Source organism: Coptis chinensis, chromosome 9 (assembly GCF_015680905.1).
Source record: "Coptis chinensis isolate HL-2020 chromosome 9, ASM1568090v1, whole genome shotgun sequence".
NCBI classification, from domain to species: domain Eukaryota; kingdom Viridiplantae; phylum Streptophyta; class Magnoliopsida; order Ranunculales; family Ranunculaceae; genus Coptis; species Coptis chinensis.
Genome location: NC_141464.1, coordinates 43,399,158 through 43,543,336, shown reverse-complemented (window position 1 = coordinate 43,543,336; position 144,179 = coordinate 43,399,158). Strand labels below are relative to the sequence as shown.

General features: G+C 38.4%; 8 protein-coding genes and 1 pseudogene across 19 annotated transcripts; 5 read left to right on the top strand and 4 right to left on the bottom strand.

The window, feature by feature from the left end:
* The first annotated feature begins 40,458 nt into the window (after positions 1–40,458).
* LOC147476185 (pentatricopeptide repeat-containing protein At5g66520 pseudogene) lies at positions 40,459–45,446 on the top strand (annotated as a pseudogene). Of its 2 annotated transcripts, none has more exons than XR_015208226.1 (5): positions 40,459–42,976; positions 43,064–43,254; positions 43,365–43,425; positions 43,527–43,620; positions 45,051–45,446. The product of XR_015208226.1 is annotated as a pentatricopeptide repeat-containing protein At5g66520 pseudogene, transcript variant X1 (transcript). The 2 variants fall into 2 exon arrangements; XR_015208227.1 differs by having other exon boundaries at positions 42,837–42,976; positions 43,130–43,254; positions 45,051–45,190.
* LOC147476184 (GDSL esterase/lipase At4g16230-like) lies at positions 44,027–46,069 on the bottom strand. The gene is made up of 5 exons (XM_086583330.1): positions 45,669–46,069; positions 45,444–45,574; positions 45,001–45,246; positions 44,645–44,900; positions 44,027–44,476 (listed from the first exon to the last, which is right to left on the bottom strand). The coding sequence occupies exons 1-5, from the start codon at positions 45,916–45,918 to the stop codon at positions 44,253–44,255; spliced, it is 1,107 nt and encodes a 368-aa protein (XP_086439456.1). The 5' UTR covers positions 45,919–46,069; the 3' UTR covers positions 44,027–44,252.
* A 3,398-nt stretch (positions 46,070–49,467) lies between these two features.
* Positions 49,468–55,176, bottom strand: LOC147476183 (ankyrin repeat family protein). Its single transcript, XM_086583326.1, has 5 exons — positions 54,546–55,176; positions 53,032–53,788; positions 52,791–52,827; positions 52,567–52,700; positions 49,468–50,038 (listed from the first exon to the last, which is right to left on the bottom strand). Exons 1-5 carry the CDS (start codon positions 55,024–55,026, stop codon positions 49,702–49,704), a joined length of 1,746 nt encoding a protein of 581 aa, XP_086439452.1. The 5' UTR covers positions 55,027–55,176; the 3' UTR covers positions 49,468–49,701.
* A 637-nt stretch (positions 55,177–55,813) lies between these two features.
* Positions 55,814–57,183, top strand: MRL7-L (Thioredoxin superfamily protein). The gene has a single exon (XM_086583331.1). It carries the CDS (start codon positions 55,892–55,894, stop codon positions 56,819–56,821), a length of 930 nt encoding a protein of 309 aa, XP_086439457.1. The 5' UTR covers positions 55,814–55,891; the 3' UTR covers positions 56,822–57,183.
* Positions 57,184–58,105: 922 nt separating this feature from the next.
* ALN (allantoinase) lies at positions 58,106–67,907 on the bottom strand. Of its 4 annotated transcripts, none has more exons than XR_015208228.1 (16): positions 64,485–67,907; positions 64,165–64,258; positions 63,905–64,025; positions 63,510–63,583; positions 63,273–63,349; positions 63,091–63,127; positions 62,926–63,011; positions 61,875–61,934; positions 61,356–61,507; positions 60,307–60,433; positions 59,886–60,041; positions 59,696–59,806; positions 59,393–59,503; positions 59,204–59,316; positions 58,579–58,723; positions 58,106–58,419 (listed from the first exon to the last, which is right to left on the bottom strand). XR_015208228.1 is itself a non-coding variant. In XM_086583327.1 (16 exons), exons 1-15 carry the CDS (start codon positions 64,566–64,568, stop codon positions 58,595–58,597), a joined length of 1,518 nt encoding a protein of 505 aa, XP_086439453.1. In that variant the 5' UTR covers positions 64,569–67,907; the 3' UTR covers positions 58,106–58,419; positions 58,579–58,594. The 4 variants fall into 4 exon arrangements, 3 of the variants coding, with proteins under 3 accessions (XP_086439453.1, XP_086439455.1, XP_086439454.1); XM_086583327.1 differs by having other exon boundaries at positions 59,204–59,302; XM_086583329.1 differs by having other exon boundaries at positions 59,204–59,302; positions 63,485–63,583; positions 64,485–64,654.
* Positions 67,908–68,431: 524 nt separating this feature from the next.
* Positions 68,432–70,714, top strand: LOC147476180 (uncharacterized). The gene is made up of 3 exons (XM_086585650.1): positions 68,432–68,492; positions 68,981–69,417; positions 70,280–70,714. The coding sequence occupies exons 1-3, from the start codon at positions 68,432–68,434 to the stop codon at positions 70,712–70,714; spliced, it is 933 nt and encodes a 310-aa protein (XP_086441776.1).
* Positions 70,715–80,851: 10,137 nt separating this feature from the next.
* Positions 80,852–86,903, top strand: LOC147476179 (defensin-like protein). Of its 2 annotated transcripts, none has more exons than XM_086583494.1 (5): positions 80,852–80,992; positions 81,342–81,395; positions 82,354–82,457; positions 84,875–84,913; positions 86,716–86,903. In XM_086583494.1, the coding sequence occupies exons 1-5, from the start codon at positions 80,917–80,919 to the stop codon at positions 86,791–86,793; spliced, it is 351 nt and encodes a 116-aa protein (XP_086439620.1). In that variant the 5' UTR covers positions 80,852–80,916; the 3' UTR covers positions 86,794–86,903. The 2 variants fall into 2 exon arrangements, with proteins under 2 accessions (XP_086439620.1, XP_086439619.1); XM_086583493.1 differs by lacking the exon at positions 86,716–86,903 and adding an exon at positions 85,945–86,520.
* A 78-nt stretch (positions 86,904–86,981) lies between these two features.
* Positions 86,982–90,702, top strand: LOC147476178 (protein ACCELERATED CELL DEATH 6-like). 2 transcript variants are annotated; one of them, XM_086583492.1, is made up of 4 exons: positions 86,982–88,162; positions 88,444–88,605; positions 88,681–88,973; positions 89,964–90,702. In XM_086583492.1, the coding sequence occupies exons 1-4, from the start codon at positions 87,256–87,258 to the stop codon at positions 90,600–90,602; spliced, it is 2,001 nt and encodes a 666-aa protein (XP_086439618.1). In that variant the 5' UTR covers positions 86,982–87,255; the 3' UTR covers positions 90,603–90,702. The 2 variants fall into 2 exon arrangements, with proteins under 2 accessions (XP_086439618.1, XP_086439617.1); XM_086583491.1 differs by having other exon boundaries at positions 86,997–88,162; positions 88,444–88,973.
* Positions 90,703–92,089: 1,387 nt separating this feature from the next.
* Positions 92,090–101,717, bottom strand: LOC147476177 (bystin-like protein). 5 transcript variants are annotated; one of them, XR_015207260.1, is made up of 12 exons: positions 101,311–101,714; positions 101,099–101,225; positions 100,659–100,710; positions 100,230–100,557; positions 98,471–98,550; positions 98,327–98,374; positions 96,968–97,114; positions 94,119–94,377; positions 93,861–93,933; positions 93,710–93,782; positions 92,947–93,044; positions 92,090–92,474 (listed from the first exon to the last, which is right to left on the bottom strand). XR_015207260.1 is itself a non-coding variant. In XM_086581737.1 (11 exons), exons 1-10 carry the CDS (start codon positions 101,656–101,658, stop codon positions 92,968–92,970), a joined length of 1,353 nt encoding a protein of 450 aa, XP_086437863.1. In that variant the 5' UTR covers positions 101,659–101,717; the 3' UTR covers positions 92,090–92,474; positions 92,947–92,967. The 5 variants fall into 5 exon arrangements, 3 of the variants coding, with proteins under 3 accessions (XP_086437863.1, XP_086437865.1, XP_086437866.1); XR_015207261.1 differs by having other exon boundaries at positions 94,119–94,288; positions 101,311–101,713; XM_086581737.1 differs by lacking the exon at positions 94,119–94,377 and having other exon boundaries at positions 101,311–101,717.
* Between the last annotated feature and the right edge of the window lie 42,462 nt (positions 101,718–144,179).

Genomic DNA, 144,179 nt, shown 5'->3' with positions numbered 1-144,179 from the left:
TTGAATTTGCCAAGAAAATTCCAGCAAATGCTACACTTGATCTCTCATTCAATACTCTCACAGGGGAAGTTCATGAAACTAGTCTTTTTCTCTCTCAGACAACTGAACATCTTGTTGGAAATCCAGATCTTTGTGGAAAACCTCTTAAGAATTCATGTTTAAACTCCTCAGTTGTTCCAAATGCAACAACTGATACTACTTCTTCCGCTGCTATTACTCCTACATTAACTACTTTCTTCCTCGCTATATCAAGCGATATTTAAAACCATTGATTCTTCCCCTACTACAGATTCACCAAGAACCGGATCATCATCGAATGGTTCTGACCAAGGTGGCAAATCAGAATGGGAATAATAATAAATGTTATTATGAAAGTTCTTTAATCCAAAATTATTAGGGTCTACATAGTAATTTCCAAAAAACATAAAAGCTTTTCAACAAAAATCTTGTGTGGAACCCTGTTTTTATCAGTTTTTGCATTACTCGTCAATAAGTACCGTTTCGGATAACTCAAAAATGGCATTCAAATGAATACTAACATATTTTATCCAAATGAGCTATTTATTCTAGTATTCTACAGACAATAGAAGAAAGATTTACTTAAAGACCCCAAATATAAAAGGCAGATCCTTAAAATGCTATACATTCGCATTAGGGCATTAATATCGAAGATCATCCTATCTAAAAGATTAGAACACCTTACGCCTAACATTATGAACAACTCGATGATTAGAATACCTTACGCCTAACATTATGTAGTCCGACCTCATTTTTGCCTTCGTTTTGTTATTCACAAACCACATATTCATTAAACAAAAACTTCAATATAGCACAAGATATACAATTCACTGTAAAAGAACAACTCATACAATACAAGATATTCACCTGCAAATGCCTGAGGTGAAACACAAAAGAATCAATAGCCTTGCATTCCCCTTGAACACCACCCCCAAACAGCATTTTGCTTGTCCTCAAGCAAATATGAGAAATTAGCATAAGTGACCAAAAATAGAGTTCTATCTACTCGCTTTTGAGTCGCGATTGCATTGACCATATGCAACAAGGCCTTAAACCACTAGGAATTCCCTAGTGGACGAAGTTATAACCTCGTGAGAGTTTTTCGATGAAGGTACTCACAAACTTCATCTATACTACAACGACTAAGAAATAAAACTATTGTTTCCTCATTCATGTCTCAACTATCTATACATCTCACTAGCAATTGAATACTGAGAATAATCATGTCGAAACCTAAGCTAATATATGCATAATAATCAATCATCTACTTAATAAACATATATACAATGAGTAATGCTATGAAATGCTTAGCGTGTCCGCGTTTTTGAAAACTTCGGAATAGCGTCCTTAAGTAGGTCCTCACATAAAAGTCAAGACAAAAATCACTCTGATTTTTCGGCTCAAGTTTTCGCTACTCCGGTGTGTGTAGTGGGCACACTTTTACCTTACAATCTCAATGACACACAAGGAAGCCCTGAGTCGATCAAACACAACTGCCACTTACTATCACACTAACCTATTCCTAATTGAGCTAGAGGTCTTTTTATTAGGTGTTGCGGGGATTAGGAGATGGTTTAAGAAGGAAGGAAATGGATATACAAAAGGACAAGTCTGAGATAATAGAGTCTTCATATTATATAACTTAGAGAAAACCTTGTTATTTTCTTTTGCTTCTATACTTTGTTTCCATCATTAGCCATATTTTCTTTTTCTTTTCTTTGGCTTTTGACTCCCTTTTTTATTCTATTTTTGGAGTTTTTATTTATTTCTATTTTTCTTTTTCTTTTCTTTTCTTTGGATGGAAACTTCTTTTCTTTTAAAAGCAACCCGACTAATTTTTGTTTACACAGGTTTTTCTCTTCTTCTTTCTTCACTCATTCTATTCTCGGACTTATTCTAGATTGGGTAAGTTGAATTTTTTATTTTGTTTTGTTTTTGTAAGGGGTAAAGGAATTGTGGTTTATGGAAGGCTAAAAAGAAAGGCTCGAGGGGCTTACTAGCGGAAAATAATTCATAGGTTTGAATTTTTGGCTATATCGATCCAAAGAGGGCCTAAATTCTCAAACATGATATGGCATAGTGATCAAGCAAGTGGACGTGTGATTTCTCTATCCGGATTTTACTTCTCCCTTGTGTCATTTCTCAAATATTTCACTCATATAAGGCTTTAGGCTATATTCTCACAGGATTTGTAGAATAAGTACTCTAGCCTAGATTTGTAAGAAACTTATCGCTAACAATCATAGATACTCATGTAATATATTTATAGATAGATGCAAAGATTATTACCTACATATTAACCTAAGTTTCTAACAATTATTCGATGCAAAAGCTCATTGAGACTTCTAGATTGTTAAGAGCATAGAGAAAGAAAACAACACCAATATTCCTAAGTGTATAGCATAAACTTATTTATTTATATTTTTGAAATTTTTAACTTGAAAACAAATGCATATTATACATATCTATATCCTAACAGATGCCTTAATTACACGTGTTTCTATGCCCCCCCCCCCAAACAAGAAACATGCTTTGTCCTCAAAGTATTTAAATAGAGATGGTAGGAACAATACCATGGAAACGCGTGAAATTCTGGAACATCTGCAAAACAAGGTTATAACATACTAATATAGAAAAGTAAACCGACGCGAACTCTATATAAGAGTTCCACCCATTATGGGGTTAATGTAATTAAATTGCTTGGGACATAAGCGGACACTAACTGAAACTAAAAAACTTACCTCCATTCCAAGCGTTTACTTCGTCATCCTCCTCTTCTATAAAGAAGTGAGGTTCCTTCAGATCCCGCCATGCCATTATAATTTGCCAAGCTTGCCGCCATTTATCATCTACGGATCCTAACTTTGTTAAAAGCGCCACTTGGTCGGATGGGGTGTAAGGTGCAACCTGATGAGGTTGTATCCTCCACCCTTGCCAAGTCATTGCACGGAAAGATCGGATAATACAATTGGTGGGTCTCACAATTTCGACCCCAACCCAATCCGTGAAACGGGCACAAAAAATAGGGAAGAAACATAGTATAATACGGCAAACTAATATAGACATAAGAAGATACTTATGCCTCATGCTATGGGCTCATGCTAAACTAGACATTAAGGTCTTAGGAAGGTAATATAGCAGGCATTCCTCAGCTAAAGCAAGGAAAACATCGCAAGTGGCATCATTCACAGAAGAAAAATGTGACCCCCCTAATATGTTTAGCATGATAAAGAATATTACCGTATCACATTAAGGGACAAGCTACCAAGGGCTACATTATATGTCCCTTGGTCCTCTACACGGAAAATGTCGGACCCATAAGCCTCATGCAAAAGTCATAAGTGTAGACATGCATATTATCTACCCAATAGCATCATGGGTCTTGTATTTATTGGGCATGGCAAGTCCAAGAACAAATGCTTGCAAGAACCATAAGCAGCCCCAAACCTACGTGTGTGATCACCTCATGAAACCAAGCACCATAAGTAGTGCTTTTGAAACAAATCTTCAAAGATTGTTCGGTATCAATGTAGGAGATGTCATCTCAAAATTACGCTCTAGAATAGCGCGGAATGATCCGAAACTACCCAGTAGAAAACTGGAATTTTTTCGGTCCACGGAAGTCGAGGCCGAAGGCCAACCAGGCGCGAAGTCAGCTTCTGTGTATTTAGAATTCCAGTGTTTGAGCGCGAGTCGCGCTTGGTATGAGGGCGGGTCGCGCTCTAGGTCCAATTTGTCGAGGGCGGTCGCTCAAGATGAGGCTGGTCGCTCTTAGGTCCGAAGAGTTGGTATGGTCATTCGAAGATGAGGCGGTCGCGACTCGACAAAATTCTTCAAGGGCGCGCTCTCGACAAAGCGCTGAAACCGGAGTTTAGAGCAAAAAGAAGGTAAAACTTGGAGTGGAAAACGTTTTTTTTTTTTTTTATCAAGGGAGCGAAAGGTGGGGGTAAGAATAGGAAGTTTAGTGATCAAGCATGGAAAAACCAAACACCCTTTTCCCCAAACAAATTTTTGAAAACAGGTTTGTAAAAATTTGTTTTAAAAACTGGTCTTTTAAAGTCGATTCCCTAGACTTAAAGTGATATATATGTATTTACATGCAGTTTCCCATATATCAATAATCTAAAAGTTGTGGGTCTTTCCACAAATAATTAATATGGAATGCACCATCAAACAGAATTAAGCTCCAAAACTTTCTACGACGCAACTTAGTTGAATAAGAAGGTGTCCAAATGAATGATCGTGAGTAAATGAATGGTTTTGGAAAATACTTGGAATGTGGATAAGTGTGAGAAGGAAAAAATGGGAAAAATGGAAAAAATGAAAAAAAAGTGTCGTGGCTTATCCTTGGGTGTTACTTCTTCACCAGCTTGGTTTTAGATAGTTATGAAGCCTAGGAGAAACACCAAGGTCAAGTACAAACTCAATGGTTCTTTGAAAAGGTAGAGGGCGAGGAACATTCGTGATGGAAGGTGAATGAGTGACATGAGGATGTGAGGTGGGTGAATGGTGTTCAACTAGTGTTCTTAGGTCTATATCATCAGAGGCCTTGAGATATGCAAGACATTCCTCAATAGGTGGGTAAGAAGAATCACTGGGATAAAGGGCAAAAATTCTTCTTCCCGTCATGGCCAAGAGATGAATGGATGTCAATAGGAGAGAACTTTCGAGGCGGCAAAGAAGGGGTTGCAAAAGAGTCGAAGGAAATCCTCCTTGATGTTATCTACGTCTAGGGAGTAGAAATTGTGATCCTTGTCTTCTTCCATAAGAGGGGTATCTACTAGTGTGGGGACTAAAGTGTCAGCCGCACTAATGTGAGGTACAAAACTCTCAATGGACTTCACTTCTCCTTCTATAGGCAAACCTAGTTGTCCCTGTTTTTGTCTAAACATGTTAACTTCTACAGAAAGATTTCCAAAAGAAAGAGTCATTGAGCCATCCCGACAATTGATTTGGGCATTGGCGGTTGCCAAGAAAGGACGCCCTAAGATGATGGGAATGGAATCATGAGCAACTTCTGTGTCGAGAATAACAAAGTCGGCGGGATAGTAAAAATCCTGAACTTTAACAAGAATATTTTCAACTACACCCTTGGGATACTTAATAGAACGATCGGCTAAACTGCAAAGTCATTTTGGTTGGTTGAAGTATTGTTAGACCAGTTGTTTATATAAATAAAAAGGGAGTAAGTTAACACTCGCCCCGTGTCTAATAAAGCAGTTGTTATGAAGGTATCACCTAAGGTGCATCAAAGGGGATCTACGGGGGTCCTTGTACTTAACAATTCCGTTATGTTCGGATAAAGAGGATATTGTTCGGTTAAGAATGCTTCGTGGGGGTATGTTGGTTTTCCTCTTCTTGGTGCACAACTCTTTTAGAAACTTAGCGTGTCCAGGTAGACTTTTTATAGCTTCTAGAAAAGGTAGGTTTATAGTCAAATTTTTAAACACTTCCCTAATCTCATCAAAATTCTCGTCCTTTTTAAACACAACTAGTCTTTGGGGATATGGTGCTTTATCGCTATTTTTAGCAGAAGGGATAAAAGTTTTATTAGTCTTTGCTTTATCTCTAGCCGTTTTCCAACTAGGTGTCCATATTGGAACCTCTACAGGTGTAGGGTCTTCACTTTCTATTATTGGGTCTTGTAATGTTTTCCCTTTTTGGTTTGTGGTTTAATTGGTACTTCTACGGTTGTAGGGTCTTGAGTTTCTATTATAGTATTTGGTATGGTATCATTTTTAGTTTGGCGGGTAATCTTTAGGCATAGTCACTTGGTTATCAACTACTGCATACGAGCGAAGGGTAGTGATCGCATGTAGGTCCCCTTGGTTTATATTACCATTACCGTAAATACTCTTTATTTCAAAGGCGGTGTTTGTTGACTTAGGATTAAAGACCGCTTGACTTGGAAACACGCCCGGTTTGGTTATTATTTTGGTTAGAAGACATGTCAATAACCTTTTGGCACAAAGACCGCATCATTTGCATCGTTTGTTTCATCATATTAGAGTTTTGATCATGCCGATCTTTCATCAAGTTGGAGTTTTGTTGCATAATTTGATTTTGTTTCTCCAACAAGGTCACTACTACTTTGTACGTAGATGGTTGTATTGGAATTAAAGCTTGTTGGCGTTCATGTCTTGATGTTGATAGTTCGGGTTATGGGTACTAAACCTCTATTCTGGTCACCTAAGTTCCCTTGTCTTTGATGTTGAGTTAAGCTGGTTGAAGTGTGATGGTTGTGGTGGTGTTTGTGCATAGACAAGAGGATAATATAAGTCGGAATGCTCAAGACTACAACAAACATTACAACGAAAGTAGAGTTAATGTTCATGACCGAGGTGGGTTGTTGTTGAACGTGAGATAGCATCTACCTTTTTAGTGAGGGCATCGATAAGAGTTTTAAGCTCGGGATCATGTTTAACCTCAAGAGAAAAGGAGAGGAGGGAGGAATCGTTACCTCCCCAATTGTTGTTCCTCTTAGATTGATCTTCTAAGAATGTATAAGCCTCCAAGGCTCCTTTTACTAAGAAAACTACCCCGGACATGATATCTAGAACCTCCTTATGATAATGTGAAAGCCCCTTGAAGAAAGAACGAACAAAGCGTGTCTTTTCGCAAGATTATGATCTTGGGCATTCAATGAGAAGATCATTGAAACGATTCCGTGCCTCACGAAAAGGATTCATGAGGATTCCCGGTGAAGAAATGAATCTTGTGAAGCATTTCATCTGTCTTTAGTGGTGGGTAAAATTGTTCCATGAACAATTGAACAAGTTGAGCCCATGAGTCCACTTGAGTTTGGCGTTTGGGCAGTTAACCAAGACGCCGCTTTGTCGGCTAGGGTGAAAGGAAACACCCTAAGTTTAACTTGATCCGGACTTACGCTAGGATGATGGAATCTAGTGAGAACTTGGTCTATCCCACGATGTCTTGGTAAGGCTTCTCGTGGTCTAAACCATGAAAACCGGTAACAAGTTAAATATATTAGGGGATTCGAAAATCCCCACTAGGTCTGCAAGAACGATGCGACTTAGGGCCATCGTTTAGGGCTTTATAAAAATCGAGAGAGGAGTCTCTTGTTCTTTAGCCATTGATGCAGGTGTAGTGTGTGAAATTCTAGATAGGCGTGTTATATTTATTTCTACGAAAAACAAGCCTGATTATACTAGAATTAAAACTCCTCCGGTTAAGAGGAGGAGGAGTGGAAGAAGGAGTACCGAATGCCTCCTTGCTACAGCGTTTGAATAAGCGTCTTGTATACGCTGCGATTTGAGTGTATTTAACAAGTTAGAAACACTAAATAACTTTTAAGGAATAAAAATTTGCATTTTTCTGTGAAAATTGGGCTGTTCACACTGAATTTTCCCCTTGAGGGCGCGAGTGGGCGCGAGTTGGGCGCGAGTGCCCCCTCGCTTTGTCGAATGTCCGGTGTTTTGGGCGCGGGTCGCTCGGGTTTGGCGCGCGGGTCGCGCTCCAGAGTTTTCAAGTTTTAGGCCTTTTATCGTACTCCAAAAAATCTGAAATTTTTACAGTAATTTTCTAAGACGTCTATCAAGTAGCCTGTAAAATTTCAGATCGATCGGAGTTGTGAAAGTCCCTCTACAGCCCTTCAAAGTTTGTGTAATGGTTTTCGGACACAATACAAACAACCGAATGGTTAACCCATCAAAACAAATCCAAACATTTCCAAATTTTTACTGGAGACTCCTGAGAGATTCTAGTTGTTCCTGTAAAAAGTTTAGAGCAATTGGAGTTCTACAACCTCTCCTTATTGGATGGTGTTACAGATATTAAGTGTTTGCAACACTGCAGAAACACACTGGAAACACTCTACTATTTAGGAGGTCAAAACAAATCAAAACTCATCAAATTTTACTACAAACTCCTGGATTAGGATAGATACTCCTGTAAAAATTATAGAATTTTTAGAACTCCTTAAGTAACCTTACTTGTCTGTTTTTCAAGAACATACGGTGTGAAAACTGAAATGCAGTACTGTAAAGATCGTATTTGTTTTACAAGGTAAACCAACTCTGAAAAATCTGAAAATATTCTAGTAAATCAACAACACATTAAATAATATGTATGAAAATTTTCAGAATTTTTGAAAATTTAGAAATACCTTCACCGCAGTGTTTTTCTCTGTGAATCCGCAGTTTTATGCATGAAAAATTGAAACAGGTTCGAAAATTCAAAAAATAAGAATGAAAAATTAAAAGGGTGGGTGGGTAGAGAATGGGGGATTGCCCCTTGGATTCAAGCAATTTTATTCTTGTCATGAACGAGATTAAGATGGCAGCGGCGCCATTTGATAACCCGTAAAAATAGTAAAATCCTAAATATTAATGCTACAAGAACACTAATACGTAATCCTACCGTTCTTACGTTTAGATCAATTCTTCTTACTCTCAAAACATATTCATGCAATATAATGAGTAAGGAATTCGTTCCACTCTCAATCTATCAAGACTTAATAGAATTCAACTAATCAAACCCAAAAGGAACAGTGAGAGTGATGTGTTTGGTGTTTAAACTAAAACTAATTATAAATTTAAGACAACTAAATCTAAAGATTCTAACTTTATGAAATTTAACAAACAATAATTAAAATCTAACATCAATAACTACTAAAATGACTAACAACCAAGAAATGAAATTAGATCTAAGCAATAGATAAATGACAAAATCGAATTTGATCAATAATAAACTACTTTATTTATCTAATGAAGCAATAACAATATTTTAATACTTTAAATTAAAACAAGGGAAATGAAAACTAATAAAAATGGAGATTCAAAACTAGATCTAGATCTAAAAACTAATCTAGATCTATCTTTTTTCTAACCCTAAACTCCATTAATTTAGCTTCCTAACCTAACTGCCATTAACAAAGAGTCAAGCTTTTGTTTTATACTTCTAGATCCAAAATCGTGCATGGGCTTGGAGCTATGTTTTGGGCGGAAAATCGGGCCCAAAACCCAATTTAGTCCAAAATGGGCTCTTCAAGCTGCAGTTGGCTTCGACAGATGTTTCGTCCACTTTTGCTCCCTCTGATTGGGTCAAGGCTTGGACCATTGGAAAGCTCTTTCCGTGCGGTCGTTTTGACATAAGGTAGGCCCAAAGTCTAAAGATATGGTCTTGGAAGTTCTGTTGACTTTGTGCCTTGTTTCCTTTGCGTGGACTTTGACTTTTCATCTTTTTGACCGGGCTTTACAAAGGCTTTGTCTTCTTGAATCTTGGCCTTTAATCACCGAACTCCTTAGTAACCAACCATTGCTCCTTTATCTCATCAAAGTGGCACATTCACGCACATAATTGACTTTGAAGCACGAAATACATAAAAACACGAATCGATTAACTCTTACTTATTACTCACATAATTCTGCTAAGGGGTTAAAACTACAGTTTTGGGCTCTTATCAAACACCACACTTGAACCACTTTGCGCAGAAAAAATAGATGATGTCAAATAATGTGGAATCGAAATCTCCGAAAGCTGGACAAAACACACATAACTTATTAACAAATGAACGAATCAAAAGCAAAAGTATATCATAACTCACATAAAAAAACAAAACTTATAGCAGCAAGAACTAATGCAGCAAAAGCATAATTTTAAAAGTGGACTTTGGAAAACTAGAGGTCCAACTCAATAAACAATTAGAAAGAATTCTAATTACTAATGAGGTTGTAGGATTACATGACTAATGTGGCAACCATATAAGACTTTTTTCAAGCTACCCTTTCGCCCCCAAGTTGTAGCTAATGGGTAAACAAGCTTCTTACTATTTTGTCATTTAGGAAATAACCAGTTAACTACATATATCAGGGGTTCACTGAGGATAGCTGGAGAACAAACCTAGCAACTTAACTAATTAAACTTCTCTAATTCAGGCGAGTTTGATATAATGTAGAAAATTATAGCTGCAAAGAATATTAGTCTTTCTATACCTATTACTGAATGTTCTTCTTCTTTTCTAAGACTAACTCCATTGGTGGTACAAATTCTCAAATTGTCCGAACCCAAGCTCCAATTACACCATTCCTATTAATTGTCAATGTTATGTTTTTCTAATCACTATAGTTGATGTTATATACAAAGCCCAAGTGGGTGTTTGGGGGGAATAGCTAAATATAGTACACCAACACAATGACGTATGAATTCATGCACCACCTAATCAGACGTATGAATTGAATCATACACTACTTCAACTGGCTTACAGACATAAACTTCAAACCCCGTTCCAATAGGATTATACGTGGCAGAGTATATGAGAAGCTTATGGTCATATGCCATTCAATTTAACATGACAAAAAACTATTACAATCAATATGCAGCTCGATCATTTGGAACCAACAGTAAAGACTTGTGTGCCTCAAATCGAACCAATCAAACTCCAAAACCATACCCCAATTTGATATCAGATCAAACACTAATAACTTAATTTGGATACCAATACCAACCTCACAACCACATAACATTCAGAGATACCAAACCAAATCAAATTCGATGCTGATACACCAACCATCAAAATAACAAACTAGCAACTGATAAGAGCCCAAAACTGTAGTTTTAACCCCTTAACAATAATACTTTTAGACCAATTATGCGAGTAATAAATAAGAGTTAATGCTGATTACGTGTTTTTATGTATTTCAGGCTTTGGAGTCAATTATGTGTAGAAATGTGTCACTTTGGCGAGATAAATGAGCAAGGGTTGGTTGCTAAGAAGTTTTGTGATTAAAGGCCAAGATTCAAGGAGAAAAAGCCTTTAAAAAGCTCGGTCAAAAGCTGAAAGTCAAAGTCAACGCGGGCAGAAACAGCACACAAAAGTCAACAGAACTTTTGAAGACCGTATCTTTGGGCTCAAACCACATAATTGGGCCTACCTTATGTAAAAACGACCGGCTCAGAAATAGCTCTCTAATGGTTCAAGTATTGACCCAATCAGAGGAGCAGAAGTGGATGAAAAGTTTACTAAAGTCAAATCCGGCTGGAAAGGGGTCTGTGGACCGAAGAAATTAGGCTTTGGGCTCAATTTTCTGGCCCAAAACATGGCTCCTCAGCCCATGCACGAAAATGTGGATCTGGTCTCCTCCATTTCAAGGGAGAAGACTTAACTCTGAAGAGATAATTAGGTTAGGTAGAAAGTAGCCATTAGAGAATAATTCTAGATCTAGTTTTTATATTAAATTAATTAGTTTTCTATTACCTTGTTTTAATTTAGATTATTGAAATATTGTTAATTCTTTATTAGATTAATAAAAATAGTTAGTTCTTCATAATTTCGATTTTGATTTATTAAAGTACTTTGCTCTAAATTAAATTACTTAGTTGTTAATCATTTCTTAGTTGTTGATTTAGTTTTGAATTATTGATTAGAATCTTTATATTAATAAAGTTAGAATATTTATATTATGTCTTGTTCAATTTTGATTGGAAATGATAGCATAATGATTCTAGGCTAAACCTCCATTAGAGGGGGTTGAAGAAGCCTTGATGAAGCTTGATCTTTGTTAACTTAGAAATCTTCATGATAATCTATTCAATTCTAGAAAGTAATTAGTTCACCATGAGAATGGGTTTGGTTGCTTCACATGCTAGTTATTAATTGGTAGAGATTGTCATGTATAATTAGGGATTAGAATTACCATTTTTAATATGCAAAAACATTGAAATTTGGATCACGATGAATCTTTGTTAGTTGATTAAGTCGAGTTAAGGTGGAATCAATCCCCCCTAATTCCTTATCATATAGTCAATTTAGAAATTCTGTAGTTTGAATTAGCGTATCTTGTTATTTGAATTCACATTGTAGTATAATTTCCTTCGTAAAACTCTCATTAACTTTGGATAGACCAATAGTCGTAGAAAGCATTGAATACTAACGAACTAGGAGTGGAACGAATCTTTTACTCCACTCTATTTCGATAGAATCGAGAGTAGAATAATCTTTGATAAACAAACACTGAGTAAAGTTTAGTTTTAGTTTTACTTACCCATGTGTAATTGTATTCGTAGATAAAACTATTCATTTTACCTTTATCAAGTCTAGTTTTAGTTTTACTTGCGTTTAAGTTCCATCGTAAATTTATTCGTAGGTAAAACTATTCAATTTTTACCGTTTATCAGCAACCCGATAGATTAATCTAAAAATAACAACACTAGTTTAACACTCAGTTCAAACACAAGTAAATCAAAATGATAACTTACCTGATCTAATATTAAGAAGAACTAAATCAAATTTCCCGAAGAACTAATCTGCTGCTGGGCTTGTTGGTTCTCAAGTTCTTCAATCCATCAAATTTTGAGAGATTGTTGTTGTGAGAAGAACTAAATTAGTTCAATCGCGAAGAACTAACCTATTGCTGGGCCTGTTGGTTCTCAAGTTCTTCAATCCATCAAATTTCGAGAGATTATTATTGTGAGAAGAATTAAATCAGTTCAAACCAATAAACAATAGATTGTTAATGTTGTGAGGTTGTAATTAAATCAAAATAACAACACTAGTTCAATTTCGCGATTGTTTATGGAATGGATTGCTTCAATTCGCGAAATTGATTTTGGGTTTTTTTTTGTTAGGGTTTCGCGATAATTTTGGCCACGTCGAAGGGTTTTGCACGAGAGAGATGACCGGTTAGAATAGGTTTCTCGGTTTCACGATTTGGTGGGGGGGTGTACTGGGCTTTGTTGTTTGGGTTTGGGCTGGAGGCTGCCCAATCTAATTGTAGTGGCGCCCAATACAGGACCCTTTTTTTTTCCTTTGTCATATATGCACATTTTGTGGATATTATTGTCCTTGATGAAGAGTTTAACTGTTGAAGCCTTGAAAGTCTCATTTGAGCCTCATTTCAGTGAATTCTTTGTTTTAAACATTTTGAGCCCTTGAGGTACCGATCTTCTCTACCTGGCCCACGTAGAAGAGAAGAAATGTGAGCTAATGTACCAACGATGATTGGATGCTGTGGTGGCCCAATAATGGGAAGAAGACCAGGTCAGCGGGACAAAGAGTGGAATGCATCATAATAAGATAACCCGGAGAGTAGGGAAATGATAAAAGTAAAATAAATAGTCTACTCACGAAATGAACGATGAAATCAAAACGTAAGTAAACTAAAACTATCTTAAGTGCCTATATTTATCAAAGATTCTACTCTCAAGTCTATGAGATATAGTGGAGTAGAGTGATTCGTTCCACTCTTAGTCCTTCCGCATGCTATGTTCTCAAGTGTAAGTACTCTAAACTTAAAGTCTAATAAGAGATTTACGAAAAAGGCAACTAGACTACGATGCAACTACCCACCTAAATGCAACTAGTCGAACGATGGGAATAACTAAGGGAATGCTACGTTGATTCTATGATAAGGAGTTAGAGGGGATTGATTCCACCTTAACTTCGACTTAATCCTATTAACTGACAGATAATCGTCAGTAATCCGAATTGAATTGAGCGCCCAGAGAACAATTGGTTCTTCCTAATCCCTAATTACACATGGCATTCCTACCAATTCATAACTAGCATGTGAACAATTAAACCCATTTTCATGGTGAACTAATCATTTCTAGAGTGGAAAGGAAATTACGACGATTCTACGATATTCGGAATCAAGCTTTCATCAAGGCTTCTCAACCCCCTCTAATGGAGGTTTAGCCGAGAATCATTACGCAATCATTTCCGATTACATTTAAACTAAACATGATATAAAGAATTGAAATTTACTTAATTAAACAATAATGAAATCTAATTTAATGACTCAAATGAAATAAAGACAGGAATTGAAATTAGATCTAGGAATGGAAATGACAAAATTGAAATTGATAAAAATACTACTTTATTGATCTAATCAAAATGAAGAACAAGATTCAAAGGTTTAATCTAATACAATAATTGAAATGGAACCAAACTTAATTAATCTACATGAAAAACTAGATCTAGAATTCATTAATGGAGGCTACTAATCTAATCTATTTCTAGGTCTAACTATCTACCATTAACAAAGAGCTAAGCTTTTGTTTTTATACATTCAGATCCAAAAATCGTGCATGGGCTTGGAGCCATTGTTTTGGGCCAGAGAATCAGGCCCAAAACCCAATTCTTTCAGTCCAAAAAGGCCTCTTCAGCTGCAGTTGGCTTCAACAGACTTTCCATCCACTTCTGCTCCTCTGATTGGTTCAAGGCTTAGACCATTGGAAATATCTTTCCGAGCCGGTCGTTTTGACATAAGGTAGGCCCCATTCCGAGATCTGAGTCCAAAGATATGTCCTTCGGAAGTTCTCTAGCGACTTTGTGTCTTTGTTTTCGCCCGTCGTCGACTTTTCAGCTTTTGACCGGGCTTTTAGAAAAGCTTTGTCTTCTCGAAACTTGGCCTTTAATCACGGAACTCCTTAGTAAACCGACCTTTGCTCCTTTATCTCGCTAAAGTGGCACATTTCTACACATAATGGACTTTGAAGCCTGAAATGCATAAAAACACGTGTCGGTGTTAACTCTTAATTATTACTCACATAATTGGTCTAAAAGTATGACTGTTAAAGGGTTAAAACTACAGTTTTGGGCTCTTATCAAACCACCCCCAAACAGCATTTTGCTTGTCCTCAAGCAAAGATGAGAAATTAACATAAGTGACCAAAAATGGAGTTCTATCTACTTCTCGTTTTAGTAGAAGTCGCGATTGCATTGACCATATGCAACAAGGCCTTAAACCACTAGGAATTCCCTAGTGGATGAGTTATAACCTCATGAGAGTTTTCGGTGAAGGTACTCACAAACTTCATCTATACTACAACAACTAAGAAATAAAACTATTGTTTCCTTATTCATGCTCCAAACTATCTATACATCTCACTAGCTATGAACAAGAATAACCAAGTCAAAACCTAAGCTAATATATGCATAATAATCAATCATCTATAATAAACATATATACAATGAGTAATACTATGAAATGTCTAGCAGGTCCGTTTTAAAACTTCGAATAGCGCCCTTAAGTAGGTTCTCACAATAATAGCCAAAATACAACACTCGATTTTTCCACTCAAGTTTAGCTACTCTAGTGTGCAGTGGGCACACTTTACCTTACAATCTCAATGACAACAAGGAAGTTCTGAGTCGATCAAACACATCGCCACTTACTATCACACTAGCCTATTCCTAATTGAGCTAGAGGTCTTTATTAGGTGTCATGGGGATTAGGAGATGGTTTAAGAAGGAATGAAATGGATATTCAAAAAGGACAAGTCTGAGATAATAGAGTCTTCATATTATGTAACTAGAAAACCTTGTTATTTACTTTTGCTTCTACACTTTGTTTCCATCCTTAGCCATTTTTTTTTTTTTTTTTTTTTTTTTTTTTTTTTTCCTTTGGCTTTTGACTCCCTTTTATTCTATTTTTGGAGTTTTTATCTTAGTTCTATTTTTATTTTTATTTTCCTTGGATGGAAACTTCTTTTTTTTATTTTCTGGAGCAATTAACTAACTTTTGTTTACACAGGTTTTTCTCTTCTTCTTTCTTCCTCATTCTATTCTCAGACTTATTCTAAATTGGGTGGGTTGAATGATTTTTTTTTTTCTTTTTATTTTGTTTTGTTTTTGTAACAGGGTAAAGGATTTGTGGTTTATGGAAGGCTAAAGAAAGGCTCGAGGGGCTTAACTAGCGGAAAATAATTCATAGGTTTGAATTTTCTGGCTATATCGATCCAAAAGGGCCTAAATTCTCGCTTAGGATATGGCATAGTGATCAAGCAAGTGGACGTGTGATTTCTCTATCCAGATTTTATTTCTCCCTTGTGTCATTTCTCAAATGTTTATTTCATATAAGGCTTTAGGCTATATTCTCACAGAATTTGTAGAATAAGTACTCTAGCCTAGATTTGAAAACTTATCGCTAACAATCATAGATACTCATGTAATATATTTATAGATAGATGCAAAGATTATTACCTATATATTAACCTAAGTTTCTAACAATTATTACGATCTGCAATGACTCATTGAGACTTCTAGATTGTTAAGAGCATGGAGAAAGAAACAATACCAATATTCCTAAGTGTATAGCATGAACTTATTTATTTATATTTTTGAATTTTTAAAATTTTAACTAGAAATAAATGCATATTATACATATCTATATCCTAACAGATGCCTTAATTACATGTGTTTCTATGCCCCAAACAAAAAGCATGCTTTGTCCTCAAAGCAATTAAATAAAGAGGGTAGGAAAAATACCATTGAAACGCGTGAAATTTAGGAACATCTGTAAAACAAGGTTAGAACGTACTAATATAGGAAATAAAACTGACACAACTCTATACGAATTCTACCCATTATGGGGTTAACAAGAATGAAATTGCTTGGGACATAAGCGGACACTAACTAGAATGAAAACTTCCCTTATCCCCCGCATTTTCGTCATTTTCCTCATTCTCTTCTTCCATAAAAAGTGAGGTTCTTTTTCTAGATCTGCCATGCCATGATAATTTGCGGGCTTCCGCCATTTATCATATATTATTGCTAACCTATTAAGAGCCACTTGGTCCGGACGGGGTGTAGGGTGCAACCGATGATGAGGTTGTATCCTCCACCCTTGCCAAGTCATTCGCGACGAAAAGATCGAATAATACTATTGGTGGGTCGTATAGTGTGTAAACCGTAATCCAATACGTGATTCGCGGTACAAAAAACGGGGAAAGAAACATAGCATAATACGAGAAACTAGAACGGGCATAAGAAGGTACTTATGCCTCATGCTATGGGATCGAGCTAAACTAGACATCAAGGTTCGGGGAAGGTCATGACACATACGTCCCGTGGCTAAAGCAAGGAAGACGCTGCAAGTGGCATCATTCACAGAAGAAAAATGCCATTCCCCTAAAATGTTTAGCATGATCCAAAACATAACAGTTCCTATGTTCATGGACAGGCTACCAAAGGCGACGTTATATTCCCCTTGGTCCTCAATACGGAAAATGCCCGCGCCATACGACTCATGCAAAAACTCGTAAGTGTAAACATACATATTATCGACCCAATAGCACCATGGGTTTTGTATTTGTTTGCGGGCATAGCGGTCAAGAACAAATGCTAGCAAGAACACGGTAATTTCCATTGGTTCATTATCAATGTTGATGGAGAACACTTGTTCTCCATCTGGTCTTTCAAAGAAAATGCAGTTATCGTAAAAATAAGATGCTAGAGTCGGAGAATAAAGTGCATCCGGTCTTACCATAAGCGGCCCCGCCAAGCGAATGTGATCGCCACAAAACCAAGCACCATAAGTAGTGCTTTGGAACAAATCTTCGAAAAGACTGTTCGGTATCAATGTTGGAATGTCATCTCAAAATTACGCTTTGGAATAGCTCGCGAATGATCCGGATACTACTGAAAAACTGAAAATTTTTCGGTCCACGGAAGTCGGTGCGAGCGCGCTTCGATAGAAGCTTGGTGCGCTCTAAAGAAATTGAAATTTCCGGTGTTTGAGCGTTGTCGGCTTTGCTTGGCCTTCGACAAAACTTCAGAAAAATATCTGAGCGAGGAGCGCGCCTCTGTAGAAGCGCGAAAGTCTTCGGAGTTCTGCGAAACTTCGGAAAATGAGCGAAACGAGGGAATCGCGGGAGTGAAAGGTGAGTGATGGAGTTTAGGTGTAGTGTGAGTTGTGAGGATAGATTGTATCAATTTTATATAGGTTTAAAGTTGCTAAAATGGATCGGGGAAGTTGCCAAAACTAATTCGGCGGTTTAGGAAATCCTAAAATTTCCAAACCCGAAAATGGAAACAACTCATTTTCTTGATTCTAATTCAAACCCAATTATCTTTTAGGTTGATTTTATGATAGAATGTACCTATTTAATCTAGATTTCATCCTACCATGATATTTATTCATATATATGCCTAAACAGTGACCATATTTTTCACCTTGACTCAATAAATTCTAACACGAGGGTTATATAAAAATCATCTTTGGAATAGATAAAACCACCCCCAAACAAGTTGGGAAGGTGGGGTCAATATTAAACAACCACGCATAATGAAAATGACCCATTATATTAAAAATAATTCATGCAGAGTACATTTCACTACAAAATTCAACTTACGGAAATAAACTTACATAAAAATAAATGACATTAATGAAACTACAAATAAAACATAAAACATCAAACTATACTATCCCTACCTACTCCGGAACTGGTGGCGGAAGGCACACGCCTCGAGACGCTCCGAGCTCTGAAGAGAGGCACCATTAGATCCCCGGCGGACGGCGCTTCGTGCACGGATGGTGTGTCCTCGGAAGGAGAGTCCCCGTGAGGTTGGAATCGATGTCGACAACTGACCTCGTCCCTTAAGCGGAGATTGACCCCTCGGTCGCTCATCTGTTCCCACCTCTTGTCCTCTCTCTAGGTACGGAGCTCGAAGTTGTGATGCATCGTTGCCTGTCGAGTCCGGAGGTCTTCACAGATAGTGTTAAGCGAACGCATGCCTTGATGAATCACAGCCATGCGTTCTTCATCTGTCCAACACCTCTCCAAGGCATCCGCGTCAAAACAGGTCAAGTCCTCCTCATCCTCGGAGGCATCCTGATGTCCCCCAGCCTCCTCGGCATTCTCAGCTCCTCCATCCTCTTCTTCTTCTTCTCTATCCTCAGCCAATCTCCAAACCCGTTGGACACACTCCTTATAGATGCGAGGGTTACGGTGGAGAGTGATGTATGTCCGATCAGTCGCCTAAGCTGCTCTCAACTTGAGCATGATCTTTGTTATCAACACAGGGAGAGGGGCAACAGACCTCCCTACTCCCCTAATCATATTCAGTAAAAACTCTAAGATACAGAAGTCATACTTCCGCTCACGGAGTATCCATAAGATATGGAGGCGATTCGGACCGATATTGGCCGACCTTCCCCTTCCCTGGATGTTCAGACCAATCAATCCACCGGGTCAGCCACCTGGTTGGTCCTAAAAAAGGGAAGCCTTGTCGAACACAATGCGATCTTGCATTGTAGTCCCCTCCAATAACCGTCTCGTGCATCAATGGCTCTACCCCATTATCTTTGGGACTCTGCGAGGTGACATCGGATGGATTCTAGGCGGAATGCCTAGAATCTCGAGCCAACAACCGATCGTCACTTCCTTACGCCTCTTCGTCACAACAACAAAATCCTCGTCCCTTCCAACTCCCTCAGATCGTAGAACCGTCGGACTAAGTCCTCGTGGTAATAGGCTTCGGTCGAGTACCACAAGCTACTCCGATCTCGACTAATCATCTCATCACCGTAAAGCGGTAGCGAAGTGGTCGGCGGTAAAAGCTTGCTCCGGCAAAATTCGGCGTTGTTGAGCCATTGGAAGTTTGGAATGTAGTGGGGGTTTAAATGTGATGTAGTGGTGGGATTTTAATCAACCGGTTGAAGCAACAATGGTGGTGGTGGAGTCGATTTGGGTTGGGATTTGATTTTGGGCGTGGGTTAATTCTCGTTTTCTTTTTATTTTGATTTTGTTTTTTTTTTAGGTTTTTGGAGCTTGGCGTTAATGGCGGAATGGAGAAGAAGATCGTGAGTGCTGCTAAAGGTAAAGAGGCGGTCATTGTCGGTGAAGTTGGGTTGGGCCCAAGCCCAAAAAATCGAAATTTGTGATTTTTTTCCGATTTTTCGTGAAACTTCAAATCAAAATTGCCGCTTCGTTACCGGTCTGATTTTTGCGAATGAGATATGGAAATTATCATAAGAGAATTTCCAATCCAATGAACCATAAAACACTCCATTCCGACCGTGGATGACATATAAGATAGTGGAAAATGCCTCGAAGTGCGTGCATGACGTACGTTATGCGAACAATTGAACTCTAAATTCATGGATTATGTCAACCCGAATCGTAATATAATAAAACGGCATAAGCAACTCTAATGGGACATAAATATTTAGAAATGCGGAACCACGAACACCCCACCCCAAACAAATTTTACAACGAAGCTTAGAAAATTTGTTTTAGCGAATGGTCTTTTAAAGTCGATTCGAGACTTCCTAGGTTACTATGCTTATTCTTTAATATATATATATATATATTTTTTAATTTTAAAATAAAAACAATAAACAATAAAGACATAATTCACCCCATAGAGAAAACATGACTCAAAAATCCGAGAAAAACATGCAAGAGTGGAAAACGTGAATTATGTTTTAAGCGTGGACTTAGGTTTAGGTACTTACAGCCACACACTCCCAGAGAGGGCCGGTTACCTTAATGGTGCACTCACCAATATATGGAAATGAAAGGACATGCACCAAACACAAAAGTTGAGTCGTTTATAGTCAGATACTCGAGACTTGTCTAAACATATGTATGAACATGCAGTTTATCATATATCAACAACCGAAATAATTGTGGATCATTCCATAAATAAATATCATAGAAAACATATCCAAACACAATCAAGCACCAAGATTTCCTATGACCCAACCTAGTGAAATGAAAGCGAAGTCGGATAACCCTATTACGTAACCTAACATGCACCTTCTTTTTCATTTTTGAATGAGTGAGTGTTCTAGTAAATAAGTTTGGAAAAGTGAATGGTTGTGGAGAATATGGTGGATATGGATAAGTTGTAGAAGGACAGCATGTAAACAATGAGGATGTGGTTTTAGCACAAAACTCATTCATGGTGTGTGTGGGGGGATTCTCAAGTCTAAAAATGAAGGTGTCAAATGGTTTGTCCTTACAAGTATTTGTTTACTAGGTGGATTTAAAAATTATGGAGCACGGGGAGAAACAAAAGGATCGAGTGCAAACTTCGAGATTCCTTTGAAAGGGTGGAAGGGGAGTCGAGGTGGATGTTGTGTAAAGTAGTTCTTGATAGGGTGATTCATCACTTGCTCGAAGAAACTCATCGAATTGCTTATCTAGATTGGTCATATCCTCGTTACTATGATAGTCCTCTACATCTTTGAGAAAGTCATCTATCTCATCCTCATCCGTAATATGTGTATCGACTAGTGTAGGGATGGAAATGTTGGAGTCTGAACTTCCAAAGGAAAGAAATTTGGGCATATGATTATCAGAGAACGTGTTGTTGAAATAATCTCGAGCAACGCCTCGATCATGCTAACCTCTCCATCCATAGACAAATCGGTAAGCGTGTCTTTGTTTTAAAAACATTGACTTCAATGAAAGATGGCTAAAAGACATGGACATTGAACCATCACGGCAATTAATGAGCGCATTGGCGGTTGCGAGAAAAAGGGCGCCCTAAGATGATGGGACAGAGTCGTTAAGCGACTTACGCGGTATCGATGATGACAAAATCGGGTGGATAGTAAAAATCCTGAATTTTTACCGAGAACATTTTCGGCGACACCCTTAGGATACTTAATAGACCGATCAGCTAATTGCAACGCGTCATTCTAGTGGGTTGCATCTCGTCTAGACCTATTTGTCTATACAAATAAAAGCGGGGAGTAAGTTTACACTAGCCCCCAAGTCTAATAACGTCGTAAATTATAGGAATCTCCTAAGGTGCATTGTACAATAGGGCGACCGGGGTCCTTGTACTTAACAATTCCATTATGTTCAGATAGAGTTGGGAATTGTTACGTTAAAAGCGTCTTTTGGTATATTGGTCTTACGCCTAGTAGTACCACAATTCCTTAAGAAACTTAGCATGGTGTGGTAGCTTTTTATAGCTTCGAGAAAGGGAAGGTTTATAGTTAGGTTCTTAAAAACATCCCTAATCTCCTCGTAATTTGTATCCCTAGTTAACATGGCTAATTTTTGTGGAAGCGATGGTTTCGTCTATATTTAGCAATGGTATTACTGGGTGTTTAACCATGGCTTCTGTTTCTTAGGTTTTGTTGAATCGGTACCTCTACGATTGGTAGGCTCTTGAGTTTCTATTTCGGTATCTAGTAATATAGCAGGTGTAGGGGCTACTGGTGTGGTAACTATAGGCATAGTTAGTTTGTTATCAACCACTCTGCCAGAACGGAGAGTGGTGATGGCCTTTAGCTCACCTACATTTTCATATTCACTACTAGTATTATCGGTTACCTCAAAGGCTGTATTTGTTGTTTTAGGATTAGGTATTTCGTTACTTGGAAACACACCTTTGGGTTGGGCTTTATCTTGAGCCAACTGTTTGGTTAAATTATTAACGGATTGTAGAAGTTTGTTGGTTAGATTGAGCCATGGTTTGGAAAAGTTTTTTGGCTCACTTGTATGAAGGTGTCAAGGCGATCGGTTGTGTGGGTGTAGTAGTCACGGGTGGTGTATTTGGAACTATTTCAAGTGAATTATTTATGGGTGGATTTAGGTAGTTATTATTTACGGAACGATACCTCTACTAGCATTATAATTATTATAACTACTTTGACATTGTGCTTGACCTTGTCGAGGTTGCACTTGGTTGTTATAATTATTAAAATTCCCCGACCTCGCCCCTTGTCGTTGTGGGGCTTGGTTAAAGCTGTGCGTAGGCCTAACATATTGGTTATTGTACCCTTGAGGTGTGACGTTTTGGTTATTTCTCCAACCGAAGTTGGGATTTTGTCTCAAAGGGGCGTTAGGTTCACTATTAATGGAACAAGCCTGTTCATAGGCTATAGGACGATGGGAATTCGGGATGCTTTCGGGGCTCAAATGAAACTACATGGATTTGAATTTACATTCATGACGGGGATTGGCTTTTGTTGTACAAAATGGCCTCTACCTTTTTTGTGAGGGATTCAATTAGAGTTTTAAGCTCAGGATCTGATTTAACCTCAAACATACTGGTAGCCTTAACTGTTGAAGAAGAACTAGCGGGGGCGGAGTAATCGTCACTACCCCCCAGGTTGTTATTTAAGCTTAGTTTAGTCCTCTAAAAATTTATAAGCCTCAAAGCTCCTTTGCTTAAGAAACTACCCCATTCATTATGTCAAGGACTTCTTTATGGTGGTGTAGAAGTCCTTTGAAAAGGCCGCGAACTAACGTGTCTTTCGCTAAGTTATGATGTGGACACTCTATAAGGGAGATCGGTGAAGCGATTCCAAGCCCTCGAAAATGTTTCATGAGGATTTTGTCGAAAAGAAATGAATCTTGGAAAGCATCTCATCCGTCTTTAGGGGTGGGTAAAAATGTTCCATAAACAATTTGAACAAGTTTAGCCCACGAGTCCACGAGAATTAGGCGTTTGGGGCGATTAACCAAGATGCGCCTTTATCGGCTAAGGTGAAAGGGAATACCCCTTAATTTAATTTGCTCCATACCAACCGTAGGATGGTGGAATGTTGTTAGGACTTGTTCAATCCTACGCGATGCGATAAGGTTTTTCATGGTCTAATCCATGAAAAACGGGTAACAAATTAAAAATATTTGGGGGGATTCGGAAATCCCCCGGTGGGTCTGCTAGAACGATGCACGATTTGGGGCTATCGCTCAAGGCTTTGTAGAAGTCAAAGAGAGGCCTCTCTTCTTCGTCGGGCATTGTCTCAGGTGATGTGTGTGAAATAGTAGCTAGAGGTGTAGTGGGTGGTATACTAGATAGACTTGTTTGTTGACGTTGTTGTGTAATTACGTTCGGTGTTTTGTTCGCCGGACCTTAATCTCATACAAGGATAAAACCAAACTTAGCTAAACACATCAACACTCCAAACAATTTCGATATACTAGTATAAACCTCTAACAGAGGAGGCGAGGTGTGGAAGAAAGGAATACGATTGCGCCCTTGCTTCGCTTATGAATAGCGTCTTGTTTCTGGCGTGTTGTTAGGTGTATATAACGAGTTAGAACACTGAAAAATATGAAAAATCAAAGTTCGAATCAAACTGTCAAAATCGGAAAAATTAACAAAGGCATGGTGTGCTTTCGGATAGAAGCGTGATCGCTCGGGTAATTTTCAAATTACAGTGTTTTTTAGTGGTCAGCTCTTGCTCCAGCTATAGGGCAGCAGTGCGCTCTACTAGAGCCTTGATCGCGCTTCGGTGTAATTTTCCCATAATTTTCCAACGTTGAATCGGATAACCACAGTATGAATCAAACACGGGTGGGTGGGTGAAATGGGACTTTAAGAAAAGTACTAACACTACGAAAACAATGCGAAAGTGAAACTAAGATGGCAGCGGCACCATTTGATAAAAGTAAAATAAATAGTCTACCTACGAAATGAACGATGAAATCAAAACGTAAGTAAACTAAAACTATCTTAAGTGCCTATATTTATCAAAGATTCTACTCTCAAGTCTATGAGATATAGTGGAGTAGAGTGATTCGTTCCACTCTTAGTCCTTCCGCATGCTATGTTCTCAAGTGTAAGTACTCTAAACTTAAAGTCTAATGAGAGATTTACGAAAAAGGCAACTAGACTACGATGCAACTACCCCACGAAATGCAACTAGTCGACGATGGGAATAACTAAAGGGAATGCTACGTTGATTCTATGATAAGGAATTAGAAGGGGATTGATTCCACCTTAACTTCGACTTAATCCTATTAACGATTTAATCGTCGTAATCGAATTGAGCTGCCCAGAACAATTGGTTCTTCCTAATCCCTAATTACACATGGCATTCCTACTAATTCATAACTAGCATGTGAGCGATTAAACCCATTCTCATGGTGAACTAATCGTTTCTAGAGTGGAAAGGAAATTACGGCGATTCTACGATATTCGAATCAAGCTTTCATCAAGGCTTCTCAACCCCCCCTCTAATGGAGGTTTAGCCGAGAATCATTACCTTAATCATTTCGATTACATTTAAACTAAACATGATATAAAGAATTGAAATTTACTTAATTAAACAATAATGAAATCTAATTTAATGACTCAAATGAAATAAAGACAGGAATTGAAATTAGATCTAGGAATGGAAATGACAAAATCAAAATTGATAAAAATACTACTTTATTGCTCTAATCAAAATGAAGAACAAGATTCAAAGGTTTAATCTAATACAATAATTGAAATGGAACTAAACTTAATTAATCTACATGAAAAACTAGATCTATAATTCATTAATGGAGGCTAGTAATCTAATCTATTTCTAGGTCTAACTATCTACCATTAACAAAGAGCTAAGCTTTTGTTTTTATACATTCAGATCCAAAAATCGTGCATGGGCTTGGAGCCATTGTTTTGGGCCAGAGAATCAGGCCCAAAACCCAATTCTTTCAGTCCAAAAAGGCCTCTTCAGCTGAAGTTGGCTTCAACAGACTTTCCATCCACTTCTGCTCCTCTGATTGGTTCAAGACTTAGACCATTGGAAAGATCTTTCCGAGCCGGTCGTTTTGACATAAGGTAGGCCCCATTCCAAGGTCTGAGTCCAAAGATATGTCCTTCGGAAGTTCTGCTGACTTTGTGTGATGTTTCGGCCCTCGTCGACTTTTCAGCTTTTGACCGGGCTTTTAGAAAGGCTTTGTCTTATCGAAACTTGGCCTTTAATCACGGAACTCCTTAGTAACCGACCTTTGCTCCTTTATCTCGCTAAAGTGGCACATTTCTGCACATAATGGACTTTGAAGCCTGAAATGCATAAAAACACGTAATCAGTGTTAACTCTTAATTATTACTCACATAATTGGTCTAAAATTATGACTGTTAAAGGGTTAAAACTACAGTTTTGGGCTCTTATCAGGAAACATAGCTGTGGAACCCTAGACCACGGACGTGGCACAGGTACAGCACAAAGGGGAGCCACCAAATGGGAAGACAGATGGACGATCCAGATTCTAAGGCACACAGTAGAGAAAAGGAGGAGGAGAGGAGAGAGAGAGAGAGAGAAGAAGAAAAAGAAGAGTGAGTAGGTCTAGGTTTTGAGTCTTGTATTCTTCGGTTCTTGCTTATAGATTTTTAGGTTTATACATTTGGCGCCGTCTGTGGGGACTGAAGAGAGTGTAGAAGGTACAAATGACACCGAAAGTGAAGAAAGGGGTAGGCAGACCGAAGAGGACAGTAGTGCAAGTTCCAACACCGGAGGCGGTGATTGATGAGGTGGGAGGTCAAGAAGCATAGCATGAAACAGAAGAGACCCGGCTTATGCGAAAGGAGATCGGGAAACTGAGAGAGGAGAACGACGAACTGAGGAGGGAAAAAGAAAGAGCAGAGGAGGAGGAAAGGGAAAAAGCAGGTGAGGAATCTGACGATGAGGAGGGCGCACCGAACCTCGTCAAAAATCCGGTGGCTGGCTTGACCATGGAACAAGTTCAGGAGATGATAGATAATGACAGAGAGGGGAATTGGTAGTAGGCAAAGGGCCGTGGGGGAGCAGCTAGCCAAGTGGTAGCCAGACTGAACCGCAACCCATTAGCAGATGACATCTGGGCCTCAAAGGTGCCGAAGTGTTTTAACCAACCTTGGTTCGAGAGATACGATGGCAAAGGAGACCCGGCCGACCACATCCACCATTTTCGGCAACAGATGCCTCTCTGGCAAGAGGCTCGATGTGATGGACTGCGGTGCATGATGTTCCCAGCTAGTCTGAAAAGAGGGGCATCGGACTGGTATTACCGATTGCCAGCGGGAAGCATAAGTAATTTCCAAGAGTTGGAACAGGCGTTTATAGATCATTTCATACATCAGAGGAAGCAAGTGGTGGATATCGTGGCATTGTTCAATGTCCGACAAAGATCCATGGAGTCAGTGAGGGAGTATCTGTGTCGGTTCAAAGCCGAGACATTGAAAGTTGAAAATCTGGATGAAAGAACCGTAGTGATCGCATTTGAAAGGGGGTTGTAGCTAGGAATTGGAGTACACTAATCTGTGGCGAAGAACGAGATTGCAACCTTGCATGAGTTATATCCGTAGGTAGAAAAATATATCAGGTATGAAGACTTAGTACAAAAGGAGCCTAAGAGATCAGGGAAAGCAGTGTTATTATTAGAGAAGGACAGGGAACATTGAAGGGCGGAGACATCCGAAAATGAAAGCAATGGGTATCGCGGATACCCCCCAAGGGCAGAAAGAAGTTAGGAGGGGATCCGAAAAGAGAACAGAGAAAGGAAGCCATATCGCGAGATAGAAGTGACGCCACTAAATAGACCCCTAAGCAAAATATTGCCGTTGATTAAGAACCTGCAAGGATATGAAGGGCCGAGGAATATACCAATAGAACTAGAAGATAAACCTTTCTGCGCCTATCATCAGATACAAAATCATGAGACCGACAACTGTTATGCACTGAAGTGGTTGGTTCAGCGATTGGTAGAAAAAGGGAGGATGAGGGAGTTTGTGAGTGATGCACAGAATGAGGAATGCTTGCTGCGCCAGGACCGAATATTGGGAACTATCAATATGATTTTTAGTGGGGAGGTACTAAGTCATAATGCGCATAAAGATAGGGTGAGGAGAACCGCGAGCATCCAGCAGATCAATGATGAATTAGACATGCCACGACCAAGGGTAAGGTTAGCAGAAGACAGAGACAGGATTATTTTTAGCAGTGCGGATCTACAGGTAGTGGATTCCCCCCATGAAGACGCGTTGGTCATCACAGTGGCAATGGGCAATTATATGGTGAAGAGGGTGTTTATCGATTGTGGTAGTGCAGTGGATTTGTTGTTTAAAGGAGCTTTGGAAGAAATGGGGATTGATCCTAGGCAATTGAGGCCTCCACGAACTAATTTATATGGGCTCAATGGGAGTATGATGGAGCCCATGGGAGAACTCTTATTGCCGGTAACTACGGGTCCAATGACAGTTTTTGCGCGGTTTATGGTGGTAGATTCTTCTTCTCAGTAGAACGCAATTTTAGGGAGACAGTAGATTCATGAGATGAAGGTTGTCCCATCGACGTATTACCAAGTGATACGATTTCCCACCCCGATAGGCATGTGTGAAGTTCGCGGAGATCAGGTGACGGCCAAGAACAGTCATCGGGGTATAGTGTAACGGTTAATCCGCGGACTAGAAGAGGAGAACTCAAACCCTAGGAAGAGGCAAGCATAGCAATTACAGTGCGCTGCTGGGGAGAGGGAAGAGGATTCAGTGGTGGGGCCGAAGACGCTTGATGAGATTGAAGTAGTAAATATTGGGGAGGGGGAGGAAGAGAAGTTCACATTGGTAGGGTCCAGTTTGCTGGAGGAGTGGAAAAGTAACTTAATACAATTCTTGTCAGCAAACAAAGATGTGTTTGCGTGGGTAATAGAGGATGTTACAGGATTAGATCCAGAGTTTGCATGTCATCGGTTACATATGAAGGAAGATGTCAAGCCAGTTAGGCAGCGAATGCGGAGCATTAGACCGAAATATGCGGAGGGCATTCACAAGGAGGTTGCGTGGTTGAAAGGAACTGGAATAATATGAGAAGTGGAATTTATAGATTGGCTATCCAATGTGGTCGCGGTACCAAAGAAGAATGGCAAGGTCCGGATGTGCATCGACTTTACAGATGTGAATGTGGAGTACCCGAAGGATAGCTATCCCATGTCGCGGGTGGATGAAATGGTGGATAGGACCGCAGGATTCAAGATATTTTCATTCATGGATGCATCTATGGGGTACAATCAGGTCGTAATGCATGGGCCAGATCAGGAGAAGACAACATTTGTCGTAGAAGGCGGCACATATTGCTATACAAGGATGCCATTTGGATTGAAAAATGCAGGAGCCACTTTTCAGCGGTTGAGGGAGAAAATGTTCGAAAGCAAGATTCGGAAGGGGATAGAAATATATATATATGACATGGTGGAAAAAAGCATGTCTGAGGTGGAACACTTAGAAAGATTAAGGGAAACGTTCGGGATACTGCGAAAGTACAATTTGAAGTTGAATCCAGAGAAATGCACATTCGGAATGACCACGGGGAAGTTCTTGGGCTACATTGTTACTCATCGGGGAATAGAGGCTAATCTAGAACAAATAAGAGCATTGGTGGAGATGTCGTCACCGCAGAATGTCACAGAGGTGCAGTGGCTTACTGGAAGGGTCGCGGCATTGAATAAGTTCATTTCCAAGTCATCTGACAAATGTAGACCACTATATCGGTTATTGAGAAGCACCCCTGATTTCTTGTGGACATCAAAATGTGAGGATGCGTTTCAAGAGTTGAAGAGGTATTTGGGCAAGGCTCCCTTGCTGTCATGACCAGAGCAAAGGAGAAGTTATACCTGTATTTGGGGGCCACCGAGTATGCAGTTAGTTCAGTTCTTGTCCGGCTAGTCAATCAAGTGGAGAAGCCAGTGTATTTTCAAAGCAAAACATTGTTGGATGCCGAGACCCGGTACAGCAGAATAGAGAAGTATGCCTTTGCTTTAATCTTCTCAGCTCTGAAACTGAAACCTTACTTTGAGTCACACTTGGTGGTGGTAGTGACGAACCTGCCTCTCAAACAAGCATTGAGGACAGAGAAGTCAGGCAGAATGTTGAAATAGGCAGTGATGCTTAGCTCGTACGAGATACAATATCAGATAAGAACAGCAGAGAAGGCACAGGCAGTAGCAGAGTTCTCGGCCGAGGATCCCACGTGGGGAGAGGAGATGGTCATGGAATCAGAGAAGGATGTAGAGCCCAATCTACTAGACCCTTGGGATAAGAAGAATGGTTGGAGAGTATTCGCAGATGGATCTTCCACGGACGCATGCAGCGGCATAGGGGTTGTGTTGGTTACACCTGACAATAACATAATAGAACTGACCATGAAACTAGGATTTGCGGCATCTAGTAACGAAGCAGAGTACGAGGCAGTTATAGCAAGATTGAGAATGGCTGAGGACTTTGGAGTGAAAGAATTGACCATGTATTCCGACTCGAACCTAGTGGTATGTCAGGCAAATGGTGGGTTCGCTACTCGATGTCTGCGAATGGTGAAGTACTTAAAGGTAGTGCACCAAAGGGCCAACAAGTTTGTGAAGCTCCGGTTTGTACACTTGGGGCACAGTGAGAATAGACACGCAGATGCTCTGGCGTACGTGGCTGCAGCCATGCCTGGGTCAGAGGAAAGAACAATACGGGTAGAAAGATTAGAGAAGCCAAGCACGGAGGAATTGATAGAGGTGTGGCAAATTACTGAAGAAGAAGGGGGATGGATGGACCCCATTAAGTATTTCTTGGAGGGAAAGGAGGTGACAGACAAGAAAGAAAGAAGAAGGTTGGAACAGGCCTCTCAGAGATATGTTTTGTTGGAAGGTGAGTTGTATCGAAAGAACTTCAATAGACCATTGTTGAAATGTCTAGGACCGTGGTTAGCCTTGGAGGTGCTAGCAGAATTGCATGAGGGGGACTGTGGGAGCCACTTCGTTGGGAGGACTACGGCACACTGACTATTGACACAGGGCTACTTTTGGCCCCACATGAAAAAAGATGCGGTGGAATTCGCTAAGAAATGTGACAAGTGTCAGAGATTTTCACAGCTGATATTCACCCCCGCGGAACCCCTGCATAATGCCTCAAGTCTGTGGCCTTTTGCTATGTGAGCGATGGATATCGTAGGACCACTGCCCATGGCTAGTGACAAAAGGAGATATATGCTGGCAGCCACAGACTACTTCACTAAATAGATAGAGGTCGTACCTTTGCAACATGTGAAGGAGCCACAGGTGATTAAGTTTCTATGGGAGAACATCATCTACCGGTTTGGGCTGTCGTATGCCATCATTGCTGACAATGGGACATAGTTCACAGGAGCGAAGGTGACTAAGTTCCTGCAGGCGTACAAGTTGAAACAAGGGTTCTCGGCCCCCTACAACCCTGAGGGCAATGGACAGGCCGAATCTTCCAACAAAACGATAATGAACAGCCTTAAGAAAAAGTTGGAAGACAAGAAGGGCATGTGGGTAGATGAGTTGAACCATGTTCTTTGGGCTTATCGAACTACACCTCGGACCACCACCAAGGAGACACCATTTTCCTTGGCTTACGGCGTCGAGGCCGTAATTCCTTCGGAGATGGTGGCAACCACCATGCGAACTAAGGCCGTGGAGGAGGGGTCGAACTGGCGTATCTTGGCAGGGGATTTGAATCTGGCATAAGAGAAAAGAGACTCCTCAAAGACGCGATCCGGTTAGAAAGTATATCACGCGGGCTTCAGAGGCAATATAACAAGCAGGTCAGGCCGCGGCAATTCAAGATAGGAGACTTGGTACTTCGCCGAGTGACTCCAAGTACAAAGAATGAAAAGGATAGGAAGTTAGGGTCTAACTGGGAAAGGTCATACACCGTGGTGGATGTAGGAGGGTCTGGTACTTATAAGTTACGAACAATGGAGGGAAAACTGATAGAGAAGCCTTGGAATGTAAAAATGTTGAATTTTTTTTTGCAATTGAATGTAATGAAGTTACCAAACAACGTAAGGAAAGTCCAGAGCTAAGGACTAGAGCTGTTTGTAACTATAAGACCATAGCACTTTAGTGAAATGAAATTTTTTTGTTATGTGTGATGTCTAAATAGTAATGTGGATAGAGAACTAGATATATGAGAGACACATGGGGCAATGAGAGTGACCCCATCGGGCTTCTACTCCCATCAGAGGGAGAAGTAGTGGAGGGGATGAGCCCTTCGCTAACACTAGAGCTGGAGGGAGCCTGGAACAAGATGAGTTGTTCCAGCGGGTCACGGCATGATCGAGCCCACGGAGCGGGATGAGCCCTCCAAGGATCAGAGATGCAAGAGACATAGGGGCAATGAGAGTAACCCGATGGGACCCCATCGGGCTTCTACACACATCAAAGGGAGAAGCAGCGGAGGGGATGAGCCCTTCGCTGATATTAGAGCTGAAGGGAGCCTGGAACAAGATGAGTTGTTCCAGCAGGTCATGGCATGATCGAGCCCGCGAGAGCGGGATGAGCCCTCCGCGGATCAGAGATACAAAAGACACATGGGGCAAGGAGAGTGACCCCATCGGGCTTCTACGCCCATCAGAGGGAGAAGCAGCGGAGGGGATGAGCCCTTTGCTGAGCAGGTCATGGCATGATCGAGCCTGCGAAGTGGGATGAGCCCTCCGCGGATTAGAGATGCAAGAGACACATGGGGCAATGAGAGTGACCCCATCGGGCATCTACGCCCATCAGAGAGAGAAGCAGCGGAGGGGATGAGCCTTTTGCTAACACTAAAGCTGGAGGGAGCCTAGAACAAGAGGAGGTGTTCCAGCAGGTCATGGCATGATCGAGCTCGCGGAGCAGGATGAGCCCTCCACGGATCAGAGATACAAGAGAAACATGGGGCAATGAGAGTGGCCCCATCGGGCTTTTACACCCATCAGAGGGAGAAGCAGCGGGGGGGATGAGCCCTTCGCTGGCACTAGTGCGGGAGGGAGCCTGGAACAAGATGAGTTGTTCCAGCAGGTCATGGCATGATCGAGCCCACAGAGTAGGATGAGCCCTCTGAGGATCAGAGATGCAAGAGACACATGGGGCAATGAAAGTGACCTCATCGGGCTTCTACGCCCATCAGAGGGAGAAGCAGCAGAGGGGATGAGCCCTTCATTGACACTAGAGCTAGAGGGAGCCTGAAACAAGATGAGTTGTTCCAACAGGTCATGGCATGATCGAGCCCGCGAGAATGGGATGAGCCCTTCGTGGACTAGAGACACAAAGACACATGGGGCAAGGAGAGTGACTCCATCAGGGTCCACACCTATCAGAGAGAGAGGCAGCGGAGGGGGTGAGCCTTTGCTGACGCTAGAACTGGAATGAGCCTAGAACAAGGTGAGTTCTTCTAACAGGCTTCATGGCCTCCACAGATCAGAGACACAGGAGACACATGGGGAAGAAGTAGAGACATGGAAATCTACTTAGGGAGATATGTTGCAAGTTAAACAAATAGCTAGAAGCAAGAGATAAAGAGGTAATAGCACACTAGGCTAAATCAAACATCACATTAAGGGAAATAGTAACAAAATAGTAGCAAAATAAAGAGTGTAGCAAACAACAGGTCAAGAAATTGTAAAAGTATCTTATTACATAAAAAAGCTCTCTAAAGCATTTCAGTGGTGGACTCATTAACGAGCATCACAGCTGCAGCAGCGATGATCCTTTCAGTAGCTTCCTCGACGACGGTGGTCTCATGGGTGGCCGGCGTCTGGGTGAACTGTTCGGCTGTCACTAGATGTTCATGAAGGACCTCTTGGGCCGGCACTTCTTCCCTCCTGGCATCTGGGGATTCGATCACCGGGGTGGTAGGCCCTTCAGGGAGAAGACAACCTTCCCGTGTGAGTCTCTCATGCTCCTCCTGAATTTTCTTGGCCACCCTCTTGTCGGCCAGGAGCTTTAAACGGTTACAGAGTACAGTCATGTCTGCCTGGTGATGTTGCAGTAATTCGACGGAGGCCTCTTGGTGCTTCTGGTTGAGGGCATCCATGGCTTCCTTGTGTTGTTGAGTGAGGGCATCCAGGTTGAGCTGATGTTGTTGGAGGAGTACTTCCCGTTGATGGCTCAGACGTTCATTGACCTTATCCATGTACTATTAGTGAGTTCTCCCCGCGGACTGGAGCTCATCATGGGCCTTGACTTTGGCCAAATTAGCAGCTGCTAGATCCGATTGAAGGCCGACATAGGCAGATCTTAGGCCACCAGGGTCGTTAAGCTCTTTCTCCAGGGATGCCACCTTGGTCTTGGCACTGTATAGGATGCGAATCATGAAGGAGACATCCAAGCTCACCTAGGATCAAAGAGAAAGAGGGATAAATAAATAAATAAATAAATAAATAAATAAGAAAAGAAAAGGAGAGAGAGAGAGAGAGAGAGAGAGAGAGAGAGAGAGAAAATAGTACCCTCTCCCAGTTGGTATACAGGGAAGTACGGTGTTGATTGAATAAACCCCCGTCCGCATACGTTATGTCTTCAGGCAAGTGAGCATTGTAAAAGAGAGAGGAGGCTACGGCCGCATTATCCAGTGCGGAGTCCGCAGTATTCACTCTACGATTGCGCACATTGAAGATAGAACAAAAGTCCTCTACAGGTGCGAGCTCAGAGGCCAGGGCAATAGGAGGAATTGGTTCTTTGCCAGACCGGCATGGGCGGGGGGAAGAGGCAGTAGGGCGAAAGGGTGAAGTTGTAGCGGCAAGTTCTTCGGATGTGGAAGTCCGCTGAGTGGTAGGGGTAGGTTCAACAGATGCTGAGGTCCGCTGTTTCTTGGATGGAGGTTAGTCAGTAGGTGCCCGCACTTCGGTGGAGGGAACCTCCATCACCTCATCATCATCGGTATCACTGTCAAACAACTTTTGTTTATAAACATCCATGTCTTCAGGAGGGGAGTGGGGGGAGGTGTACTGATCACCCTAGTTGGAGATGGAGCGGTATGAAGGGACGTCCTCGGGAGCAGAGGAGGTGGGAGGATCGTGAGACTCAAGGGAGGCGGGGGATTGTGTGGAGGTTCGGGGACGTTTGCGGCGGGATGTGTGGGCGTGAGACCTTTTCTTTGGAGGAGGGGATGATCGGGGTTTACGCTTCTTGGGAGGCGAAGGGCGATAAAAGGAAGCTGAGAAACTGCCTATATCGTGTAGGTCGGGGACTGGCAACAGGGGTGTAGCGGTAGTAGGGTGGATACCCAGGCGGGCGGCTTAGGCAGGGCCGAGGTCGCGAAGCCTTTGAAAGATAGAACTCAAGATGCCGGAGTAGATTTGGGACTTGAAATCTGGCAGCCAACCTGCAAAATAAAGAGAAACCATAGTTTAAAGATAACAGGGGCAATACATCAAGAGAGAAGGGAAGAATAGAGATACGCACCGCGGGTTATGAAGGTGAGATGGTTAAGAGTTAAATCAGAAGGAAGGTCTGTGGACAGAAATTGCCCTGATACATACAACGGGTAGTGATGCCACACTTTATCTGAGGTGGTGACGTGAAGTAAGAAGGATTGCTTCCGACACAAAAGGATTGGTACCCCACACCAACATCTTTGGTACTTTGTCACACCCCGAATTTCGACAAAATCGGAAAAACAATATTTGTTCACGACTCTTCAATTTTCGAGGTGTGATGCACTCCCAACTTCCAAAAACCCATAATCAATTTAAATATGCAGATAATTAAAAACCAATAAAAATTCCAAATAAACAAAAGTCCTCTTCATTACAAAAATTCACAAATATGATTAGGTTACAAATCTCCTTTCAATAACTCTTTAATTATAATTACAAATGAAAATACAAAAACATTGTCTCAACTGAAAATCTATTGCACCTCAAGGGAAAACAAAACATATCTTGAAATACGACTCTAACACACACCACAAGCAACAACCAACCTTCTTCAACACTAAACCTGTCAAGACTTATCAACTATGTTCATTTAATGAACACACCCGATAAGCAAACATGTAAATCGGGTCAGCATTATAAACAATGCTGGTATAAGTAGCCCAAAAATACAAATTATACTTATACATATATATACCCAATCCATAAGGCAGTTAGTTCCTCCCCCGAGGCGCCTTAACTTCCAACGACTAATACAACATTCTTATATACACTAATTAAGGCAAGTAGTTCCTCCACTGAGGCGCCTTAGCTTCCAATTCATTAATAGTAAGGCATTTAGTTCCTCCACCGAGGCTCCCTAGCTTCAAACCGTACTATATCAACTATATCTAATAATCAAATAATAAACATAAACTTACTATTTACTTACACTGGTATAGGCCAAATCACAGAGTGGGTCACACCTGCATAACTAATTAATTCAACCCACCCTTCTGCAAAACCTTGTGAATGCAACCTAAGTTACAATCGAACAAGCATATCATATACCTAATTCCAAACATCTCATTTGAACCAACAAGAACTATCTTAAAGACCAATTTCACAACCACCATAAATCATTTATTATCGATTGAACGTACGCTTCGATATATTGTCACAATTATTGTTTAGAGTTTCTTCAAGTGTCTCTAGAATTACGTCGTCTCTATATTTTACCTAGTTTCCCTGGCTACCACAATCGCTACTCAACGCCAAACATGTACATCCACATGCCTCCCCTCACATAATGAACCACTCTGTGCGTAGTTACCCTAAGCGGGATATTGCATACCAGGTAACCCCCACACGAACGTTATTATGTGAGTACTGCCACTATTCGGCATAAAATATCGCGCGTCTAGTTCTAATTTTGCGAACGGAATAATCAAACCACTATTCGGCTACGCCAGAAGGGTCATTCAGATTCACTGAAATGCCAAAAGAGCCAATCAAATTACTTACGCCAGAAGGGTCATTCAGATTCACTGAAATGCCAGAAGGGCCATTAATATCACATACGCCCACCACAAAGGCCAAATCGCATGAGTTGTGGTAGCTAGGTTCTAGGATTTTCATTACGTAATTTATTCAGGTGTCATACATTTATATCTCATAATCATTTCACTATATCACGTGCATGTCAAATACATTATTGCACTAAACCAAATATATTTAGAATTATCTCAATACATCTCATAACAACTTTCATTCTTTCACGTGCCAGTATATTATTGCACTAAGCCACAATCCCGTGGGAAAATATCCATAAATACTATACTATCTCATAGTAGCATCTCACATATATAATAATGGAGTGTTTATATCAATTTCTCCAAAAATGTTGTATTTAATATATATATTCCAACATATTATATAATGTCACAATTGTTCTAAATGTACCGCATAACATTTTTATAGCGTTTTAGGAATATTATATCTCCTAAAATTTCACTCTTGTCACGTGTCAAAAATTACATAAATATCAACGTCAAATCTTTCTTAGATAATAACGAACCAATTTATGTAGGCTTCCGCACCATTTTAGCATTTGATTTGTCTATACAATTTACAACATAAAACGTAACACAATTAAACAGTCAAAAGTCTACAATCAAAGCCCAAAACCAAAACCCAAAAGTCTAAATATTTAAAGACCCACATTGACCCATTTTAAGTCAAATGGATTGGCCCAAAATAAAAATAGAAACTGGCCCAAACCAAAAATAGAAACTGGCCCAACACACTAATGTGGTCCGGCCCAACAAAAAAAAATAGAAACTGGCCCCAAAGAAACAAAACTAAGTTCCAGCCCAAAACAACTAATGAACTGGCCCAAACAAAACTTAAACTTTTCAGCCCAAGGCCCAACAGAGGTAACAGGTCGTCTCCCTCACCTCCAGCACCAGCAGCTCCCTCCACCACCAACTCGAATTTCGGCCACCACCATCTCTCCCCTTCATCCCCTCTCAACCCAGCGGTTTTGATACTGATGAAAACCCCCGCCACATTAATACACACAAAACTCTAATACCTAAACTTCGAAAATCACTCCCCAACCAAGATTCGACCGCCATTAACAACTTCTTCGAGCTTTGACAACCCCCACCACTCTACAACATTCAAACACACCCCCTACAATCAATTCTTAGACAACCAAAACAACTACCATATAAATTACATCGAACCCTTCCTCCACACTAGATCACGCTGCCATTAACGACCTCCAAGCTTCGACAGCACCCAACCAAACTTCAATATGCATACCCAACACTTTACGACAACATTCAAACATTATCCAACAATACCACAACAAAACAACAAGATTTATCAAAGTTCAAATCCAAAAAAAAATATTATACATGGCGATTTCTTGGGCTTGCGCCACCATTAATGACCTCTTCCGAGCTCCAACAGTTCAATTAGGAATTTCAACAGTTTCAATAAAAACTAAAAGATATCGACAGAAATAAATAAGTAGAACAGAAACTGATCGGAAACACTCGGCAGTAAAGGTTTTTATTCGTAGACTTAAAACTCTAGTTTCGATGAAAAAGAAAAACATAATTACTCACCTGTATCGCGGAAAAGTATATAGAATATGAACAAGAATCGATTCCGATGCACAATCCGTGTCTCTGTTCTTCTTTGTGTTTTAGCTGTTTTAGTTCTTGAAAAGGAAAAACCTTCCTCCTTTTTTTTTTTTTTTTTTACCTTTCCGGAGAACTTTCTAAATAATTTACCTACCATATATTTTGCTTAATTTCTGATTTTATTAAATATCCCTATTCATAACTACGAAATATTATTTTCTATTAAAAGTAGTATATCTATTATGTTCCTTATGTTAATATCTTGTTTCCTTTTTATTTGAAACTTTCCGAATACATTAAAAATCTATACAAAATATTCAAAATTCAAAAATACTAATTTTCCCTCTTTTCTATTTTATATCAAAAAGTCAAGCCCACATTCACTAGCCCGTTGACCAAGAAATAAATATTAAATTCCGAAATGTTAAATATTGTTACGAAATAATGTAAAAATAATTTGGGGTCCTACACTTTTCTTGATATAATAGTGAAAAAAGATATCACGACTCGTGATCTTAGGGTCTCCGGTCTTATTATATGAGTCCCGGCATACATAACTCCAAAAATTCCCTATGCCTTGGCAAGGGGGAATGTTGAAATGATTACATACCTCGATGTCTAGTAGAATGAGAGGCAACCGTAAACCGGCGACAATTTGACCCACCGTGATTATAAGGTGCCCCGGACGTTTGGGAACTAGGTGGGGGTAGTGGGTGATAGATGGCACATGTTCTAAAACTATGTCGGCCGGAATGCCATAAGCAGCCCTAATTGTGACCAAATTAGGTCTACGGCACCAAGAAGGGGGTGGCAATAATGAGGCCAGACGTCCAGAGGTGGAGGGGACCGCAGCAGGGGCCGAAGGGGGTGGAGACGCTATTCTACTGGACCGGGAAGAGGAAGAGTCACCGGATTCAGAACCCGACATCGGTAAAGGGGATGAACAGACGCGAGAATTTGAATAAATTCAAATAATAGTGTAAACTAAAGAAAGAAAAGCTTAGAAAACGTACTAAGGGAAGAAAGTAGAAGTGAGGGAAGAAGAGAATGCCCGAAGGGAAAGAAAGTCACTTAGAAGGAAGAGGACGCCGCACACAAGCCAAAGGTTGATCGGAGAAGAGAAAAGTGGCAGAGCAGTAGAGGAGCAAAGGAAGAGTGCAAAAGGTAAAATGGGAAAGGAAGGAGAGGGGAAGAGATTATATAGAGGAGGGGTAAAAAAGTAATTTTGGAGAGTTGGGAAAATCGAAGAAACGAGACAGGGATCCAGCCAAAAGGAGATGCGTGTCCGCACAAAGTACGAGGGGCGGCAGAAAACGTGCGTGATGATTACAATCATCACACGCAAACCGATGAGTGGATATTAAGTTGCACAGAGAACGAAGCGGTGAAGGTTTTCGACCCCGGGTCCATTAATAGGACCGCAGAGTCGAGAAGGGTCATTTGTGGTGGTCGAATAATGGGAAGGAGACTAGGTCAGCAGGACAAAGAGTGGAATGCAGCATAATAAGATAACCCGAAGAGTAGGGAAATATAGCTGCAGAACCCTAGACCGCAGACGTGGCACAGGTACGGCACAAAGGGGAGCCACCAGATGGGATGACAGATGGACGATCTAGATACTAAGGGGAAGGGGTATAAAAAGAAGAGGATGGAGATAGAAAAAGAGGGGCGCACATTAGAGAGAGAGAGGAGAAGAAAAGAGAGAGAGAAGAAAAAGAAGAGTGAGTAGGTCTAGGTTTTGAGTCTTGTATTCTTCGGTTCTTGCTTATAGATTTTTAGGTTCATACAGATGCCATAAGGAATTCCATCATCCTTAAGTTAGCAATACTAGTCTAGTATAACATCATATTTACATTAACTCATATCAATTCCTTACTTTCAATGTAGCTAGGTTCTTGGTTAGATGCTTCTGAAGATTTGTTTCTATTGCGTTGTGGTCATCTACTTAATTCATTACGAGCTTGAGAGGTACAAAGAAAATAGACCCGCTCTCGCTAAATTAATTGGTGAAGCTGCTAAAGAGTAGCAATGTTGGAGGATGGTAATAGTGGACTAGACGGATGTCACTGACGGTGTATATAGGGTCTGAATTCTTCCATTTTAGCATCCTTAATAAAATCCGTACTTGCTTTGAGCATGTGTCTGGCACTCTGGCTTGATGGTTCCCACATACTAAACTTTTGGGAGGTCACTCAATTTTTCTGATATTGTAATACTGAATTCAATTCACCTGCTTAAGCAGAGGGCATGCCTCAGAACCAGGGGTGCTAGTACTAGCGAAGCAAGTAGAAATCCAAAGCATTATTTTGGAGGGAGATGCCAAAGGAGTTGTGGAAGTAAATCAAGAAGAGAACCAATTTAAACCGGTCATCTGTACTAGAAATTGAAAGTACTTGGACACAAGTACACAACCTGGATTTTGTGACGGTTGTAATTCACTCGTAGGCACTGATCAACTACGAAATAGGAAAGCTCGTATGACAAATTGGATTTTATTTCTTTTGAAGCACACAGTGGCATGTAACTAGTGTTAGGAATAATAGTCTCATAGTGTTTGGATACTTGGGCATGAGCTAGTAGATAAGCTCTTGGGCACCCTCACTTTGTAAGGGCGGTTTTCCATGTGAGGTCTACACTTCTACCTATGATGCCACCAACCCATTAAAGCCCATCTCGTGAGCGAAGGGCACTATATTTCCTATTCAATTAGGGTGTGTTTGTTTAGTGCCAAATTTCAGTCGGCGTATTTGTTTGTACAAATTTTGCCGTTGGCAAATAATTTTCCAACCTTTTAAGAAATTGCCAACAAGGTGATGAGAAAGTAATTGACTAATTATTATATGTGCCCTAAAGAAGTCACACTTGTTCATGATGCACTCTTAGAGATGTTTGAAAGAAACCTAATCTAGCAGCCAAGTTGGGATGCATGAAAATTATAGAGAACAAAAAACTTATAGACACAATCTTACTTCCCGCCAAAATTAATGCTTATAAACTTATGAAACTCTCACCTGTGTAAAATGTCCACCATTACTTTCTCATTAACATCAAAACACCCAACCTGTTTATCCATATTACAAACATGTAAATCCATGACCCAACTTCTCCAAATCCATGCTCAAATGATTAGAAACCACCTCATTCAAGACCCATTTGCAGTAAGTAAGTTAATTGAGTTCTGTTCACTTTCTAACGTTGGGAACCTTCATTATGCCCGCAAGTTATTTGATGAAATTCCTAAACCAAATATTTTCACTTGGAATACTATCATTCGAGGTTACGCTAATTCTCCGTTTCCACAACATTCCGTGTATCTTTTTAAACAAATGGTTCTGTCTGGTGCTACCCCGAACTCGTTTACGTTATCTTTTGTGATTAAAGCTTGTGGGAATCTTGTTGCTGTAGATGAAGGTAGGCAAATACATGGGTTAATGTTGAAGTGTGGGGTTGATAGGGATGTTTTTTCGAGTAATGGGTTGATTCATATGTATGCTACATGTGGAGATATTGATCCTGCTAGGAAACTTTTTGATACTAGTTGGGAAAGAGACATGGTGAGTTGGAATTCGATGTTATCTGGGTACGTGAATTGCGGGCTTTTGGAACAGGCCAAATGCTTGTTTAATGAGATGCCTGAAAAAGGGGTTGTTTCTTGGAATGCAATGATTAATGGTTATTGTAAGTGTGGTGAGATTGAGGCAGCAAGGGAGCTTTTTAATAGGATGCCGAGCCGAAATGTGGAGTCATGGAATACTTTGATTACTGGCTATGCGAAGGGTGGTCTTCTGGAAAGCTCTCGTGAAATTTTTGATGAGATGCCAGAACGAAATGTTGTTTCATGGAGTGCGATGATAACTGCTTATGCGCAATGGGACCGACCAAACAAGGCGTTGGCTTTATTTGATGAAATGGAGAAGGCCTTGGTGAAGCCAAATTGGGCAACCATTGTGAGTGCACTTTCAGCATGTGCCCATATCGGAGCCTTGGACAAGGGTAAGCAAATTCATCTATATGTTGATAAGAGTAAGATGAAGATTGATTCCATCATTAGGACAGCTCTTATAGACATGTATGCAAAGTGTGGGAGCATAGAAAATGCCATAAGTGTGTTTGAGGCATTGGAAACAAAAGACGTGTTCTCATGGACAGCCATGATCGGAGGGTTAGCATTGAATGGCCATGGCAAAAAAGCATTGGAGCTCTTTGGTGAAATGGAAGGGGCAGGAGTGAGACCAAACGAGGTCACCTTTGTGGGTGTTCTTTGCGCATGTAGTCGTGGTGGTTTAGTAGAATTGGCTAAGCAGTATTTTGATTCAATGCGAATAGTTCACAATATTGACCCTAAAGTTGAGCATTATAGCTGTATGGTGGATACGCTTGGTCGTGCTGGTCTGTTAGAGGAAGCAGTATCTTTTGCTGAATCAATACCTGGGAAACCCAATTCTACCCTTTGGGGGGCTTTACTTGGTGCATGTTGGATTCATAAGGATGCCAAAGTAGGAGAATATGTTGGTGACCGTCTTATTGAACTTGAACCTGGTGATGGTGGTGTGTACATACTTTTATCTAATATCTATGCCACAGTGGGAAGGTGGGATGATGCAAGACAGGTGAGAATGTTAATGGAATCAAAGAGCCTAAATAAGAGCCCTGGGCATAGCACCATCGAGATAGATGGAACAATTCATGAGTTCTACGTGGGAGATAAATCACATCCTAGAGTGGCTGAGATATACCTGAAGTTAGATGAGATTGCTTTGAGATTGAAACTTTTAGGTTACACTCCGGTCACCTCTCCTGTATTGTTTGACATAGAAGATGAGGAGAAAGAAACTGCTGTTTCACATCACAGTGAGAAATTGGCAATTGCATTTGGTCTCATCTGCACGGAATCTTTTCTTCCCTTACGAATAGTAAAAAACCTTCGGGTCTGTCGTGATTGTCACACAGCTGTAAAATTAATTTCTAGAGTTTTTGATCGATTAATTGTTGTTAGGGATAGGAATGTGTTTCATTACTTCAGAGATGGGTCTTGTTCTTGCAATGACTACTGGTGAATTGGTGATTTTATTATGAATCCAGGATGGTAAAACTGCTAACAGCAAACAAAATGATTTTAGAAATGCGGACTGCCTACCAGGGTGGCAGGGTGTAAATTTGAAACTCCACATGCTACATCTAATCTTTACATATATTCTGCCAGTGGTTTTCTGCAGTGTTGCAGACGATCAATTGTCACCTGTAAGTATTCTGCGTATGGTTTCTTTCATTCAGTTTCTTCCTATTAGTTTAGAAGCCATTTGTTTACTAACTCAACAATCTTCTTAGGATTAATCCACTCACAGAACCATATTCTCCTCTTCTTTGAGTTCTTTATGTTCCTGTTAACCCCAGGCAAGACCTCGAAGATGAAAGCTTCCATCACATATTCGAGATCTTTAAGAGAGCTATTTTGCTCCTTTGTAAAATAGAAGATCACACAAGATAAATGTTAAAGTTCTTTTGGAGGGGCACTTAAGGTGAGCGTTTAATATGTTCGGTGTTTTATCTAACATTTCAAAGGTTATCTAAGTTATCACAGATATATGGTTAATTGATGTGGTTCTCTTCATGATTATTCTTTTTGTAGCTTATACGACTATAATCTTGAGAAGCCATAATTGAGTCCAACATTCATCCAATTCATTGAGGTTTGATTTTGCAGTAATGCTTTGGGGGGTCGTGGAACTCTGCATTTTTTAGCATCTCCTATGAAACTTGGAACTGATTGTATTTACATTTTCTCTTGCAGAATGTTGCACTTTTTGGTGCACAAATTCTTCATAGAGATGAAGAAGATGCTCTGAAGTCTAAACAAGTCCAACAAATTTTTGAGGAAAGAACCGGTTTGTACATACTTCTTTGACCTTTTTTATTTTATTGTATGTGTTTTCCCCAGATATTCATGGTAGTTTTTGCTGCTTGTAGAACCGAAAGTTTCTAATTCTCACTCTAAAACTTGCAATGCTGGGAATTTAGGGCATTTAGAGTCTTATTGTCTTCCAAACTGAACAGCTTATAATTCTAGGAAATTTAAATTAGTTCCATTATCCCTAATATCCTACATTCCAAGCAATATAGGTGAGAATTCAAGTTATCTCATTAAAATATCAATAGATCATTGTCCCCCAAATCCCTGCCTATCCCTCCCAGCCCAATGAGCTCAACCTCAAGACCTGTGGATATTATGAGCTAAGAAGAAAATATGTCTATAAATAGTAAGAAAACCTAACTAGCGCCTATGATTAAGTGTTTTCTGATGACTCGAACTTCAACGCCAGATTTGTTATTCATACTAATAAATTTTCACTTTGAAGCCAGATTTGCTTCTCATCCGTTATCATACTAGAATTTATAACTGTAGCTACATTATCATTTCGATATTACTATTGATCAATAATAATACATCCGTCTAAAATGAATTTATTTTAGCAAAACTAAAGAGAATAAATTGAAGTGATCATTCTCAAATCCACAGTCAAGCCTGCGCGAGTTTTCGAATATTTTTGGGGAAAATATCATTAGGATCCCCATCCATTAAGCGCTTGGCAATTATAACATTAGAAGCTTCCGAAGGATGGTATGGATCCCAAAATACGAATTTCGATCGGTCTTGACAAACTTTAGATGGTGGACCGCACGGGACCAAACCTCCAAACCTACCCGCGGCGTGACAGCATGCAGAATTAGAATTCACAAATCCTGTCAACACAGAATAAATCGTGTAAACAGCATTTTCCATCTTCCTTGTGCCTCAAATTCCGAGTTCCAATCTTTAGCAATAGGTATAAAAACTTGAGAAAAGACCTTACAAACTAACGGTAAGTATCAATGTAAGTTATGTTTAGCTGGTATTATTTTGATACGCACCGTAGAACTTGAAGTTTCGGATGATATCTAATACAATGCTGTACACGTCTGCATAGACAAATTCAGACCCCTGAAGATTTGAGTTCAATTCCATGACAAGAGGCTTTAAACGTGTGTTGAATAAACTGGCTAGCTGATTCGGAAAGGTGACACAGTCATATCCAGCAAACGGATTTACATCCCTTTGATACGGGATGCACCCAATAGGTCCTACATTCGCCACAATGATTTTTCTGGCACCTAAAACATACAGTCTCTGACAAGAAAAAATGTCATTTTGTGAAGTTCCATCAGATTTGTGATGTATTATCAAGCTACCATGAAATGTCATCTACTTAGTGGTGCAAAATTCTTACTGTTAAATGAACTCTGTATCTGGATATTAATGCATCAACAAATGTTTTAGGTGAAATCAACTTCTGCTGAGGAATTGAAGCTACAGGGGTCAGGTAATTGTTGATGAAATCGTTTGATCCCATGGTAATAGAGTAGATAGATTTTGCAAGAAGCTTCGACGCTGCAGGAGCACCAATACTTGATATTATGTCATGCCTGGTGTTCGCAAAGTTATCAAGCTGTGCCTCCATGTTCAGTCGACCACCCTACACATGTTACACAAATCATATAGCAGCAGCGAATACTCTGAGATTAAGATCATTATTAGTTCACAGAAGTATACTTTCACGATTCATACTAATTGTTATATATATGTGTGTGTGGAATGCACAAGGAAAACCTGAAGTACGAACAGATTTCAAGTAATTGTAATACCGTTATAAATACAAAGTAGAAAGCTTACAAATACTTGTCCGGTGTAGTTTAGAAGTCCTCCGCCACCAGAAGCATAATTAACACCGTGCAGAATGGTGTTTCCAACTGTAGTCGGTGCCAAGTATGGAGGGATGAACTCTTTCAAGCCAAGTTCTTGACCTGCAGTTAGATCAAATGTTCAGCAAAACACAAATCGTCAATAACAGCTCAAAGGGAGGATTAAGTTGTGAAGGATCAATATCATAAGACCTGCCTATAATATCAATAATGGTTCTTCCATTAGTGAATCGTCCTGTGGGGTCTCCAAAATCGATCCCGTTGGGAGCATAGTTAGCTTTAGAGAGTGATACAATATAGTTATTGTTTCCCACATCAACCAAAGAATCTCCAAATACAAAAGCAGCCGGAACAACCTCAGCAAAACTAAACCGTACGAAGAACAAGATTAAGACTATTGAGGATAAATGATGAAGAATACTATGTTTATTTAAGAAAGAACCCATAACTGTGAAACAGAATCAAAATAGTATGAATTTCCTGGTATGCAATGTAGGTGCATCAATAACCACATTACCACACTGAACCAAAGTTTCATTGGAGAAACCACACATTGAAAGAAGAACAAGAAAATCTCCTTAAGATACAATGTAACACAAGTACTTGAACTGTGCTTTACTTCCTTAAATATGTCCAAATGTAGGCATAGCTCACGGTGATCAAGATAACATATTAAAGTGAACGAACACCTATAACTAAACAGTGATAGGTACGGTGAAAAACTGAAAACTGAGGATTGTAGAATGTACAGCTAGCTAGAGGCAGAACGTGCCCTTTTAACAATGGATCATCGTGATGAAAAAAAAATGTGGAAAAAAAAAGTACATGGCAAGGAAAGTGCATTGATTGATCTGCCAAAATCAACACAACTCGTGAGAAGAATAAGACCAAGGTTCTACTGCTGTGTTGTTGATTGAACGAAAGTGCCTGTGTGATGTTTGGCTATTATAGTGATAAGTGAAATTATTTCTCCATATGCAAACGGACCTAACAAGCAGTCACCAGAGCTTACTTCTAAAATCCCACCTCTTTCTTCTTGTGATTATAGCACTGAACTAAAACGTTTGCACCTCCATCACTTTACTTTTCACCTTTCTTTTTAATATGTTGGGAAAATAATCAAAATTTGTCTGCTCAAATTTTTAGATAAATGCCAGTGAACTAATTGTAACTTTATAAGTACATTATATCACCAATAATGAAATCACCCGCTTTAGAGTACTGTTCCACAACTTGTAAACCATGATAACTGTAACATAGGGAACGTAAAGAGTATGTATGATAAAAAATGTTTGAATGCAAAGGTTGACTTCTCTTTTTTTTTTTTTTTGGTGACATTGCTGATGGTCAAAATATATCCACTGTACGTGCCTTGTCTATCTATCTTTTTCAGAAGAATAATGTGGCAAACTTAAGTTGCAAACTTAAGTTGAGGAATTCTCTTAAACGGTCTTAAACGGACATGTTCTTCGAAAGCATATATAGTGTCTTCAAAAGCTTATGTAGCGTCTCGTCCCTGAAACAAGTTAATATGTAAGCTATAAATTAAAAGAATTTGGGCGACATTGTATATGCATTCCAAGACACTATATAAACTTTCCAAGAACATGAACATGTCCGGTCAACGGACATGTCCATTTAAAAAAGGCCTGAACTTAAGTTGTGGTGGGAATGGCAAATTTAAATTAAATTTAGGGTATGCTAATTATTGCTTTACCGATCCAACCAGAGCGGATATAGTGGATGGAAGTGGACTGATCGAGGAAGCTTAAAATCCCTCAAATAAGCTGCCAAATTCACTATTTATTGAGCAAGGGGAAATCTTCAGAAGACCTAGGTGGGATGGACGTGCAACCCTAAGGCCATTACCTAAACACTTAATAATGGAAAATAAAAAAGGTGGAACTGAAGAAGTAGTCAAGTAGGCGTTAATGGTCACATGGAACATTAATTTGATTGAGGAGTTGAATTCATTGGCCCAGCAAAGAAAAATTTAGTAATCAAGGAGCGTACGTACCACACAAGGTTGCACTCCTCACAGGGAGAACCGAGAATGTAACATTTTATCTAACCTTTGAGATACGCACTCGATATGTATTTCAATGCAAACGACTATAAGTTGATTACTTGATTGTTACATTAGTTATAAGGACATTTAATGATTTCTGTAGGTTGATTAGGTGTATACTGTAATCTTGAACAACATCCCTAAATCCCCTAATACTGTTTTCCAATTTACCAAAAGATCATACATTCATACTTATATATTAAAAGGGAAGAGGAAAATGGCTTACCATAGGGACATTTTTCCTTATTACGCTAAAAGGACAAGGTGACTATTTGTCTAACCAACATTTTTCCACGTGGGCTATGTCTCCGTCTCTACACTATACTACCGCACCTCTTTCCCTTCTCTCTTTCCTTGAAGCTAACATACTTGCAGTAGAGATTGCATTACAGACTGCAAAGCGCCCAGAAGCAGCTTAGGAGCATTATAATTCAAGGACATGCCAAAGGGAGCATTCTTTTTAATATAAAATTCCTACTTGCATGCAAAAAAAAATAATATGAACATTATAATTAGGACATGCCAAAGGGATGGTGAAGACTTTTGGGAATAAAAACATTTTAGTGGATGGGAGGCTCGGATCTTTACTGAACAATTTTGATGTAATCTTGAACTAGTAAATTCGGCTATGAACAATGAAAGTCCATAACTGATTGGATTTTGATTCTTTGAAGCACACAGTGACTATAATGGTATTTCGCCATCTAAATGCATTTTAAACTTTCGAAGTTGGTTTTCTTCAGTTAGGGGATTATATATGGGTTTAGAGTAAACCCATGCACCTATTGTTTAAAACATTAAACTAAAACACCCAAAATGGTTAGCATTTCAATTATTTCCAAGGCTACCTTATTTGACCCTTTCATCTTCTTCTCGAGTCACTCGTCCTCCCCAATGGCCCAACAACCCCAACTTGATTCCACAAAACAATTTTAGCTCAAATCCCATAACTCCAACACCAATAATATACCCATTCTTAAGTAAACCCAAGGATACTCAATTTCAACTTCCAAATACTCAATTCCTCTAATTGTATCAAAGGGAGAATAATGAATGTAAGGGTTCACAATATAGTTTGAACAGTTTACTAGGTAGGTATTGTTTTAAGGGTTAACCAATAGTACCCCCACTAGATGAGCCAATTAGGATTTCCCCCCACTAGATGGAAAATCTTTATTGGCTCATCTAGTAGGGGGGTAACACTAGTTCACCCTTGTTTTAAATTCTTGATATTTAGGTTATAATTTTGTATAGATACGGTGGTAATGTAGGGAAAATGGAGTAGGAGAGTGATTGAGGAAAAAAAAAATATGGGCAGTTCTGGAATTAAGTAAAACTTCAACCAGAATGGGTATTTAATTCTGGAATTAAGTCTAATGATTTAAAATAGAGGGTTTAGTCTAAACTGGTACATATTTTAGGGGGTTTAATCTAATTAACCTTTATATCTGTGTTTCGATCTGTTTTCTCATCTCTACCTCTGTCTTCAACGCAAAGTTTTTTACCCATATTAGCTATTATCTGCTAATTTCATTTTGATTGAAAGTCAATTGCTGAATAAAAGGAAGAGGCGCCACAGAGGGAGAGAGCTGTTTTACCAAAGGAACTAAAGGAACTCAAGTTGTTAACAAACAGAGAGCTGTTTTACCAAAGGAACTAAAGGAACTCAAGTTGTTAACAAACAATGTCTATAATGGTCAGACTAGCAAAGTCGGTAAAACTTACTCAAGTTGTTAACAAACAATGTCTATAATGGTCAGACTAGCAAAGTCGGTAAAACTTTTGGGTGACGATACCATAGTGCTAGGGCGTGAACTCTAACCCCCAACATAAAGAGTTACTGATCTATTTAAAACAGGTTTGCCAAAAAAAAAAAAAAAAATGTACAATTGGCAGGGAGATTCAGTGAGGCCACAAAAATTCCATCTACTCACTAAATGATTGCTAGATTCACCAAAACTGCATCAGTACAATGTATACAGAGAAGCATTATTGTGAAAATAAAACATCGTCAAACTTGACTTCCACAATTCAACAAAAAAATACTTTTCGAACTACTTTACAACTGGCCTACTAAAATATGTACAATATAGTCTTTGTATTTTTTATCTAATACTGTCGCTGTGGGGACTAACAATGCGGGTACTCTTGAACAATTCATTTAGTCATCATCATTGTAATTGTCCAAACTTGCCTGTTCTGCTATAACCATAAGCATTTCAAGCCATTTGTCGAATTGTATGGCACTCTCATCTCTCTTGTCCAGCTCACCCGCTTCAGCCTCGAGCCACTTTTCTCGTAAATCATCTAGTACATTTCCTTGATCAGCGTTAACACCAGAACCAGGAGCACTTGGACGGGTGGTACGATTTGAGGAATCTCCCGAAGGTGGTGGAAGTGTGAGAAGCATAGCCCGAAACTTGGTTGTATCTGCAAATGCCTCGAAGTTGCAGGCAATTACATCCAGACAGTATTCTCTTATCTTCAAAACACCATACCTGCAAATGCATCCACGTTGGCAAATAAAACACAAATTTAAAGAAGTTTGAACTGTTATCCAATATCAACAGTGTCATTAACATATAAAACGGTATGTGCTTTTCTAAAGTAGACTCCCTTGGTTCAATTCATAGGAATCTCTGGTCCGATAAATTGAACATCGAGAACAGACTGTCAGGTCACACTCCCCTTATAAAAAGTGACTTTCTTTATTACATTTCAAGCTGGACATACAAAGTCTGTATGTTCAACTGGAAGGAAGTGTATGATTACAAATAACATTTCTTTTTTCTTTTTTCCACTAATAAATTACAAATAAGTTTAGTAGCTTCTAACTTACAATCTAAATGGGTTTGAACATTACAATGTATTTTGTTTTATTCTATTTTTTAAAAAAGAATAAAAAATAAAGCTTAGGGTTAGGCAGACCCCTACCTGTCTATTACAATTTCTCAAAACACAATTCCATTGTTATTATCCATTAGAAGCTTTGATAACTGAAAATCGGATTAGAGCAATACACTACATAAAATTTTCAATGTTATCACACAAGGAAGCTAAGTAACTAGCACTCCTTTTTTTCGTGATCGGAAATATATTGTAAACATTACATCAGCACCAAAACAACTATGGGTCAAGGACCAAACCCACAATACCCAAGTACAGTGGATCACCCTATAGATGCAAAAGAAGAAAGGAAAAGGAGGCACAGTAGCCAAAAAAAAGGGCCTGAAAGCAAATAACAGAACATGCGAAATTCAAGAAACCACCACGATGGTGGAACCATCACAAAATTGTCATTCCATGTCCTGCTGTAATTCCACACCCCCCTCCCAAATCTTCGTCCTTCTCACATTCACGACCACCATATCTACTGTGTCCCACACCTCCACCCCCGAGTACTCAAAGTCAATCATGCCATCTAAATGTACGTACTCCTACTAAACTATTTGAATACATTCCTAATAGTATGTACTCCAAACTCAAAAGACAATTTGTGATTCATTGCCTTATGTGAGTCATTTATGCCCCCTACATTCCAAATGCCCATAGACTTGGACATTAGCAATAGTCTGGTTTTGTTTCTTTCTAAGCCCCTTGGTTCTTCCTATTGCTCTCTTGATTTGGGCAATGGTCTGATTCCCTTTTTTTTTTTGCCTTTGTCCAACTTCTGAGATCTAGTCAGCCTACAAGTCTTAATAACTGTAGCAACTTCCTGGTCAGCACCAATTTCTTTAACTATACGGTCTGTGAAATGTGAATACCTCAGCTTCATGGTCAGTAGAATCATCTGAATTTCTATCACCATCTTCACTCACTTCTCAAGGGCCTTGAAAGGATTCATATCTCTCACATAGTCACATACTCCACCATTCCACCAAGTTTATCTGCCTCCAGAGATCAAGGAACATTTTCTAACACTCAAGAGTAATCAAATAGATCTTTGACTCTTCTAATTCAATATGGTATTGATAGCAATAGCTGGTTTTCCAGTCACGACATGTTGTTGATATCGATTGAGTTGGAGCGAGTTTTGTCACCATATTTCCAACACTTTCAGTTACCTGAACAGCTTGGTTTTCCCAACTACCATGCCTACATTTCCTTCAGGTACTTGATTATAAAAAACCATAGCACTATAAAACGCAGTTGCATCTGCTCCATCAACTACATTTTTATCTGCTAGCACATTCATCCTTGTGACAGAATTCGAATCATTGCAAATTGCTGCAGAGTTATTCTCCACTGGTTCAGAATTTCCTCCATCTCCATTTGTTTGTTTACCACCTTCAGGTGTCTTGTTCTTCTCAGTAGGATCCAGGTAGCTTTAACAGAGTTTGGACATCGTTTCTCAATATGTCCAAAGCTATAACATTGTGTACATGAGTTTGTTGTCCAAGAATCTACTTCAACATGCACTGTTCTCTCTCCCACCTTAGGTGAATAATACAAACTAAGTACTATTATACTTCTTAATTGTAACTATTATTATTGATCAAGAGATCAATAAACCAAGAAAAATGGGAACTTTGGAATGGGATCAAACAAGATCTCTAGCGAGAGAAATGGAGAGGGCAATTCCCAATCAGAGGATATAAAAGGGAATAAGGTATGTAACTAAGTCAAGAAATATGGGTAGCTGCCTTAGTGGGGTACAAAACTTTGACCTCTTTTCTGAATAAGAAATGGATAGTATATCTAATTGTATTGTACCCCAGAAAACTAGATCGCTTTTACCAGTCACTGGGGTAGGATTACTGTAACCCCAAACCAATGACCTAAAATTCTAGCTTTGTCGTGATGCTCAGAAAAAAACCATCAAATTGATCTCCGCATTCATTATGTCATTCAATCAGAAAGCGGGGAGTGTCATTTGCAGTGAAATACAAATAGGAGAGTAAGTCATTACATTAGATTTTGGGAGTAGCAGTACTTGGTATCAACACTGGGAGAAACCACTGTGTATTAAAGAAATTGAAAAATATAATAATAAATAAATAAAAAACAGATAAGAAAGAAGTCATACATGTCAGATATAATCAGCCACTGGCATAACTCAGCAGGTGAGAGCGTATCCAATTGTGGCAACAACGCGTCACCAACAGCACGCTTAAGAGGAAACAACAGATATCGTGATGCAGCATCAAAAAGTTCTTCCGCCTGTTTGACAATAATGCATTGAATGACATATAAAAAAAAAACCATTAAAATGTTATCATTTTCACATGTTTCAAGAATTCTAATAGATACCTGATCTGCATCTAGGTCTTTTAAACCATCGGTGTACCTAAGCTCAGTAAGAAAAGAGAGAGATAGACAAAAATGAATAAATAACTGAAGTTCAACTCCAATAGAGTATTGGTTAAACTATTCAGCATATAGTTGGAGATAGCCAGAACCCCTATATTGGCGTCAAAGCCAATAAGACTGATTTTGTGAGGTGTACTATTTAGACAATTCAAATTTTAGTTTTAAGCATTAAAGAACTTACATAAACTCTATCATCTTCTCAAATGCCTCGGTGCTTAAATCATGCTCTTCAAGAATAGGCAATCCATAACAAGATAACTCATCTCTTCGTTCAAGAAAATCTTTCATATGGGACAGCCTTGCTTTAAAGTACTCAGATCGTGATGCCAAAATCACCTGATGACAACGGAATATTCTTTTGTCCACTTTTACACAAATATCTGCAAGATCTTCTCCAAACTCAGTTATTTGTGTTGCACTAACGCCAGATTTCACAGTGTCAAAATTATCTGGCTCATCTTTGCAACAAGATTTGGCAAGGGAAGCTTGAAGAATCCTATACATGGCAGCAGGAAGCCGCTCCTGCTCTGGAAGGGAAAGGCCTTGTAAAATAAACCGTTTCTGAGAGTTCTCTACATCTCTCAACGACTTATATTCCGCGTATTTTTGGTGAATCAATTCTTTCTCAAGAAGCTTCTGTAATTCTTCGCACTTGCAAACTTTGCAAATCCTTACAAGATCTTCCATATCATCCAAAGCAACCTCAAGCTTGTCTGAATAAAAGAAATGGATGAGACCATAAAGGGCATAATAAGATAGTCTTTCTTTTGAGAATCTCACTTCCCATCGATCCTTCCACTCCATTTCAAATTTCTTTCTAAAGAATGGAGAACGAGCACTCAAGATGACTCTGTGAGCTTCAATTGGTCTACCTTGCACAAAAAAGGTCACATCCGGAGGGAAGTGACAGGAATTGGAATCATCATTCAACAAGGGACCTGTTAATGCCCCATGCCAAAAGTCAGCTCACTGAAGAAGTTAATGTCATTCAAAATATTACAAATAAGCAGAATAGCAGCACTAAGACATCAACCGTGTCCAACATTGCTCTTCTGTCCGGATGAGTTATTATGTTTGTTGTTCATTAATATTAGAAAGCAAAAAATAATCTCCCAACATAAGTTAGCCTAGGATACATCAACAAAGTCTACTTAACCATTCTACTCTTCCAGCATGAAACATATCCGTCAATGCAAGACTTAGGGTGCATTTCTTGATTCTTGATCGCGCCCAATGAAAGAGAGACGCATTCACGCTGAAAGAGTGGAAAACACCCAAGGGCTAAGGTGGTTATTCACATAAAGTGGTGTAGAACAAAACAGTCTAACAATCACAAACTCAACAGCTAAACCATAAAAATAAATAAAAGATGTGCACATTAAAAAAATAATAAACGATGTGAACAGATTGAGGCCGACTTACCCCCACCCCAATTCTGGTTTGGCGATGCAAATTTATCTTCATTAAAATTAAAAACATGAAAAATGATACAACCATTGACCATCCCACATATGTTCACTAGGGCATATAAATAATACTACAAGAATTTTCCTTCCTTGTCCATAAACCATTCCCACATCTGCACAAGAAGAATTCTCAACACACTGCTTGGCATTTGTTTCCAGTTAAAATGTAAAGCTGGATGAATATCGGTGAACTAAATATAATCATTCACAAGACTAATAAAATGCATACCAAACAATTCGACCCCAGACCGATTAGCAGCACAGCTCAAGAAAGTATCCCTCAGTGCGCTTTGCAATGGACCCAAAGGTGGTGGTCTAGCTTCATAAGCTTTAAGTAACTTCCTAACATTAAGATTTAAAGAAGCATAATGACATCTATCACCATCAAAAGTATGTTCAGAACAAATAGCACCATTTTCTAAAAGTAATCTAGCTGCATCAAGATGACCGACTAAACAGGTATAGTAAAGTGCACATGAATCCCATTGGTCTCTTGCATTTACGTTTACTATACCGGTAGCAAGTAAGTATTTGAGCCTAGTTACGTCTCCGGCTCTAGAAGCTTCGAATATGTCACCTGATGGGACCTTTTTTATTGGGACTGATGATGATGTAATCGTGTCGTAATCTAATTCGATTCCGTCTAAATCTGGTTCGAATGACCAGGGTTGTTGTTGTACATGTACCAGATTATTATTATTATTCGACATGGTTGGTTAAATTGGATTCTACTCTTTCTTCTTCATGAGGAGAAATTGTTCAGACATGGGTGATAGGGTTTGGTTCGATTACTAGACCACTTGGTCCCTCGGAAGTTAATATGAGCACTTGCAAATGAACCGGTCAACTTATTATTATCTGTTTCTTATATTTTGAGAAGAGCGACACATGGAGACCTGAAAATACCAAGACATTTTGATATTTCAAAATTTAACAGATTTTCGGTAGATTCACGATAATTTGTTATATATCATAGGATTTTGTATCGTACATTCCCCAAAGCATATATAGGGACTCGATGTTGTGCAAGTTGAGTCGAGTTTTAGTATGCTCAGCTCAAAAATAGTGCATTTCTCGTGTCGTGCTTAAGTTCAGCTCGTTAAAAGATTCGTGCTTAAGTGAACCATGAGCTGAATTCGAACTCGACACGCATTGTTTTGTGTATATATATAAGTTTGAATTCGAGCTAAGTTAGAAAAAGTGGGTATAAAATTGATGTAGAATTGTATAAAACCGCAAAACCAATCTAACCAAGTACAAAAATGTGATTACAAATTCAAAATAAGCCTATAAAACCAAAATTAACCATGCTCCGAAATTTAGTGAAATTGTTTACAATATGATTTTTCCATTCCGTTTGCGGCAAAATATTATGTTGAGTTGTTGACCACTTGACCCATCCCATGAGTTGAAAATACCACGAAACGCTATCAAATTTCGCAATATATGCCGATTTTTCAAAACTATAGTGCGACTTGTTGACTTGTGTCCTTGTTTGTGGATAAGCTAGCTGGGGTTTTTGCAAAGGGTTTATCCAAAGTTTTGAGACCAAAGCCTAAAAAAAAAGCAACAAAGATGGCGCTGCAAAATCCGGTAAGCTTTCAATATTTCAAACAAAACTGCAATTTACACAAAGCTCCTTCATTACTATTACCCAAACAAACCCAAACTAGTAATTTCACAATCCTATCTTCAAACTTGAGACTCAAAGCTTCCAACAAAGAAGTAGAAGTTGTTTTTGATGATGGAGAAAAGAAGAAAAATGAGGATGGGTCAGAACTTATGAATGAAGAAGAGAGAAAAGAGTGGAGAAAAAAGATAAGAGAAGTAATGGACAAAAACTCCCAAGTAAATGAACAAATGGATGTAAATGAAAGAAAGAAAATAATGGAAAAGCTTATTGCAGAATACCCATTAGTTGTAAATGAAGAAGACCCAAGTTGGCCAGAAGATGCAGATGGGTGGGGGTTTAATTTAGGACAGTTTTTTGATAAAATATCGATAAAGAACGTAAAGAAAGATGATGATAATGATGAGGGGTATGATAGTGATAAGGAGTTGGTATGGCAGGACGATGATTATATACGTCCGATTAAAGAGATTAGTACTAAAGAATGGGAAGAAACTGTTTTTAAAGATATTAGTCCTTTGGTTGTTTTTGTTCATAATCGGTATAGAAGGCCAAAGGAGAATGAGATGGTTAGAGAAGAGTTGGAGAAAGTAGCACATATATTTTGGAACTGTGGATTGCCTTCACCTAGATGTGTTGCTGTTGATGCTGTTGTTGAACTTGATCTTGTGTCTGCTTTGAAGGTTTCGGTTTTTCCTGAGGTGTTGTTTGCTAAGGCTGGGAGGATTTTATACCGGGAGAAGGTGTTTAGATCAGCTGATGAGTTGTCCAAGATAATGGGATTTTTCTACTATGGAGCAGCAAAGCCGCCGTGCTTGTATACAGTTGGAACTAGCCAAGAAATGATCCCATCTGTTCCAATTAATAGTGGGTAGTACTGTAGTAGTGAGTGAAAGGGCTAGCTGAAAGCCTTTCGGAGCTGTTTCAATGAACATGAAAGGGTCTGTGACCCTCTTGCATTCTAGACGAGTAGCCAATGTTTATGGAGCCTTTTCAGTTTAATGATCTATATGCAATTTTTAGTGCGAGAGAAGTAGAAGATGTATTGAGGATGCAGTGAAGGGCTTTCAGAACACCATCATAGATAGAGATTAGGGTTTTTAATCTTTGGGTGCTTCCTTTGAATCTTGTATTTTACTGGGTTATTATTTTTCTTGGTGACACTATTTCTTCATCTTCCTATGTTTCATGCTCTGTATTGTGCATTACATCAATCTATCTCTTTGTTAATGTTTGATATGCTTCTCAACTAGTGGTTTGGGATGCTTATGACTCCCAACAATCTCATCGTTACAACCTATTTAAGCTCTTCGGCATTCCCCACCCAAGTATCACATGTCTACAAGCTCAAGTTCTGCTATGGATGATTGTGACTTGTGAGTGTATTGGAAATTCTTGTGTCAGACATGTTGTCCCTGCATATCGTCGAAAGAATCATGTGTAACACGTACTTCTATGGGAATAGGTTTTTCAGACATGATACTCATAGTTTTGGTTGTAAGTTTAGCTTCATTTCTGCTATTGATGTTCTGCTGGTGGTAACAAAGTGAAGTGGATGGACTTGTGATGCGGTGACCCTCCCTTGCTGGGAGGATTCATGGATGTGGAAAAAGGAGCAAGACAGTTCTTTCGTTCTGTTGCTAACTCATTGCAGAGGAGAGGGGAAGTGCTTCGGTTTTTTTCTCAGGCATCAGTTTTAGGAAGGTTGAAACACCATCTAAAAGTGTAATTGCACTGTGACCTTTGTCGACTCAGCCTGAGTGCCTGACTAGTGGATTAAACGTGCTCTTTGTGTTGGCGAAGAAATTTATTTTTGACATCTTTTTTGGCTTCTGCACTTCCTAAAATGAAGTTAACACCTATCCCTTCGTTTGAGTTTGGGTTTTCAGATAACCATTCTACACAGACTGTGCAACACAATAAGAATATTTTCAGATAACCATTCTACAGAGACTCTGTAGTCATGGGTTTTCCTTGTACAAGACAATGACCCCTCATTTTCTTTCTTCTGTTTTTTTTTTTTTGTTATTATTTTGTTTTTTGTTTCACGGTAAGGTCACTTTATTGATCTATACTTTGTTGATCTGACTACACTTGGTCTACACTTCATTCGATCATTTTGAATCTGGCAACCATTGGTTGCATGAGTCTACTAGAAATTTTGCACAAAAGATGGGCTCTCTATTTCATAAATAGCTATTGGAGCGATGTAAGTCGACTGGTGAATAGAGAAATCAGTTCTACATTCTCTTTGGAGGCAAAGAATTATGTACAAACCCAGTAACTTGCTTCTCATGCTGAAGAATAAGCCCAAAGTAGCAATGGTAATATACAACAACGGGGAGTTACATTAATTCCAGAGAGAGGACTAAGGAAACCAGTTAAAATAGATAGGACCTGCGTTGTAGCATCAGTGACTTTACTGTGTCTTTCTCAGTTGTCGCCAACAGTCAGCTGGCACCTTACTGCACACCTGTTTAACAAATAACATAGTTCAGACACTCCTTTTTAGCAGTCAAGTTTATGAGGTCAGACACTAGGTTAGTAGGGACAGCTTCAACTTTATTCAGTCCCTTAACTGGATTGAATGTAAATGCAGATTCTAAATTTTGGATATAGAATTAGAAGTTACACGTTGATTTCTGCATTTATTTTGCAAGTATAGGAACACCACAGGCAGCAGGGGCATGTTTCCCCTCTTTGTAGATGAGGTTCCCTCTCACGAAGGTTGCCAAGACTTTTCCAGATAGTCTTGTTCCCATGTAAGCCGAAATACTCTACATAAAGTAAAAAGGGACGTCAATAAGAGAAGAATTGTGCGTAGAAAGTCCCAAGTACCAGATCACCAGCTTATAAACATGTTTGACAGACAAAGGAAAACTGCCGTTAGTCCAAAACAGTTCAGTAACATCAACATTTACGGTTCAGAAGTATTATAGACTCCCGAGCCAACGGCCATCATAAACAATATTAGCACAAAGCAAATGAAGCTGACAAGAGACCAGCCACCTAGCCCAATCTTTGTGAAACTGAGCTACTCATGCCAAGTGATATTCTTAAAGTAAACTTAAAGTTTTTGTTTCTTTCCTCCTTTTAATTAGGGTGGTTGAGGAGTCAAAACTGAAGTAAAATGTTAAGTTAAGTCGACTTATTCCTAAAACGATCATTTCAAATTCAAGTGAAATAAGTCCAAATCATGGAATAAAAGTCGAGCAATAAATTAGGAGAGTGGTTAACAGCCAAAACTAAATACATACAGGATTTTTATGATATGCAGTGTGGTTCTCATCCAGATCGAACTCAACATTAGGTTCCCATACAACAAGGTCTGCATGATTTCCACTTGTGATAGCCCCCTGCATCAAACACACTGGAATTTAAACATGCATGGTTGATGTACTGGTAGATTCCTTCCATTGTGCATATTCAGGTGAATTCATCATTACCTTTAAGTCTAAACCTGCAAGTTTAGCAGGCCTTTCACTCCACCACGAAGCCAATTGATTCAGAGTGATGCCATATTTTTTCCCATATGACCATGTCACCGGAAGGACATACTGCAGGCAACCAGGCATAACATTGTGTTAAAAAATCAAGAGTGATTCAACAAATAATGCACGAAAGAACAAAAGGTTCTTCTCATTATACGAATGTGAACAAGCAGACTACAAAAACGAGCTATTTATCGAACATATATAACAAATCGCCATTTTTAAGTGAAAAATAGGCTTTTAAGAGATTATATATACCTGCAAGGAGGAAATGCCACCCCAAGCCTTCAAGAAGTTACCTTCTCCAAAAAATTTAAGCTCTGGTACCGTTGGTGAATGATCAGAACTTAACATGTCAATGTGACCTTCCTATAAGGGAAAGGCATCAATAATTATTAGAAGATCGTCATCGGTATAAAGTCCAAAACATTACAGAGCTAACACATACCACTAAAGCACCCCAGAGTTTTTCTTTATTGTCTGCATTACGGATAGGCGGAGAACACTTAAAACGAGTATCCCCATCTGGAATCCCTTCTGCCGAGAATGCTAAGTAGTGTGGGCATGTTTCAACAGTTATGCTATCACCACTGCTTTTTGCGTCCTACATGAAGCATATAAATGATATAATCCGTGATTTCTTTACAGAGGATATACAAACGCATTAAGTTCTTTTTTCTCGAACGGTTGGCATGCACGTTTGATATTTGTTATAATTCCATTGAAAAAAGGATTGCGGTATGTAAACGTCAAGGGTGTATTTACATTTGATGAGTTTACCTTTAAACGGAGTGACAAATATTTCGATAAACACATATTACAACATCATTGAATTTCACAAATTAAATAGAAAAAAATAAAAATAATACCTTAAGTAATTTTAAGGAAGCTCTTGCATCTGACAAATGAACAATGTGGAGATGAGACCCTTCTGCAGAGCCGCCAGCCCTTGTGTGTTTTGTTACTTCTAGTAGTTCACTTATAGCTGCCTCTTCCCTGGTAGCATGGAAGTACATAAGATAAGAAGCTCTACAGGTATGCAACAGTACATCAAACACAAAAATAGCAGATAAATGAGAACATCGATGAAAACCAAATCTTGAAAAACACACATGCAAACAAACAAAGTTGTGCTTTGGCACGCCAAAACATGGACGCGCCGAAGGCATAGTTCCTGTGGGCAAATCATAGACGCTTTTAGGCGTGCTGATGGCACACCATTATGTCATCAACATGCATGGATGTCTCTAAGCACTCCTTTTTGGGTGGGCTGCGCGCCAAGCACGCTGTTATAGTGTTATGTCATGAGTGGCAGAGCCAGGAATCCCCTTCACATGGGGCACTTGGATAAATTACGGACCTTGGATACATTACGAACGCTAAGAAAAGAAAAAGAAAAAGCCAAACCATAATTTGTCTAGCCATAACAAAGCAACTAAATCTTATTTGTTAGGTCGCAAAACAATTAATCATAAACAACATTTTTTTTAACGTTTAAAACAAATCGAAAGATGAACCTCAAGTCTGTAAATGTTTCAAATCCTAACATTTGGGTTTACAATAGTGGAATGTTAGTTATGTAAATTTAAGTGTTGTCCTTCACACGTTTGTTGGTGGGAGTACTGTACAAGATGGTAATACACCTCGAGTCCTTGAGTGATTATGGTTTGACTCAGTGGTGGGGCACTTTTACTGTTGTATATGGTATCCCAAGGGATTCAATGTTGGTGAGCAGTTAAACTACCTATTTGGTTGTTTTCTCTAAGTTTACCTGGGGCACGTGCCACAGGTAATCACCATGTGGCTCCGCCACTGAGTGGTGTAGAAGCTCTAGTGTACATAAAACTGGGGGCTGAAAAAACATCTGTTGATATTTTTTTCTGGTTACTTTGAAATATATATGAACTGTGTATCTTACCATGAAGGAGGCCGAGTCCTGAGATACGTTGAGTAAGAACGGGCATCATCAATGTGATCATTTTCTTTCGGATCACTGGAATCCAGCTCCAGCTCCAGTTCCGCATGTACAAGTAATGGTCTTCTATATTTTGCTAATACATGCAAGCCTTCCTATAGAAGTGAAAAAGTTGTATTGGAGCATTATTTATAGGTAAAGAGTGGATATTGCATTGTGAAAATGTTCCCCCTAGCTCCACCACCACATAATTTAAGATTAGATGTAAACATTCAAATACTACTTGTACTAGGCCTGATATTGATAAATTATCAATTGAAAGGTATGTAACATCTAGTATAATACATTGATCAACAAGCTTCCATGTAATTTATAAATGTGTAGCGTGACAAACAAACTGTTTATTCTAATTGAGTGAACAATTTTCCTCTTCCTGAAGGGGCTATAGAGTGTATAAGAAAACAAATGTATATAAATTAGTAAATACGTGTAAAACTGAAGTAAATGAAGATATGAACAAACCTTGATATGGCTAGTATTTGTCATGGGAAAGTCGTTCATCCCTGATGGGCACATAAATGACTAGATAAACAATAAAGAAAACAAATCAGATAAAAGAGCAAAATCACCCATGGGTTCAAGTGAAATATCAGTAGCAGGATGGACATGTCAGACAACATTGAGTCATTGACTCTTCAAGACAGTCCACTTGTAAAGGGACCGTACAACATATAAAACAGCATAGTGCAAGTAGATAAGTGTATCAAATACATGGACCGATATGCATGGAAATATGGAATAGTTGACAACGGTATCGAACTAGGAACCACAAAAGAGTCTGAGACAATCATCAGCATGGTAATAAAGGAAATCACATATCGAATTCTATCCATTAGTATAGCAGACAATGGAGACATGGCATAGCAGGGATTTGATATAGTAAAATTATAATTTAGCTACTGAATATAGGAGAAGATGATGAAATCCTGGAGAAGAAGAGAGAAAAGACTATACTGCCTTAATCAATTTCACATCAATATATAAGAAAATTGTAGGGTTTACATTATAGAAACATCCTAATAGATTCGACCCAACCCTAAAATGCCCTCGAGAAATGTTGATTGGTTGTACATTATCACTTATCATGACAGTTGGATGTGATTTCTAGAGTTTTGATTCTGTCTTAGAGTCGTGCAAGAAATATGTATAACAGGATTGCTATGCACTAATCTGATCCAAATCTCAACAACCATTCAACAACAACAAAAACAAAGAAATTGATGTTTTCAAATGCAAAGCATCATCACATCAATACTGTTTTATCTGTTTTTCACCAAGGAGAACGGACATAAATCAATTATTCAAGTCACATTCTTGTTTTGAAAAGGAGTAGAATCGTAAAGCCTGGTAAGTTATAATCATCACTTCACCAAAAAGAAGAAAGGATATCACTATTTCAGCAGTAAAGAGTCAAATACTTATCTAAGGAACTCGTTAAAAAGTACACAGGAATGGCAGTACAAACTTGTAAAGGTTAAAAACCATCAGAGGATGACATGCCTGATATAGTTACCTTCAATCCAAGAACACCAGCCTGTAGAAGACGATCCAGAGCACTGACATTGAATGCATTATCAGGAACCAGACCACCCCAAAAACCTGCTTCCAACATAAGCAATTGTTAATATTAATTATAGACTCAGTAGCTAAAACGTATTTTCAACTTCCAAGAGCATACCAACATCAACATAAATTTTCTCTTCTGCAGCGTCCACCTATCAGATGAGCATGCAAAACCGGGTAATAGAAGTTAGTTAAGTTGTTGTATACTAGGTAGACAACACCCCCAAACCAAAAAAATAGTCAGTCACGTGGAATGAAGTAAGCCCAGAATACCAGAAGTGGCCAAAGAAGTCAAACCTTTAGTTTTAGAGTTTCGACGGACACCGTAGAGGGTTCACTATTAAGAGGCATGTCAACCAATGTTGTTATACCACCTGTGAAATATTTTTAAATCAGTTGTTTTACTACTTGAACATGCTTGTGTGGAACAAATTGCTGAGCTGAGTAGATATGCAAATCTACTCTACTAAACAGAACGTCAAGAAAGAAGATTGAGTTCAAAAGTCTACAGTGAGTTAGACTGTTAAATTGTACCAGCAGCCGCTGCTTTTGTCCCCGAAGAGAATCCTTCCCATTCGGCTCTTCCAGGCTCATCAAGATGTGCATGCCTACCAATAAGGTGAAAAAGTTTGATCAACATATAGCAACTGCAATTGTTTAAGTGGGATTTGATCCACTTAAAGGAAATTTGGTGAATGTAAGTCTTTGGCATTCATCATTTCCACTCCCATCAACATAAAACAATCAGAAATTCACGATTCCTATTCGGCTTTACTTCACGCCTCAATTCACTATTGATGTCTCCTTAGCCTCATCGACATAATAATTGTGATGAACTTAACTACATGAAATCTATATGCAAATACAAGTGAATTCAAAGGAAAATTACATTCAAGTATACAAGACAGGGGGAGAAATCAGCTTCTTACACATCAATTAAGCCAGGCATGACGACAGCATCTCCATAATTAACCACATGTCCCTTGATAATTTTTCCATTCTGATAATTCCCTTTAACCACAGAAACAATGTTCCCCTTTTTTATCTCAACTGCCAATTTACACATTAAAAAAATTAACAATTATAAAATCCAAATTGCGTCTTTCTATCCCATTCAAAAACATTTTGAGAATGGTACTAATTAATAATCTAATAATTACATAACACATAAGAAGATATTATTACTAACCTGCACCAGAAATGACACCTTCTGGTGTAACAATCTGTGTGCTAGCAATCCAATACCGGTCATAAGGCAGAAGGGTACACAGACTATTTGATGGCTGCAAAAAAAAAAAAAAAATTAATTGTTGATAAAGTATACAAGAAACTTCACTTGGTATGTAAGTATGTTAGTGGTCCTGCATGCATTATTTATCACTTTATCAGTACATAAACATGCATGCCTACATGCATACATAAAGATTCACGGCAAGAAACTTTTAAGAAACAAGTATCAATATAGTAACAACAAAAAAGGAACAGCACAAGATAAAGAAGAAAAGTTACCTTGGAGGAAGTTTTGATGTAGAAGAGCAAAAAAGATATGACAAGTGAAAGCAAAGGAAAGACTCTCCATCTCAGAAACTCCATGTCCTCCTTTTTGCTTTACATGCACTCTCTTTCTCTTTCTCTTTTCTTTCTCTTTCTCTTGAGAAGTCTAGAGACCTTTGTTGTTCTCTGGTGCTGTTGTTGTGATCAGTCTCTTATTAGCAACTCTGTTTGTTGCAGCCAATTGGATTAGCCAGATTTTTGGATGGAATTTTAAAACGTAAGTGGGAATGTGGGATACCCTTTAAATCATTTTTTATTGTTACTTTTGGAATCTTTGAATTGCGGCTTCCAGCTCATATTTTTCCACCACAGAGATCATCTGCTCCAGGGAGCATAGGTTTAACCTATGCTCCTTTCCTTTTCTACTGTAGAAACAACATTTGCATCATCATGATGTGATAGACGCTCGGAAGTCTTATTAAGGTACCTTATGTTGTTGTTGTTGTATAGTTTAGTGTCCAACAAAATTTGACGCTAGAAACTTGATGATAACGTTTAGTCGTTTACATTTGGATGGCACTGATTAGCGAAAAAAAAAAAAAAAAATGGATGGGACCCTTAATTACCAATGTGTCAAATGGTTCGATTAACAGCCAAATTGCCATTTCCGAATTCCTTTATTACGAAAACACTGGTTGTGAGAAGTTTGGAATTACCGATTTTTTTTTTTTAAATGGCGATATTAAGAAGAGTTTGTTCTCGTACACTCTCTCCTCTTTCGTCTTCTCTTTATATCAAGATCAATACTATAACGAAACCCCCATTCTACCACATCCATACTGTCCCCACTTAGCTACTGCGGACCTCCAACAGTGTGAGGTTTTCAGACTCTAGACAACAACTTCCCGAGCATGCTTAACTGTGGAGTTTTCACCAACCACACAGCCAAACGATCCAGAAAAGGCCTCGATATTAGAATTTGGATGATCAATTACTCATAGCTAGGATCTTTAGACAGCCGCTTAAGCGAAGTGAGATCACACCATTGCGCAACCGTCACCCATACCTAGGCTAGGCGCCTTTCCATCATACCCCTCCTTGGGTCACGCCCAGGGTATCACAATCCCACTACCTTAAGATCAAGCCGTCATCGCCTTTGATACCATTTTGTAATGATCCTGTAGGAACCGTTATTTCATAATGCAAATTTCTACAAACCGCGAGACCCACGCGCAGCGGAATCAATGAGGTTCACGGTTTGGATAGAAAACATACCTTTTAGATCCGGTTTAGATAACTCTGAGAATCCAAACTTTATGAATCGAATCAATAATCAACCCCTTGATCTTCTGTTGTATTCCTTTATAATATATTGGACGTTGTGTGGGCAACGATCTACCAATCCCCTTCTTTCTCACAAAGCTAGATCCAATTTTGGATCTATCTTTCCTTGCCTCTTTTTCTAATCCAGGTGAATAGTGATTTTCGGCCATGAGAGAAAGATTATATTTATAGGCTACAACAGGGACCATGAGGAGAAATTAGGGTTGGGGTTCCTGACGGGCTTGGGCTTCCTATGTTCGCCCAGAACACACGGCCCAAGTCCGTCAACAAATGGCTTATTCCACTAAAGGTCATTGTTGTACTACCGCCCTAATCTCAAATTACGTGTCAGTGTTTATGGGCTCCATATTATATGCTCGTTGATCTTCCCGTGTTTAAGATATTGAATGTCCGTTGATTAAGTCAAATTACTGACAACTACATTAATCAACTTCTTATGTCCTTGAGTAGTACCACTCAATCTCATTGTCATGTCGGAATAAATCCACCTGCAGGGTTTACATGACAATCTTTTTGAGCTCCTCAAGGGGACATCATCAACCCGACTTCCTACGGGTCACGAATTCCTTCTATAATCAACAACACACATTACATACAATGTCATTACCTAATCCATCAAGTTTGTTGACTCACAAATGAATCTCACTTATTGATGATTTAAAGCAATGTACAATGCACGTAAGTGCCCGTTATTACATCCGGATTAAGAGGACAAGCATTCACAATAACATAGGCGCTTGTTCTCTTATACAGTCAGTATAAAGAGAAACAACCTCACTTGGTCCTGTTCAATACACACAAAGTGTACTAATGTAATCCTATAGTCAAGATAGACTAATACCAGATTATACTACAACCGTACTAATGGTTTGTCCAAATCTATCTAGGTTGTGAACGATTACTTATACTTTATAAGGTACTGATGATATAATCTTCTGTGTGTTCACACCATATCATTTACAACATAAAGTATTAGATGCGTGCATATAACTAATAACATATATAATATGCATAACATTTGCCCATATGATTTTTATTCAAAATATAAATAATTAGAGTTACTACAAAAGTAATGCTTTTAGTATATAACCCTATCAGATCCGTCCCATCCTACCACATCGATATTATCCCCACTTAGCCACTGCAGACTTCCAGCAGTGTGGAGTTTTGATTCCGGACAGCTGCTTTCTAGGAGGTCACCCATCCTTGGATTACTCCCACCGAAGCACGCATAACTACAGAGTTCCCATGGAATCCGTAGCCAAACGTTCCGAAAAATGCCTCGACGTTAGGATTTAATGGATAAATTACTTAAGCCCCAGATCTCGAACGGCTTCCTAGATGGTAGAATGCATATCTGGTGCAACCGTCACCCCGGCCACGGGTTAGGCACCTTTCCAGATACCTGACGCAACCTCTCCCCACGAGATAGGCGCGCCTTTTCAGTATATCCCCACGGGATATTACATTCTCCCAACCTTAAGAGAGAGCAGTCCTCGGCTCTGATACCATTCTGTAACGATCCGCCCCCATCCTACCATGTCAATATTATCCCCACTTAGCCACTGCGGACCTCCAGCAGTGTGGGGTTTTGATTCTGGACAGCTGCTTCCCAGGAGGTCACCCATCTTTGGATTACTCCCACTGAAGCATGCTTAACTGCGTAGTTCCCACGGAATCAGTGGCCAAACGTTCCGGAAAAGGCCTCAACGTTAGGATTTAGCGGATCAATTACTTAAGCCCCAGATCTCGAACAGCTTCCTAGATGGTAGAATGCATATCTGGCGCAACCGTCACCCCACGGGTTAGGTGCTTTTCCAGATACCTTACGCAATCTCTCCCCACGGGATAGGCGCCTTTTCAGTTTATCCCCACGGGATATTACAAATACCACTACTACACGTCAACATAGATGGAACTAGGGCTTTGAAAAGCTCCACTACCACGTAAGTTATTGCCGAGAAAAATATCCAAACTATAAGGACTCGCACCCCCAAGATTTTGTCCAAACTTGCACTACCGCACCCCCCACCCCAGAACTTTCATAAATATAGTGGGATTATAATCAACAAAAAAGTAATTATAAAAAATAAAATAAAATCCAAAGCCTTTTTTCCACTTCTCATTTTGCCCTTACAAAAGTAGCCCTTATTTTGAAGCCAAATGATTAAAAGGTGACAATTGTGTCTTTAAATATTTGATGGGTTTTACTATACTAAAACAAATAGAAAAGCCCAACAACCGGTTCCAATTCTAATCTCCCCAAACCCGTAGTCTCTCTGACTCTCTCTGTCTTTCTTTCACTCTCAAACTGAAAGAGGCGACCTCCTTAACCAAAAAAAAAAAAAAAACTAAGGTAATCTTTTCTCCACTTTTTGCGTTAAGTTTTTGGCAATTTTAGGGTTTTCATTGAATTGGTTTATTTTTGGGGTTCTAATTTGGTGAATTGGTGCCAAGTTTCCATAAATGTTGTTATATGGAATTGTTGAATTGTGGTGTTAATCACTTAAATTTGGTTTTGATAAATGGAATTAAAAAAAAAAAAGTTTCTTTGTTCTTGGTTTGATAAATCGATCTTGTTTTTTTTTTTCTTTTCTAGAAATAAGAAGTGGTTAATCATGGTGGCAACACTTTTCTCATTCTATAAGAAAAGTGAATCTCAGAATGTGGAATCACCAAGTACTCCTACAATGCCTCCACCCATAGTGTTGAAGCATATACTAGTTATGAACGTCGTCCTTCCAAAACTCCAAGAGTCGAGTCCGATGAGGTTGAAGTTAAACATCGTCCTTCCAAACTTCCAAGAATTGATGTAGAAGAAGTTGAAATTGAACAGCATTATCCGAATTCTCTTGGAGATGAGTCAGAGGAAGAACATCATAATCTTCCGAAAGTTGTTACTGTCGAAAATGTTGATACAACTTTGGTACGAGATCTGGGGTTAAGACAACAAATATTGAGTTACCCGCCATCTAAACAAGACGAGATCAGGCATGCTTATATCAAATGGGGTCCTTATCAGCTCAAGCCTCCAAAATCCAAACCTTATCCTTAAAACAAGTTTGGTTGATGTTTTCTAGCTGATTGGTACAAGTTATTTCCTGACTGGCTTGAATACTCTCCACAAAAGAATTGTGCGTTTTGCTTTCCCTGTTTTTTATTTGCAGAGTCATCCAGACGACAAGGACCTACTGCTTTCACAGTTGATGGGTTTTCTACTTGGAGGAAAGTCAACAAAGGAAAGAAGTGTGCTTTCCTATCTTATATAGGAAAAGATCCTAATTCACATCACAGGGCTGCTCTTAGTTGCTACCACAGTTTAACAAATAAATTGCAACGTATCGAGAATGTTATTCAGAAACAAGTTTCTAAGCAAGTTGCAAGAAACCGTTTGCGGGTGATGACAACAACACAGGTAGTTAAATTTTTTACACTCCAAGGATGTGCTTTTAGAGGTCGTGATGAAAGCAAAGGTTCTAGTAACAGAGAGAATGTTATTGAAATGGTAAGCTTATTGGCTTCTTATAATGCGGATGTGGATGCAACCATGTTAGGGAATGCTCCTAAGAATGCAACATATGTTTCTCCTCTTATTCAAAAACAGGTTCTTAGTATTAATTCTTGCACACAAGACACATAAATATATTCATGAGGAGATTGGGGATGGAAAATTTTGTCTTCTTGTAGATGAAGCTCGAGATGAATAAAAAAAGAGCAGATAACAATTGTTTTAAGATTTGTTGACAAAGATGGTTTTAACGTTTTTTTTTACATAGTCCATGTCAAGGATACTGCGTCAACAACATTGAAAGATGAAATATGTAAGGTTCTTTCTCGTCATGATCTTAATGTGCATAATATTTGTGGTCAAGGGTACGATGGTGCTAGTAACATGAGAAGAGAATGGGCCGGGTTGCAAGCCTTGTTTTCAAAGGAGTGCCCTTTTGCATATATACTATGTCCATTGCTTTGCTCACAGGCTCCAATTAGCATTGGTTGCAGTTGCCAAAGATGTTAAAGATGTTTGGCAATTTTTTTTCTAGTTTGACTCTCATAGTTAATATTGTTGGAGCTTCTTGCAAAAGAAGTGATCAATTGAGAGAAGCTAAGGCTACATAAATTGCGGAAAAACTTGCCATTATTAATGAGTTGGAGTTTGGTACAAAGAATGATGAGTTGGACTTGGAAGTTGGTACAAGGAAAAATCATATTAAAACATTGAAACGAGCTGGAGATACTCGATGGGGGCTCTCACTTGGGATCCATTTCTAGTTTGATGAGTTTGTATAGTGCAACACTTACAGTCCTTACATATATAATTGAGGATGGAGCCACTAGTAATGTCTGTGCAAAGGCAGATGGAGCTTATGATACTATGATGACTTTTGAGTTTGTGTTCATCTTGCATCTTAATTATGAGCAGGGAAATCATGGACATTACGGATGATCTTTGTCAAGATTTGTAGCGCAAGTCTCAAGACTTATTGAATGCAATGCATTTAGTGTCTACAATAAAAACACTTATTCATAATTTGAGGGAAGATGGATGGGTTCCTTTACTAGAGAAAGTTATTAAGTTATTCTATGGAGATCATGACATAGATATAATTGATATGAGTACTGTTTATACAAGAAGTCGAGGTCGTCGCTCCCGTTCTCAGAAAGGCACTAGTAATGAGCATCACTTTCGGGTTCAAATTTTTATAGGTATGATCAATTCACAGTTGAAAGAATTAAACCACCGATTTCAAGAGGATGTGATCGAGTTACTTATTCTCATCTCATCTCTAAATCCTAGGGATGGTTTTAAATCATTCAAAGCTTATGAGATTTGTAAGCTTGCAAATAAATTTTATCCTATGGATTTTACTGAGCAAGAGAATATACGTTTGGGATTTTAATTACAAAACTACAAGCTTGATGTTCTTGTACACCCTGAATTCCAAAAGTTGTCAACCATTTCTGAGTTGTGCCAAATGTTAACAAAAATGGAAAAATTAATAATTTATCCTCTTATCGACAGGTTGGTTCCTTTTGTATTAACTTTGTTAGGTTCAACTGCTACCTCGGAACGTACTAATTTATTCTCTTATCGACAGGTTGGTTCATCTTGTATTAACTTTGCTAGTTTCAATTGCTACCTCGGATCGTGCTTTTTCAGCTATGAAGATTATCAAGACTGGATTGCGTAATAGGATGAAAAATGATTTTCTTGCACATTCTATGATTGTGTAAATTGAGAAAGACATTGCTCGGAGTTTCAATATAGATTCTATTGTGGATGCTTTGGATAATATGGTGGAAGGGCGGCGAGTCCAACTTCAGATGCCGAACTTAAGTAGTATATCTTTGAGGGAAGAGGCATAACACGTAAGTTACTCTCTTTTGTAAGTTTGTGTGGATTGAAACAAAATACATATATAATTTTGGTGATCTTTAATGTTTAGACACTGTACAAAAAAAAAATTTGTGTACTGTTTTTGTTTGTGTTTGTTTTTTTTGGGGGGGGGGTGGGGGAAGGGGGTGCACGTCAACAACACCGCTCATCTCGTATTTGTATCGATAATGACCATTCATTTATTAGTAAATTTAGTCAGAGATCATTGAAAATCATGAGCATTTGAGCGTGACGAGGCTTTGGGTTTGTTTAATGAGTTGATTTGGTATCGACCCTTGTCTTCCATTTACCTTTTTTCTCAATTGATGGGAGCCCTTGTCAAGACCAAACACTATACATTCTACGGTTTTTTCCATGTACAATGCAATGGCTTCTGCTAGAGTCTAACCAAGTATTGTGACCCTTAGCACCTTGATCAATTACTACTGTTGTATGGGTCGAGTGGATTTCGGGTTTGCTATTTTGGGGACTATTCTTAAACGTGGGTTTGAACCGAATGTGGTTACTTTTACTACTCTGCTCAAGGGAGTTTTTATGAAGGGAAAATCAACATCAGCTTTGGAATTTTACAACAAAATAGTACAACACCAGTATCCTTGGAATGAAGTCACTTATGGAGTTATGATAAACGGTCTTTGCAAGGAAAACCGAGTCAATGACGTCGTCAATCTCTTTCGGGAAATGATTGGTTGAGGGGTTGTCCCAGATGTCATTTCTTACAACTCTCTGATTCATGGAGTATGCAGCATTTGTCAATTGAAAGGAGCCTTGACTTTGTTTGAAGATATGTTTAAAAGGAGAATCTCACCCGATGAAGTAACGTTTACCATTCTCGTTGATGCTCTTTCCAAGGAAGGTAGGACCAATGAAGCACTTCAAGTTTTAGAATTGATGCTTCAAAGAGGTATAATGCCTGATGTCGTCACATATACTTCTTTAGAATTCATGGCCTATGCATCTCCAGTAATTGGAACAAGGCAACTGAATTGTTACACGATATGATCAGTCGAGGAATTTGGTCAAATGTGACAACATACAATATTTTGGTTGATACGTTTTGCAAAGAAGGGAAGCTTAGTGAGGCAAATCACCTATTAGAGGAGATGATTCAAAGAAATGTGGTGCCTGACACTATCACATACAACTCTTTGATGGATGGGTGCTGTTTGCAGGGTCGAATGGAAGAGGCTACAAATGTTTTTGATTTAATGGTGGATGCTGATCTGGAACCCGATATTGTTAGTTATAACATAATGATTAATCATTATTGCAAGGCTAAGAGATTAGATGAGGCTATGCAATTTTATGAGAATTTGAAGTGCAAGTGTTTAAATCCTAATGTTGTTACATATAGCACCCTTATTGGTGGGCTATGTAAGGTCGGGAGAGTTGTGGACACAAAGAATTTTTTTGAAGACATGCAAACTCATGGACAAAGTCCAAATATTCTCACTTATGGTACTTTAATAGAAGGTTTGTGTGCTAACAGTGGTCCTTCTGAAGCTATGGAATTGACTCATTTATTTGATGGAAAGAAATGGGTTAAGAGCTGATGTTGTGATTTATAGCAGTATTATTCACCATATGTGCAAAGAAGGAAAGTTGTTAGAAGCAAAGGAACTATTCTACCACCTTTCTTCAAAAGAGGTGCAACCCAACACCATAACATATGACACAATGATCAATGGATTTGTAAGGAAGGGATGCCCAATGACGCTCAATGTTTGTTCATTGAGATGGAAACGAAGGGTGTAGCTCTAGATGACCTTACTTTTAATATCATGGTTCAAGGATTTCTCAAGGAAAAATATACTCAAAAGGCACTCCAATTTCATAAAGCAATGATTGACAGGGGTTTCTCAGTGAATGCTGAAACTACGTCTATGATATGACATGTGCTTATGACAGATGAAACGAATGACAAAGATAGGGAGATTCTTCGTAAGTTCTTGTTGAGTGACAAATAAAGGCGTTAGTATGCATGTTGATTGATGGCTCATTCTCCAAGGACTTATTCTTAATAACATTTCCTTGTGAAGATTCCAACCAATCACCACCAGGATGATGAACTTTGTAAAGAGGGCAAGAATAGACTCCATCTTTTCTTCAGGTGGCATCAAGAAAGACAACACTAGTAGTTCAAACAGGAAATATGGGAGTCAATTCAAGGAGTGTTGCTGCTGGAGCTCTAGCATATGGGACAATGAAAGTATTCTAAGGGAGGCAGCCATAAGAAGATTCGAAGCAAGAGGTGCAGATGAGGCAGAAATGGTGGGTATGGAGGTGGCTGCCAAGTTAGCTAGGAGTGTTGGAGAGAGTTCGTTTTTGTGTTAAGGGTGACTGTAAGCTAGTTATGCAAGACTTACAGGGTACTCTAGAGCAAAACTCTCATAATTGGTGTTTAGAGCCAATTAAAATTATGATAGATGAATTATGTATGTAAGCCTTTTAAGTTTTGTAAGTTTCGCTCGGTTAACAGATTGTATAATGGAGAGGCACATAACCTGGCTCAATGGGCTATCTATAATCAGGATGTGAGTCTACTGCCGAAGCACCTGCTGGATTATAGTATGGTTCCTTTAATGTTTTAATATACATAAAAAATGTTTCTAGCGAAAAAATAAAGAAGAAGGCTAGCATACAAAAGGATGCACTATCATTTTATATCTATATTATATAATCTCGCAATGACAGATGGAGAAATAGCCAATCGCCAAATAAATAGACTTCCCAAAGACAAAATAACTTTGTAATTTGGAGATTGGAGAACGTTCGGATGAGATTCTTTTGCTATAATCCATTTCTAGTGGCTAACAGGTCAAATTTGCATTACCATGTTAAGCCAGGAGCCATCAATCCTTTGTCATATTGATCTTTTTTCTTTTATTACTCAAACAGCTCATGGGCTAATTGGTCGTTTTGCACGAAGAAGTCTCAAAATGGTACACTACACTTTTCTTTTTCCACTGAAGTATGTATGGTACACGACGTACATGCACCAAGAGTATGTAGTTTCATATTAGAGGAGACATCGTAAAGGAAATGCTGGGATTGGGATTCTCTCCTTTCACAAGCCCCCAACTAGGCAACTATATCAATATCTGTTTATAAATTATTGATGTATCACGACAAGTATGTGGGGGCTAGTCAGCTAGTAGTATTCTTGGTTTGAGACTTTGAGGTCTAGGTGAAATTGGAAAAAAACAGGTAACACACAATTAATTACTAAATTAGATGGGATAAACAATTTTAATTTCAGCAGTGAATTTAACATATGTGATCTTCTCTAATATTTTTCATGTTGTATGAGGGCACCATCTTTCTCCCCCTTCAATCCTTCATAACATAACTAACTCTAGGCATACGACATAGGCGTGAAGCAATACATGAGAAATGAGAATAGGCCAGGGACACTTTATATGATGATTCACTTCAAAAGTGTATACAAGATCACGAGTAGACGTGGGATTCAATCAAATCCTTGTTGCTGAAATGTGACGAAATTGTTATTGAAGGTGTAAAGTTATAAAGTGGCTCACCTTGTGTTTGGATCCTTGTCAATCTCCACTCCAGGTCTTTATATTTTTCTAGCATTCTGCCTTGCCAAGTAGAAGTGTAGAACTGGCCGGTTTTAGGCTTGATGGTCCGTCGACCCTCACATCTCTAGAGACTAGAGACCTCATTTGAAGTCGGGCTGTTCTGTCCATGGGTTGGCCTTGATAGGGTGGAGTTGATAAACAGAGTGCAACTTGACACCAAATATGGGGTAGCAACTAGCAAACAAATTTTGTATACTTCCAACTTCCATGCATGGCCCTTCTTTAGTGACTTCAGTGTTAATCTTACTACTTTAAAGAGAATGATTCGGTGAACAATATTTTCCAATTATATATACTTTTATATGGTTTTAATTATTACGATCACGGTCAAAAGGGTATTATGTAATAACATAGTTGATGGAGGAGTAAAACCGTCCATTTGTACAGTGAATTTCATAAGTTTCTCTCTTGATTTATCACAATATCTTCTATTTTACAAACAATTGTGAGATTTCCACTGACAGAAAGTAGGATTTTTGTGCTACCCGGCCCAAACCAACTGACCGCACACATGGCGTAGACACGTGCCAGTTAACTAGTTACCTATAAGAAAATTATTAATCAAAATATCAAATACATTTCCTCACATACATATTCAACGGTGTTTTCAATAATGAATATTGTCCCCCCTTTGATAATGCAGAGATGTTCCAATTTAATTTTGGATAAAAGACACAACCTTTTCTAATTATATCAAAAGCTCATTCGGTCAATTTATTGGTAATATTACAAATTTGTCCCTCACTCCATCTTCTCCAAACATAAATCTAAATAGTTTGAAAAAAAAAAACCCCCTTCCCCAAATTGAATTGAAAGTTTGAAATGTGTAACTCTCTCTCTCTCTCTCTCTCTCTCTCTCTCTCTCTCTCTCTCTCTCTCCAAACATAAATCTAAATAGTTTGAAAAAAAAAAAAAAAAAAAAACCCCCTTCCCCCAAATTGAATTGAAAGTTTGAAATATGTCTCTCTCTCTCTCTCTCTCTCTCTCTCTCTCTCTCGATCATATACATCCCGACGTCCTTAAATAAGTACCAAATCTAAAACACCCACAACTTCACTTACAAAATTATTTAAAATCTAATCTTTTGTGCATATGATCTACTAACCATAAAGAACATCTCTATAAAAATTCAACTTGTTTGACAATTTTTAACATTGGCAAAAGATGATTGCAAAAACTAGATATTTCTGGACTATTAGATATTTTTTCAAAAGTGGACGACAATTTTTATCTAAGTTAGAGAATATCAAACGAGTTGAATTTTTATACAAGAACCAGGAATATATATATATATATATATAATTTCAGTTATATTTTGTGCTTTGGTTGAATGAACTTGTTTCTTGCTTGTTGATTGTTTCTTGACTGTTGATGCTTGTTGTTTGATTTTACATGTTGTTTTCAACTGTCAACTCCCACTACAACATGGGTGTTGCACTGTCAATTATCACTGCAATATGAATGTAGCACAGTCAATTACCACTCTAACAACCACTATCAACTCCTACTGCAATATGGATGTTGCACTATCAATTACTACTGCAACATGGATGTTGCACAGTAAATTGCTAGTGTAACAACCATTGTCAACTCCCACTGCAACATGAATGTAGCACAGTCAATTACCACTCTACTGCAAGATGAATGTTGCACTGTTACATTGACATCAAATAATTGAGATTACGTGCACTCATATACGAATGTTAAAGAACTTAATGGCTATACATAATAGAAAGTTCACTTATTACTTTTGATTCAAATGTACACTAAGTATTGTCGTGATGAAGTTAACATAAAAAGAATGAATCTTTAGCTCAAAAAGGTAGAGCACTTGGGAGAAGAATCCTAAGAAGATGGTGGTTCAAATCCACCAAGATTCTTTTATATGTGTATATAGCATTATTTTTGTAATATCGTTTATCAGGTGTACTATGTGCTTATAATTGTGTAACATCCATGTTTTTAAAAGAATCTTCCAATTGTCGACGTTTACAATTATCGACGGTCACAAGCAGCTGGTGGTGGCTTGTTCTTAAATGCTAGTATCCTATGTTTGTTCATGTTGAATATATACTGATAAGCACCCAAAAGTGTATTATGAAACCCTATTAAGACATATAAATTTGGTTAATTATGTGTTTAATAATCATGAAATAAATATGTTTTCATACTTTTGCAGGTATTCGCAGTAAACATGGAAATATTGGTTAAACCTGCGATAAAGCACGGGGAACGACGATATATATGAATTCTTCCAAATCCATTTAAGTAAGCATCAAACTTCCGAAGCTCCTACCTCTTGAACTAGGACTCGAATGCGACAAGTGAGCGCTTTCGGACAATCGTATGATGAACTCTACGCGATAGGCGGAAAGTTATAAAATTGCCCAAAGACCGGACCGCTTTAATCGATTTGCACATGGACCCACTATGCGGGCTCGCAAGATTGGATGAGTCATCAATCATGGAGTATGTCAAGACAAAAATGACAAATTATTGGTGCAAAGTTGACACCTTGCATGTAATTAATTAGATTAGGTGTTAATAGTGAAAAAAAAAAGGCAGGGTGTCACTTTGTTTTAATGTGGTGGATAAAAATGAAGTAAATGTGGTTTGATGTTTCACATGGGAGGAAATGAGATTTCTCTCAAATGGAGAAGAAAACAAAACAAGGGAGGACACTCCATTTACTCCCTTGACTTCTTTTCTTTACCTTGTATTATTTTAGTTCCTTAGTCTTAGATTTTTTATTTAGTTTTATTTTGGTAAGAAATAGCTTGTAATAGTTTTAATGGAGGAAACCTTGTGTTCCTCTTGAAAAATTCTCACTTCTTCATGTAAGTGAGTATATAAATAAATAGTTTTCTTCTTTTTCTTCTTTCTCTCTCTCTCTCTCTTTTTACATTCTACACTTGTTTTAGTGTTCTCCCAAGGATCATGAGCTAACTTTCCCTTTTTGGAGAGTTAATAAAACTCATGTGAGGGAAAATCTCTGTTGTTTGGTTTAGTAAGTTGTTAGGAACAACAACTAGACCTACATCCATATCCCAAAATGATAGTTGGTGTAGTGTCTAGTTAGGGATCAAAGTGATGAGCTTAGAGATAAGTCATTGCTTTGGTTCCACATGCTAGCATGTATGAGCTTAGAGATGAGTCATATATGTTAGGGATCAAGTTTTTTTTTATTAGGACTTGTCTATGAGTTCTAGGAAGATAATAATGAACTTATTAAAATCAAATAACAAAGGTTATCTTCACATGAGGAGGATTAACTCTCCACCTTTGTTTTTAGTAAAATTTTATTGTGTCTTAGTTGCACGATTTTTGTAACATAATGTTTCTAATTTTTGTGTAGTAAAGAAACCAAGTATTTAGTATTAATATAATCATATTTAAACTTAGTCACTAGTTCCCTAAATAGTAAAACAACCAAGTTGTAGTTTGTCCTAAGCTTTAGGTTGGTTCGAATCCTTACTCCAACTATATGAACACGAAGATCGTGAGTAAGGAAAAACTTTGAATTCGCACTTTCGCCAAAGAAGAGAAGCAATTCTCTAACATAACAAAAAGGCAAATATCATATACCTTAACCAGTTGCTTCCTAAATTCCAAGTTTCCAACAAATGGGTTTAACTTTGTCTGCATTATGAGTACATGATTCCAAAGACAAAAACACTTAGTTTAAAATTAAATGAGAAGTCTCCTTTAAAAAGAGATGGGTTCAAAAAAAGTAAGTCTCATGCATGGTTCTTGTGCAATATCCCACTTCAACATGGATAGATGTTACACCCTCAACTCCTACAACAACATGAATGTTGCACTGTCAATGACGACTGCAATATGGATGATGCACTCTCAACTCCTACATCAACGTGAATGTTGCACTGTCAATTACGACAGCAACGTGAATATTGCACTGTCAATTACAACATCAACATGAATAATGTTGCACTGTCAATGACGATTGCAACACAGATGTTGTACTCTCAACTCCTACAGCAACATGAATGTTACATTGTTAATTACGGTTGCAACATGAATGTTGCACTATCAATTATGATAGCAACATGGATGTTGCACTCTCAATGATGACTGCAACATGAATGTTGCATTGTCAATGATGACTGCAACATGAATCATTTCACAAATTATGAAATTCCAATATAACAAATGAAAATAAAACAAACTGACTAGTGAATAATCTCAAATGAGTATCAACATTCAATAAAAGTATACAATGAGTATCAATTTCTCATTAACAAATGTCAGAAGACCAAACTTAAAAATCTCAATTAAGATAACAAAAAAAAAAAATGGTTTGCTGAGAGTATCAAAACTGATCACAGACTAACGAATCACACCGGTGCTTTCAATTCTTTTCTTCTTGGGTCTACCAGGATCAATCTTCGGACTACATGGATAAACCACAGGAGAATCAATCAAGCATACATTTTGGCATAAAACCATTCAGAACTAGCTTGATAGAATGTGAGTAACATTGCCTAAACGTGCTCATCGTATATCCTTCATCAATGTATAGCCATAACATTGCCTAAACGCGATCATCGTATATCCTTCATCACCCTTACTACCAATACAGGCGATAACATGTATGCAAGGGAAATTATCGATATGCCAATAGTTACAATGCAAGTACATGTTCTATTCACCCCCTGAACTTTGAAAAGCTCTACTACCACGTAAGTCATTGTTGAGAAAAGTATCCCAAGTCTGAATGAATAACGTCGCTATGAACTAGAAACTGATTTTTATTGGATCTAACCACCCTCAAAGTCCTTGCAGCTTCAACCTTGCTAGCCAATATTATCTCCATTTTTGGACATAAAATGGAATTCTATTTCATAGACTCCTTCAATCTGTTCCAACTCATTTCCATGATTCCAAAAAGCATAAAGTAATAGGCAGGAAACGCTCCTTAGTGATCCATGCATTGAAACATTCAGCTAGTGTCGAGCACATCTCACTATATCTAGCACCTCATAATTGAAGTATGCATTTGCCCAATTTTCCAATCTAATATCTGTCACAAATACAGGAAAATAATTACCACAAAATCCAAAACAATAACAACAAATTCAAAATTTCAACAACATTATACCTTATTCAAAAGCGACTCAATCTCGAAGAAGTAAATCTTCGCACCAACATAAGCCACCAATGTCGAACAATCTCTGGACACAGCTACAATATGAACTATACTAATTTGTACATCAACAACACTCATCTCCTCAATACACACAATACCTCTATATTTTTCTTTTTCACCCATTCGATAACATCCTTAGTTCTCGCCACATAAAACCCTAGAAAATTGCAATTCAATTAATAAGATAAAACCCTAATTCACAATAAATAAAAAGTTTTACCTTGAGAATGAGTGAGAAATAGAGTTGGAGGGTTTTCTGATACTGCTAATGGATGTGTTGGTGGGTTTTGAAGACCGAAAGTGAAAGGTTGAGGTTTTAAAGGAATGGAATGACCAATTTTTTTGAAAAACAAGTATTCTAATTCTTTGAAGTCTCATTCTTTTACTTCTTCGTCTAATTGGATGACTATCTTTTCTTATTCTTTTTTCATTTATGTCATTGGAATTGAAGTTTAATGTGTTTAATTTTGAGATTTTGAAGAAATGAATAAGAAATACCATAAAAAGGTATATACGATATTTTGAAAAAAAACAAATAAGGTACGGTTGGTTTTTTCTCACGACTTACCGAAAATGAAATATTTATTTCGCACTTTAAAAAACCGAGTGGGCTTTAGACGTAATTCATAAAGTCAACATGTTTTAGGCTAATAAAGACTGGAATCATGGTTTTGAACCTAGTTTTATGTTGATAATAAGGGTCTTGTGATTTCTGGTTTGCAAAATTAAGATTAATCAAGATAAAAAGCTTGCGTGGGGCTTAAAGGCCCAAAACATGGGCCCAGAGATTCAGGGTAAAGAAACGTTCATTAATTCATGATTTGACGAAATTACCCTTGTTTATTTCCCACTCTCTTTAAAACAAGGACACAGCTCATAAGCTCATTTCTGTCTTTTTCCACTCTCTCTTCAGAACACAGAGAGAAGAAGGAAAAAGAGATGTTGCCTCAAAAATGGACACCACCTTGTGGAAGCAAATGCACAAACAAATACTCCGCTCTCACACAAATTCCCTGTAATACCCTTTTCCTCTAAACCTTTTTTGTTTTGTTCATTTTAATTAATATTATACTAAGTTGTGTCTTTTTTTTGTCATTGTAATTAAAATTAGTTGAATGGGCCATGCCATTTTTAATCAGTTTTGATATTTATAATCATACATTGTTTTTATAACATGCCCACATTGTTTATAGTTGTTAATTTATGTTTTTACTAAAATTTCGATTTTTACGAAATGTGTTTACAAGTAATTGTAGAAAATTCCGAGATAAATGTGTGTATATTTCGTCTCCTTGTATTTATTAGTGTATATGTTTTACTTTGCTAAGTTGGAGAAGAATGTATTTGTTTGTGCATTCTTCCAGGGAGAGTGTTCTGCAAGAAAGGATGTGACACGGATGTCGGGACATGGGAAGAATGTAAGCTTTGTTTAAATTCATTTCATACTTGTACTTAGGTTCTTAAGATAGTTAGTCAAGTTGAAAAGTGTTGACAATTTCATGTGGTTTAGTATTAGTGATGAAAATATGTACACGAGCTTCGTATTACCTTGGGCATTAGTGATGAAAACACCAGGGTACATTAGTCCTAGTACTTGGTCCTTAGGGTCTTATCATAGTAATCTATATTTTATGGAAAGACTTTTACACAACCTTCATTTTTGTTCTCTCTTTTTTTAATTAAGAATTAGCTTCCCCTTGAAAGTTTTCTTTGATCAAATTAAGCGGATTATTAATCCAAGTGGACGTAGAATCTTTATATTGTCTTTGTTAAATAGAGAAATATGCCTTGTATGATTCATTCCTTCCTATTTATCACATTGGATGTCAGTAGGATTTCTTGCTTTATCAGTGAATTCTCAAGACTCTGATGCAAAGTACAACTTGATTTTATTGACTATTCAAGGATAAAACTTAAGCTTGGGTGGGAAGGTCTGTTTCCTTTTCTTTTTTATAGTAGAACAGCAAGAATACTATAGACGGAAAATTGGAAATATCTATGAAAGAGTAAAACAAGTTGAATAATTACTACAAGTCCATCCGCTGAAAATTAAGTGTCAGAGTCAGTTGCTTGGGTTTCTTTTTGGTAACTTCTATTGTTTGGCTGATATTGTGAGCATGCAATTATGATTTTGCATTTGTGTCTGTTCGTATCGTGATTCTTTTTATCCTTTTCCTATGAGCTTTTCGTATCAGTTTCTTATTGAATTTTTAAGAATTTTATAAGCTGAACTCCTCTCACTCTTTTATTGCGTTTCATTGCAACCTTAAGATTTTCCAAGTAGCTTGTTATTGCTACTTGTCTCGAGTGGATGATTGCTCTTTTTTCCATTTAGCTAAGAGATGTAATAATCCTAGTTCCTTGAAAAAATTTCAGGTTTGGGAGAGTGCGATGAGAAATGTTACAAGGATCCAGTTTTTAAGGACCATCAGTGGAGTGCTTACATTGACCGTTCTCCAGGAGCTGACAGTTACTCAGTGGTTTCTCTCTAAGACTTTGTTTTTATGATATTCGTTCCCGCAATATCGTGAGCAATTATATGCTTGGACTCATAATTGTCAAGGCACCATGGGCCAAATTCCGACCCTTATTTGTAGTCTGCATGCCCCTTAGCTGGCTTCACATAATTATGTTAAAGCAGTAATACAATACCCCCCCCCCAGTTATTTATGTGAAGCATTTTTCTTCAGACCCTTGACCAAGAAAATACCATATTTCTCTCACCATTGTCTAACTTTTGATATCATTGGCATCTATCAGTTTTCATACTCTGAATGGAAAACACAGAATTGGTATTTTGCATCTTTTTGTGGTTTTTATGATTTTTATCTTGGTTATTTGGCTTTAGACATTGATTTGTAATACGCAAAGCACAAATTTATGCAGAATCCAACAGTTTTACCTTGAGATTCAATTGGTAACTGGACAAACGTTTTGATTTAAAGTCAGTTAAGAAACTGGAATATTTTTTTATAGTTGATCAAATATTCCTGAAGCACGAGAAAGTTTGAAACTTAGTATTGGAATTTAAAAGTTTCCATCATATAAAATTTAGAAGAATGGTTAACTATTGGCGGTCCTGGTCCCTTCCTTTTTTCAGGAAGCTGTCTATGGCTAACCTGACTAACCAAGTGGTTTCGCCAGTTTAATTATTTATATTCTTCTGTGTGAGTTTGCTCGTGAATGTGTGTGACTTTCTCGTACAATTTACCTTTTTTTTATGTTTGCATGTATATGATATATGAACTGTTTAGCCAGCCGTACTTTCCAACTTCTTATTACATTTTATCCCTTAAACTCCTTTTCCACAGTGGCTAATTATGAATATTCCAAAATTTTAAATTTGTGTACGGTGTTGTGTCGGTGTGTGAATTTATTAACTGGTTTCATGCTAACATTTGAAGAACTTTAGTAAAGTTAACTGGTAATTGGTAAAAATAACATTTAACTCTGAAGATTATATATTTTCTAGAACCCAGAATACGCGATACCTATTATGGTTTGTGCAGTGACTTGGCTGTGAGGGATGAATTCAAAGGAATTTGAATGGAGAATCACGGGCCAACTCCAGTCTTAATACTAACGAACCCGAACCCGAACCCGAAACCAAAAAGTAGTTTGGAACATTATCATTCATAGAATTCTCTGTGAGGTGCTTCAGTTTTATCAGTAGGTCTGACTACCACGTGTCCACACCCCTTGATCTATCCTCCTTAACCTCAGCATTTTGAGACATTGATATTGGTTTGATGAAAATTTGTTCCTTTTAACGTAACTAATGGAATAAAAATCAGCATAATCTTTGTATTTGCATGTAACTAGATCTTACTGTTGTATTTTGAATTGTTTTCTTTGTATAATTGTGAAGCAATTGAAGTGGTGGATCTGAAAATATACATCAATCACTTTCAATATTGCTTTTCGTGGTCTGTAAACATCAATTCTAATACCAGCTGACTTCTCATATCTACATAGTGATTCGATCTTGCTAATAGTTACTTCGTAATAAAGTGGTGGCTAGAGATATAAAAAAAAAGTCGTTGTAGTTGATAAGAATGTGAAACCATTAGAAATATTATAAGAAATTTTCATTATTTTTTTATCCTGTTGAAGCTATTTAATATGGATTCGTATCTAAAATCTTAGTATAGTTAATGCATTCAAATTATGAACTGTAATTTGTGGTATTTTAGAATAAAGAAAGAGAACGACTGAGGTAAACTTGGCACAACAAAATTGGTCTAAATGGAACGCAATGCCTCAATGAATTAGTCTAATGTGAACATTATTACATTATTACATAAGTGACATTGTCTCATTACTATATAAGATGATGAGACACTATGTGGTATTTAGCTGATAAGAAAAGGGTAGTTTCTTAAACTGAATTCTTTGACGTGAGAGATGCACAGTAGCCATGTTGTGTGGTGAGTTGGTTCCACATAATTCCCCTTAGGATGTCAAGGGATCCTTTTTAGATGGCCATTTATTATTTGAGTTAATAGAGGGTTCAGGTCTTGATTGGCTGGGTATTTGGTTCTAGCCCTTGCTACCCTAAATTGACAGGAAGATCCTGTATATGGTTTTCAATTAAATCGTGTAGGCACCCTAAAACATAGATATCCTTCCTGTACAAATTTCCCTTAATATTTTGGTGTAATGAAGACATACATTTAAATATCAAACTTGGTATTTGTAGTATTACTGTATCAGGAGTATCTCCAGCTTAGAGCGTGACGTTTTTTGCTCAACACGTAATTGCGTGTGATGCAGACTATAGACGTGCACATTTATATTTGACATCTTTTTGTAGATCTATATAATTATTCTACATGAGAAGATTTCGTGTGTCCTTATTACCAATTCAATCCTAATAAATTTGATTTCCTTGTTGCAGGAATGTTTCCGAGCATGTGTAACTGGCTGCGGTTACAAGGTCAGTATGTTCGCAGATATATTTCCTATTTTTAGGCTTTGTAAAGAATCTGATGACTAGACGTCCTCTAAACTTGACTTGTGTAGAAATTTCTTGTTAGCAATCATGACCATGCAACATGAAATCAATGTCTAGATAGGAATAGGAAAAGTTCCATTGCTGCCAACTTTAAGCAACACGGTACTATCTAGAATAAATACATTGTATGCATTGGTTACGTGTTGAGTAAATTGCCCCGGTCCCCCGCGCGGGTATTCTGAAAAAATGAATGTCAAGCGTTCCTACGTGACAGACTAACAAATTTCTATGGTCATGCCACACTGTAGTTTTTACTCTATTAATCCACTTAGCTTGGCCCTTGAGAAAATTGTTCCCCCCCCCTCCCTGTTGCCACAAAGGAATATATTATTTTCTCGGACAAATATGCTATGTATTTATCTATCGGACAAATCTTTTCCATCGTAACCAATGTTTGTTAACACGTGATTTCAAACGTATCTACAATTGTGGTATCAATTTTTGGGTAACAATCTCTGCGTTTTTCGGACACCAAAATGATTTGTAAGATACATGTACTGTTATAGTGGTTTCTTTAATAATACCCTTACTAATGCTGATCTTTCTCATAATTAATTGAAGGGAATACATGTTATTGCCTCTAGTGTATTCTTCCTTCCTTTTTGGGAAACAATACTTGAATAATATGGTTAAAACTTAAAAGAGTGTTTTCCTTTAAAAAATTTCCTCTCATGAGATGGTATCTTCTATGCTTTCTTGATTTCTTCTTTCTTAAAACTAAAATAAAGAAACTTGGTTCAAAGTTTCAAACCTTTTGTTTTTTGTATCTTGTTATGCTTCATAGTTTCTTGTGTATATTTGTTCATTTAATATTCCCAAGAAGTGCAACTTGATGGCGGTGGAGTCATTTATGAAAAAGCAAAAGAAGTACCCCTGCAGTTTTGTGGTTCTTATAGTTGCAATTATATTATTGCTGTTACTAAGCTTGTTCATCAGAAACTTTCGTCCTGCAGTTTGATATTTCCAAAGAGGAAGTTGAGCGTGTGCATCCCAAACGGCCACCTAAGCCTTGCATTGAGAAAAAACAGCCACCACCTCAGGTTGAGCAGATGCCCACTGCCGAAGACATGGTCTCAAATTCCGCTTAAGTGAACACTAATGTTACAGTGTACATCCCCGTCATGTCTAAGTTGATAGCATGTAACTTCACCAGACCAGGGTAGACTGCTGATGCGTTCTCAGTTTACAGAAATAGATTTTAGTTCATGTCTTTAGCCCCAAGTAAGGTCTCTTGAGCTTTTGGGAGACTAGGACTAACTTTAGGTAAAGTTTTGAAGGATATTGAATAGGCTAGACTGTAGATTCGTACCTGTCTGTTGTCAATGATACCTCCTTTGGTTCAGATTAGGAGATAAAATTCCTGACAGTGTTGTATACTGATAACTCTTCAACTTTACTCTCTAACTTTTTGACATACAAGTCATTACAGGGAATTTCCTTTTGGCCAGAATATGATGGTGAAGTGACAATGAATAAAACCTTATGGAATGAAAAATGATTTACAGGGAGTCGGTCCCATAAGACCATAAGCTATTGACTACATTGTTGAATTTCTTGTTCTTTGTTAACGAATTCAAAACAAACTCCTTAGAATCCAGTGATCAGATTATAATTGGCATTCCAGCTGCAAATTATTTGTGAGCTGCCGGTATTTTTAACAACATTTATATTGATTGATCTGATGATCTGATGATTGCTATTGCCTTGCTTTTTTGGTATTTCAGTGCGTTTGGTTATATGGAAAAATTGGACCCGCTTTTTCCAATGGTGTTTATGGCAGCCAAATGTCTATCAGAATGTAACATCCTAAGATTTGGATATGATGTTGAAATTTAACTTTTAGAATGAATGAAATGTCAGTCAAACAGAGGAGAACTTGAATTTTACAACAATGTTTTTTTCCCCCATATAATTACGACAATATGTTCTCTAAGACTTTTCCATGTTTGGAAGGTTTGTAAAGAAAGATTATACCTTACTTGAGTGCAAAAAAAAAAAAGGGTCAACTAGTATTACCCCCACTAGAGGAGCCAATTAGGATTTCTCCTCCTAGATGGGGAAATGAGGGTCTTCCCAAGTACAAAAAAAAAAAGTCAACTTGGATTATGCAGTCTTCATGATCACACAGTAAGACAACTCCTTGAAATGTCGGTAGAGATTCGTAAACACTTTAGATTTTCAGAAACATGGTCCCAGAAACTTGAGCAAATAAAACAGTATTGCTCCGTACATTTTGAAAGAAGTAGAGGAAGAATTAGGGAGTTATGGCTATAATCAGTTTAGCTCCCAGCCGAAAACTCTACTACTGGAACAGCCCATACCCTCCAATTGACCAATCTGCCAGTGCAAGACAATTCAGCCATAACAGTACATCCAAGTATTGGTGGTCCACCATTATTAAGAAAGACGCAGAAGCCTTAGCGTCTACCTCAGCTGTACCTCCCCAGAGCTACAATGATGCAGATATTGGTAGAGAAGGAGAGATTGTGGAAGAAGCCCATCGGAACTTCAACAATGACACTGAACAACTTGTTTCAAGCTATCGCGAAGCCGAGGAAATTACTATTACGCTTATTGAACCGGAACTGTACAAAGGTGCAACAGTAGGTGATGTCAAACTATTTGAAGACATACTATCAGATCAGGAAGGTATAGAACGCGTGTGTAAGTTAGTAACTCCTCAATTGAATACTGTACTTCATGTTGCAGCGAGCTTTGGACAACTTAAGATTGTGAAACTGGTTCATAAGCACTGTCCATCTCTTTGTGTGAAGACAAACTCCAAACGCGATACTGCATTGCATTATGCAGCTCGAGATGGACATTTATCAGTCATCCGTTTCCTCATAGAAAACTTCAAAGGTGATATTGAAACTGGTAATGTACAAGTAGGAGAAGGGCTGCTTAGGATGAAAAATGTTGATGGAAATACCGCATTACACGAAGCCATCAGACATGGTCACGTAAAGGTAGCTCAAGTACTGCTTGAGAAAGATGAAGAACTGGCAACGTTTGTTAATAATGTAGATGAGTCACCATTCTATTTGGCTGCTGAAGCAGGGCTTACAGAACTTGTGAGCGGATTGTTGAAAATGCCAATTGACCATATGGTCCAGGAAAAGCAAGAAGGCAAAACAGCTCTACATGCTGCCATAGTAGAGAAACATACTGGTAAGTAAATTTTAATGCAACTATTTAGTACACTGTAGAATCCCACGTCCTAGCGAATGAGGTGTTGCGTCCGTTTGCAACTTTAACTCATTATGATCTTTCAAATTACTACAAACATTACGAAATGCATGTTTTCTTTCTTGTTCTATTTGCCTTTGTCTTCGTGTTTGTTGCTCTCTGGGATTTCTCTAGATTCAAGATATATCAAATTGTTTTTCTAATTCCATTTTTACTTTTTTTTTTCTTCTTATAAGTTTTTTTTGATGATTTTCACATACTAGATACCTTAAAGATTCTTATCGACCAAAAATCAAAGCTCATTAAATCTCGGGACAACAATGGAAGGAGTGCTATTCATTATGCAGCGTATTCAGGTTATTCCCAAGCAATTAGTTTCTTGTTAGAAAATGATGTCTCCATTGCTCACCACAAGGACAAGGATGGTATGTCTCCTATTCATTTGGCATCCATTAATGGTCATGTTAACATAACTCAAGACCTCCTTAAACGATGTCCAGACTCGAGAGAATTGTTGAATCAGAGATCGCAGAATGCTCTTCATGTTGCTATTGAGTGTAGAAAAGAAAACATGGTTAGCTTCATGCTTGAAGCACCCGAGCTTGAGAAACTTATTAATGAGAGGGATGTCGATGGAAATACACCGTTGCATTTGGCTACTAAACATGGGCATGCAATGATAGTGAGTATACTTGTGAGGGATAAGAGAGTTGATGCAACTGTTAGAAATAATGAAGGTGAGACAGCTTATGAACTTGCTTTGCACGGGACCTCGCAGTTTTCAGTTCAAAAGGTATGTCGTTACTTAATTTCTAAAGTAAGATCAAATAAGAATTGTTAACTTCTCTGCTTTTACCAGTGGTTATTGTTCTTGGATCTGTGTTTTAAGCTACAAGGTGAAACTGATATATGTTTGCGAACAATACTTGCTATAAGGATAAGCAGGTAGAGTTCTCACAACAAGATCTATATCTCTGTGATAAGCGTTGGTTTCGTTCTTTTGCTTTATTCTCTTTAACGCTTTGGAGCTTAAGTCCATGTACGGTATATGTCCAACAGCCCAAGTACCTGCCAGTAACTCATTATAGGATGCTTTGAGTAGTCTACAAGGCACACTACAGAGATATCGAAGGAAAATGACATTACATCCAAAGGACTATAACTGCAAGTAACTTTTAAATAAGGAGCATATTATAGAAGAACAATGTCTCTGTGTCTCCTCTTTTGCAAATGAACTAAATTCTAAGACCGCCACATTTATCTACCTAGGAGTCCTGTGGACCTTAGGGACCAGGCTGTCGATGCAACATGTATATACGTAGCTCGCCCTTCTTTTGGTTTAACAATTAATTACATTGTGACCAGGGCATATATAGTCTTACGTACAGTTTAATTGCAATAGGAAGTGTTTTACCTTTGGTCTTTTGATGTTTGGAGATATTAGTCTAATCCACAATCTGCACACTCAAAAAAAAAAAACAAATAAATATTTGTGATATGAACATATATATATATAGAAAAGAATCAAAAGATGAAAAAAATAAATGAAGTGGGATTCTTCTTGCTATACCTCAGAAGTCAGAACGTGTTATATTATTCAATTTGATCTCGTCCTCCTTTATCTATTACAAAGGAACACATAGAATAAGGCATCATTTATTCTTGGACTGCGTGACTGTGCATTCAGATGCATTAAGTAGTTAATTGGGCATAAAAGCATGTAATGTCTGTTTGATATATATCTCAGTGCCCCTCATAGCAGTATGTTTTTACTCTTCTGCAGATTCTATCTGCAGTAGCCCTTAAATCTGCTAATACACCAAGGAGCCAACGCCGACTATTCTTCCAAAAGAATGTTCAAGATACTGCACTAGATGATAAAGCCACAATGGAAAACTTCCGGGACAGGATTAGCACCCTAGTGCTTGTGGCGACACTAATTGTCACCATCACCTTTGCCGCTGGTTTTACATTACCAGGAGGTCACAACAGCGATGACGCCGACAAAGATGAGGCAACTCTTCTACTAAAATCTACGTTCCATATTTTTGTGATAAGCAACACCATAGCTATGTACAGCTCCATAGTTGCTGCAATTATGCTCATTTGGGCGCACTTAGGCGACCTCAATTTGCTTGATTTTGCTCTCAGATGGAGCATGGTCCTACTGGCCATTGCATTAACAATGTTGGCTGTTACTTTCGCTGCTGGAGTGTATTTGGTGGTGAGCAAATTTGCATGGTTGGCAAGTGTTGTGTCGGCCATGAGTTTCATTTTTCTTTTCTGTATTTTAGCTCTTTTCATTCCACTTCAGGCCCCTATTTTCCCCAGACGGGGTTGGATGAGGTTCATGTCCACCTTTACCTTAAATTTCTTGTTGTTTGCAACCGGACTTGAGCCCCGGGGATGGTTAAGGGATTAGTCTTCTCTAAAGCATCTACAATGTAATGGAGACATGCAGTTATGATTGTTTACTGAACATGATAGCACATTTTTATAAATGCATATTTGGAAGTTCAGCTTCTGCGGAGAATATCTTAAAAGGAGCTTCCATGCCACCAGGCACCAGCTCTCCTATGACCAATCCAACCCCGTTCTCATCAGTGTTAACTACACTCTCTCATGGTCCAATCACCTAGTTAAGTTGAGTGGTGAAGGCAAACCAAAGGCCTCAGCAATCAAGTTTCCATGAAAATTTCTATGGCTAAGCTTGTCCCCAGTTAAGAGGCTACCATGATACAGTTTCTGTTTACTCAAAAATTATTGCAGTTCGGCCAATACTTTCTGATGGAAAGACGAAGTTTAATGTATCCATCCATCTCAGTTGATCAGGGGTATGTCTAGGTTTAACCAAGATACCTATGTCATCGTCAAGGGTCCTTAACCTTCAAAATTTGTTTTTAAGCATAAGAGATATGATGACCAGTTCATTAAGAGTAATACAGTGATTCTAATAAACCGCTCTCCAAAAGACAGAAGCCCAAGAGAGGAGTTTACCACCCCCCTTTGAGCCACCCCTACTACCAGTGGCCACAGTTTTAACCACAAAGAGTCTAGTCGATTAAACTTAGCCATGCTTGACTAACAATCCCTTGTGCATTTTAGATGCTTTCCTGCAACCCAAGTGGCCAAGTCTCTCCATGATTTAGGCCTAAATAGAGTGTCCGAACTTAAGCACTTCACCTGTGTCCACCAAAAGTTTCCGCAAGACTTGTCTAGTTTTTTTTTTTTTTTTTTTTTTTTTTTTTGATAGTGGACTTGTCGAGTTTTCGAGTACTAGAGGGAATTGCATAACTGGACATACCTAGCAGCATAAGTAACGTTTCTCAAATTCATAAGTAACTCGACTTAAAATCAAGTGTCATTTTGCTGAAATCAATATACTCGGGCTTAAACAAGCTCATACTTACTCAATTGGTTTCAGTTGTTTGGAAGAAAGTCTTTAGGAATTGAAGCACATCCCAAACCAATGTTCGTGTCTTACAGCAAGCACATTAGACGTATAAGGAAAACCAAAATGGTTTAAGCGAAACCAGTCAGTACACCCATAGCAACGTCCTAATTGTCAGATGCTAGAGTATTCAACATGCACACTAATTATTTTTATTTTATGTTTTGGCTACTGAGAGGTGGTTGCCTGTTGCTGCGGTGGTGGTGGCAACCATCATGGGACAGAAGATATCATGTTATTAAGTAAAACATAATTTACACGAGATATCGTGTTTTTATGCATAAATCATAATTCAGTCTCTGTAGGCAGGATTTCTTATTCTCTCAAATACGAGAACCAGATAAAGCTGATGAAACTATGAAAGTCCCCTTATAAAATGCTCAATTAAATAATTCTACGCCATATTATATCCAACTTAACATACTACTGTAGTAAATCAAATAGAAGAAAAAACGTAGTGAAAAAAGAGACACTGAATTACATGAAATTAGAAAGGAAAATTGTATAGGGTCTATGAATCAATCGCTCCGCTTACAGAGACCAAAAACATATATAAAATGAATCAATCGTTATATTCAAACAATTCCAAACTTCATTTTTAACCCGGAGGGGGGAGGGGATAAGATATGGAACCACCATTCCCTTGCTTGATTAATACATATCATAACATTTCTTTAATCACATAGCTCTACAAACTTCCTATAATCAAACGTCTGAAGTCTTACTTAAAACTGGGCCAGCTCAACAGGATTCTGGTTGTTTAAGCTTGAAGCTTTATATTTCTGGTTTAGCAGAAAGAGTTATAACGTCAAGTTCCTATCTCTTTCAATTTCGTTCAGAAACCTGTATACATCAAACACCAATTTCAAACATCAGACACAACACCCTATCTGGCATATACTAGCACACTAAAGCTAACAGAATTTCAGATAAGTTGAATCCCAACTTTTAGATTAGGAGCGTTTAATTATTCTTCCCCAAATTTTCCAGAAATTGCTTAAAAAGTTAAACTATAGAAGAGGAAATTGGAAAAATAAGGAAAGGGGGAAAAGAATAAGGAGGGAGATGGAGGGATATATGAGAAACTTTCGGTAAACTTTCCCACCATAATCTGTGGAGAACATGGATAGTGTAATAGTGATATGCAGAAAATTGGATGAAAATAAATATACATGGAAAGGACAATTTGAATGCTAACTCAGATGAGATAAGCATTATGGGGATGCTTCTGAAAAATCAATTATCCATAAGTCAAGCATACCCTATAAAAAATAAGTATTAATGGAGTGTTTGGACAAATTAACAAGGACTCCACCTGAACAGCTGGCTGTCGCATTCAGTCCTCTTCCATTGGTACATCTGGAAAATCAAACCTATCTTCTTCAATTGTTCTAGTGATCACAGCAGGAGATAGTAGGATTGTCAAAGGAAACAAGAGATGGCCACAAAATTTACTAGAGCACTGAAGAATGATGCTAAAGTAATGATGCTCTAGTAGTGCTTCTTAGCTGATATATTTATATTTAGTGAGTTATATAGGACCCGCCCTAGCAAAAAAACCCAGCAAGGCTGAAACCACAGTTTTCTAAAGCTGATTCTACATTATGCTATGAAACCAAGATAAAGTCCTTCTGAAACACATAATAGGGATTTTCAGACATCTTATCATTTCTCTATGAAAATAATGCACTCCCAAATTGTTTGAAATTAGACAAAAATTCCCACGGCATCACAAAAGCAGACCTATGCAATAAGTTATGGGCTAGCATTTGTCTGGATATGATCTCCCGATCATCCAACACAGATTTTTTTTTTATCTGAGAGTAATCACCATGATGTGAATATGATATCCATAATTCTAATCCCCTAACTCATTGTGTAGGTCCACTTTTGGAACTGCGGTGGGGCATGTCTAATTTCAAACAATTTAGGGGTACACGTCTACTTCCCATAGATCAGTGGGGGTCTGTCTAAAAATTTCCAACATAATAAGTACAACAGAGGTACTGAGGTAGAACATCCGATTTTCGGGCGAGTAAATAAAAGTTAGAACAAAATCAACATGGAAACAAGGATATTTATTGACATGGGATCCTCCTTCTCTCCACGATTGCGGCTATTCTTCAGTTCCCTCTTGATTTCACTTGTGACCTACAATAATGAGATAAGAATCATACACAATATTACAATAGAGCCTTAAAACTACCTGTCCACATGTCAATTTCCTACCAGGTAATGTTTTTGATGTTGAAGAAGACAGTCAAGGTTATCCTTGTCCTCCTTTGTTATTTCATTTTTGTACCTGTAGGGAAACAATTTTGTTAGAATAATGCCAACCGATGATACTAAACGGAAAAAAAAACAAAAATCCATAATTAAAATAGTTGAAGCACAAAACACCACAAAGGGCTTAAGTTGTGATTCTGACACATTTTACAGTTAAAATGAAATGATAAGAAGTGGAAATATCAGAAAGAGGATACACACAAGTAATATGTAGCATTTCTGTTTTAACTTCCAGATAGTTTGATGCATAAGAAAGGTCTTTAGCTCCAGCTGTCATCCTAAAAAGAGGTACCAGACTACGTTGTTAGGTGCGGGAGGGAGGCGCTGGGCTTCCCAACCGGCACCGTGTCTTAGCCTTTGACAACGAGCCTCTGCAATTTTCACGAAATTGGTACCTTCAGATCGTTGTGGGAATTGGCACCTTTGAGCGCCTATCAAATGGGCGCCTTTGACAGCATAGCTACAAGAAATGTCATATTTCATATTAAGCAAATCTTACTGACTACAAGTTCAGTTTGTCTCCGGCTACATGCCAGTTAGTGTGCCCTACCTACTTACACAGATGAAGTTTTGGGCCCTTGTGTAAATGCCTTTTCAAACAAATCCTTCTCTTGATCACAGCAGAATGAGAAACGTAAAAGCAGGAAGAATCAAAAGTATAAGACAGCTACAGAAATACAGAAACTCTAGGTAATGCAAAGCCGAGCTTCAGAAACAGAAACATTGGATTGCAACCGACAAGCAATTTGGTCCCAAGATCTAAAACTTCCTTGTTTCAGTAATTAACTCTTTTACTCTAAAGAACTTATGGTAAGTTGATTTAAGTTAAGTAGGCCAAGCCATATGAGAGACTTAATATGCTCAATAAGCATGTAGCTAGAACTGAAACAAAATAAAGGCTTCGTCTCAAGTAAGACTTTTTTTCAAAGTGCAAATTCAGATGTTAGTAGGATAGAACAATTTGACTCATCAGAGGACTATGGAACAAAAAAAAATACAATAATAGAAAGGTTTAAAACAAAAGTAGGGACACAAATTGATGCTGGTGCTTCTTCCTTTTGGTGTCCTTTTTCTTGGAAAATATGGTCTGCTTTTCTTTTAGAGTCTGGAATGACTTGGGTATGCCTGGGCCGGGTATTGGATTTGCTTAAAGGTTGGAGTCATGACCCTTTCTCTTCTTCTGGAAATCGCATGTGGAGCTTATTACCTTTTGCGATCATGTGGGGCATTTGGCTAGAGCGAAACCGTCGTCACTTTGATGGCATCTCTATTTCGCGTAAGAAGACAATTCTCTCGATAAAAGCTTTGGTATTTCGGTGGTCTAAAGTCTTCAAAGAGTTTAGAGGATGCTTCTTTGAGGATTTTGTTGCTAGATGGGATCGTCTTATGTTTTTAGACATGGGGTGACGGTGCATGTCAGGGGTTTTTTGTTTTTTTCTTATGGTTTGTTTCATCGCTTGTAAATATTTATTTTTCGGTTGTTCTCTTGTAATGTAGGCCTTCTCAGCCTACTTTTCTTTTTTTAATGGAATATCACTTTTACCGAGAAAAAAAAAAAAAAAAAAAATTAACAATAATGTGAGACCCACACGATATCCCAGCTTACATAAACAACACTATGACTTCACGGTTGAACCACATAATCCCAGCCAGTTACAATGTTATCAAACCTAAGTTTTCTAATAATAAAAGTTCATCACATACCAACGCCCAAAGGACAGCTTTCCAAGTACAAATGATCTGCTGAAAATCATAGAATCTACTGGCTTCTCTCAAGCCAGATAAACAAAGTCACAGCATTAGCTATAATTTGACTAAAAGCTGAGCTGCAGACTGCAATAGAAAGGCACCTTTTTGGCGGCTGGAAAAACATATCCCACAGCCCATCAAAAGTGTCAATTACGGTGAGAAGGGCAGAAGAAGATACTCAATATCTTCTTAGCAATTCAGCACTCTAGAAAAAGGTGCTAAAGTATCTTGAACACACATTACAAATCTACTTTACCATTTAATTCACATCTACTAAGAAATTCTGCACCCCAGAAAAAAGGTTCAAAAAATGTTTTCATATCTCAAGCACACATTACACGTCTACTACACCATCTTACCCCTATTACTAAAACTATGCTTTGTTAATGTGCCCCTTTTTCTTACCATCCTACCACACCGCCCCTCCCCCTCCCCCTCTTCCTTGAATTTCTGTTGTTAATTGCCCCCTTCAAGAATGAGTCGAAACGCGAAAACAAACCTTCCATGGGACATTTTTTGCTCCAAACATTCTGGTATGGGAAGTTTGAGTTGCCAAACTTGCATAAAACAAATTCATTATTTGTCTCTTTACCTACAGTGTCAAAGGCAATGCCTACAAGCGCTTTTTGACTGAACCACAATGCCTTTCCAAGGAACCACCTAGCATACCTTGGCTTAATTTATATACTGGTTTTTCCCTTCAAAAATTAAAGCCCAACTAAAAGATGAGAAAAAAAAACAACGAAACCTAATTATGTTCACAAGGTTTAACAAAATTATGTTCATAAGATTGGTAGAACATGGGAACCCTGAAAAACAATGTAGCATGGCGACTTGGCCTTGCTAAGGAATTGCCTAGGAGTTTGTGCACAGTCCACCGCTCCACCTGGCACGCCTTTGACAGCATAGCTCTTTACTATGCTACAGTGAGGGGGGAGGTGGTATTCTAGACAAGAAATTTATGAAACATCCATGAAACAGAAAGACAACAAATTTGTACAATGCTTTTGGTAGATGGCATTCCAAAATATGATTAGTGAAACAAAATTACTTGTAAAAGGGTTTAATAAAGTGGGAAGTCTAGAAATGTAATGACTCGACAAGGAAATTAGTCACTCACTAAAAAGAATGAGATAACCTCACAAAAATTCAAAGTTAAGTGGGGTTTAGGGTTTAGAGGGGTGAAAAGAAATAAGCCGCTAAACACCGTCCGCTTAAAGAAAAATTTATTCGCAACAAGCATAAATGATTCTTATTTCTTAGTGAAGCATTGTAAAAGTAATAGAAGAGAAAAATCTAACCTTTGCACAAATGTGAGAAGGGACTGGTGCCATATTACAGGCATAACCCTTTGGTCATCAAGGAATCGCATAAAATGAGCAACAACAGCATCAAGCACACGATACGGCAGAGCATATTTTTTATCTAGAAGAATCTTTATGAAATAACTGCAACACGTATAAAAGAAACATAAAATTCTACGGTACTTAATTATATACAACAAAAGTCAAATGATTTGCAGCTCAGCATTATACTAACAAGAATCAGTTTACAAAAAACATTAACAATTAAGATCCAGGAAGAGAGCACATTAAAGGTGAAAATATGGAAGGAACCACAAAATCACTATAACCTCAACGAAAAATCTAAAAGTCTAGAAGGGTGGGACACAAAAGACTAAGTTAATAGGACACTAATCAGCTCAATAACAGATTAGGTTATCAAACTTAAACCGATTCATGCACCATCATCCTTTCCTCACACTAAAATGAAATAAATAAGGAGTTTACTTACTCGATAAATACATTTTTGCTTCAGTGGTCTATATCTTCAAACAGTTTAGAGAGTGTTTTGTAGTTAGGTGGGATCGTATTATGTTCTTAGACATGGAGTGATGGGCACTTCTCTTTGGTTATTCTTATGGCATTTCAGTGTTTGTAATTGCGTTTTTTTCTTTTCACTTGTGTTGTAGGCCTTCTCAGCCTACTTTCACTTCATCAATGATATTTCATTCTACTGAGCCAAAAAATAGAAAGTATCGAAAGAGATTTTTGTACTTAGTCCCCCCCCCTCCCAAAAACCAAAAGACCCGACGGCTAAGTGAACATATGATGTAGCTCCCAAAACCGTCTTATTTAGTTTTGGAAGTAACTCTAACAGATGGTATCAACATGTACTATGAGAACATTTTCTAGTGCTTGCATGACAATAAGTAGCTACAAGATGTCCTGTCACGAAGTTTCAGTTCTTTACTTCCTGTCACTTGTGATTTTATCTTTTTCCTTCTTTTCTTTCTTTAGTTTTTACCTGTAAAACAAATATATACTGACGTAACGTAGTGATAGACTCACACTAAACACGCTTAACGTTTAAGAGAATCCCAACCCAGTTTACAACAATGAGATGCGCAAATTAGTGGTTTTTCTTCGTCAAGTCTTATTCCAACAGATAATATCTAAATCAACACTCCACTATGCAGAACTATTAACCTACTCCTTTATACTGTTCTTTTTGTTATTCTGCATTTATATTTTTCACTATTTTTCATTTTTTTTTATATATTTGGTAGAGTAGGTATCAATAAGACAAAATATTGTTCCCAAATTATAGTTGCTGACATACATCATTTCAGAAAACAACAGATTCAGAAGTTGGATTACCTAGTCGTTCCACAATATTCCATGTCTGCAAGCGTACAGAGAGCAGCCCTGTACAAAAAAAGTATTAAGATTAGCATGCAACAAACATTAGAAAATAAACTTCAAGTGCTGAAGACATCAAGTCACTAAGAGTATTATCATTACCCCGCATGAAGTGGAGAAATAGAATTCTTTTGAATGACACTGCCAATTATAACAGCTTCTCTTAAATTGCAAGTCCCAGACTGTAAATGGAAACAGAATAACAGATCCATAAGTTAGAAAAATAAAAAGATGATTCATCTGTTGAAGCTTACCAATTATTTCTTTTTCTGATCATAATGGGAGGGGGGAGGATAATTAGGTAAGGATAATTATTAGATCTTAACAGCATAGAGTTGCTTAACCATTAGAATAATTGAGTTTTAAAGCAAGTTTCCAACTATATGTTTCTAGTTAATATAATACCACAGTACCCCCACTAATATTATTTTGGAGTGTGCAATCAGACTCCAAAATCCGGGCTTCTCATTCATCCTTTCACCAAGCTCATTAATCAACAAAACATCATAGAATAATAACATATTGACGTCATAGTTTAAACATAGAGAATATTTTGTTCAACTTTTGGAAGAAGTTTCATACAATGCATGCAATCAAAGGCCGCCTAGGCGGCTAGCCCATTACCTAAGATCTAGGATTGGCCCAAGCGCCTAGTGTAGCCTAGCCCGCCTGGCTCACCTCCACCACGTAGTTAGCTCCTGCACCTTTGACTGTATATGATATTCCACAACATGCTATAACAGGCATACATCCCTTTATCTATCTGATCGAGCAATCGGCTCTTTGTTTCAACAAGTTGAGAATGTAGCTTTCTCCCTCAAGCTTAGCTCGGAAGCATGAGATAAACACCATAACACCCAATATTAGCAGAACCTACTTCAATAATTCTATGTTCTAAAACGATGTTTTAGCAAGGTTCAAGAAGACAACTTTAAGCCTATATAGGCGTCGAGGAGGAAGGCCAAAAAAAATAACAAATACTCTAGGAAAACAGATAAATGAATAAAAAAATATAAAAACCTCATGTGATAAACAAATTTCCTTGACCAAGCATAAAAGTTATTAAGGATTCAAGTGTTTTCACCTTGTGAGTGACACTGTCACAGAAAGCTTGAACAAAGCAAGAGACATAGGTATAGCCATTTAGGGATGATCGTGCACTAAATATGGGTGTAGGGTAACATATCCTATTTATAGCATGGGACTTATATGTACTATTCAACTTTAATAGGTAGGCTTTTATTTAATAAAAACAAAGCAGAGCATAAAAAGGACTTCAGAGGCTATAGCCTCAGTGTGTTTTTTGTCTGTGAAGCCTTAGATTGAAGCGCACCTCAAAGCATGAACCACAGTACGTTCTTTTAAACGATGCATTTTAGACTAATGGTTTTCTTTCATTTTCAACCAAAGCAACTCACTTATTATAAAATGATTCAAGAGTACCATAAATTCTTTCTCGCAGAAAGACTCGTCATTGAGTAACATAAATGGTTCAAGACATTCTTGAGCTTCAGTGGGATAAAACTCCTACAAAAATTCTAAAACCAAAACCTGCTGTTTTTCCTTATTAGATTTGATTCCTGATTCATTCTGACAATGCATTAATACTCTATAGGGCCCAAAACTGTTGGAAGAGAAACGTTATAGTAATCAGTTAATTGGTTTCAGGCACTGACAATCTTTGTCTTTTATTTTATCTTTTAGGGTTGTGGGAATAGTTCTACTTTTACAGGAAGGCAATACCGAACCACATGAAATATGCCTCTAGCTTTCTTCCTGACCTATTTAAAATAGTAACTACACGATAAAAGAGTAATAAATAATCATAATTACATGAGAAGTTGTTGACAGATCTGCATACCTCACACAGTGGAAACAAAATTCCTTTGTTGAAAGCTGCTATCTTGAAAAGAGACTTTCTGAGAGCTTGGAAGAGAGCAAAATGGAGTCTCTTGTTCTTTCGAATATCTTCTCGAATCCTTGGGAGTAAGACTAGATTGTAGAAGCGCTTGGCTTCCCTGGGGGGGAAATTGGAAGCAAACATTCTTGTCGCCTGGAACATTGCATTGGCTGACCATTTCTCAGGTTCGGTCAAGTAAAGCACCTCCTCCCAACCCTTTACATGTGGGATGTGTTTAAATGCTTTGGGAAGTTTGCCGGAAGTATATTTACTAAGCAGCTTACCAACTCTGCAACAAAAAGTTTTCAAACATTGTTTAAAGAACCTCCATTTTATATGATAACATACAAAAGTAATAGTAAGATTCAGAGAGAGATAAATCTCATATACCCCTTATATAAATCTATGATGGCTGTATCCATTTTAGGAAGGGGTCGCGCCTCTGCAAAATATCAACCAAGGAAACTAAATTAGTAGATCAAAATTGTTAAAAGAGTACTAAACACGAAAAGAAATGGATTTGACGCTTTTCAAGTGTCGCGCCACTCTTCCTAACTAGTGCTACCACGTACGACACAGTTCATATCAATCTAACATGTCCAACTTATCATCTCATTACAATAGAAGAAATGGTAGCAAAACCCCTAGTGTCATCATATGGCAATCAAAATTTCCAAGTCAAGAGGATTACTAAACAGGATTCAAAATTTCTGCAATGTAATCAGCAGTACACTAGTGCTAATACTAGCTCTGTGTGAGTAAGTGTGTGTGTCTATGTGTTTGAGTTGGTTTGAGTGCATCTAAATAACCAAAACGCCCATCAACTGTACCTGAAGAAACCTGCTCATCTTTCTCTTTAATCCTACTAATAATCATATCAGCCAACGTCCTTTGCGGGCCCACATCATTCGACATAAACTGTTCCAATATCCTCTCTTCCGCTTCATCAACTTCTTCCTGCAAAAAAAAAATTCAACAAACAAACCAATCACTCACCATACCTCATAAAAAAAAAACCAACACCATTCTTTTCAAAACATACATTGTAATTTTCATAGTGGCTTTGGGTCTCAGAAAACCCAGTAAAGTTGTCCACGTCATTATCATCATCCGTATCAGTATCAGTCAAGTCAACATTCTTTGTCTGTTCATTTATATTAATAAATGGGTCGTCCTTATTTATTGCTTCTTCTTTTTCTATCTCTTTTTGTTGTAGTACAGCTTCTTTTAAGATTTTACGACTTGATTTAGTTGATATGAATTTTTCTTCTTGTTGGTGTTGTTTTGGTGGACGTGGTTTCTTTTTTTTGGAGATTGGATGGTCTTCTTGTTGGGATAGGAATGTTTGTTGGTGTTTTGAGACTTGGTCTCTTCCTCTTTTCTTTGCCATTGAATTGAGTTGAAGTTTTTTTTTTGTTTTTCAGTTGTTGTAAGAAACAGGGTTTTGGTTTTGTGAGAAGAATGAGATGAAAAACCCTAATGGGCCTGATATGTTTAAAGTCCGGCCCATATTTAGTTGGGCCGACAAGCTAGTGGGGGCCCATTGAATGAGGAGGTGGTCTGCAGTGTGATGGATCAGACTATTGTTTCCATTACAATAATCAATCGATACTGGTCTGGAAAATTATTATTTTGTTGCGAATATCGTTTCCATTACAATAACTGTATATATAGGGACTAGTGAGTGGCAAACAAAATTAACTTGTCCACAGTTTGGAATCACATAGCAAAGAGGATCTTCCAAACTTTTGGGGTGGGTTGTTGCGGGGTTTCAAATGATTTGGATTGGTAGGTACTCATACCGGTCTATTTGTTTACTTTTTACCATTTGTGCTAATGTTGTACTCCAGGTCACATAAGTATGTTGGCCATCTTTTAGGCTCAAGTAAGCCACACGTCAAGGGATTTGTTTTGAGTATATATGGACATATCTTCCTTAGATATATACTAGTATTTGCCTGTGTCGTACGACACAGATTTGCGTGCCTTTGGCACAAAAGCGAGGAGTGATGATTGCGGTAGGGATGAGGCAAGAGAGTGATGGAGCATCTCATTAGTTTGTTTGGAGAAGAAATTAAAACAAAAGAGGGGATCTTATAGTCTGTTTGAGATCACTAAAACAGCATACCACTAGATAACCCTACATTTGTCCATGTCATAAGCCTAAAAAATAGAGTTAAAGGCTTAGAGTCGTAGGATGGAGGCCCTGCGGGCCCCACACTTATCTTCTTTGTTATCACCTCTCTCTATATTAAAGTAGAATACATCTGAGTTGGATAATCACTATCCTAGGCGGCAATTTCTTATAACAGAGTTCTCCCACGTGGATTTACTAAAATTGTCACGTAGACTCATCTCTCCACTAAAATTCTGTAAAATTTTCATGAGGCAATAGCAAAACCCAATTCGTCGCCACTTCTAAACAGAAGTTGGCTTATCTTCTCCTCATCATAATCAATGCAACAAACTCTTCGAACTAATAGAAAAGTTTAAACCCAAAGCTACCTACTCCACTTCGTCTCAAAGCTACTAATGGATCATGTTTAAAGGTGTGCTTCAAACCCTAACTCACTCTCTTTGTCTCTCTCTCAATTTTTACATTATTTCCCCTTATGGCGTATTGCTATTTGTTTTTTTTTTACTGCATTCTATTATAGATTTTTTTTAATTATTTAGTTTCAAGTAGTTGTGCAGTTATTGTTGAGCATGATCATAATTAACAAAGTGCTACAAATTCATACTCAATGATTATATCTAGAATATGAAAAAGGCTTAATTAACTTGATTTTCTAATTAATGAAGCAATACATACTAATTTAGATTAATTGAATAAAGCAATACGCCAATTTTCTATATAACAAAGAAGGGTGGAGTGGGTTGACAAATTCCACTTCATAAGGTGATACGTAGTTGTGCCACCCCCTAACCATAGCCACTAAAATGTTTTTCTGGGGTGAGTTAACAAGTTTTTCTCACCTCTCCCACCCCAAAAAAAAAAAGACCTGGGCTGTTTTTGGGCTGAACTTTTATGGATTGTTGATGGGTTCATTTAAAAACAAAAATTGGGGGCGTAGGGCATGGGCAAATACTAGTACACAACATAGAATAAGTATGATTTACACTCTTAAAATTCATATTTGATTATTTTATGTTCCAGTTTAAGATTAGTTATCTATTTGCAGGAGGTTATCTTAGATTGAATACTTTGTAATATTTAGGCTCTGGATTTATGATATAATATTGTTTCAATTGAAGAAGTCTTGATTTGGGGATTTAGTAGTTTTTATACACCAATTATGTATTTACTTAACATTGCTGATACAATGTACATCCATTGATTTCAGTAGCTACTGAGTGGTATCACCAGTTGATCCACATTATTTTTCGTCTTCTTGATCCGCATTGTTTATGTGTTCTAAATAGCATGAGGAAGGAAAGTAGATTGTAAATTAGTGGTGCAAATAGAAAGAGTCTATAAGCAATTGCCAGTGAGGAGGCCACATTATGTATGGCCTAACGTAAGCAATTTCCAACGAGGAGGCCACATTGGGTAGCGGAGGTGAATCCTATATATATGTATAAGCGACAATGGTGAAGGCTAGAAATGAAGAAGTCGTCGATACACATTACAACATCATGAGTCCAAATAATCAGCAATTAACAGTATGCACGGTCAGATCAAGAGGAGAGCTTGACTTGAAGATTAGTAATTAGCTTAATAGTTTGTTATCTTCATTCAACAATTTAATGTGCCTGACTGTCGGTTTAGAAATCTTTCCTTCAGCAAATTAATTTGTTTGTTTGGAATCTCTGAATCTCTACTTCCAAGAAGACGTCAAACCAAAAATCAACAAATGATGCTTCCAATAAGTATTAGATGTTGTGGTAATTACATCTATGAATGCACTAAATTCAATTCCATAAAATAAGGAGTTCTCGGCATTCTTTCGAGCTATATACGTTTGTTTGATAATGCGAATAATATGCTATGTTGTGTTATGATCCATAATTTTCTTCTTATATACCTTAAAGGTGTGGTTCTGTGGCTTAATGATGCACTTTACTTTTGTACGTATAATAAGCATTCCTACAGATTTAATCAATGTGAGATCAAGAGGCAAGATTAGGATTTCATTGTGAAGCAGTTCCACGATATTAGTGACGTTGTTTTTGGTAAATGCAATGTTGCAAAGAGGATAATGACAATTTACTATTGTACGATATATATGTTTTTTTTTTCTTTATTATATATTCTTTGTGTGTGGTTATTGACATTTTGAATGGGTTGTAGGAGGCATATTGGATGGTAGACTAAGGATTTCTGAATTGCATCCAAGACCAGTTATTCCCAAAACGTACTCAAAGGTACGTTTTTCCACTTTTTTCTTTTAAAAAAATAAACAAAAAATTCACTGCTCATTACTTCTTCATTGATGCATACTATATCATAATTACATTGTTAATGGGTTTGCGGGTAGGAGTTTTTTGAAGTGGCGGTGCTACGCTTGCTAAGCAGCTGAACTTACTTACATCATGCCCTCTTTGAAGGTGACAATAAAAACATTTATGGAAGTACTTTCAATGATCTTGATTAATTGGAAATTGTTCCATTTAGTTGAACATGTAAATACTTTTAGTAATATTTAGTTTTGAAAGTTTGATTGCAGTTGAAAGTGGCCCGTCTATGTTTTTGGACTCTATAGACCCTTTATGCAATAATATTATATTTAGTGGTGATAAAAAAATATGTACTTATATACAGAATTAGGTCTTTGTTTTTTGTTATTAGCAGTGTCTCTTTTGTCTATGTTTGTTAAGTGTGTTGCGTTCCCTATTATTGTTGGGGTACATTTTAGATTGTGATTTCTTAATATGAAGCCTTTTCCTTCCAACAAAAAATCTGAAAGATCCCAGCCATATGGCGGGGTTAAAAATATTGTATAGATTATATCTATACCCTCACCAATCTATTTTTTGGAGCTCTCGCAGAGACTCCAGTTTTTTCTAAACTCTATTATTAATTACGAAAAAAGTAGGATATAAATAAGGAAACAATCTCATCTAGAGTTTTATAGAGTCTCTAACTTTTCTTAAACACTAGCTAATTACGAAAAAACAATCCCATTTAGAGTTTCACAGTCTCCAACTTTTCCTAAACAATATAGCTAATTATGAAAAAAAATAGGAGACAAAAAACTAAATTGCTAAAAACAATAGTTTCCATCGAAAACGATTCTGCTAAAACATTTTCAATTTGATGCGCCATCTACTGTGGGATTTAGACATTTATTTATAGTTAGGCTAAGTCTAATGGTGAGGCAAAACACCAAATTTCACGTAAAATGTGATCAAATGGTACGCCAAAATGTTAACCCGCCAATGCTATCGGTATAAGTTTCACTATGTATACAACCAATTTTAACGATATAGTGTATGCTCTGCATGCCAGAACGAGTGGTAGCCAGAGAAAAAATTCAAAATAAATCTACACGCCTATGTGGGTAGCGGTTAGAATTTCGATTTAATTTTGAAATAAATCTACGCGCTTGTCACTGTGGCGGTTAGAATTTCAACTTATATTTCCACCCGTTATTCACAGTAGCGGTTAGAATTGAATTCTCTATTTTAAGTTTTTTTAATAAATTAGTTTGTGCAATTACCATTTTATCCTACCCTTTTATATTTTTGTGCTTTAGTTGTATTTCTATAATATTTGTTCTAAATTCAATTTTAAGATTAAATTCATTCTAATTTGCACCAACTTAATTAATTATTGAAATAAAACATTTATTGAAAATAAAAAAAAACAACAAATTAAAAGGAAATACATTAAAAATGCATCAAATACGGACGAAGCATTTAAAATACTTAATCAAATTAATCAATCGCTTTCTTCCTCGTATTTTTCAAAGTGCAAATTTCTTGAAGTAGTTCGTGCATAGCGAAGAGTTTGATCTTTCAAGATTTGTTTCTTTGTGTTTTTGTACCATTCTTTTCCTTGAGGTGTTGATAAAAGATAAAATGAATAGTTTTACCTACGAAATAAAGCGATGAAACTTACAAACACAAGTAAAACTAAACTAATTTATGATGCCTATGTTTATCAAAGATTCTACTCTCAATCCTATGAGATATAGTGGAGTAGAGTGATTCGTTCCACTCCTAGTCCTTCCGCATGCTGTGTTCTCACGTGTTTGTACTATCTACTTAAAGTCTAATGAGAGATTTACGAAAAAGGCAACTAGACTACGATGCAACTACCCACGAAATGCAACTAGTCGACGATAGGAATAACTAAGGGAATGCTACGTTGATTCGATGATAAGGAGTTAGAGGGGAATTGATTCCACCTTAACTCAACTTAATCCTATTAACTACAAATCGTCGTAATCCGAATTGAACTGCTTCGCAGAACAATTGGTTATTCCTAATCCCTAATTACACATGGCATTTCTACCAATTAATAACTAGCATGTGAACGATTAAACCCATTCTCATGGTGAACTAAACGTTTATAGAGTGGAAAGGAAATTACGACGAATCTACGTTAATCGGAATCAAGCTTTCATCAAGGCTTCTCAACCCCCTCTAATGGAGGTTTAGCCGAGAATCATTCATTAATCATTTCGATTACATTTAAACTAAACATGATATAAAGAATTGAAATTTACTTAATTAAACAATAATGAAATCTAATTTAATGACTCAAATGAAATAAGGACAGGAATTGAAATTAGATCTAGAAATGGAAATGACAAAATCGAAATTGATAAAAATACTACTTTATTGATCTAATCAAAATGAAGAACAAGATTCAAATGTTTAATCTAATACAATAATTGAAATGGAACTAAACTTAATTAATCTACATGAAAAACTAGATCTAGAAGCTATTTTAATGGCTACTTTCTATTCTAAGCTACTTTTATTTTCTAACCTAAAAATCTACTCTCAACAAAGAATTAAGCTTTTGTTTTTATACTTTCAGATCCAAAAATCGTGCATGGGATTGGAGCCATGTTTTGGGCCAGAGAATCAGGCCCAAAACCCAATTCTTTCAGTTCAGAAAGGCCTCTTCAGCTGCAGTTGGCTTCAACAGACTTTCCGTCCATTTCTGCTCCTCTGATTGGGTCAAGGCTTAGACCATTGGAAAGCTCTTTCCGAGCCGGTCGTTTTGACATAAGGTAGGCCCCATTCCGAGGTCTGAGTCCAAAGATATGTCCTTCGGAAGTTCTCACGACTTTTTGTGTCTTTGTTTTACGCCAGCGTCGACTTTTCAGCTTTTGACCGGGCTTTTAGAAAGGCTTTGTCTTCTCGAAACTTGGCCTTTAATCACGGAACTCCTTAGTAACCGACCTTTGCTCCTTTATCTCGCTAAAGTGGCACATTTCTACACATAATGGACTTTGAAGCCTGAAATGCATAAAAACACGTAATCAGTGTTAACTCTTAATTATTACTCATATAATTGGTCTAAAAGTATGACTATTAAAGGGTTAAAACTACAGTTTTGGGCTCTTATCAGGTGTCATAGTCGATGTATTTGTGCTCATGATCTCTTTTTCCCACGCCAATGTCTCACGCAATTTTTTTTATATGGTCAGTCGCTGCCTCAATGGCCTCCATCGCCCGTTGAGATTGTCGCATTAATTCTTTGAGAGAAGATTTGTTTTGACTATCAACTTTTTTTTTTGTTGTGATTTATCTCTTCCACAATCCGGTCTTTTTGATGAACCAGGTCCTTGCATTTCAGAATTAGGTGTTCCCCCCATGCCATTTTGTTCGTTTAATGGATTTGGAGACCCATTGTGAAAATTAGTTTGAGAGAAACCAGGTGTAGTAGGAACTGAATGGCGCACCCATTTTTCATAGTATTTCAAAATAAACCACGCATGATCAAATTTGAAGGGTTTATTATCTGAAGACCTGGTAACATACAACTTCCTTGCTTGCTCCATCTGTAAAAGAAAAAAAATATATTAGTTTTGAGTTTAATCAATTATATTCTAGCTAAATAATTGATATAAACCACGCATGATCAAATTTGAAGGGTTTATTATCTGAAGACCTGGTAACATACAACTTCCTTGCTTGCTCCATCTGTAAAAGAAAAAAAATATATTAGTTTTGAGTTTAATCAATTATATTCTAGCTAAATAATTGATATATATATTCTAGCTTACAATGTCCATTTTGCTAGTTCCTGATCTGTTCATATCTTCGGCTTGATTCAAACATATATCCACGAAATAAAGTAACTGCTTTATTTATAAGTTGCCAACGACTTGTAACACTTCTCATAGTTTGTGCCTTTGTAAAACCCCGCATCATCATCTGATTCTCAAATTGTTCTTTAATTTTATCCTATAACATGTCTGATTGATTTGTTCCGGTAATTGGATCAATTGAATTATCTAACCATGTTTGGTATAATACTGTGTCTTCATCAACGCTAAAGGATGCTCCCCTGCTTGACATTGTTACTGAAAGAGAGAGAGAGAGATGAAGACAATATTATTGATAATACAGAAATAAAGTATTATTGATGTTTGTGGGAATAAGAGAGAGAGAGATGAAGACAGTCTTTTTATAGGGTCATTGGGTTGATAAGATTGAATTATTGGATTTTATTTTCTTGTGGTTTGTACACTATTGATTAGGGTCATTGGGTTGTGGGCAAGATTGGAATGAATAATGTCAAACAATACTTATTGGGTTGTGGGCAAGATTGAAATGAATCATGCATGTAATCTATTTATTGGGGTGTGTGCAAGATACATAATTGACTAAGAAATTATGTCATATACCAAGGGCATAATCTCTTTTAAGAAGTGTAAAATTATAATACATAAAAGTCGTGGATTTCAACTATTTTTATATATAACATAAACCAATTTGCTCTCTCACATAACTCAACTTCTCTGAATATTTTCAATTTTTCTTCCATAATTTATTTACTAGCAAAATGAATTATAATAGTGATAATGATTATGATTCTGATTCCCAGAGAAGACGACGTATTGAAAGACACTTCATGCATGAACAAGAAGTGTTGACAGCTAGCTACACTCGCAATTCAATTTAATTTTGTTACAACAGCTTATATCATTGAAAACTCTAATCAACCAACTATCCGTATTAGGTCTATCCTAGGACGCACTTATAGGAACCGTAATAGGGCAACGGGAAATGTTCTCTAAAAGGCTGATTATTTCGGTGTGAATCTCACATATGATGAAGTTTTATTTCGAAAACGCAACAGAATGAGCAGTCACCTATTCTCGAGGATTATGAGTGGTCTTAAAGAACATATATAATGATTCCTGGATGAAGAAATATGATGCAGCCAATAAACCCGATTTGTCGTCACGTGGCAAAACAATGTGTGCATTGCAAATGCTAGCAAACGGAAGCCCAGCAGATTCAATAGATCAATATTTTTCGTATTGCACAGTCAATGTAGAGGTTTGGTGTTTAGGAGACAACAACCTGATGATTTGTTTGATAGGGAATGGTTGCACTCTTCTTGGGATAAGAGTTGCCTATGTATCAAGTTTCTTGGGGTAAACTTGAATCAAGTCTTACGTAGTTCATCTCTCTCTACTTATAGATGTTTGAGCTGACTTTCCTTATTTGCTCGAGGCCGTTATGAAGTGTAGATCCACTTTGTGTGCTATCTTGATGATTCGCCATTATTCTGATGTTACAAAGTAAATATCTCCTTGATTGTTGTGTTGATTGAGCTCCAGGATTGCGCTAGTTGATTTGCTTCTATAAATGGCTATAACTGATGCTGGGGACGACCTGGGTTTGGGTCGTTGGTATGCTCTGATGGATAGGTACAAGCTGATGGATTGGTACGACCTAGTGTGTGGACACGTGCACTGTAGTGCAGAACGGATGGTACTTACATAGCCCCTTTTATTTTATCCGTTACTTGGACAATTGTGGTGTGAAAAAGGAAGGGTAAAATAAAGCTTTAAAACACGTGTCGGACAGCTAGTTGGTTTAATTCTCTTTTGAAAAATGTGCGGGAATTGTTAGGATGGATTTGTGGGCCGAAAATCACGGCGGTTTGTGGGCGAGTTATCATTGCATTTGTGGGAATATAAAAAGGTTTGTTTTTCTCAAGGTTTGCGTAGCCAAAGGGTTTTTGTGTGGGAAAGGCCTTCCAGTTCTTCATTCTACCAATTCACGCGAAGAAAAAGCAGAGAGAAAAAAAGGAAAAACAAACCTACCTTTCTCGTCCTTTTGTTTTGCAGGTGCGTTTCTTTGAAAAACTTGATCTTTGTTTCTTTTTGATTTCATAATGTCTATGACCAATGATAGTTTGAGTGGGGAAGTGGAGGTAGATCAGTAGAGAGAGAGAACGGTAAGTGATGGGGATGATGAGGTTAAAGCTCATAGTGGAGTTAGAGCTTCATCGTCTTCTTCAGCAGAGACGATGGCTGAGGAGTTGGAGCCTAGGTTGTTTTATGCTGATCTAAAGGAGGAGTTTGGTTGGGTAAATGTCGATCTAGCCGTGTATGACCTGAGTGGAGAGAGGAGGTTGTATAACAGTGACTATGTTCTTCCGGATGGGGGAGTGGTGGTTTGTTATGGGCAGTTAAAGGCTGGGATGAGGTTGCCTTTTTCTCATCTTATTGTTGATGTTTTAAATTTTTGTGGAAAAGCCCCTTGTCAGTTCGTGGGGAATAGTTGGAGGGTGTTCCATGTGTTGGATTTGTTGAATAAGAGGGGTTATAACATCCGTTTAGGAGATGTGTTGGAGCATTTCTCTGTGAAGAGATCGTCTGCAATGAACTGTAGTTTGCAGGTCATAAGGGGGAAGTCTGCTGTGATTGTGGGGGTGAGTAAGGAGGAATGGGGGTGCAGGCCGTTGTTGGTTGTGGGTAATTACACCCCCTCTGCGTGTGAGCTGAATACCCGCTCTGTAAAGTGGGCTGGTAGGTAGCTATTTTGTAGGTCGTATGTAAGTCTTGTGTTTGATATGTCGTACGTTCTGATATTTTTGTTTTCTTTTGTGCAGAGGTTTCCATTCAGGGTCGTCCTCAACTTGACGTTATAGAAAAGTTTGCTTGTTTGAGTTGGGAGGAGAAACAAGCTATCTTGGGGGAGGTTACTTACTACTTTAAGAAGTGTGGTGATGTGAAGATTAACAAGAAGAAAACTGAGTAGAAGAAAAGGGCTCGTAAGCTTGTTCTTGATATCTTTGATTCTAGCTCGGACATTGAGATGGAGAGGGAGAGCCAGAAGGTACGACCTGTTAATGGAGTGAGAATGGCTGGAGGAGCTGCTGATTGCCGTTCTGCTCCAAGATGTTCTGAGGGGGGCGATGGTGATCGAGCTGGTCGTAGTGCTAGTGGGAGTGTTGGGGGAGTGCTGATGTTCCTTTTCGGAGGTCTCAGTTGAAAAGGTGCTTTGAGGTGGCTGAGCCTGAGGGGGCGAAGAGGTTCCAAACTGAGTCTGAGGAACGACCTAGTGCTGGAGAAGGTCGTACTTCTTCAGGTTGAGCTCCTTTGAAGAAGATGAACCTGAAGGAGTTGGCAGTTGATGCCCGGGGCAAGAAGAAGGCTAGTGAGACTGAGCCTGCTACCCACAAATGCAAAGGGGGAGTATGACCCCAAGTGAGAAGAGTGCTGATGCCATCCTGGATCGGGTGGTTAGTTACTATGATCCATTGAGTGGGTTGACCAAGCTGGTGAAGAACTTGGATTGTAGCTTCAAGTCTTCATCAGTTGCTGGAGGACTGTTAGAGAGTGTTGCCCTGGATGGGGACAGGCTCCAGTTGGAGACTGGGAAGGATCTGGGGGCGAACCTGAGAGATATGGATCGCTCCCTGTGCTTTGTAAGTGTCCATCTGATCTCTGTTTATGTTTTGTTAGCATCTTTCCGACCTAACTTATTTTGTTGGTTTTGTCAAGTTTTGGCCATGTATAGGAAGCTGAGGGAGATGTCCACTATCTCCGACCTGTACAAGAAGGAGCTGGATGCGGCTAAAGAGGCTTATGACAAGTTGGTGGCTGTGCAAGAGGTGGAGAGGGCTGAAGTGACGGGGCTAAGGTCACAGGTCGGGGATCTGGCTGGGAAGGTGGCCTTGCTACAACCAACACTTGATGCTTCTAGGGTGGAGGTTCAACATTGGGTTAATGAGACCAAGCGAGCGTAGGACATTGCTGAAAAGGCTCAAAAAGAATACAATGACCTGGTCGATTTGGTAGAGAGTGGGGATGTTTACATTCTAGTGGATGACTTCATGGAACTAGAATGTAAATATAAAACCCTCAAGAGGTCGGTCGAAAGTGGGGCTGCAACAGTAGCTGTGGATAATGCTGTTGTAGATGCTAGTAGACGACCTGATCTACCAGCTGACTTGGGTGCTGCTCCTACTACTCAGCCCACTGAAGATGTTTCTCTCGAAGTGTTGGATGCAAGTAATAATCCGACCTGCAGCTCTGTTGGTGAAGAGGGCTGCCAACTGGATCCTTTGAATGTGGAGAATCTTCCTTGTGTCAATTGATCTACCTTTTCTTGTTAGTTGTTTTGATGATGGATGAACTATATGTTTTACTTGTTGTGTTGATACTGATAACTGATATTGACAATTTTGATTTTTGATAGGGGTACTAATGTCATTTTCTCAGGATAACCTGGGGGCTCTAGTATCTAACTATATTTGTATGTAAGTAGAAATATTTAAATTACTCACTTGTTGAGATTGTGTTTGAATTTTGCATGCCAGTGATTGCTTTTATTGCTATTTGATTTGTTGTTCGATGATTTGTGCTGCATGGTAGTGAACTCGACGTCCTGTTTGACCTATGGTAGATCATCAAATGTTTGAAGGTTGTAACTTGTTTGGTTCACGACCTAATTAGATGAGCATAGCTGTCACCTAGGTCTCCTCGTGTGTGTTGATTAGGTCGTTCCTTGTGGGGGAACTTCTTATTGACTGATAACTAGCCTTTGAGTGGTAGTTATAGTTGAGCCAAGCTTAACCCTGTTCAAAGTCTTAAGTTGACTTTGGGTCCTTTTGGGGGTCCCAAATATTTGTATTTGACTGATAATTGTGTGGAATTTATAGTTTAATCATGCTTAACCCTGGCATTGGTGTTAAGTTGATTTAGGGTCCTTTTAGGGGACCTTGGGTTGGATTTGATTGGTAATTAACCACTGTGTGGTAATTGTAGGTGAGTTGCTCTTGACTCCGTCTTTGGTGTACAATCTAACATTTTGACGTCACAGGTCGGGTAGCTAGTGCAAGATGCGTGGTACTCATATAATGCAAAGATGACATTTGTGCTCGAAATGCTGATGAAATTTTATTCATATTGAGTGATACATCTGGAGAAAGATTATTGATAAAATCGCTTGAGGAGAGCTGTGTTCCAAGGTCGGGGAAGCACATCACCGAGTTGAGTTTTAATCCAGTATGCTCCATTTCCAATGACTTTGTCAGCAATGTAGGGGCCTTCCCATATTCGGTTAAGCTTGGCTGGAGCTAGTGTCTTTTTGAGGACTAGGTAGCCACCTTGGAAAGATCTTGGGATGACCTTCTTGTTGTAAGATCATTAGATTGTTTGGTGATACCGAGCTAGGGATATTGTAGTTGTTTCCCTTTGCTCTTCTAGGAGATCGACATCTTTTGCCAAGATGTTGTTATTTTCTCCTGATTCGACGATGTCAGAACGTGTGGTTGTGATTGTGAGTTCTGATGGTATGACTGCTTCTGTTCCGAAGCAAAGTGTGAAAGGAGACTTATTGGTACTGGCTCTGGCTGTTGTTCGGTATGCCCATAGAATGTTCTCGAGTTATTATGGCCATTGGCTTTTCTTGCTCTTTAACTTCTTTTGGAGATTTTCCATGATTGCTTTGTTGGTAGCTAGCCTCTGCTTGACTATTGCTTTGTGCACATCTAGGTGTAGAAAATGCTTGAATGATGCGCCATTTTTGCAAAAATGCCTTGACCCTGTGAGCTAGCAAATTGAGTTCTGTTGTCCATGACAAGGGTGTGGGGTAAACCAAATCTTGTGATGATATTAGTCCATATGAAGTTGATGTCGTGGACTTCTTTAACTTGAACTAGTGGGATTGCTTCGACCCATTTGGTGAAGTAATCTATGGTTGCTAAGACGTATTTGAGCCCTGTTTTCTTTTGTGGGATAAATGGTCCCATGATGTTTAGCCCCCACATGTGAAAGGGCCATGGGCTGGCTATGTTGATCAATTCTCATGCTGGACTTAGATGGTTGTGTCCAAATGTTTGACATTGGTGGCATCTGAGAACGTACTTCTTTGCCTCGATGTGCATGCCTAGCCAATAATACCCTTGGGCGATTGCTTTGTGAGCCAGAGATCTTGCTCCTACATGGTTGCCACATTCGCCTTTGTGAATCTCGACAAAGATGAGTTGGCTTTCGCGTGGAGTTATACACCTTAGGTGGGGTCATCCTGCGGATTTACGGAATAATCGTCTGTTGATTACGGTGTATCTAGGAGCTTGGAATTTTATCGCATGAGCGGTCTTTGCTTCTGATGGGAGCTCACTATGTAAGAATTTTTTAGAAATGGGCCTATCTAAGATTGAGTGATCTCTTCTTCGGATGAGGGATGAAAGTCTGTGAGACTTTTGACACTTTCTTGCTGGTATGCGGGTCTCTCCAGGATGTCAATGTAGACTGTGGTTGGACATGTCTTTTGGGTCTTCGAGGCTAAGAAGGCCAGACTGTCTGTATACTTGTTATCCTCTCGCGGAATGTGTTCCAAGGAGAATGTTTTGAACGAGCTGATGATGTTACTGATGACTTGAGCGTATTTGGCCAGATTTGCTCCGTTTGTTACATACTCTTTGGTGATCTGCTTGACGATTAGCTGTGAGTCACTATGAGCTTTGAGCTTTTGGACTTGTAGTTGCTGTGCCACGCGGAGGCTTGTGATTACCGCTTTGTACTCTGCTTTATTGTTGGATGTTGCGAAGTCGATCTTGATTGACTTTTGTAGCTGTGTTCCTTCTGGTGAAGTTAACGCAGCCCCCAGTCCACTACCATTATTGTTGCATGCTCCATCTATGTAGAGGTGCCATGTGTCTGGGGTGGTTGGTTGATGAAATGAAGTGATTGGCTCGGGTTCCCAGTTAACATCTTCGACGGGGAAGTCTGCCAAGAAATCTGCAACGACCTGTCCTTTGCGAGACGTTCTGGGAACGAAGTCGATGTGGTGCTCTCAGAGTTTTTTAGCCCATTTGGCCATGCAGGCTGTTTTGTTGCTAGAACTCAAGACCTGTTTGATTGGTACATTTGTGATGACTTTGATGCTGTGAGAAGTAAGGTCGGAACTTTTGAGCTGAGTACAACAAAGACAACATCGTTTTCTCCATTGGAGAGTAATGTTTTTCTGAATCTGCTAACGTCTTGCTGGTGAAGTAGATTGGCTTTTTGATTCCTTCGTGTTCGCGAAAAAGAACCAAGCTGATAGCGAAGTCGGTAGTTGCAAGGTAAAACCCCAGTGTCTCTCCTTCAGTTGGTTTGGATAGGACGGGCGGAGTTGACAGGTATGCTTTCAGGTCGTTGAATGTTTTATGGCATTCATCTGTCCATGTGAATGTTGCGCCCTTCTTTAGTATTTGTAGGAATAGTCTGCACTTGTCAGATGCACGTGAGATGAATCTGTTGAGCGCTGAGACCATGCCAGATAACTTGTAGATTTGTTGCTTGGAAGTTGGACTTGGCATCTCAAGGAGAGCTCGTATCTGTTATGGGTTTGCTTCGATGCGCCTTTATGAAACGAGGTATCCTAGGAATTTCCCTGAAGCTACCCCAAATACACATTTTGCTAGGTTGAGCTTCATTTTGTTTTGGCGTAGTCTTTCAAAGGCTTCCTGTAGGTGAGAAATGTGATATTTAGCCTTTTCACTTTTGACTATCATATCGTCTATGTAGACTTCTATAGTGTCACCCAGCAAGTCTTTGAACATCTTTGTGACCAGTCTTTGGTAGGTTGTGCATTCATTATCAAGCTGAATGGTAGGACTTTGTAGCAAGACGGTCCCTGTTCGGTTATGAAGGACGTCTTTTCCTGGTCTTCCTCTGCAAGTGGTATTTGATTGTATCCACTGTATGCATCCATGAACGATAGGAGTTCGTAACTGCAAGTTTGATCTACCAGTATATCAATTCTTGGCAAAGGGAAGCTGTCTTTGGGGCAGTGCTTGTTGACGTTGGTAAAATCTATGCAGAGTCGTACCTAGCCGTTCTTCTTGGGAACGACTATGATGTTAGCTAGCCAGGTCGGGTATTCGACTTCTCTGATGAATTCAACATTTTTGAGCTTTTCTATCTCTTCATTGATGGTTTTTTAAAATTTGAGTGTTAGCTTCCTAGGTCGTTGTTTGATTGGCTTTACATTTGGATTGACATTCAATTTGTGGCAAGCGACCTGGGGGTCGATTCCTGGCATATCGATATACGACCAAGCAAAAACAACTTTATTGAGAGATAAAAATTTGACAAGTTGCTCCTTGAGCTTGGGGTCTAAATCAGCCTCGACATAGACAAACTTTGGGTCATCATCTGTGTCCAGATTGACTTTTTCTCATAGCTCTATTTGTGCTTGTTTCCCTTTGAGCTTATCTGCTGTTGTTGGTGGAGGGCTGGAAGATTGAGGATCTTGCTTCTTTGGGATGTCCTTGCCTTCGACGACTTGAGGCTTGGGTATGGTTGTTGTGTTGCTTCTGAGCTCCATGATGCCTCGGGGTTCGGGGAATCGCAGGACCTGGTATATGGTTGATGGAATTGCTTGGATCTTGTGAATCCATTGGCGTCCTAGAATAACAGTGTAGGACGACTTGACATTTATCATATAGAAGCGTGTTGAAGTTTTGGCCATGTCCTATTTTTCTCTAATGGAGACTGGTAGGATGACGTCTCTAATGGCATCTGTGCGATCTCCATTGAACCCATAAAGCGGTGCATTTGATTCTATCATCACCGAGTCTGGCAGGTGCAAGTCCTTGTATGTTTGATAGAAAAGTATGTCGCAAGAGCTGCCTAGATTGATGATGACTCTTTTGACTGTCCACCCATTGATTTTTACGTGCACTACCAGGACATCATTGTGGGGTAGGCACACCTTGACTAGATCGTCTTTCGTGAATGCTATGGAGGTCATTGACTGAGAGCTGGTAGGAGTGATGGCTTCAGCTTTGTGGGAGAGGTGGTAGATTTCTTGTAGGGCGCTTACCCGTCTGCACTTTTCCCGACCTGATGTTTCGTCATTGGAGGTGTCTGTAATCATGTTGATTACTTTTTCCTCGTCGTGGTCGGAGGAGTGCTGTATCCTGTTGTGCCTCGACCGACCTGGAGATTTAGATCGTCAGACTGTTATGCTCCTGCTTCTGTTGTTGGCAAGTCGTTCATAGCTGCGGCCCCTACTTCTGTGGTGTTTGGCATCCAGTTTATGTCTGAGGTCGTTTTCTGGTAGGAACTCTTTTAATTTGCCCTCCTCGACTAAGTTTTGGAGGTAGTGCTTGAGGCTCCAACATTCATTGGTATCATGGTGGTGGAGCTTGTGAAAATAGCAGTATGGACGTTCTGGTATGGCGATCACCTTGTTGATGTTGGGTTTGAAGTATGGTGTTGTATATATCTTCTTCAGGATCTGGTTCGGTGTCCTGGAGAAGTTGGAGAATTCCCTTTTTGTATAAGAGGGCTTGTGGGAGCTGGAGCCCTTGTTGTTGTTGTTGCTACTGCCCGAGTAGTGTTTGTTTTCTTTAGGTTCTCGCTTGTCGCTTACTGCGAGAACTTCTTTGCCTTTGCGCTGGGCCAGCCATTCTTTGTATTTTATGTACTTGTCAATTCTGTGATACAGGTCGTCTAGGCGTTTGGTTTGTTGTGCATCAGAGATCCTGCTAGGTCGGAGTCATCCAGGAGAGCGTTGGTGAATGCAGAAGTTGCAAAACTATCCTTTAAGCCTGGCTCCATTGAGAGGAGCTCCTTTGTGAAACATCCTAGGAAAATGCTGATCGTCTCGCCATGTGCTTGCTTTAGTTGAAACAAGGAATCCAGGTCGGCTTGTTTCTTCCTGTTGTGGACGAACTCTGCTGCGAATATCTCAACTAGCTTGTTGAAGTTGCTGATTGAGTCAGAAGTGAGTGTGTAGAACCATTCTAAAGCTGCATCCTTCAGGCTAGCTGGAAAGAGCTTGCACTTCAGGTAGTTGTACTCTGGAGCGCTGTAGAGTGTGAGAGTCTGGCTAAAATGAGCTACGTGCTGGCCTGGACACGAGCTACCGTCGTATAGTAGGAACTTTGGTTGGATGAAATCTGAAGGAGGTTGCTTGTCCTTGATTTCAGTTGTGAATGGTGATGCCTTGTACGTCTGGAGTATCTTCTGAGCGATTTGGATCACGCTTGTCTTGTCGTTCGAGTTCTCCAACCTTTGTGCGAAGTCTTCTAACCTTTGATTGGTGGTGGTGGTGAGAGCTGTGACAACGTTGTTCTCCACTGTGTCTGGAGTACCATTATTGGCATTGGAGGTGGCTTGCTCGCGCATCGTTTGGTTTTCTTGTTGTAACGTGATGAAGGCCTCCTGGAGCGTCTTCATCTGATCTGCTAACATCTAAAGTGAGTGGTCCATGGTGGTTTTTCTGACCAGCTTCGTGGGCTTGAGAAAAGAGTGTTTGTTCTTTTCTTAAGGAAACGAACCGGTAGACGGTGCCAATGTAGAGGTTTGGTGTTTAGGGGACAACGACCTGATGATTTGTTTGATAGGGAATGGCTGCACTCTTATTTGGATAAAATTTGCCTACGTATCAAGTTTCTTGGGGTAAACTTGAATCAAGCCTTACGTAGTTCATCTCTCTCTACTTATAGATGTTTGAGCTAACTTTCCTTATTTGCTCCAGGCCGTTATAAAGTGTAGATCCACCTTGTGTGCTATCTTGATGATTCACTATTATTATGATGTTATAAAATAAATGTCTCCTTGATTGTTGCGTTGACTGAGCTCCAGAATTGCGCTAGTTGATTTGCTTCTATAAATGGCTGTAATTGATGCTGGGGATGACCTGGTTTTGGGTTGTTGGTACGCTCTGATGGATAGGTACGAGCTGATGGATTAGTACGACTTGGTGTGTGGACACGTGTACTGTAGTGCAGAACGGAGGGTACTTACACAACCCCCTTTATTTTATCTGTTATTTGGACAGCTGTGGTGTAAAAAAGGAAGGGTAAAATAAAGCTTTAAAACATGTGTTGGATAGCTAGTTGGTTTAATTGTCTTTTGAAAAATGTGTGGGAACTGTTAGGCTGGATTCGTGGGCCCAAAATCGCGGTAGTTTGTGGGCGAGTTATCATTGCATTTGTGGAAATACAAAAAAGTTTGTTTTTCTCGAGGTTTGCGCAGCCAAAGGGTTTTCATGTGGGAAAGGCTTTCCAGTTCTTCATTCTACAAATTCACGCGAAGAAAAAGCAGAGAGAAAAAAAGGAAAAACAAACCTACCTTTTTCGTCCTTTTGTTTTGCAGGTGCGTTTCTTTGAAAAACTTGATCTTTGTTTCTTTTTGATTTCATAATGTCTATGACCAATGATAGTTTGAGTGGGGAAGTGGAGAGATTTGGTGCATAATATCTGAGATCTTTAAATGAAGAAGACATTACCAGATTACTCTGTGTTGCTGAGTTAAGAGGTTTTCCTGGCATGCTTGGCAGTCTAGATTGTATGCATTGGATGTGGCAAACATATCCAATGGAGTGGGCAGGACAGTATACTAGACGATATGGATCAGCAACTCTCGTACTCGAGGCAGTTGCTTCTTTAGACATGTGGATATGGCATGCTTACTTCGGTTTACCAGGTACTAATAATGATGTTAATGTTTTATGGTGCTCTAATCTTTTTCACAAACTAACATTAGGTTTGACTCCTCTGGCAAACTATTTTCTCATGGGTAAGGACTATACTGTCGGTTACTACTTGGCTGACAATATATATCCTCAGTTGTCTACACTAGTGAAGGCGAAAAGGAATCCCAAATCAAGAAGAGATAAATTTTTTACGCTAATGCAAGAATCTTATAGAAAAGACGTTGAATGAACATTTGGGGTTCTTCAATCTCGTTTTGCAATTGTTAGAGGCAAAGCTCGCTTGTGGGACAAAGATGAGCTCCATGATGTTATGTCGGCGTGCATTATTTTGCATAACATGATTGTTGAGGAAGAACGACATAACTATTTGAACGCTTACATTTATGGAGACTCTGAGCCTATTATTAACCATGATTACTTTGAAAATCTTAATATAGCAGAAATTGTTCCCGACCGAAACCCCAATTCAGCTAAATTTCACAGTCTTGCAACACGTGGCATATGTGCATAATAGGCACGAGCATGTTTTTTTTTTTGATAAAAGGTAATTGATTAATAAAGAATAAGGTTACAATAAAAGAAAAGGACTTGAAGAACTGATTGGTGGTGTAGTGATTCTCTAGATTTTTCATGAATGAAGGTCTACTGTCCCACCATTTCCTTTCTCCCTGCGGTAAATTTGCACCATGTTTAGCACAACTATCAACTCCAAGATTAGTCTCCCTCTAGGTGGTGGTAATGTTGATCCATGTTGCTTGCGCCTTCAGAGTTTGCCAGATTCCTCTAACTCTCCAATGCATCTTATTTTCTTGAAAAGCTTGAGCTACCACTGTCGAGTCACTTTCTACCCATATATATTTCCATTCGAGCTCTAATGCTTTTTCAATGGCTTCCACTATGGCCACCGTTTCTGCCAGGTAATTGGTAGTGACTCCCAATCCTCTTGCTGCAGCTTCAACAAATTCTCCCTTGTGATTTCGAAGCACCAGTCCCCATCCTGCTCTTCTAGGATTTCCTTTTGAACACCCATCAGTATTAATCTTTATGATGCTCGGTGGAGGGAGCGTCCAGAAGCATTCTAAGATTTTGGGAGCTCTTCTCAACTTGTGATGAAGGTTGAAGGACCTGAGGATCTTTAAGTCATGTACCGTATTCTCCATATGACTTGCTGATTGTTGATGAGCTCTTATGGTAGCCCTTCTTACCATGTAGCATATTTGCGAACAGCTAGAAGCTTTTTCATCATACAACACTTTATTTCTATTCTTCCAAAGACTCACCATTACTGTTAAGGAGCAAGCTTTCCACATGTCGAGTATGAGAGAGCTAAAATGTTTGCCTTGTTGTTGCACATCATTGAAGGACTCTAGCTCCTGACGAATGCTGAAAATATCTCGGGCATATTTCTAAACTTTTCTAGCCAAAGCACATCGGTATAGTATATGTTCCAGAGTTTCCTCATGAGTGCAACATATGCAACACCTTGAAGCCAGCTGTGTCTTTCTCTTTTACAGGTGATCGTCTGTTCGAGCTGCCCCATGTGCCAACTTCCAAGCTATACCCTGTGTCCTCGGCAGAACTTTGGAGTTCCAGATATATTTACACCATGTGAGTTTCATAGCTTTTTTCCTTATGGCTTCATGGGCTACCGAAACTGTGAATTCCCCAGTAGTTGAGGCTGTCCAAATCCTTGTATCTTCTCTTGAGCTATCCGTCTTCTGAATAGTGGCTAGATCAATGCTGAGTTTCTATAAGACTTGAATCATCGGTTCAGAAAATTGCCAAGTATCACCTTGGATGAATTTGCTGAGTTTAGACTGAAATTTGACAATTTCCTTTCTTTCGGCTTGGAAGTAGTCACATATTGGTTTCTGCAACAACCAATTCTCTCTCCATAGATTAATGAGGTGCCATTCCTTATAACCCATCCATGAAGATGCTCCATTTCTCTCAAGGCCCATTTGATACCGTTCCATACTGTGGAGGTTTTGTAGTTCGACCACCCCCCTGTGCGGTTGATATACTTACCTTTCATGAAAGTAGATCGATCACGGTCTTCTGTTAGTAAGCTCCAAGCTTGTTTCATGAGCATTGAAAGATTGATATCTTGTAGTTTCCTTAGCCTTAGGCCTCCTTCCTCCGTAGGTTTGCATGCTTTCTCCCATGACACAATGATAGACTTCCTTTGTGCCGGATTTCCACTCCAAATGAAATTCCTGATTATGACTTCACATTCCCTTATCACTGATTTTGGCCACTTGTATATGGCCATGTTATGCACTGGAATACTATTTAGAACATGCCTTGCAAGGACTACTATTCCTTGAAAAGATAAAGAGTTTCCCAGCCCATCTTAAAGCTTTCCTTCTGATCTTATCAGCTAATGGAGCAAGTGCAGCTTTTGTTACTCTCCCCATAACAAGAGGTACCCCTAGATATTTTTCTGACAGGGATCCTTCCTTGATATTCAGAGTCTCCTGAATGATAGTTCTTATTCTGATGCTCATGGGGCTAAGGAAAATCTTGCATTTATCCTTGTTGATGTTTTGCCCTGAGGAATCTTGGTATCTGTTAAGAAGCCTGACAAGTTGTCTAGTTCATCGCATGTTAGCATTACTGAATAAAAAAACATTATCCGCAAACATTAAATGTGATGGACTACAATATTTAGCATTTACTACCATAGGCAGAATTTTGCAGAATTTTTTTTTCCTGAACAAGCTTACTGATGTTCCTGCTTAAATAGTCCTCTGCCAAAGCAAACAACATAGGGGAAATTGGATCACCTTGTTTAAGTCCTCTCTTTGCAGTGAAATGACCTTTTGGACCACCGTTGAGCATAATAGACATAAAGTTGCTAGAAAAAGCTCCTTTAAGCCATTGAATCCAGACCTCACAGAATCCCACATGATGTAGGACAACCCATAGGAATTCCCAGTCCAGTGTATCAAAGGCTTGAGATATATCTATCTTTATTGCTATGCTGCCCCCATACCGAGGTATTTGAAGCTCATTGATTAGCTCCGAAGCTAGCCCAATGGCTTGTTGAGAATTTCTGTTTGGGATGAAACCATATTGTTCCTTGCTGATGATCCTTTCTGCAATTGGGCTCAATCTTGTGGCTAGAATCTTGGTGATAACTTTAAACACAAAATTAGATAGACAGATGGGCTTGAATTTGTTCACTTGATTGGCATTTTTTTCTTTCGGAATCAAAACAATGAAATTCGAGTTAACACCAACTGGGAGTCTCAATTTGATGAAGAAATATTGAATGGCTCTGACTAAATTATGTGCCACGATATCCCAACATTGTTGAAAGAAAAATCCAGTGAATCCGTCTGGTCCTGGTGAGCTATCAACTTTAAGATGGAACACTGCGGTCCTCACTTCTTGGGTAGATGGGATGGAGGATAGCCTTGCACTGTCATCTTCAGTTATCATTTGTGGCATGGTGTGAATAAGATCCCAATCCAGCACTTGCTCTGCCTTTTTGAACTTTTCTGAATAATGCTTGACTAGGAATTCTCTTATGTCCTCTTGAGTTGTGACTGTGACCCCTTCATTATTCTTCAGTTCAGAGATTGAAGACTTTCTTCTGTTTTGGTTAGCCATTGCATGAAAGAACTTAGTGCTTCTATCATTATCTTTGTCCTAGGTGGTTCTTGATTTTTGCCTCCAGAACATTTGTTCTTGTTCCAATAAAATCTCCACTTTATTTTCTTGGTCTACCATTTGCATAGTGAACTCTTCATCCATATTACCTTGCTCAAACTGTGCTTGCATCCGCTCCAGAATTGTAGCTTCTTCTTCAGCTTTATATTTTATGTTACCGAAGACTTCCTTATTCATCTTTTTCAGGACACTCTTCAATCTTTTCAGCTTTTGCGTCAAAATAAAAATTGAGTGCCCTAGAACTGGTATATCCCAATTCTCTTTAACCATGTCCTTGAAAGTTGGATGTGACCACCACATGTTAAAGAACTTGAACGGAATATTTTTTGGTCTAGGAATATCAGTGCATCGACCCACCAAAGGAGAATGATTCAAGCAAAGCCTATTGTAGACTTTATAGTTCCAGCCAGGGAATTTGGAGCTCCACAGGATATTAGCAAACATCCTATCCAATTTCCCTAATATTTTGAATCTTCCGACTTGCTTATTCCACCAAGAAAAATGAAAACCATTGCAGGGTACTTCCATTAGATGATTGTTTCCCATGAAATCTCTGAAGTCATTCATAGTTGCTGGATTTGGTCTGTTTCCTCCCTTTTTTCCGAGTAACTCAAGTAAGCATTAAAATCCCCCAGAATTAACCAAGGTAGGTTACAGGAGCTTATCTGTTGAAGTTCAGACCATAAGTGTCTTCTGTTCACATACATGCAATTAGCATGAATAATCGAGATCAGTACTCCATCGACCTCCACTGTTAACTGTTGGTTGGAGTAATGTAAAATAGTAGGAGTGGCTGTAGAAGACTTCCAAAGAATCCAAAGATTAGGAACTTTGTTCTGGCTTGAGTTGTAATAGAAAAAAGAGCTCATGCCCAATGATTGTAGATAAGCTTTGGAGAAATCACATTGGGATTGATCATAGGTTCTGCGATCCCAACAATGTCAGGATCCCATTTATTAATGAGCTTTGATAGCCTATTTTGCGATTTGTCATTCGCAATCCCTCTTAGATTCCAAAAAAAGCACCTCATTGAGAATATAAGTCTTTTATTAGAAGGTGTGAGACACCTTTAATTATCCCTAGTCCCAGTCCTAGACCATGATTTGCCCCGGTAATTTGGAGGATATGTCTCTTTGATTCCGCCTTAATCGAGGTTTGTAGCCACTCCTGAGATTTTGCTCTAATACTTGAGTGTCATTCACCATCATATCTATATTTGATTCCTGATCTTCTTGTGTTTCTTCCACTGACATGTCTGCCCATCTTGAAGATAGAGGAGTTGTTGGGTCAGGTGGTTTCTTCGCTTCAGTTCTAGTTTGTTGCTTTTAAATTAGCATTTGAAGAATCTTCTCTGCATCATTCTCAGCCAAACTTTTCTCATTAAAGTCTTCATAAACTCTAGAGATTGATAAGTTACCACTTGCTGTGGTATTCTGGTTTAGAGCTTGTGCTTGCATTTCATTTCCAGCTTTATTAGTCTCTATGTTTCCCTCCAATGGAAAATCAGATTCCAGCTCTGGTTCAGTAACTTGTTCCTGAACTCGAGTGCTCAAGTCAGTTTCCTCGTCTTGAATATCATCTAGTCCTTTACTTGTCTCGCCATTTGCTTGCTAGATTTCTCGCTCCTGTTCTTCAATGGTATGAATTTCTTCAACCTCTAGTCCCTCAAATTTGTTTCGAATCTGAGTTTCTGTTGGTTTCTCAGTAGGTTTTGGCATCCATACTGCATCACCTTGCTTACTAGTTTCCGGCTGATTCTGTTTACGACCTCTTTTTCTTCTACGCTTCTCTCCTTGATAGTCTTCATTGGGAGTAACATCCACAATGACTTCTTTGTCTTTATTATCCTTCCCCCTAGTAGATTGCATGTTACCTTTGACTTTCCTACATTCTGTAACCAGATGCCCCACAATCTTGTAGTGTGTACACATCTTTGGTAGCTTACCTACCTCCACAGTTTGCCAAAATTTCACCTTCCCTGTTTTCACATAAATTTGATCCGGAATAGGTTCGGAAGGTCCACATCCACCAGAATTTTGGCATAATACCCATACTCTCGGTTAAGAGTTTTCTCATCAATTTACATTGGATATCCCACTCCTCTTGCAATGGACATAAGTGTCTTTGGTTCCCAGTATTCTTGTCCAGGGACTGGAAACCGAAACCAAACTAACGATGAGAGGCGCCTCGGCCGTCGGACGAAGTTAGGTGTCCATCGGATCGATTCTCATAGGACTTTTGTCAAAGTCCCAAGATCCTTTTACCTAAACCCTATTAAGATCATCAGCATTAAAGAATCACAAAAAAAGGTAACCTTTGCCTATGGGAGTGATTAACCAGTCACCAGTAGGCTGCCATATTTTCTTTGCTAGTTCACGAATTTTTTCGATCGGGATTTTTTGCAGATCGATTCTACCCATAAGACAAAATTTACAGTAGAGTAAACCTTTCTCGTATTCTTTTTCTGGGATAGTAATAGATGGGTAGCCCCCCATCTTCTCAAGATTTGGGAGCTCTTGAAATTCCACTTGTTGTTGTGTGGATTGTCGGGCTACCTCTGCATACGAGATTTTCTAAGTGTTATTTTGTATCGTAGCTTGTGCTATTGCATTTTGCTCCTTTCCAATGGTAATTCCTTGAGAAGTTTGTGGAGAAGATTGGTTGTTTCTACTACCATTGAAAGGTCTCTCGAATTCATAAAGATCCATTCTTAGTTGTTTCTTTTCGGAACTCGCACTGTTTGCAGTGGAGGATTTTACCCTAGAAGTAACAGGACATAAGATTGGAAAATGAAGAGATATATTCCTTTCCGAACTCAGCACTATACCCAGTGGAGGATTTAACCGGAAAGGCAACAGAGCTTGAAGAATGTAGAAGAGAAGAAGAAGATCCATTTATGAACTCAACACTGTAATCAGCATAGGATTTTACCAAAAACGGAAAAGAACTTGAGGGTTGGAGAAGATAGAATTTTCTACCTTTTTTTTTAACTAAAAGTAGAAGGAAAAGGATTACTAGATCATTATAGTAACTTATGTTATATCGCACCCATTCACCCTAAAGTTAGTCCCCATTGTTACCAGAAGAAGGATGATGAACCATTTATGGAAATGGCGTGATCACAATTAAGATGTTTTTATATCTTGTATTTCTTTTATGTTTCCAGTGTTTACGTTTAAAGTTCTATGTTGTGTTATAATTTCAATATTGTATTTTTCTTATTGTGAGTTCTAATTTGAATTAATATACTGTGTTTTAAGAACTTTTTTTTTTCTTGGGTAATGAATGCACTAGAACTTGTTGGATCTAGTAACTCAAAATATCAAAACGAAATTTTAAACAGCACCAACACTTACGTCGAAAATGGTAAAAAATCCTAATTTTCAACAAACTAAATTTATGACGGGCTTTTTTTGGGACAACACTACTTTTTTCACATTTATCCAAAAGCAACGAGGCTTTTTAAGTTGTAAAAATATCACACAGACCTTACTTCTTTATGTTTTATGGAAAAACTGAATCTCATTCTAAACATACTAAAACTAGGCTCGAACACAGTGCGCAAAAACTGATTTCCGATGCACGGTTTTCTGCCAACCAAACTTTGCGATACCGTATCTATCTCCACAAGAGTCTGAATGTGTCGAGGCCAATTGGGTTAGAAATCTAGCACATGGGTCTCACTTCTTTATGCTTTACACAAAAACTCAATCTCATTCTAAACATACTAAAACTAGGTTCGAACACAGTGCGCAGAAACTGATTTCTGACGCACGGTTTTCTGCCAACCAAACTTTGCGATACCGTATCTATCTCCATAGGACTCTGAATGTGTCGAGGCCAATTGGGTTGGAAATCTAGCACATGGTTCCTATTTTTTTCATGTTTTAGCATGGGTTTGAATCTCAGCCAAACTATGTGAAAACGTGGCTCCAAAACTGATGCAGATCCTGATTTTTGCAGTTAGAAAATTCTGACGTCCAAAGTTGTGGAAACCACAACTCCCTCCTCACAAATCCAAATTGAGTGAGGTTTGCTACGTTGGATAGAGGATTCACTAAACTTTCATTCAGATTTAGATTCAATGAAAAATTACTAACGTTTAATTTTATACGTAATATCAAAGACAGAGGCAGAAGCATAGAATTTCAGTTTTTGAAACCAATTTCTGATTCATCAATAACACCAAACAATTAAACTTACACTCAATTTCATAATGCAACAATCACATAACATAATCAATATGATCTAAACATGTTCAACCAATACAAAAATATATGTAAATTAAGTTACTCACAAATTCCAAGCAAATTAAAAAATACCTGCGGCCAATTACAAAAAATCGGACAGAGGCTCCTTTGTAATGTGGACATTAAATCATATCTCAAAACTTGTCATAACTTGTAAATCTCACATATATAACAACCCAACAACCATTACTAATACCAATAGATAATTATAAGTCTAGCATCATTACAAATATGTATTGAACAATGAAATACTAATAGAAACCATAACTGGTTCTTCCTCCTCCCTAGGAGCTCGAGTAATGCATGGATGTATCAGTTGATTCACCCGCAAAATGAGGGACATACATCCTCCCTTGAGATAGATGGCCGAGTTTGAACTTGTGGGGGGATCATCTGAGTCTCAACTGCTTGAGACGATTCAGAATATGGAATGTTATTACTACTCAATTCTTGACGAGCGAATTCCATGATATCATCCTTATTAGGGTACAACCCACTATTTATTTTGCTAATAATATTAGTCATAGAAGCCGTGACATGCATGTAGTCCTCTAACATCGTCTTCAACTGTGCCTAAATTGATAGCATAATTAAATAAATTAAATGTTGATACAAAAAATAAAATAAAATAAACTATTTAATTTACTTATTGGTGTCAAGTTGGGATCAATAGGGAGATGTGGCACCAAATCTTTGTCAATTGGTGGAACATGAAAATTAAAGATTTCACCATTATGACAAGTAATAAGGATAACCCAATTGGGTGCAGGAGTAACAACTGCCTCAATTTGTCATAGTGGATGATATGATGAGTGATTAAGGGTTGCCCCCCCATCAGCTGTGAGATACCTACATCATCCTTAAGATCAGATGCACTAACAAAGTCCACATTCACACCTTTATAAGTTGTGGGTAGAAGCATTCCCACTGAGACACGAGCCCAATAGTTAGTGTATTGCTGTTCACTAACCTGTCTAATCAAGCCATCAACATAAATGTCACCACTATTGTACCATCAGAGCAATATATTAGTCTAGCATCCATTAAGATTCATAGATGAAGGGGGATCACAAGGAACTGAAGGAACGCCAGTGACTTGGTGACGACAACGCTCTCCTAAATACCAAACATTTACTAATGGTCCAAACAAGATGCATCGCCGACTAGTCAACTATAATGCTTTCTGATAAGCACCCAAAAGTGTATTTTAAGCCCTTTAATAGTATTCTACTTAGGCCAATTATGTTTATAATAAATGAGAGTTAGCACTGTTTACGTGTTTTTGTGCATTTCAGGACTTGAAGTTGATTAGGTGACTAAAAGCACCATTTTTGCATGGAAAACGAGTCAAGATGATTGTTGATGAAGTTCTACGTTTAAAGCCCAAGAATTATGGAGAAAAGCCTTTTTTAAGCTCAGTCAAAGCTAGGAAGTCAAAGTCAATCCGGGTAGAAAGAGAATAGAAAAGTCAATAGAAATTCAACAGGCCATATATTTGGACTCAGGCTTCGGAATTGGGCCTACTTTATGTCAAAACGACCGACTCGGAACCAGATTTCCAATGAACCCTATTTTGCCCAATCAGAGCTGTAAAAGTAGATGAAAATGGCACATAAATAATTTCCAGCCTGTGGCCTCTTTAGACTTAACCTAATGGACTTTAGGCTCACTTTAGAGGGCCAAAGTCCCCCTTTTTAGCCCATACATGAAAATGTAACCCTAACCCTCTCCTATATAAGGAGGGTTAAGGCTAAACACTCCTCTCTCTTAGCCTCTCCATTATTAGTTTAGTTTTAAATTAGGTTTACTTTTCTTTAGTTTAGAATAATGTTAGTTGTAGCCACCATTAATTCCCATCAATAAAAAGCTTTGTTTTTCAATTCAATTGTCTTTTCAATTATGTCTTCTTATTATTGATTTAATGTAATGATTCCTATGACACAAGACTAAACCTCCATTAGAGGAGGTTTATGAAGCCATATGAGGATGAGTAGCTAGTAGTTTTTATTGTTTTACATAAAAGAACTTCAAGTTTTTCATTATGAGTAACTAGAGATATAGTTCATAATGTAGAACTAGAGTATAGAGCCACCACCAAAGAGATTTGTGGTGGAGCTACACTCTCATGCTAGTGAAACCTCGATCTGAGAGGACTTGGTCTTCACTAGGGATTAACATAAACGATTCGATACTAACTAATAATCAATCGAATCGCGTGGCGGATTAAGCCCCTTCTAATATCTTCTATTGTCATTTAATTTCACTATTTTCACCCTTAAATCCACTATTTTGACTCTCGCTAGTAAGCATATTTCTAATCTAAACTTGCATCCAAGTAGTATACAACTAGAGTGGTACGAACACGACTATTCTTCCCTCTATCACATGAAGAGAGTATTAATATTGATTGATTAGAATAATTTTAGCATGTTTTAACAACCTGTTCACACATCTACTTTAAATATCTTATCAATGACGTCTCTTGCCATCTAGTTTGTTTTCATTATGCATATTTAGATTAGAAACAATGTTTTTTTTACTATTCACAAAACACACATTGAAAACACTGTTCGTAATTTCTTCGAATTTTTCTGCTACAACTCAATGCCCTCCCGTGACCTGACCCTAAAAAATCAAGTTATTGTTTTCACTTACGAGCGTGCATGTGCCTCAAACTTGCCTTCATTGGGCACAACCCGCACCTTTCTTTAACTCACGCACCGAGCCCAAATTGCCCTATTTCTAAGCGCAAGACGCCCAATGTTAAATACAATAAATTAATATTTTAATATTATTTGCAATATTATCTCACGAGTATAGTACAATACTCGTATGCTATCAACTCTAAAATTTTAGAAATTAATTTTTTTCATTCTAAACGGTGTCTAGAAAACTCAAAGAATTGGGGTTCTTTCATTAAAGAACATGCACACATGAACAATCTCCTTCAATTCTTAAGCGGTCTGGCCGTTAGTTTGATTCAAAAATACAAAAAAATTAATTAATATTAGTTTAGTTAGTAAAACCACCCATTACCAAAGCCCGTTTTATAGGCCTAACATCAAGGTGCAACACGAAGCCCATAGTAATTAGCTTAAACCTTATTCTTAGGTTAATCTTTTTACATGACTTCACAATCTATACCGTGTACCCAGACCAGTACTCGTATAATTGTTTAAGTAACACTAGATGTGCTTCAAGGATGTTGAAGGCGCTATTTATACGCGTAGCAAGGATGCTCCAGGTAACACCTCTATACATCCTCGAATTAACTGTCAGATGATTCTATTTTTAGTAATAATCAACCTATTTTTGCATGCTCGTTAGGAATTGCCTATTGTACTTAAAACTTGCATGAGATTAAGATCTGGTACGCATAAACCTGCCATATTAGTTTATTGATAATACGTAAAAATTTGATCATTAATTATCTATAGAAGAACACAAACAACTAATGATCAACTACCTTATCAATATTATTCCTACTCTCAATTTATTATGTAATATAGAGAGTTAGGATTCGTTCCACTTTTAATCATTAAGAGCTTAGAATTCTACTAGAAATCAAGGTGAGAACAATGAGAGTAGTGTTGTGATTTATTTAAACTAAAATTAATTATAAATTAATTAAACTAACAATGCAATAAACTAATTATAAATGAAACTAATTTAAACTCAGCAATTAAAAGGTGAATTTAATGAATAGAAAGAACATAGAGGAAGGATTAATCCATCTATGTGAAGCTATGATTATTCTAACTAGTTTCTCATGTTTTAATATTAACTTTTATTAATCTGCACAACGTAAAACAACAAAAGTCACAATTTTTATTGATCCCTAACCAATCCTAGTAATCTTTGTACTAAGATATGATTAGCATAAGAGAAATTCTCCTCCACAAATCTTTTTGTGGAGTTTTTTTTTAGTTCAACTTCTATAATCTCTATCTCTAGACAACTATAAAACTTAAACTTGAAGCACATAAGATAATAAGAAAACTAATGAAGAACAATCATAATGCTCACATAGACTTTATAAAACTCCTCTAATGGAGTTTTTAGCCTAGTTTCATTGGGTTCATTAACAATAAACAATAATAAAAAGACATAATTAAATTAAACTAAACTTATATTAATAAAACTAATGGTGTAATGGAGTTGGAGGCAAGAACATTACATCCTAATTACTCTAAACTAATGGGGGAAGAAGAAGATATATTACTCTAGCTAATTGGAGGGAGAGGTAGAGAGAGAGCCCTAATTTACAACTAAACTAAAGAGAGGAGTAGTCAAGTATTGTTTAGTTTTAACCCTCTTTATATAGGAGAGAGTTAGGTTTACAATTCTGTGCATAGGCTTTTAGGCTAGGTTATAGACCCATAAATTAAGTCCATAGCCTAATTGGTTGAATCCAAGACTTCCAATTCTAGCCGTGTTACTGTAACACATATTTTCATTAACTTATACTGCTCTAATCAAGTCATGGCCTAGACCATTAGAAAGGGCTTTTTGAGCCGATCATTTTGATATACAATGGCCCCAAATCCGAGGTCTGAGTCCAAATATATGGCCTTTTGAAGTTCTGTTGACTTTTCTTCAGCTCTCTAATCTAGTTTGACTTTCACTTAACAGTTTTGACTTGGGATTTTCAAGGGCTTTTTCTCCATGAAACTTGGGATTTCTTCATGAAACGTCCTTAGCAATCACTTTAGCTCATTTATAAGAGCCCAAAACTGTAGTTTTAACCCCTTAACAATAATATTTTTAGACCAATTATGCGAGTAACAAATAAGAGTTAATACTGATTATGCATTTTTATGTATTTCAGGCTTTGGAGTTAATTATGTACAAAAATATGTCACTTTGGTGAGATAAAGGAGCAAGGGTTGGTTGTTAAGGAGTTCTGTGATTAAAGGCCAAGATTCAAGGAGAAAAGGCCTTTAAAAAGCTCGATCAAAGTTGAAAAGTCAAAGTCAACGCGGGCAGAAACAGCACACAAAAGTCAGCAGAACTTCCGAAGACCGTATCTTTGAGCTTAGACCTCGGAATTGGGCCTACCATATGTCAAAACAATCGGCTCAGAAAGAGATTTCCAATGTTCCAAACCTTGACCCAATCAGAGGAGCAAAAGTGGATGAAAAGCCTGCTGAAGACAAATTCGGCTGAAAAGGCCTCTATGGAATGAAGAAATTAGGTTTTGGGCTCGATTTTCCGGCCCGAAACATGGCTCCTCAGCCCATATACAAAAATGTGGATTTGGTCTCCTCCATTTCAAAGGAGAAGATTTAACTCTTAAGAGAGAATTAGGTTAGGTAGTAAGTAGCCATTAGAGAATAATTCTAGATCTAGTTTTACATTCAATTAATTAGTTTTTCATATCTTGTTTTAGATCTAGTTTTATGTTCAAGTAATTAGTGTTAGAACAAAGTAGATTATCAATTTTGTTATTGAATCATTGTTTTACTCTTCATTAGATTAATAAAGTAGGTTGTTCTTTATAATATAGTTTCATTTCATTAAATTCATTAGAGTTAATTTTGATCTTAGTTGTTAATCATTTCATAGTTATTAGTTTAGTTTTGAATTCTTGATTAGTTTAAATTAGTAAAGTTAGAATTTTTATATTATGTCTTGTTTGAATTCGATTGGAAATGATAGTTTGATGAATCAAGGCTAAACCTCCATTAGAGGGGTTTGATGAAGCCTTGATGAAAACTTGATTGTGTAGTGTAGAACTAGTTGTAAGAGTCTATTCCACTCTAGAAGGTAGTTGATTCGCCATGAGAATGGGTTGAACTTCCTCACATGCTAGTCATTATTTGGTAGAGATTGCCATAATTGATTAGGGATTAGAACGACCAATTCTTATTGTAAGAATGTAAGATTTGGATTACAACAATCTATACTAGTTTATTAAGTTGGATTCAAGGTGGATTCAATCCCCCCTAATTCTTTATCTAGATTCACACCTTAGTATTTCCGTCATTTTGTTATTCGTATCTTGATTAGTATTTGAATTGACATCGTAGTATAATTCCCACATTACTCTCAGTAACTTTGGATAGACCGATAGTCGTAGAAAACATTGAATACTAAAGAACTAGGAGTGGAATGAATCTTTTACTCCAACTCTATTTCGATAGATTTGAGAGTAGAGAAATCTTTGATAACATCACTAGTAAAGTATAGTTTTAGTTTTACTTGCATTTGAGTCTCGTTTCTTATTCGTAGGTAAAACTATCAATTTTACGTTTATCAAATGGCGCCGCTACCATCTTAGTTCCTTTTAGTATTGTTTTTTTTAGTATTGTTAGTAAGCCAAAGTCCCATAACCCACCCACCCTTGTTTGATTCTAACTGTGGTTGTTTGTTTCAGAACTGAATTTTTCCTCGAAGGAATACACGGAGAGTGACCCGCACCCTACTAAGGCAAAACTCAAGCGCCTCCCGCGCCTAAGTGCCTGGAACTTGAGTTTTCCCTGAGTGCGATCCGTGCCTTGCCAAGGCAAAACTCGAGTGCCCCCCACGCTTAAGCCCCTGGAAATTGAGTTTTACCTGAGCGCGACCCGCGCCTTGCCAAGGCAAAGTTCAACCCGCGCTGAAGCGCTGGAGCTCGAGTTGGACCTAAGCGCTACTCGCGCCCTACCTAGGATGATTTGGAGCACGACCTACGCCCTCTACTCTGAAATGCCCGATTTCCACAGGTTAGTTCAAACTTCCATTACTTCAAGTTATTCAATGTTTCTAACTCGTTATACACACTGAGTATGCGTATACAAGACGTTATTCATAAGCGAAGCAAGGAGGCATTCAGGTACTTCTTTCTTCCACACCTCGCATCTCCTATTAGAGGTTCATACTAGCATATCAAGATTGTTTGGAGTGTTGTCATGTTTAGTTAAAATTGGTCTTAGCCTTGCATAAGATTAAGGTCAGGCCGAAGAAAATCGCCTAACGTAATCAACCGACAACGTCAACAAACACGCCTTTCTAGTATACCACTCACTACACCTCTAGCTAGCATACCACACACCACACCTGATATAATGGCTGAAGAAAGAGAGTTTCCTCTCTCTGAATTTTACAAAGCCTTAAACGATAGCCTAAAATCTTGCATCATTCTATCAGACCCAGTGGGGGATTTCCGAATCCCCCCAAATATATTTAATTTGTTACCCATTTTTCATGGGTTAGACCATGAAAAACCTTATCAGCACATGCGTAGGATTGACCAAGTCCTTACTACATTCCACCATCCTACGGTTGGTGCTGAACAAATTAAACTGAGGGTGTTTCCTTTCACCTTAGCCGATAAGGCGGCGTCTTGGTTAACTGCCAGCGCCTCCTAATTCGTGGACTCATGCGCCAAACTTGTTCAACTATTTATGGAACATTTTTACCCACCACTAAAGACCGATGAAATGCTTTCCAAGATTCATTTCTTTCGACAGAATCCTCAAGAATCATTTTCAGAGGCTTGGAATCGTTTCACCGATCTTCTTATAGAGTGTCCACACCATAACCTAGAGAAAGACACGTTAGTTCGTGCCTTTTTCAAAGGACTCTTACACCACCATAAAGAAGTCCTTGACATAATGAATGAGGGTAGTTGATAAATGTAAAATGAATCGTCTACCTACGAAATGAACTATGAATTCTCAACGTAAGTAAACTATAACTATTTTGATGCTATCTTGTTTATCAAAGATTTCTACTCTCAATCCTATGAGATATAGTGGAGTAGATAAGTTCGTTCCACTCCTAGTGCTCTAGCATGGATGTTTTCTAATCTAACTAGTCGTTTTTAAGTCTATGAGAGTTTTACGAAGGGAATTATACTACGATGCAACTACCCACAAGATGCAACTAGTCGGTTATAATTTACTAAGGGAATGCTACGTTGATTCTATGATAAGGAGTTAGAGGGGGATTGATTCCACCATAACTCAACTTAATCCACTAACGACGAATAATCGTCAGAACCGAATTGAATCGGCGAGAACAATTTGGTTATTCCTAATCCCTAATTATACATGGCATTTCTACCAATTCATAACTAGCATGTGAACAATTAAACCCATTCTCATGGTGAACTAATCATTTCTAGAGTGGAATAGAAAATACGACGACTCTACGATAATCGGAATCAAGCTTTCATCAAGGCTTCACAACCCCCTCTAATGGAGGTTTAGCCTTGAATCATTCCACAATCATTTCCATTTATATTAAAACTAAACATAATATAAAGCATTGAAATTTATTTAATTAAACAATAATGAAATCTAATTTAATGACTAAATTGAACTAAGGACATGAATTGAAATTAGATCTAGAATTGGAATTGACAAAATCGAAATGGATAAAGAATACTACTTTATTGATCTAATCAAATGAAGAACAAGATTCAAGGTTTAATCTAATGAAATGAATTAGATATTGAAACTATACTTAATCAAAAACAATTAAATAAAACTAGATCTAGAAGCTATTTTAATGGCTACTTTCTATTCTAAGCTAACTATTATTTTCTAACTACTGGCTACCATTAATGAAGAGCTAAGCTTTTGTTTTTATACATTCAGATCCAAAAAACGTGCATGGGCTTGGAGCCATGTTTTGGGCGAAGAATCGGCCCAAAACCCAATTCTTTCAGTCCAAAAAGGCCTCTTCAGCTGCAGTTGACTTCCACAGACTTTTCATCCACTTCTGCTCCTCTGATTGGGTCAAGGCTTGGACCATTGCAAAGCTCTTTTCGCGCCGGTCGTTTTGACATAAGGTAGGCCTCATTCCGAGGTCTGAGTCCAAAGATATGGCATTCGGAAGTTCCGCTGACTTTTGCTCCTTTATTTCGCTAAAGTGGCACATTTTTGCACATAATGGACTTTGAAACCTAAAATGCATAAAAACACGTAATCGATGATTAACTCTTACTTATTATTCACATAATTGGTCTAACAGTATGATTATTAAGGGGTTAAAACTACAGTTTTGGGCTCTTATCAAACCACCCCCAAACAGCATTTTGCTTGTCCTCAAGCAAATTTGAGAAATTAGAATAAGTGACCAAAAATGGAGTTCTAACTACTCGCGTTTTATTTGAGTGCGATTGCATTGACCATATGCAACAAGGCTTTAAACCACTAGGAATTCCCTAGTGGACGAAGTTATAGCCTCGTGAGAGTTTTCCAAATGAAGGTACTCACAAACTTCATCTATACTACAACGACTAAGAAAATAAAACTATTGTTTCCTTATTCATGCTCAACTATCTATACATCTCTAGCAATTACATAAGAATAACCAGTCAAAACCCTAAGTTAATATATGCATAATAATCAATCATCTACAATACACATATATACAATGAGTAGTACTATCAAATGTTTAGCGAGGGGTTGTTTTCTCGAGAACTTCGGAATAAGCGTCCTTAAGTAGGTTCTCACAATAATAGTCAAGAAACAACACTCGATTTTTCACTCAAGTTTTCGTTACTAATTAATGCAGTGGGCACACTTTACCTTACAATCTCCATGACAACAAGGAAGCCGGGTCAATCAAACACATCCGCCACTTACTATCACACTAACCTATTCCTAATTGAGCTAGAGGTCTTTATTAGGTGTTACGGGGATTAGGAGATGGTTTAAGAAGGAAGGAAATGGATATTCAAAAGGACAAGTCCGAGATAATAGAGTCTTCAGATTATGTAACTTAGAGAAAACCTTGTTATTTCTTTTTGCTTCTACACTTTGTTTCCATCCTTACCGTATTTTTTTTTTTTTTCCTTGGCTTTTGACTCCTTTTTTATTCTATTTTTTTTGGAGTTTTTATTTTATTTCTATTTTTCTTTTCTTTGGATGGAAACTTCTTTTCTTTTATTTTCGAAGCAAGTAACAATTTTTGTTTTACGTGTTTTTCTCTTTTTTTTCTTCACTCATTCTATTCTCGGACTTATTCTAAATTGGGTAGGTTGATTTATTCTTTTTTTAATTTTGTTTTGTTTTTTTTTGCAGAGGGTAAAGGAATTGTGGTGTACGGAAGGCTAAAGAAAAGGCTCAGAGTGGTGACTAGCGGAAAATAATTTATAGGTTTGAATTTCTGGCTATATCGATCCAAAAGAGCGCCTAAATTCTCACTTAGGATATGGTTTAGTGATCAAGCAAGTGGACGTGTGATTTCTCTATCCGGATTTTACTTCTCCCTTGTGTCATTTCTCAAATGTTTATTTCATATAAGGCTTTTAGGCTATATTCTCACAGATTTTGTAGAATAAGTACTCTAGCCTAGATTTGAGAGAAACTTATCGCTAACAATCATAGATACTCATGTAATATATTTATAGATAGATGCAAAGATTATTACCTACGATTAACCTAAGTTTCTAACAATTATTCCGATGCAACAACTATGTGAGACTTCTAGATTGTTAAGAGCATGGAGAAAGAAAACAATACCAATATTCCTAAGTGTATAGCATAAACTTATTTATTTATATTTTTAAATTTTTGAAATTTTAACTAGAAAACAAATGCATATTATATATATCTATATCCTAACAGATGTCTTAATTACGCGTGATTCTATGCCCCCAAACAAGAAGCATGCTTTGTCCTCAAAGCATTGTAAATAAAGAGGGTAGGAAAAATACCATTGAAGAAGCATGGAAATTCAGAAACATCCGCAAAACAATGTTAGAACGCATACTAATATAGGAAATAAAACCGACGAACTCTATAAGAGTTCCACCCATTATGGGGTTAACCTAATTAAATTGCTTGGGACATAAGCGCACACTCAATGAAACTAAAACTTACCTCCACTCCGTTGTTATTCGTCATCTTCGTCATCCTCTACTTCTATAAAGAAGTGAGGTTCCTTCAGCGATCTCCGCCATGCTATGATAATTTGCCGGGCTTCACGCCATTTATCATCTATGGTTGCTAACCTATTAAGTGCCACTTGGTCCGATGGGGTGTAGGGTGCAACCTGGTGAGGTTGTATCCGCCACCCATGCCAAGTCATTGCCGCGGAAAGATCGAATAATACTATTGGTGGGTCGCGACCGTCTACCTTAATCCAATCCGTGAAACGTGTACAAAAAAGAAAGAAACATAGCATAATACGCGGAAATTAAAACAGGCATAAGAAGGTACTTATGCCTCATGGTATAGGCTCGTGCTAAACTAGACATCAAAGTTCGAAGGAAGGTCATAGAATCGGGCGTCCATTGGCTAAAGCAAGGAAAACGCCTGCAAGTGGCGTCATTCACGAAAGAAAACGCCATTCCCTAAAATGTTTAGCATAATCCAAAACATAACAGTTCCTATGTTCATGGACAGGCTACCAAGGGCAACGTTATAGTCCCCTTGGTTCTCAATCACGGAAAATGCCGCCCCATAAGCCTCGCGTGCAAAGACCCATAAGTGTAGACATGCATATTATCGTAATCTAATAGCACCATGGGTCTTGTATCTCAAAAGAGGCATAGCAAGTCCAAGAACAAATGCTAGCAAGAACCGGTAATCGCCATTGGTTCATCGTCAATGTTGATGGAGAACACTTGTTCTCCGTCCGGTCTCTCAAAGAAAATGCAGTTATTATAAAAATAAGATGCAAGTCTTTGGAGAATAAAGTTCAACCGGTCTTACCATAAGAGGTTCCCAAAGCCCAACATATGTGATCACCTCATGAAACCAAGCACCGTAAGTAGTGCTTTGGAACAAATCTTCAAAAGACTGTTCCAGATCAATATTGGAGATGTCATCTCAAAATTACGCTTTGGAATAGCTGCGAATGATCCGGATACTACGCTACTAAACGGAAAATTTCTGGTCCGAAGAAGCCGTGGCGGCATTAACTTAGGCGGCGGTGGCGCTTCTTTTTATATTTTGATTTCCAGTAACTTAGCGCTGGTCGCTGCTTTTGCTGGCTGGTGGCCTTCGACCAAATTTTTACGACAGAATTGTAGAGGCGCTGGAAGGCTCAACTAGAAGCGCCGGCTCCGAAGGTGCGATTTTGTGAAAATGGATTAAATGGGAATCGCGGGTGTGAAGGGTGAGTGATGGGGTTTAGGTGTAGTGTGAGTTGTGAGGGTAGTTTGTATCAAGTTTATATAGGTTTAAAGTTGCTAGAATGGATCGGAAAGTTGCCAAAACTAATTACGGCAGTTTCGGAAATCCTAAAATTTCCAAACTCGAAAACGGAAACAACTCATATCCACGGATTTCGATTCAAACCCAAGATCTCTTATTTGGATTTTATGATTGAATGTACCTATTTAATCTAGATTTCATCCTACAATGATTCTCAATCATAGATAGGCCTAAACTCCATATTTTCACCTTACTCATGAAAGAAATTCTAACACTAGGGTTTTTATAAAAATACAAATTTTGACATAATCAAACCACCCCCAAACAAGTTGGGAAGGTGGGGTCAATATGAAACAAGCACACAAACTGAAAATAACCCTTATATTAAAAATTTTCATTCGGAGGTCCTTTCACTTACAAAATTCAAATTACGAGAATAAAAATTACATTACAATAAAACAACAAAATAAATAAAACAACAACTTATAAAACAAAAATAACTACCACTATCACTCCTCATCCTCTCTAAACACCTCGCCATCGGGTGGCGGAGGGCCTGAACTTCAGTGGTGGCTCCTGGCTCGGAAGGTCCAAAGAAGATGCCCTTCGCCGACGACGCCATGCCATGCCTAGTAGCCGTGGTCCTCGAGGCAGAGTCCGTATGAGGTGGGAAGCGTATAGCTAGCATATCTACTCTAAACCGGGCGCTGGGCTTCCATCTACCGCTTTTGCTCTCATCTCTCATCCTCTCGGGTGCGGATCTCGAGTTGTGATGAATGGTCGTGCCGAGTCCGGAGGTCTGCGAGAGAGTGTTGAGTGACGCGATGCCCCTATGAAGCATAGCCATGCGCCAAAGATCGCACCAACACCTCCGAAGGCATCCAGATCAAAGCAAGTCCCATCCTCCTCATCTCCCTCTGAATCATCCTGGCGTCTCCCGGCCTCCTCTTCATTCCCAGCTCCACCATCCTCTTCATCTCTATCCTCAGCCCTCAACGGACTTGTTGGACACACTCCCTATAGATCTGGCGGGTTCTTGTGCATGCGGGGTAATGTAAATCCTCTCGTGGCCGGAGTTGCCTTCATCTTGACATGATCTTAGTAATAAGCACGGGGGAGAGGTGCCAAAGACCTTCCACCCCCGATCATGCTCGGCCAAAAAACTCCGGGATACAGAAATCGTACTTACGCTCCCGAGTACCCATAACACGAAGGAGGCAGGTCGGACCGATGTCACCGACCTTGACCTTTCCTAGGACATTCCGACCAATCGGTGGGGTCAGCCCCACCGGTTGGTCCTCGTGGATGCTGGCGACACAATGGGAGTTTGGATTGTAACTCCCATTGATGATGCGAAACGCCCATCAACGGCTCTACCCCATCAAACTGGGGCTCTGTAGAGTGGCCTCCAGATGGATTCTAGGCGGAATGCCTAGAATCTCAGCCAACAGTCCCGTAGTCAACTCCCTTCTCTTCTTCCTTACCATCACAAAAATCCTACTCTCCTCCAACTCCCTGGTGTTGTAGAACCGTCGGACCAAGTCTTCGTGGTAGAAGTCTTGGTCGAAAGTACCCGAACTACTCCAGTCTCTACTAGCCATTTCATCACCGTGAAAACGGTAGCGAAATGGTCCGAGTGAAAACCGGCTCCGGTATGATTCGGCGTTGAGCCATTTAGAGTTTGATTACGGTTTGGGGTTTGTAGAGGGTGTGGTAGTTGTGGTTTAACTTGACCGACCTAAAGAAAAGTGGTGGTGGTGGAGTGGTGGCGGTAAGCAACAAATTTTGAAATTTTGGTGGATTTTTTGTTGGGTTAAATTGGTGGAGTTTGTTTTGATTGGTGTTTGAAGTCGATTTGGGGTTGGGATTTGATTTTTGGCTGGGTTTATGGTATTTCTTTTTAATTTTGATTTTTCTAGGTTTGGAGGTTGTTAATGGCGGTGGAAGATGGAAAAGATGAACTGTTAGCGTGAGAATGTAAAGGCCTTGGCCGCCGCTCCATGGGGCTGGTGGGCTGAAGTGAGTTAAGCCCAAAATCGAAATTTTCAAATTTTTTTTTTTTTTTTTTTGGATGAAAAACAATAAGCAATAAAGACATAATTCACACCATAGAGAAACATGACTCAAAAAAAAGAAAATATGCAAGAGTGGAAAGCGTGAACTATGTGAACCGTGGACTTAGGATCCGTACTTACTGACCACACACTCCATAGGGAGGGCCCGGTTACCTTAATGGTGCACTCACCAATATATTGGAATGAAAGGAAATGCACCAACACAGAAATTTGAGTCGTTTATAGTCAGATACTCAAGACTTTATCTAAAACATATGTATGAACATGCAGTTGATCATATATCAACAACCGAAATAGTTGTGGATCATTCCATAAATAAATATCAGAGGAAACATATCCAAACACAATGAAACACCAAGATTTCCTACACATTTTTTACCTAGTGGAATCCAAACGAAGTCGGATAACCCTATTGTGTAACCTATCATGCACCTTCTTTTTCATTTTTGAATGAGTGGGTGTACTAGTAAATAAGTGTGGAAAAGTGAATGGTTGTGAAGGATATGGTGGATATGGATAAGTTTTAGAAAGGCAGCCTGTACACAATGAGGTTGTTGGTTTAGCACCGAACTCATTCATTGTGTGTGTAGGGACTGTCTCAATTCTGAAAATGAAGGTGTCACAAAGTTTATCCTTCTGAAGTATCTGTTTGCTAGGAGGATTTAAAAAATTATAGAGCACAGAAGAAACAACAGGATCGAGTGCAAACTCGGGGTTCCTTTGAAAGGGTGGAAGGAGGGGCATCGAGGTGGTTGTTGTGCAAGTTAGTTCTTGATAGGGTGAATTGTCACCTACTCGAAGAAACTCATCAAATTCCTCATCTAGATTGGTCATATCCACATTACTATGGTAGTCCTCTACATCTTTGAGAAAGTCATCTATCCCGTCCTCATCAATAATATGTGTATCGACTAGTGTAGGAATGAAAATGTTGAGTCCGACTTTCCAAAGGAAAGAATTTTGGGCATATGATCATCATGGAACGTGTTGTTGAAATAATGTCGAGCAAAGCTCTCGATCATGCTAACCTCTCCATCCATAGACGAATCGTAATGGCTGTGTCCTTGTTTTAAAAACATTGACTTCAACAAACAAGATGGCCAAAAGACATGGACATTGAACCATCACGGCAATTAATGAGCGATTGGCGGTTGCGCCGGGAAAGGACGCCTAAAATGATCGGACAGAGTCGTTAGCGACTTTCGTATCGAGGACTACAAAATCAGCCGGATAGTAGAAATCCTGCACTTTTACAAGCACATTTTCGACTACACCCTTAGGGTACTTAATAGACCGATCAACTAATTGCAACGTCATTTTAGTGGGTTGCATTTTGTCTAAACCTATTTGTCTATACAAATAAAATGGGAGTAAAGTTAACACTAGCCCCCGTGTCTAATAACGGTGTGGTCGATAGGAATCTCCTAAGGTGCATTGTACAAAGAGGGATCGACCGAGGGGTCCTTGTACTTAACAATTCCATTATGTTCAGATAAGGTTGGGAATTGTTGCATTAAAAGGCGTCTTTTGGTATATTTGTCTTACGCCTAGTAGTACACAATTCCTTAAGAAACTTAGCATGGTGTGGTAGCTTTTTATAGCTTCGAGGAAAGGAAGGTTTATAGTTAGATTCTTGAAAACATCCCTAATCTCCTCGTAATTTGTATCTCTAGTTAACATGGCTAATTTTTGTGGAAACGGTGGTTTCACGATATTTAGCAATGGTATCACCGGATGTTTAACCGTGGCTTTTGTTTCTTAAGTTGTGTTGTAACCGGACCTCTACGGTGGTAGGCTCTTCAGGTTTCTATTTCGGTATCTAGTAATATAGCGGTGTAGGGCTAATCGGTGGGGTAACTATAGGCATAGTTACTTTTGTTATCAACCACTCTGCCGTAAGCGAGAGTGGTGATGGCATTTATCTCACCTACATTTTCATATTCATTACTAGTATTATCG

Bases quoted from the DNA above. Each gene is read 5' to 3' on its own strand.
- ALN (XM_086583327.1), bottom strand. From the start codon at position 64,568: ATGGAGTTTCTGAGATGGAGAGTCTTTCCTTTGCTTTCACTTGTCATA. The intron at 63,350-63,509 runs GTACAATTTAAC...AATATTTCACAG, and splicing joins GACAAAAGCAGCGGCTGCTG to GTGGTATAACAACATTGGTT. The intron at 59,504-59,695 runs GTATATATAATC...GGTTGCCTGCAG, and splicing joins GTGGCATTTCCTCCTTGCAG to TATGTCCTTCCGGTGACATG.
- LOC147476180 (XM_086585650.1), top strand. From the start codon at position 68,432: ATGGTGGCAACACTTTTCTCATTCTATAAGAAAAGTGAATCTCAGAAT. The intron at 68,493-68,980 runs GTACTCCTACAA...TTTTATTTGCAG, and splicing joins TCAGAATGTGGAATCACCAA to AGTCATCCAGACGACAAGGA. The intron at 69,418-70,279 runs GTTCTTAGTATT...CAAGATTTGTAG, and splicing joins CTCCTCTTATTCAAAAACAG to CGCAAGTCTCAAGACTTATT.
- LOC147476179 (XM_086583493.1), top strand. From the start codon at position 80,917: ATGTTGCCTCAAAAATGGACACCACCTTGTGGAAGCAAATGCACAAAC. The intron at 80,993-81,341 runs GTAATACCCTTT...GCATTCTTCCAG, and splicing joins CGCTCTCACACAAATTCCCT to GGAGAGTGTTCTGCAAGAAA. The intron at 82,458-84,874 runs GTTTCTCTCTAA...TCCTTGTTGCAG, and splicing joins GAGCTGACAGTTACTCAGTG to GAATGTTTCCGAGCATGTGT.
- LOC147476184 (XM_086583330.1), bottom strand. From the start codon at position 45,918: ATGGGTTCTTTCTTAAATAAACATAGTATTCTTCATCATTTATCCTCA. The intron at 45,247-45,443 runs GTAAGCTTTCTA...TAACATGTGTAG, and splicing joins ACTACACCGGACAAGTATTT to GGTGGTCGACTGAACATGGA. The intron at 44,477-44,644 runs GTGCGTATCAAA...CTGTGTTGACAG, and splicing joins CCGAAACTTCAAGTTCTACG to GATTTGTGAATTCTAATTCT.
- LOC147476178 (XM_086583491.1), top strand. From the start codon at position 87,256: ATGGCTATAATCAGTTTAGCTCCCAGCCGAAAACTCTACTACTGGAAC. The intron at 88,163-88,443 runs GTAAGTAAATTT...TTCACATACTAG, and splicing joins CATAGTAGAGAAACATACTG to ATACCTTAAAGATTCTTATC. The intron at 88,974-89,963 runs GTATGTCGTTAC...ACTCTTCTGCAG, and splicing joins CGCAGTTTTCAGTTCAAAAG to ATTCTATCTGCAGTAGCCCT.
- LOC147476183 (XM_086583326.1), bottom strand. From the start codon at position 55,026: ATGTCGAATAATAATAATAATCTGGTACATGTACAACAACAACCCTGG. The intron at 53,789-54,545 runs GTATGCATTTTA...GGGCATTAACAG, and splicing joins GTCTGGGGTCGAATTGTTTG to GTCCCTTGTTGAATGATGAT. The intron at 52,701-52,790 runs GTATCTATTAGA...ATTGTCAAACAG, and splicing joins AAGACCTAGATGCAGATCAG to GCGGAAGAACTTTTTGATGC.
- MRL7-L (XM_086583331.1), top strand. From the start codon at position 55,892: ATGGCGCTGCAAAATCCGGTAAGCTTTCAATATTTCAAACAAAACTGC.
- LOC147476177 (XM_086581737.1), bottom strand. From the start codon at position 101,658: ATGGCAAAGAAAAGAGGAAGAGACCAAGTCTCAAAACACCAACAAACA. The intron at 101,226-101,310 runs GTATGTTTTGAA...TTTTTTTTGCAG, and splicing joins GCCACTATGAAAATTACAAT to GAAGAAGTTGATGAAGCGGA. The intron at 100,711-101,098 runs GTACAGTTGATG...GATATTTTGCAG, and splicing joins AGATGAGCAGGTTTCTTCAG to AGGCGCGACCCCTTCCTAAA.